Raw genomic sequence first — 144,179 nt, 5'->3', positions numbered from 1 at the left:
AGTTGCTACCAAAACTCTTATCCATTCTCTCATTATTTCCCACCTTGACTACTGCCACCTCCTCCTATCTGGCATTCCCCTCACCCATCTATCCCCACTACAATCCATTTCAAATGTTGTAGCAAGACTGGTCTTCTTCTCTTATCTTTCTGCCACACCAATTTGCAAATCCCTACAGTGGCTTCCCTTGTCCTCCAGAATCTATTTAAATCTCTCACCCTTACCTACAAACTACTCAACAGCAGTATCCCGTCACATATCTCAATTCTCATCTGCAAAAACTCTTGCTCTAACCATCTTAGATATACTTATGACCTGCGGCTCACTTCTAGTAACCACCTCTCACTCCCGCCTACAAGACCTGTGTTGCTACCCACTTATAGAATTGCCTAACGCGCCCAATCAGGCTCTCCCACAGCCTTCAAATCTTTAAAAGTTCTCTGGAACCCCATCTCTTTTTATGAGCTTACCCTTCTCCCACATATACTACCCACATTAAGACCCTCGCAACTGTCTCAAACTCTACTCTAAGCCATACTTCATCCTCTTATTTCAGCTGTGCCATCTTTCAATTAGAATGTAAGCTCACTCATGAGCAGGGCCCTCCCTATCATTTGCTTTCATGGCTATATTTATTTGTCTACCTTGTATGTCCCTGTTTTATGTATGTTCTACTTTCCCCACTGTCCAGTGCTGCACTATCGGGAAATGGCTGAAAGACTGTTGGCAAATGTAGAGGGTGTAAGTTCAGGAATGAATAGCTAAGCTGTCATCTACATACAACACTAAATTCTGTTGTTTGGGCAGGTACCATTAAATTAAGCCAGAAGTCATTTATCCACCAATTGTGCAGATAAATTTTATGTGGGTCGACAAGGCTAGTGTAAGGATACCGGGTTTATGTTTTGGTCTTTTGCCACTCAGACCAGCTGGTTTGCCCATAGGCATCCTTATGTGCTAGCTGAAGATAATCGGTACCCCTCTGGGTTCACACTTAGTTAGGCAGACAACTGTAAAATTGCAAGTGTTCCTTATTTTATATGAATAATAGATATATTTACAGATCAAACAAAAGTAGATGAAATTAACAAACAGTCAGCCATGGCACAAGAAAGCTTTTAGCCAACCCTAATCTAAACGGGGTTACAGCCAACAGGTCTCTTGAGTGATGTTCCAAATCCTATGTAGCTCCTTCTCAGCCACCGAGCCACACATTTAATTCCTCTGAGAGTTGGGCAGGGACCAAGTCTGCTGTCTTCCTGCTTTTTGCGGGTACATAAGGTAATGAGGTTCCTAAAGTCATAAAGATCCACACATCAACACAATCCTGGACCAGTTTACAGAACCATAGCTCCTAGGCAGCCTGTCTTGAAATAGAACACAAACAATGACCGGCTGGGTTTGCCTTTTTAAACCCAAACTGATTACCATGGTGATGTGGCCTCCAATGGGCTGATTCCAGATATGACTTACGCCATATTGGGTAAAGTAGAGATTAGCACCTGAGCCTTCCCTCAAGTCCCCCAAGAGCCTTTAGAGAGTGGATAAGGGAAGTCAAGTTGAGCTTGGTGTATAACAAAGGGCATCCATTTGTCAGGTAAAAAGTTAACTCTTGGTTAACCCATGAGTATCTTTTTTAGTGAAAGAGGTCCTACACCTTACCCGGACTACTGGCACAACATGTCCAAGGCCATGGCTAGTGGAGGTAGTCCCACAAAGTCTTTAGTCTGCAAAAATTCTCAGAGTGCCTCCAGGTAACTAGGTGCCTTGATAACCCCAGGTGACAATAGCTCTTTTAGGGAATATATTGGGAAATCACAGAGAATTTAAGGGCCCCCACCTTGCAACATTTAAGTGAAGAACAACATACAATTACACCATCACCATACAGAAATGTACAATCACAGTTACATGGCCAGTTAAGCATAACCTTTATTTGTGATGCTAAGCTATCATCAAAGCTGGTATCTGTCAGTAAACAAATGCTATGTTGGCTCAAACTGAGAAGCATAGTGTTGTGAACATAGAGAACTTACAGTTATTTATAAGGGATAAATCATAACGCAGTGTAAATATGTTATATCAAATGAATCCATTGATACGTTTAGTTACAGTGTAAAATGTGAAGACAGAGAGTCATAGGGGATTTATTAATGATAGAATTAGATCGATGTGACGCTCTACAGAAAAGTTAGATCACGTAGTAGTATTGATTAGTAAATCAGGCAACATGCAAATGGTGATTGAAAAAAGTGTCACAGGCCACAACCCCATGGGGGTAGGGACAGGTCCTTAAAATGCTGAGATGAGACACAGAAAATTGTCAGACTTTTTTGGGGAAATCAGTGGACATTGATAAGCTGTCGATCTTCCTAGCCAATTCCCCATGGCACAGATTATGCACCTCAAGTAAGTGCTATTCTGAATGTAACCCCTTTTATTTTAAACTGTTTTGCTTGTTATGTCAATCTATTAATTGTTATTCATTATTTTTTTTATATCTGTATGCCCTGTACTTTTGTATATTAAATCTATAATTTAATATGTTGCGTCCTTGATACGAATCCATTAGCCTGTTAAGAAGAAATAGCTCGACCAAGTTAACCCTTGGAATGCCAGTGTGTGATTTGTTGATACATTTGATTAACAAGCTGTGTGTGCTTGCATTTACATTTGTGTAACAGTCTGGAGGTGTGAAGAGGCAACCCTTTGCTTGCTGGTGTGGGTCTTGCTAGTCTGTGGATAGCTAGAAGCCTTGTGTGCCAGTGTGGGACAGTATATTGGGGTGATATTGCCCGTATTCAATAGGTGGTGGCAAACCTGAAGTGTGTGGAGGTGTGAGAGCACTGTGTTTGGGGGCGATTCAGTAGGTCTATATCCTGTGTGATAGGTAGAGAGAGACTGTGAGCTGGAATCGTGTGACTTCATACAGCAAACACCCCCAAAGTCATGGCAGCTGGGAGTGTATTCATGACACATAGCATAAATCAGAAGCAACTATGCATACCTCCCACCATTTCGGTTTCCCATAAACTTTGACCCCATTGTATTGAACAATTAGAGGATATTTTATTTAGTGGCATTCCTTCTACCCATTTCAATTTTGCATAGAATATAAACAGATAAGCAAACCATTTATATATATATAAGTATGATAAATGTCTAAATATGGGCAGACAACTCAACTGAGAATCCACAGCCACAGGAGCTCCCAGAGATTGTTGAAGCAGTGGATCACAGAAGTTCAGGTTAAAGTGATAGCGTGAAAACCCTCCACCTAGGTTCAGCATAAATATTTCAGCAATGATGAGGCACATCATCTGGGGATGGAGGTTATGGACAAAATGTTGCAAGTCATGTACAGTATTTTATTCCTTAATTTATTGCCACCATTTGCCTCAGTTTTTACTTGGTATGCATAGCTTTATTTTCTGGTTGATTTGCTATTTGACACCAATAATTGTATAAAGTATAGTTACATGTTTGTAATTCCCTTTTAACAATCATGGTATTTTGCAAATTATGAATTTCAAAATTGATTTATTTGATCTTAAGTAATTTCCTGCTTTTGTGTGCCAAGTAATCTCATATTCTAGATAAGGTCAGATGTGGAAATTACAAGCAGATACTATCATCTACCCACACTCACCTTAACAACTGTCATTTCTAGTGTTATTTGACAGATATTATTTAAAATACTTGACATGTGAAAGCTATGATGTTCAAGATGAGAAAACTGTAACTGAATCAGAAAGAGATAAAGGCTACTATGTACAGTATATGGATTAACGCACATTGAAAATTCATATACAGCACAGTAAGATCATCATCATCAGCTATTTATATAGCGCCACTAATTCCGCAACGCTATACGTCTCTGTACAGCTGTACTTACTCACATCAGTCCCTGCCCCATTGGAGCTTACAGTCTAAATTTCCTAACACGCACACACACACACACACACAGACAGACTAAGGTAAATTTTTAATAGCAGCCAATTAACCTACTACTATGTTTTTGGAGTGTGGGAGGAAACTGGAGCACTAGACAGATACAGCCATGGTCAGAATTCGAACTCATGACTGCAGTGCTGTGAGGCAGAAGTGCTACCCACTAAGCCTCTGTGCTGCCCCCATGAACAATTTAATGAAATGCACCCAAGAAGAAAGGAACAGTGCATCATCATCATCATCATCATCATCACCATTTATTTATATAGCGCCACTGATTCCGCAGCGCTGTACAGAGAACTCATTCACATCAGTCCCTGCCCCATTGGAGCTTACAGTCTAAATTCCCTAACATACACACACACAGACAGAGACAGACACAGAGAGAAAAGAGAGAGAGAGAGAGAGAGAGAGAGACTAGGGTCAATTTTGATAGCAGCCAATTAATCTACTAGTATGTTTTTGGAGTGTGGGAGGAAACCGGAGCACCCGGAGGAAACCCACACAAACACGATGAGATCATACAAACTCCACACAGATAAGGCCATGGTTGGGAATTAAACTCATGACCCCAGCGCTGTGAGGCAGACGTGCTAGCCACTTAGCCACCGTGGTTCTTGCACTCCTCAAATTATCACAAATTGTTTTCTAAAGAACTTTCCAAATGCATTTTTATACTGTTTTGCAACTTGGCTGTCTCAGATCTTCTAGTGAGCATATCTGGCTTTTGTTTTCTTCTGCAGTTTATAATAGTTGTTTCTTGAAAGATCCTCATTGCTTTTGTCGATTACACTATATCCATATTATCTACAGTAGACATTTTAGTAAGCATTGGCATAGAGCACTACTTGACGCTATCTGGAGGCTCCTGGGTTAAATGTAGCGTTTCCAAGAATAAGATCCTGTCAGCAGTGTTCCTTGTTTGGACAGTAGCTATTATTCTCTCTGGCCGTTAATAAGATGGGATTGTTTAAGTACGGGTAAAAACGTAACTACACTTTATGGACCTTCCTTTATTGACAATTTGGTTTTCTTCTTCATTCCTAAATGCATTGTTACCTTTGTCTTTACTCTGATAACCTACATCATTTTAATATTAAGGATGCAGAAGCTATGCATGCTGGCACATGGGCAGCACAATGGTATCTATAAGCTGGCTGAAATACAGGTAGCCAAGACTTGCATTGTTATCTGGAACCTTGCCATGGCCTCTCATGCTCTCCTCTTTGCTGGGGTTCTGTGGAATGTAATCAATACAGTTTGCCCAGAAGAGTTAACGGCAAGTGTGTTTGTGTTAATTAGGAACCCTATTATTTAAACTCTTAAATTTTAAAGTCTGAGCAATAGTTTTGTGTTCTGCAGATGCCAGCCAAGCAGATTTCAGCTCAGACTCTTGGAAATGCCTGAATTTAATACCTTCTACTGTAGTCGCAGATTGAAACTACTATAGCCCCCTGACTCAGGACCACTTTGGCAATATTATTAGGAAAAACACAAGACTATGAAATAAACATAAAAGAACATATTACTGAGTTCATTGGAATAAACTGATCAACTCTCCCCTAGTTCATTTTACTTATATTTTCCCCTTTCAAGATTGAAATAAGTCTGAGCCCCTTAAAGCTCTGGGCCCTGTGTGACTGCCCCAAATGCACTTACTGCAATCTTCTACCTAGTTACAGGATAAATAATCATGTTTGATTTATTATATTATTTTTATTATATATTGGTATACTCTCATAATTAATAAGTGTAGTATTATAAAGTTCAGTCTTGAGTGGTGCATACCTAGGTACAATATAGAACTACAATGAAAGAAGCATAACTTTCACTAATTATACACAAACACAGAACATAGTTAAACAGGTAATGAATTACATATTCAGTTTGGAAGTCAACAACTATTAGAGCCAGTTAAGGTGTGTATCTGTAAAATAAAATCAGTATGAACATTGACAATAGGGCAAGATAGTGGCTAGGAGATGTTGCGGTCATGGGAATCATATCTATATTTTTAATCAAATTGCTGTTGGAGAGCCCACTCCCGTTGATTGAGGACCCCATCAATAATGCTCCAATAGAGTTCTATGTAAGCTCATGCACAGAGGTCTATTGAAGCATAATGGATAGCTTACAATGTGCTTGTTTTCTCGGTATACTAGTGATACAGCTCTCTGATTGGTTGGTATGGTTTTGGGGCCGGATTGATTAGGAAGAGATTGTTCAAAAGTGGACAACCCTTTTAAACAATAATACTGACGATTACCCAGCATTCCTCACAATCCAATGGGTCCCCCAATATCTTTAATGGTTAAGCAATTCTCTTCTGCTGCTTGTCTTTTCAAATAGGCAGTAACATTATTAAAATCCTTCCTCTGTGATCTTCTCATTGCTAAAATGGAAAGTTAACGGAGGAGGGGCATTTACCACGTGCTGTCTGTTTGAAGAAAACTCTACAAGGAGAGAGTCAGTGGACTCTTACAGACTATGGGAAGGAATGCCCAATCCAAGGTTATATATAAATAAAAAATATATAATTGTAAAAGCTTTTCATAGCTCTGAATGAGCTTCCATAGAGTTCTACTCTGACCGCAAAGACTCTGATTCACGTAACAGGTGTCTACCATATTTGCTATACATATGCAGCATGATTGACTAAGAAGGGGTTATCCAAGCAGGACAACCTATTTTATTTATTGAATTCCACAGAAAACTCATTTTGTGCCTATTAAAGTTATTCTTTAACATGTAAGGATAATTTTTTTTCTATCACTAATTATGCCATATTGACATAAAGTAACCTTTTTTTGCAGTTGGATTACATTACTAGTTACTCTATACAGACATAAGTAAGCAAATCATTGGAGCTTACGTAATTGAACTGAACTATTATTTTAAAAATACAAAACTAAAATTGGCATTATGTGTACAATAAGACATCTGCCAGCTAATAGCAAGAGAATACAATGCAGGTTAATAGGCAAAGTTTACAATGTTGCTATTTAAAACAATTCTGTATGCAGGTTGCTAATTAGTGTAATTAAAGAGCTGCGTTGGAAGATTAACACGCATATGACTGCCTTTTACTAAATATGCAAACAGCTAGAATAAAACACGACAGCCCATGTCAAACACACTTCACCTTTTTAGTAAGTCACATAGTGAGATTACAACGCTATTTCATGCAAGTATAAGTTTATTTAAAAAGTTTTACAAATATGGAATTTTAATATGTTATTATTATTACTGTTTATTATTATTAGTATAACTGATTATTATTATTATTATTATTATTATTAGTAGTAGTAGTAGTAGCATTACTGTTTATTATTATTAGTAGTAGTACTGTTTATTATTGATATTAGTAGTAGTATTACTGTTTATTATTATTATTATTAGTAGTAGTATTACTGTTTATAATTATTATTATTATTATTATTATTATTATTAGTAGTAGTAGTAGTAGTAGTTTTACTGTTTATTATTATTATTATTATTAGCAGTAGTAGTAGTAGTAGTATTACTGTTTATAATTATTATTATTATTATTGTTATTATTATTATTATTAGTAGTAGTATTACTGTTTATTATTATTATTATTATTATTATTATTAATAGTAGTAGTAGTAGTAGTATTACGGTTTATAATTCTTCTTCTTCTTATTATTATTATTATTATTAGTAGTATTACTGTTTATTATTATTGTTAGTAGTAGTATTACTGTTTATTATTATTATTATTATTATTATTATTATTAATAGTAGTAGTAGTAGTATTACTGTTTATTATTATTATTAATAGTAGTAGTAGTAGTAGTATTACTGTTTATTATTATTATTAATAGTAGTAGTATTACTGTTTATTATTATTATTATTATTAGTAGTAGTATAACTGTTTATTATTATTATTATTATTATTAGTAATAGTAGTAGTAGTAGTAGTAGTATTACTGTTTCTAATTATTATTATTATTAGCAGTAGTAGTAGTATTACTGTTTCTAATTATTATTATTATTATTATTATTATTAGTATTACTGTTTATTATTAATATTATTATTATTATTAGCAGTAGTAGTAGTAGTATTACTGTTTATAATTCTTCTTCTTCTTATTATTATTATTAGTAGTAGTAGTATTACTGTTTATTTTTATCATTAGTAGTAGTAGTAGTATTACTGTTGTTTATTATTATTATTATTAGTATTACTGTTTATAATTATATTATTATTATTATTAGCAGTAGTAGTATTACTGTTTATAATTATTATTATTAGTAGTAGTAGTATTACTGTTTATTATTATTATTATTATTAGTAGTAGTATTACTGTTTATAATTCTTTTTCTTCTTCTTCTTATTATTATTAGTAGTAGTAGTAGTATTACTGTTTATTATTATTAATAGTAGTATTACTGTTTATTATTATTAGTAGTATTACTGTTTATAATTATTATTATTATTATTATCAGTAGTAGTAGTATTACTGTTTATAATTATTATTATTATTATTATTAGTAGTAGTAGTTGTAGTAGTAGTAGTAGTAGTAGTAGTAGTAGTATTACTGTTTATTATTATTATTAGTAATAGTAGTAGTAGTAGTAGTATTACTGTTTATAATTCTTTTTCTTCTTCTTCTTATTACTAGTAGTAGTAGTAGTAGTAGTAGTAGTAGTAGTAGTAGTAGTATTACTGTTTATTATTATTATTAGTAGTATTACTGTTTATTATTATTATTAGTAGTATTACTGTTTATTATTATTATTAGTAATAGTATTACTGTTTATTATTATTATTATTATTATTATTATTATTAATAGTAGTAGTAGTAGTATAACTGTTTATATTTATTATTATTATTATTATTATTATTATTATTATTATTATTAGTAGTAGTAGTAATAGTAGTATAACTGTTTATAATTATTATTATTATTATTAGTAGTATTACTGTTTATAATTATTATAATAATTATTATTATTAACAGTAGTAGTAGTATTACTGTTTATAATTATTATTATTATTATTAGTAGTATTACTGTTTATTATTATTAGTAGTAGTATTACTGTTTATTATTCTTCTTATTATTATTATTATCAGTAGTAGTATTATTGTTTATTATTATTAGTAGTATTACTGTTTATTTTTTATTATTATTAGTAGTATTACTATTTATTATTATTATTAGTATTAATAATAGTAGTAGTATTACTGTTTTTAATTATTATTTTTATTAGTAGTAGTATTACTGTTTATAATTATTATTATTAGCAATAGTAGTAGTATTACTGTTTATAATTCTTATTTTTCTTATTATTAGTAGTAGTATTACTGTTTATTATTATTATTAATAATAGTAGTTGTAGTATTACTATTTATTATTATTAGTAGTATTACTGTTTATTATTATTATTATTATTATTATTATTATTAGTAGTAGTAGTAGTAGTAGTGGTAATATTACTGTTTATTATTATTAGTAGTAGTATTACTGTTTATTATTATTATTATTATTATTATTAGTAGTAGTAGTAGTATAACTATTTATAATTATTATTATTATTATTATTAGTAGTAGTAGTATTACTGTTTATAATTATTATTAGCAGTAATAGTAGTATTACTGTTTATAATTATTATTATTATTAATAGTAGTAGTAGTAATAGTAGTAGTATTACTGTTTATTATTATTATTATTAGTAGTAGTAGTAGTAGTATTACTGATTATTATTATTATTATTAGTAGTAGTAGTATTACTATTTATTATTATTATTATTATTAGTAGTAGTAGTAGTAGTAGTAGTATTATTACTATTTATTATTATTAGTAGTATTACAGTTTATTGTTATTATTATTATTATTATTATTATTATTATTATTAGTAGTAGTAGTAGTAGTAGTAGTAGTAGTATTACTGTTTATTATTATTATTATTATTATTAGTAGTAGTAGTAGTAGTAGTATTACTGTTTATAATTCTTATTATTCTTATTATTATTAGTAGTAGTATTACTGTTTATTATTATTATTATTAGTAGTAGTAGTATTACTATTTATTATTATTAGTAGTAGTAGTAGTATTACTGTTTATTATTTTTATTATTATTATTATTATTAGTAGTAGTAGTAGTAGTAGTAATATTACTGTTTATTATTAGTAGTAGTATTACTGTTTATTTTTATTATTATTAATATTATTATTATTATTATTATTAATAGTAGTAGTAGTAGTAGTAGTAGTAGTAGTATTACTGTTTATAATTATAATTATTATTATTATTATTATTATTACTATTGTTTCCACTATAAACTTCACTTGAAATTTTGCACATATCAAATTTCCACATTAATATTTGTAGAACTTATTTACCACTTTTGAAAAGATAAATGTATGTCTCTTTCTTGGAATTGTAGCAAATGTAATGACATTTACATTTGTTTCTATTTAATCCCATTGTCACTGTACAAAATTATCTTTGTTTCGCAAACAGTAAAAATGTAGTGTGAATGCTTGAATAAAGTGACACAATGATCTCCCCTCAATAACATTTGGAGTGTCACTCACCATACCGTGAGTGCCTCTTCCCGGACATTTAGGAACCGTGGCCGTCCTCCATCCTGAGGGTCTGCGCATGCGCAGCCCTTTCCTATACTTCTGTGTATGTCCCTTTAACTCAATTGGCAGATCAGGCAACACTCCCTATATTAAGCACCTGTGGTCAACACCACGTTGCCTGATCTTGGAGTCTCATTCCCTATGAGTCTCTGAAGGTGTTCCTGTATTCCTCGTGTTTTCAGCGCTGCTGATTCCTGTGGTTTCCAAACCACTTCTACCTCTGTGGTTTCCAAACCACTTCTACTACTGTGGTTCCCATACCACTTCTACCATCAACTATATCATCGTGACTGTTAGCTGATTCCTATCCGCTGCCTCCGTGCACTACAGTCTTCCAAACCACTTCAACGCTATTACTTATTATTGTGACTGTTTGCTGATTCCTATCCGCTGCCTCCGTGCACTTCAGTCCTCTGTTTCACATCATCGCTATTATATTTCTCTGTGACTGTTTGCTGGTTCCTACCCGCTGCCTCTGTGCACTCCAACCGTTACTTCACATCCACTCACCTGTTCCTCATCAAGTCAGTGAGCTGATTCCTATCCGCTGCCTCCGTGCACTACAAGCCTTCAGCCTGCAACTCGCCTGTGTTCATTATCGTGACTGTTAGCTGAGGTCTACCCGCTGCTTCCGTGCACTACAGCCTCCAGCCTACAACTCGCCTGTGTTCATCATCGTGACAAGTTAGCTGATTCCTATCCGCTGCTCCTGTGCACTGCAGTCTCTTCTCAGCTCTTCTGTGTTTCCTCGAGACTGCTGCTCTCATTGCCATTTGCTACTCTCCGTGATCAACAGCTCCTGGTCTGCTCTGCTATCCCGTGTGCCATCGCTATTGACAACTATTGGTTGCTACTGGTTACCTCCGTGTACCGCAGAGTACTGCTGCTGCTGACCGCGCTATCATCCATCTACTGCTGATCCGCTCTCCACGCCTTCACGTGTCCCGCAGGTCTACCCTCCTGTCTGCATTGGATTTCTATTTCATCTACTACTCCTCTGCTGGATCATCTCCACTCTCCTGGGTTCTGCGTGAGTCCAGTTCCACGTGTTATTGATTCCTGTGGATTCGTGTCCCTGTTGGTCTACTTATCTGTGCGCTGCACCTACTGACCGCTGCCTCAGGTATCCTGGGACTTCTCATCCAGCCGGCCTCCTGCCGCTCAGGTATCCCTGCACTCCTATTTGACTACCTGCTTCTGAACCACGGTATGCATACTTCTCATTGACTGTGCTGGTGTATTGCATATCTTGCTGGACTGTGTTGGTTCTCCTCTGGAGTCTGCTATACGCTGAGTCTATTGCCATCATTGACTGTGTTAACTTGTGCTGGACTGTTTCAAGAGACTTCCTATATTTGCAGACCTGTTCAGTCATTTATATATATATATTGTGCATGTTACTGTGGATCGTATATAAGGTGCCTGTGTATATCCTGTGTTGCAGTCTCTCCCCGTGCACCTCCTCACATATATATTCAGTGGTACAACTTGCTAGTAGCAGACCACTGATCCCTGTTTCCGGTATCACCTGTTCCAGTATCCTCTCACATAGCAGTGGTACAACTTGCTATCGCAGACCACTGACTCCCCGGATACCTCCACTTGGATTCCATTCCTTCACTCAGACAGCGGTACAACTTGCTATCCGCAGACCGCTGACTCTCATCACCTCCTCGTTTCTGTTGGACATTCCTCCTCACTATAGCAGTGGTACAACTTGCTATCGCAGACCACTGACTACCTACACGTGTCCTTGTCCTACAGTTCCTCGTGTACTATCACCTCCATATTACCAGTGCTGCTAGTCATAGACTTTCCTGAGCATCTCATCATCTGCTGTTTCCTGTTCCGTGATCACCCCGCTACCAGAGTACCCTGTTACCATCTACATTGCTCTGGTAAGCCTACCACCTGGTGATCCCTGGGTAAAGACTCCTAGTGCCCGTGACAGTAAGATCAGGCCATGACAGACCCAGATACGGAACCTACAGCCAAAGAGATGCTGCAGCATCTGGTCAGCCGTGTAGAGCAACAGGATGCCCGCCAACAGCTGTTACTTCAGTGTTATCAATCCTTAACCTCCCAAGGAACATCTGGACAGACAGTGACAGCTACTACTGAGGCTCCTGTGCTTTCCTCCGTTTCCCCAGTGCCATCCCAGGTGTCTACAGCTTCTACGCTTCACCTGCCTACTCCGTCAAAGTACGATGGGGACCCCAAAACTTGTAGGGGTTTCCTTAACCAATGTTCAGTCCATTTTGAGCTCCAACCTCAAAATTTTTCTACCCATCGTTCCAGAGTGGCCTATCTTATCTCTTTGTTTTCTGGACAGGCCCTGGCTTGGGCCTCCCCTCTGTGGGAAAGAAACGACCCAATATTGCAAGATAGTGCCAAATTCATTGCTACATTTCGAAGTGTGTTCGATGAACCAGGTCGTGTGACCTCCGCTGCTTCCAGCATCCTCCGTCTGCGACAAGGATCTCATACAGTAGGACAGTACGTCATTCAATTTAGGATCTTAGCCTCTGAACTTCAGTGGAACACTGAAGCTCTAGTTGCCGCCTTCTGGCAGGGGCTCTCCGATAAAATTAAAGATGCACTGACTACCCAGGAGCTTCCTTCGTCACTTGAAGATCTGATCTCTCTTTGCCATCGTGTTGATATGAGATTTCGTGAAAGAGAGGCTGAGAAAACAACTTCGGCTAAAACACCTCTTCGTTCTAACCCTCAATTTCGTCCAGTTTCACCCTCTGTGATTCCCATGGAGATAGGACGTTCCAAATTATCTTCAGAGGAGAGGAAACGAAGAGTAAAGAATAGACTCTGTATCTATTGTGCCGATTCCACTCATATGCTCAGCTCTTGCCCTAAGAGATCGGGAAATGCCAGGCCCTAACTAGTTCTGGAGAGGTGAAGTTAGGGTCCCTGGAGTCCTCTCCATCTTCCATGAAATCTAAAGTCTGTGCCTTTGACGTTACGATTTCCTGTGCTACCAAAACCTTTGAGTCACAGGCATTGATTGATTCCGGAGCAGCAGGAAATTTTATTTCCAAATCATTAGTAAATCAATGGTCTCTACCTGTGACTACCTTAAAAACACCCATTACTGTGACGGCTATAGATGGATCACGTCTCATCAACGGTCTCATCACTCAGACTACGTCTCCAGTAACCCTTCAGATTGGTGCCCTGCATCATGAAGAAATATCGTTTTTAATCCTTCCTGTTACGACAAGTCCAATTGTCTTAGGCCTTCCATGGCTTCAGTGTCACTCTCCCCAGATTGACTGGCGCACCCCTCAAGTCACGTCTTGGGGGTCTGAATGTCACCATCGTTGCCTTTCCCAAGTCATTCCTCTCAAAGTACAGCAATCTTCCATCTCATCTACCTCACCGGGACTCCCTCCTCAATATGCTTCATTTACCGATGTTTTTGATAAAGCTCAGTCTGAACGTCTTCCTCCTCATCGTTCTTGGGATTGTCCGATCGATCTTCTACCTGGCAAGACTCCACCCAGGGGCCGGGTCTATCCACTCTCGTTACCTGAAACTCAAGCTACATCTGAGTATATACAGGAGAACCTCCAGCGTGGGTTTATTCGACCTTCCACCTCTCCCGCTGGAGCTGGGTTCTTCTTCGTTAAAAAGAAGGATGGATCTTTACGCCCTTGCATAGATTTTCGTGGACTCAATGCCATTACTATCAAGAATCGGTACCCCATTCCGCTGATCACTGAGCTATTCGATCGCATCAAGGGAGCCCGTATCTTTACTAAGTTGGATCTTCGTGGTGCCTACAATTTAATCAGAATTCGTTCCGGTGACGAATGGAAGACAGCGTTTAACACCAGAGACGGGCATTACGAATATCTGGTAATGCCTTTCGGGCTGTGTAATGCCCCCGCTGTTTTTCAAGGGTTCATTAATGAGATCTTCCGGGACTTATTATATGTATGTGTCGTCGTCTACCTGGACGACATATTGATCTTTTCACAGGACCTGCCTTCTCACCACCAACATGTGGCAGAAGTCCTTTCCAGGCTACGGAAAAATTCATTGTTCTGTAAATTAGAAAAATGTTCATTCGAATTACCCCAGATTCCATTCTTGGGGTATATAGTTTCCGGAGTTGGCCTGAAAATGGATCCCGACAAGGTGAATGCTGTACTACATTGGCCCCAGCCAACTACTCTTCGTGCCATCCAGCGTTTTTTAGGTTTTGCCAATTACTATAGACGCTTCATTCAAGACTTTTCTTCCATTGCATCTCCTATTGTGGCCTTGACTAGGAAGGGGGCTAATCCTAAGCAATGGTCACCTGAGGCTCTTCAAGCCTTCCAAATACTAAAAGAGTCCTTCTCTTCGGCTCCAATCCTTCGACAGCCTGATGTGACACTCCCCTTCTTCCTGGAAGTAGATGCCTCTAATGTGGGCTTAGGAGCTATTCTCTCCCAACGCTCGGAACAGCAAAAATTTCATCCTTGTGCCTTTTATTCTCGGGGTCTCCTGCCCGCAGAGAAGAATTATACTATCGGAGACAAGGAGTTACTGGCTATCAAAGCTGCATTAGAGGAATGGAGATACTTACTGGAAGGAGCTCGCCATCCGGTGACGATCTTCACAGATCATAAGAACTTGTCATATCTCCAGTCTGCCCAGTGCTTGAACCCTCGTCAAGCAAGATGGTCTCTTTTCTTTTCCCGTTTTGAATTAATAATAACCTTCAAACCAGCTGCCAAGAACAAAAAAGCTGACGCTTTATCTAGAGCTTTTATGACGTCCTCTGATATAGAAGAGGTTTCCAACCATACCATTCTAGACCCCAAATGTATCTCACTGGCTGCTTCATCCACCAAAACGCTACCATTTGGGAAGACCCTCGTGCCTCCTACTCTAAGGAGGAAAATCCTTTTGTGGTTCCATGCCTCTCGTTTTTCTGGGCACGCCGGTGAACACAAGACCTTTGAGATTCTCTCTCGAAGTTACTGGTGGCCTTCAATGAGGAGAGACGTCAAAGAGTTCATTGCTTCCTGTGAGCTATGTTCCCAGTTTAAATCCTCCCGCAGAACTCCAGCAGGGTTGCTGCGACCACTACCCATTCCGTCCAAACCGTGGACCCATATTAGTATGGATTTCGTTACTGACTTACCACCTAGTAAGAATCATAACACTATTTGGGTGGTGGTGGACAGATTTTCGAAGATGGCTCATTTCATTCCTCTGGCTGGCTTGCCTTCCTCATCCATTCTGGCTGAACATTTCATTAAAGAGATCTTCCGTATTCATGGATGTCCGTCTGAGATTGTGTCGGATAGAGGAGTACAATTCGTTTCCAGATTCTGGCGAGCCCTTTGTAAAACCTTGGGCATACGATTAGCACTCTCATCTTCTTACCATCCGCAATCTAACGGACAAACTGAACGTGTCAATCAGGATCTTGAGACTTTTATAAGGATGTTCTCATCAGCCAATCAAGACAACTGGGTAGAGTTGCTCCCTTGGGCTGAATTCGCCCATAACAACATGTATCATGAGTCATCATCCAAAACTCCATTTTTTGTGGTCTACGGTCACCATCCGTCTTTTCCGGAATTTCCTGCCCTCCCGCCCACCCAAGTTCCTGCGGTGGAGATTGCTTGTCAGACCTTTAAAAATATCTGGTCTCAGGTCAAAACCTGTTTAAAGAAGACATCTATCAAATATAAATCTTTCGCAGATAAGAAGAGGCGGGCTATTCCACCACTAAAAATTGGAGATCGTGTCTGGTTATCTACTAAAAACATTCGTTTGAAGGTTCCATCTATGAAATTCGCCCCTCGTTTTATTGGTCCATATAGGATCATTCAAGTAATCAATCCAGTATGTGTGAAACTTCTTCTTCCTAAGAATCTTCGGATTTCCAATGCCTTCCATGTGTCTTTACTCAAACCTCTTATCATCAACCGTTTCTCAACTCCTCCCTCAGCTCCGCAGCCAGTTCAAGTTCATCAGGAGGAGGATTTCGAGATTACTGAGGTATTGGATGCAAAAATTGCGCGAGGAGTCCTCCGTTTCCTCGTTCATTGGAAGGGCTTTGGTCCTGAGGAGCGCTCTTGGATCAAAGCTGAAGATCTTAATGCTCCTGCCCTTTTGAAGAAGTTCTACTCCAAAAATCCGGACAAGCCCGGTTCCAGGCGTTCTGTGCCCACCTTTAAAAGGGGGGGTACTGTCACTCACCATACCGTGAGTGCCTCTTCCCGGACATTTAGGAACCGTGGCCGTCCTCCATCCTGAGGGTCTGCGCATGCGCAGCCCTTTCCTATACTTCTGTGTATGTCCCTTTAACTCAATTGGCAGATCAGGCAACACTCCCTATATTAAGCACCTGTGGTCAACACCACGTTGCCTGATCTTGGAGTCTCATTCCCTATGAGTCTCTGAAGGTGTTCCTGTATTCCTCGTGTTTTCAGCGCTGCTGATTCCTGTGGTTTCCAAACCACTTCTACCTCTGTGGTTTCCAAACCACTTCTACTACTGTGGTTCCCATACCACTTCTACCATCAACTATATCATCGTGACTGTTAGCTGATTCCTATCCGCTGCCTCCGTGCACTACAGTCTTCCAAACCACTTCAACGCTATTACTTATTATTGTGACTGTTTGCTGATTCCTATCCGCTGCCTCCGTGCACTTCAGTCCTCTGTTTCACATCATCGCTATTATATTTCTCTGTGACTGTTTGCTGGTTCCTACCCGCTGCCTCTGTGCACTCCAACCGTTACTTCACATCCACTCACCTGTTCCTCATCAAGTCAGTGAGCTGATTCCTATCCGCTGCCTCCGTGCACTACAAGCCTTCAGCCTGCAACTCGCCTGTGTTCATTATCGTGACTGTTAGCTGAGGTCTACCCGCTGCTTCCGTGCACTACAGCCTCCAGCCTACAACTCGCCTGTGTTCATCATCGTGACAAGTTAGCTGATTCCTATCCGCTGCTCCTGTGCACTGCAGTCTCTTCTCAGCTCTTCTGTGTTTCCTCGAGACTGCTGCTCTCATTGCCATTTGCTACTCTCCGTGATCAACAGCTCCTGGTCTGCTCTGCTATCCCGTGTGCCATCGCTATTGACAACTATTGGTTGCTACTGGTTACCTCCGTGTACCGCAGAGTACTGCTGCTGCTGACCGCGCTATCATCCATCTACTGCTGATCCGCTCTCCACGCCTTCACGTGTCCCGCAGGTCTACCCTCCTGTCTGCATTGGATTTCTATTTCATCTACTACTCCTCTGCTGGATCATCTCCACTCTCCTGGGTTCTGCGTGAGTCCAGTTCCACGTGTTATTGATTCCTGTGGATTCGTGTCCCTGTTGGTCTACTTATCTGTGCGCTGCACCTACTGACCGCTGCCTCAGGTATCCTGGGACTTCTCATCCAGCCGGCCTCCTGCCGCTCAGGTATCCCTGCACTCCTATTTGACTACCTGCTTCTGAACCACGGTATGCATACTTCTCATTGACTGTGCTGGTGTATTGCATATCTTGCTGGACTGTGTTGGTTCTCCTCTGGAGTCTGCTATACGCTGAGTCTATTGCCATCATTGACTGTGTTAACTTGTGCTGGACTGTTTCAAGAGACTTCCTATATTTGCAGACCTGTTCAGTCATTTATATATATATATTGTGCATGTTACTGTGGATCGTATATAAGGTGCCTGTGTATATCCTGTGTTGCAGTCTCTCCCCGTGCACCTCCTCACATATATATTCAGTGGTACAACTTGCTAGTAGCAGACCACTGATCCCTGTTTCCGGTATCACCTGTTCCAGTATCCTCTCACATAGCAGTGGTACAACTTGCTATCGCAGACCACTGACTCCCCGGATACCTCCACTTGGATTCCATTCCTTCACTCAGACAGCGGTACAACTTGCTATCCGCAGACCGCTGACTCTCATCACCTCCTCGTTTCTGTTGGACATTCCTCCTCACTATAGCAGTGGTACAACTTGCTATCGCAGACCACTGACTACCTACACGTGTCCTTGTCCTACAGTTCCTCGTGTACTATCACCTCCATATTACCAGTGCTGCTAGTCATATGCTTTCCTGAGCATCTCATCATCTGCTGTTTCCTGTTCCGTGATCACCCCGCTACCAGAGTACCCTGTTACCATCTACATTGCTCTGGTAAGCCTACCACCTGGTGATCCCTGGGTAAAGACTCCTAGTGCCCGTGACATGGAGGAGAAATGCCTCTGTGCTTAATGATGACAGTAGACACATAAGAACACAGATACAATATTTGAAACATACAATGGAAATGATTATTCTCTATCTGTATAAGCCAGATAAATGGTGCTGTCTGATAAGCAAAACAAGTAGATGATCACAAGAAAATTAGAAAAAAAGCATTCATTTCATAACAATTCTGAAGCTGAAGAAATACAAGCTGTGGGAGGATAAGCAAATATAATAAAACCAACGATACTATGAGTAAACAGTAATCTATTGATTGATGTGTATACATGCTGGCTTAGGATAATGTTGTAACATATGCAGCTCATTCACATAAACGTTCCATACTTTGGCGATGAAAGGAAGAGTTGTTTAGGCATCGTTTGATGCTCTGCACGCATTGCTTTGAAATATATTTATATTTAATGCAAACAAATGTTTTCATTGCACAAGACATGATAAAAGGAAGGAGAGTTTATTTTTTATGTTAGTCTGAATAGATCATGTAAGGCATGTTATAGTTTGTGTTTGTGTTATCATTTTGGACAAGCAAATGTTTTAGTTAATATATTGGAATTGGAAACAATCCTAAGTTGTTGCTGATATTATTGTTTTCTGCTGTGGGTACTAATATGAGGTTTGGTGCGCTGTATCCTGCCAGTTATTAGAAACGGAAATCTTCATTTCTCACTGCTTCTGTGGGAGCTTGATAGAACGCTGCATGTCAAAAAATAAGCATTATTGGAAGGTGTATCTCATAACAAGATGAGTTTAAAAGAAAGTCTTTCAAGTGGTTTCAAGTGGTTATTGTATATCTACATCAGGAGGTTTGAAATTGAAGCCCATGAGCTATCTGTATGAACACTTCAAGGCTACAATTGTGGCCCCAACATTAATAAAAATAAGTGGATCCCATTATGAGACTATTTTAGCTCAGGATCATGCACTATATTTATAACATAAACACGAATTTATAACATACTCAAGACCACACTAGGGGCCTGATTCATTAAGGATCTTAACTTGAGAAACTTCTTATTTCAGTCCCCTGGACAAAACCATGTTACAATGCAAGGGGTGCAAATTAGCACACAAATATCAACTTTAAATTTCAGATACCAATAAGCTATTAAGTATTTGTGTGTTACATGAAAAAACAGTCAGTATTTAACTTATGTGCAAAACAGAATACTAATTTGCACCCCTTGCATTGTAATATATGGGTTTGTCCAGGAGACTGAAATAAGAAGTTTCTCAAGTTAACTTAATGAATCATGCCCTAGATTAGAACTTCAATTCAGTAACTTCAATCCAGTGCGACATCTCTGTAAAACGGTCCATTACAATCACTGTTCTCAAACAGCGCTAAGCCCCACACAATATGATACAATAGACTTATTAGACATACTGCATCAACTACTTGTAATCTTACATGTGTGTCAAAATAAACACAAATTCAATTCTTTATTATGTTTTCTAATTACCAATTCATTCACTACAAGGCCACATGGTGGCACTGTGGTCTTTCATTTCATTTTGTGTGGAATACCTAAAATTTGGTGCTTCATGGTAAAAATATTACACACATATATTAATTTTGCCCTCCATGCTTTAGTTTACTAAACACATAATTCACAATGATCAAATATAATCTAGGTGTAGCTGGAAAATATGTACAAAATAAAGAAAAACATTTCATGTGGGCATGTGACATGTTTCAATTACTATAAATAAATATGCATAAATATTAATTTACTTCATAGCATACCACTGGCAGATCCCGGGGGAAAATCAGGGCAATCGTCCCCCCTAGCAGGGGCGAGCTGTCTGCGGCTGCACGCTATGTGCCAGTCCGTGACGGCAGAGACAGACAGACTGCTTGGCCACTCTGTTTTTATTTAAAACAGCATACAGTGTGCGGCCGCGGGCTGCCTTACCTGTCAAAAAGGGGTCGGAGACTGAATCGTCCCCCCAAACAAAATTCTAGATCCGTCCCGGTAGCATATCGCCATTTATTTCCAATCACAAATCCTTACTATATCCTTATAATTTACCCATTTTTAAAATAGAATCCTTGCAAAATATTCATTCATAAACAAAGACAAATCAACTGTCAATTTTCAGAATATAATTTTAGGATTTTTATTGTGTTAAATTTATTAACAATTTATTTTTGAAAATATAATTTTGACACAGCAGAAAATAAAGTATATAATCATATACTACTCATAATGAAGAGAGAATGAAATGGGTGAACAAAATTATAAGACTGGGAGATGTTTCTGCATTTTAAGTATTTTTTTTAACTCATAAATGTTAATTTTCATACAAGTGTATCCAGAAATAATTCTCAAATATAGAATTCCACAAAATTTTAAACACTCAAAGTATGAAGTCAGATACAAGTAAATATAACATCCCCAAATTAAAGAAACAATGGAATTAAAATCTAGCTCTAAACATTAATTATTAAGGTAATGTGTCCACAAAATAAATTTAAGTCTAAAATACTTAGTATAGCATTAGAAAATCTAACATTGCTGAAGGGATCAAGTCTTGCAGAATGGAAGATACCACATACCCAAAAATTAATCCATCCATCCCAGGGCCCTATATACCCATACCTCCACCCTAAAGATTTAGAGTGTAGATATGGCATACCACCAGAGGGGGGGAAGGGGGAGGGAGGAGATCAAACTAAAATGGGCTCTTTAGTTTTTGGACCCTGTAATTAGATCAGAATAAAGTGCACATATTTTGATATATCTGTACACGAGAAACCTATCTTACTAAATTGTCAGATAAATACCAAAGACTGAACTAATTACAATAGAATAAGTAGGGGTACAATCAAGGAAAACTTTTTTCTATTTGTACCTGATTTACACTAGGAAATGCTTAAAAAATTAAAATATATTTGGGCAAATTTCCAGGTGAAGTCCTACCTGTGCCAGAGAAAAACAGTGTAAAACTAGCTTGGGTAGGCAAACAAATGAAAAAAGCTACTTCCATTAAACTAACTCATTCCAAAAAGTGAAATTAAGTCTGGCAGGAAAAATGTGAACATTTTCCACTGATTAAATAGATAAAAATGTTTGTTTTTTATTTAAAAAATACTGAGCATATTCCTTATCTGTTATCTATGTGATTATGTGGGATAGGATTTGTGGGGAAACATAATGTGTGTATTATTTTGTGATATGTTGAGAATTGACACCGATCAGCCACAACATTAAAATCCCCTGCCTAACATTGTGTTGGTTCCCCTGATACTGCCAAATCTGCTCTGACTCGTTGAGGCATTGACTTCACAAGACCTCTGAAGGTGTCCTGTCCTGTAAGTTGTGAGGTGGGGCCTCCATGGCTTGGACTTGTTTTTACAGCACATCCCACAGATGCTCGATTGGATTGAGATCTCTGGAATTTGGAGGCCAAGTCAACACCTTGAACTCTTTTTTTGCATTGTGGCAGGTGGCATTATCCTGCTGAAAGAGGCCACTGCTATCAGGGAATACCACTGCCACGAAGGGGCGTACTTGGTCAGCACACAATGTTTAGGTAAGTGATACATGTCAAAGTCACATCCACATAAATGCCGGGACCTAAGGTTTACCAGCAGAACATTGGCCATTGTATTACACTGCCTCCGACTGCTTGCCTTCTTCCCATAGTGCATCCTGTTGCCATATCTTCCCAGGTAAACGACACCAATGCACCCAACCGTCAACATAATGTAAAGGAAAATGTGATTCATCAGACAAGGCCAGCCTCTTCCATTGCTCCAAGGTCCAGTTCTGGCACTCATATGCCCATTGTAAGTGCTTTTGGAGTTGGACAGGGTTCAACATGGGCACTATGACCAGTCTGCAGCTACACAGATCCATACGCACCATACCCCTACACTTTTGCTAGTTACTAGCCACTGCATACTGGCAACACCCCACAAGCCTTGGCATCAATGAGCCTTGGGCGCCCTTGACCCTGTCACTGGTTCACTGGTTGTCCTTCCATGTTCCATGGACCACTTTTGGTAAGTGCAGTATACCGGGAACACCCCGCAAGACATGCTGTTTTGGAGATGCTCTGACCCAGTCGTCAAGTCCTAACAATTTAGACTTTGTCAAAGTTGCTCAGATCTTTGCCCATTTTTCCTACTTCCAACATATCAACTTCAAGAAATGACTGTTCACTTGCTGCCTAATATATCCCACCCCACGACAGGTGCCATTGCAATGAGAAAATCAATGTTTTTCACTGCAATTGTCACTAGTTTTAATGTGGTGACTAATCATTGTATATATCTTGGTTAAACATACTGGGCTATTTTATTGAATTAAAAAATATTTTGCAATATTATCATTTTATTACTGCTATACGTCTCTGGAATATCTATACATACACTATATGGACAAAAAGTATTCGGCCACACCTGTTAATTAAGGAATTGAGGTGTTTCCATAAGACCCATTGCCAGAGGTGTATAAAATCAAGCATCTAGCCATGCAGTCTCCATTTTCAAACATTCGGGATACAAAATGGCTCAGCTCAGTGACTTCAAGCGTGGTCCTGTGTTAGGATGCCACCTTTGCAATAAGACGGTTCGTGAAATTTCATCCCTGCTGGATATTTCACAGTCATTTGTGATATTATTAGAAAGTGGAAGCGTTTAGGAACAACAGCAAATCAGCCACAAAGCGGAAGACCACATAAAATCAAATATAGAAACTATATGTACTAAATAATGAGATTTACTCTATGAAGAAATAGCAGTATAGTGGTTATTGCCTTTATTCCTCTTGGTTTGAATTATCCTAAGTGCCAATTGCAAGTATAAACATTCACAGATTATATGCACTTTTTTCAATTCATTTGAGCCCTGCACATTAAGGGATTAGTCTGTGTTCATAAAAGAAGTTACTGTGAGATGGGATTTTATTTGGAAAATAATAAAATTTAGTTTTCATTAGAGGTGGATGAACTAAAATAAGAAATCTAATATTTACTTACTTTGTAAGTAAAAATTGAAGACTGTTCCCCATTTAGGTAATTGTAAAGTGTATGGGGTGGGGTATCAACACTCACTGGGTTTATTTCAAACAGGCCAATCAGGAAGAAGATAATGTAGAGCAGTGTGGGACCACTAGAGTGTGTGGGGACCCTGGCCGATGCAGCGAACGGAGCTTTGAAGAAAAGCAAAAATTAGATTTTATTTTAGTTTATCTCATGAAGCTCTACTCCAAAGTATATTTTTTTTCCAGTTTTTTTATGTAGTTATATTTTAAGTATAAACACTACAGTTATTTCATGTACATTATTCTGTTCTATAATATGCAATTGGTTGCTTTACTAGCTCTAAAGCAGCCAGTACTATAAAGTAAAGGTTTAGTCTTATGCAATACTAGGTTAAAAAAACTTTGACTTTTAGGTTGTACTTCATGTTATTTAGGCTTATGTCCTATGTACAGATTATATTTAATATAAGGGCAGTTACTAGACAAACTGGCTTCCAGGATGAACTTGTAAATGCACTCTACCAGTCCATGTAGTTTTTTTTAAATGAGTGTGTTTATACAAAATAGTGGGTGTGACAATGTAAATAGTGGCAAGGTCAGTCAATGGTAGCAAACTGGTACCAGTGTGAACATTGTATGAAAGGAGGAGCAATGATATGTTCCCTTTGACCTGCACCAAATTTAAAATAATGAGCAACATCTATTATTACAACAATATAGCACCAACTGTCACCATATGTAAGAGCCAATTATCCCAGAATTTAATATAGTATATAATAAAACTCTTGTTTTGTATATACTATATATAATACAGCATTAAAGCAATAAAGCTCTTGGTTATTATATACCAAATATAATACAGCATTCTTCATCATAACAGACCTCAATTGTAAAGCATATTAGAAAGTTCCAGGAGGCAGGATTACTCACCACAGGGGGCTGCGTACAGAGTAGGAACAGATATTGAGAATTACATCTAGCATAGAAAGGAGGAGAGAAAAACAGTTTGCAGTTGTCCATATATTAAGAGTAAAAACACAGAGAACCAAACACAACAAGATATGTTGTACTAGACAGGTATAAACAAAATAAAAATACATTCAGAAAATAATATCCTGAAAACAGAAAAAAAGAAGTGGTATAACACCAGAGGATTACTAAAACAAACTGTGGATCCAGGGCCAGCAGTACTATTAGGCAAATTGAGTCCGTTGCTATAAGTCGTAATAAGTGATATCATGTCACTCATTTATTGTTTTTATTTTCCCTGTAGTGCCGTGGGGATTTAAATTAAATGCAACACTTCTTCATTGGCTGACAATGGGCATGAGGTGCTTCCTACCTTTAGTTTTGATCCTGACGGACACTACTCTTCCGTGTCATTGATTGGCTAGTAGAGTTGCATTGCACTGTGTTGTAACCAAACAGCGGCAAACTACCTACCTGTCATTAACACGAATAAGTAGTAGCACTGAGACTGACACCCCTCTCTTTTGCTAGCCACACCATTGGCATTTAAGTGGGCTGGTGCTCGATGTGGAAAGGTACCTAGGTGCCTAGTATCCTTCAACTGGCCCTCTTCCACTGGCATCACAGATCAGGATTACCCAAAAACATAGCCCCTCTATGACTAGTGTTATGTTATGTTAATATTAATATTAAACAACACAAAGTTGCTGTGAAACCCAAAATACACAAGATAAAGTTCCCCTACAAATCAATATAATATTCCCAAATTAAAGTAGGAATGTAATAGAATATATATCGCTAAATATTAATTGAAACCCCACATTAATTTAGTTGCCTGAAAATAATGTAAATCTAATTAAAAGAAATAAATAAATATTAAGCCCTATAACTAAATTTACACAATTAAAATGTGTCTAAAACCTTAGTGTAGCAACAGTGCTCAGGGGGAATGGTTTAATAGAACAGAATCACATTGCACTATATTACTGCAGGATCAAGATAGGCCATATTCAAACTTATTATCAAATTGTAATGTGCGTATTGTCGCTAACCAATAACGATTGTCGAACCTCGATTTGTGTTTCCAACGCACAAATATTTATTCGCAATAAGTTGAAAAAATATGCTCAAGCGATGTAATAGTAAATACAGCCGTTACTTAACGCAGGCGCTCTGGATCCAGTGCAGTCATTCAATCCTGAAGTCTGGGGACAAGAAGTCTGTACTCTGGATCACAAGCTGCTGCTTATATACACAATCAAGTACAGTAATACAATGAAGATGGTATGGCTTGCATCTATTGGTCCGGGTCTCAGGAATGTCCAAGGGGTCGTCGATCATTGGCTGGTTCATCCTAAGGAATCCAAAGGAGGGGGTCATCTCTGCAGGGGGTATGCTCTGCTCTTCCCGCCAGAATTCCTTACTCTTAAGTAGTTCATAATTCCCTATCATTCATAACTTGCGTATGCACTCTGCGATTCCCTCGCAGAGCGCACCAAACAGTAGGATATGTAACAAGGTTCATTATGATACCACTCATGATGTTATTCCTTTAACCCGTTCTGTGTATTTCACTAATATGCATGTAACTCTGATATAACATATAAATACTACTATATTTCGACATAACTGACTATGTGTTGCAACTACCAATAATGTGTACTATTTTATAAGTATGCGTGTTTGTGCAAATGTATGGTAAAAGACCAATTACTGTTGCTGCCACGTGTAGTGGATGCGTACGCCCTTTCACGCCGTAGCGTGCCCTTGTACGACATAGCGTACCGTACGCATCTTTTCAGACAAAGACAACCAAGTTTGCTAGACTTTAATTGAAATGACTTTATCCAATTTGCTGACTTCGACAGTTCCACCCTTTGATAGTGTCTTAAACTATCACCCAATCACCGTTTCAAGTTCAGGATTATACAATACTTCTTCACAGACCATGATCTCGGTATCTGGTACCACCCTTTCAGTCTCTTTCTCAGTGTTACTCTTATGAGACCGTTTTCCACACTTCAACACAGTAGGAACACATTTGACAACTAAACCAATTGCTAAGATGACACCCAGTATAAGGAGAAGGAGCTTACCTACACTCGCAATCATTTCCTGTACCCACTCCCCCAGACCAGAGAACCATTTTGCTGGGTTCAACCATGAGAACCAACCCGCCACCTTTTCCCCGACCTCATATAACGAAGAATTATGGCTCTTTCGAAATTCCCATTTCAGCTGCAAAATTTCATCCATCTTCCGGTCTATAACCTCTTTAGGGTCTTCCGTATTATTAGTAATGTACGTGCAACATTTGACACCGAACTGGGTGGCCAGTGTCACACAGTACCCACCAGTAATAGAGGTGAGATAATTTAGTACCAGTCTATGTTGCACCAACTCCTTCTTGTACGCTTGTAGCTCCCTTCCAGTATACCTGAAAGTGTCATCATACATCTCGGTGATATTATCTATTAATTTAGCTAGGTCTTGGATATACTTAAAGTTTAATGTTCCCCGAGCGGTCCTGGTGAGATCTAGAGCAACCATAACTTGGAAACCAGCAGTTTCACTAATCAATTTTGTAGCTATGGGTTCCTCACCAGGAATCATATTTCTCTTTCCACGGTGTTCATACTGTGTGTGTATGTATGGTGGTGATGTAGTCTTGTGAATATCTACCATTTCTTCATGAGTAATAGTCATGATTTCAGGAACCAGTTTAGCTAAGAAACACAAGCCCTTGGAACTCGGAGTCACCCAGGAATAAGCTTTCCTCCCACAAACAAAATACACATCATCAGGGAGAACATAAGGAACAGTATGCCCATGAATTATATCACACAGAGTTTTGATAAAACTACCCATGCCTAGTGTCTCCATCTGCTCTAGACACGTGTTGGCATTAATGATATTTTCACATTTATCTGTAGAGACTTTTCCAATAGATACCTTCTTATGTTTGGTTATACGCCCTAACTTGTGACTTCCATCAGCATTCCTGCCTAGTAGTGACCTTGTGGGTCTCTCTCTAAAATGAGTGTGGCAAGCCATTGTCTGATCTGATAGGTCAGCCTCCCAATTCTCCAGGCGCTTTGCATGAGATATGTTTAGGCACAGCAACGATCTGCCTATGGAGTATTGTCGAAGCGTCAGACTAGGGGACCTAGTGTTATTGTACCTCCCTTCTATGGGCCTCCCACCCCTTAATTCGAGTACTTCGGATATGTTTAGCGGGAATGGCACTAGTCCTATGTTATGCTGCCCTTGAGGCACGTGAGAGCACACCCAACACTCAGTTTGGTTTAGCACCTTACCCACCAGGGAGTGATAATCCTCCAATGGATGCCCGCCTATATTCAGAGTACTGGGGGACTGACATCGTTGGATGCATCTCTCGTCAACTAGGGAGTTGCAGAACTTGCAGATACAATACTCATCAGACAATAGCCCCTCACACTGCCTCCGAGTTCCTGAGCTAGCAGACCTTTTCATAACCCCTGGACCAAGTTTGATAATGGGCTGCTCAGGATATCCTATTAACTTTTCTTCGGCCTCCATTTCATCCGTATCACTCCCAGAACTCTCCTCCATCCTCCATTCTCCTTCACAAAAATAGAATGTCCTAGAAAAAGTAAAAACAAGGAAAATCCTGGAACAAAAGAAAAACAAAAACCGCCACTCCATCGCTGGAAAGATAGTTCTGAGGCAACGTCTCTGGTTCAGGTGTCTTAACTGCAGGCTTTAGGTCTCCCGGAACAGGCTCACAAGTGACAGCTCTATGTCATCGGTCTGAGTCTTGTCTTGCACTTTCTCCGGATTATGGACTCTCCTGCAGTGGGTGGAATGGACCCAAGTGTCTCTCTCTGCAACCTTCAGTGATGTAGTACTGGTCAGCAGCACTTGGTACGGGCCTTCCCAACGGTCTGTTAAACAACCTGAACGTAAGAAATTGCGGATCATAACATAGTCTCCAGGTTCAACATCATGACAGTTCGTTTCTGGCATACCAGGTGACAGCATTTTTAGTTTTTGTTGTTGTTGTTTCAGCTGTCTACTCATTCTTATAAGATATTGTACAGTCACTTCATTATTACACTTTAAGTCGTCTTGTGGACTCACGATCAAATGAGGTTGTCGTCCGAACAGTATCTCAAAGGGGGACAGATTAAGAGGAGGTCTAGGAGTGGTTCGAATGCTGTGGAGGACCAACGGCAAAGCCTCAGGCCATGCCAACCCAGTTTCAGCCATTATCTTACCTAGTTTGTTCTTGATAGTACCGTTTACTCTCTCCACCTTACCACTGGCTTGTGGTCGGTAAGGGGTGTGAAGTCTGCTACTGATTCCCATGAGTTTACACATATTTTGGAAGACATCACCAGTAAAATGGGTACCCCTATCACTTTCAATGATTCTAGGGATACCGAACCTACACACAAAGTCTTGTACAATTTTCTTTGCAGTGAACACAGCAGTATTAGTGGCTGCCGGATATGCTTCTACCCAACCGGAAAACACATCAATACACACTAACACATACTTCAGATTCCTGCACGGTGGTAGTTGGATATAGTCAATTTGTATTACCTGAAAAGGTCCGTCTGTAGGAGGGATGTGGGATGGCTCAGTTGGAATAGTTTTCCCAACATTTTTCCTCAAACAAGTAAGACATGACATTGCTTTCTTACCAGCTTGAGAGGAAAATCCGGGAGCACACCAGTATGCTCTCACCAGTTTGCACATACCTTCTTTACCCAGGTGAGTCAGGCCGTGTGCTGCTTCAGCCAGGCTTGGATAGTATGTTCGGGGAGCTACAGGCTTACCTTGTCCATCCCTCCAGAGTCCTGAGGACTCTTGACCACATCCCTTCGCCTTCCAGACCGCCTTCTCCTGCAGGGAACACAAATCTTGCATTTCAATTAATTTCTGCGTGTCTAATGTCTGAAAAACCATCATAGTCTCGGTCGATACAGTCATAGGTTGCCCTGCTGCCCATTTAGCAGCTTCGTCTGCCCTGTTGTTGCCCAATGACACTGGGTCTTCTTCAAAGGTATGGGCTTTGCACTTTATGACGGCTACTGTTCTGGGTAACTGTATCGCTGTCAGAAGTCCTTTTATGTGTTGTGAGTGTGCCACTGGTGTACCTGCTGCTGTCGTAAAGTTTCTAAGACGCCAAAGGGCCCCAAAATCATGCACTACCCCGAAGGCGTACCTAGAGTCAGTATATATGTTGGCTGATTTACCCTCTGCCAATTCACACGCTCTCCTTAGTGCTACTAGTTCCGCCACCTGGGCTGAGTGAGGTGGACCAAGGGGTTCAGCTTCTACCACATCCTGATCGTCTACAACAGCGTAACCAGTACATAGCTCTCCTGTCTCTGTCTGTCTATGGCAACTTCCGTCTGTATAAAACGTAAAATCTACATTTTCTAAGGGGGTGTCACATATGTCGGGCCTTGCAGTAAAGGTCTGATTCAGGTGTTCCATACAGTCATGCGTGTCAGTATTCTTGCCTAACTCATCATCAACCAGGGTCTCCTCACCTCCCACCCTTTGTGTCTCTTGAGACACATACGGAAGGTATGTAGCTGGATTTAGGGTGCTACATCGTTTGATGGTGATGTTTGAGGGTGCCATCAGGGCTAGTTCCCACTTTGTGAATCTAGCTGAAGAAACATGTCTGGTTTGGGCTGAATTTAACAGAGCTGATACAGCATGGGGTGTATAGATGGTTGAATTATGTCCTAATACTACATCCTCGCTCTTACTTACTAGAAGGGCCGTTGCTGCTACACTTCTGAGACATGTTGGGAGTGACCTTGCCACATTGTCTAATTGTGCACTGTAGTATGCTACCGGTCTGCTAGCGTCACCATGTTTCTGTGTGAGGACACCTGCTGCACAGCCATCAGCTTCTGTACAAAATAGCTCAAAAGGCTTTTCATAATCAGGTATTCCCAATGCAGGTGCTCTTGTCAGACTATCTTTAAGATTAAAGAACGCTTGCTCCGACTCTTCTGTGTGTATGACACGTTCTGGTTTTGAGGAAGAGACTAGCTCCTGCAATGGTAATGCCAGAATAGAAAAACCTGGGATCCAGGACCTACAGTATCCACACATCCCCAAGAAAGTACGAATCTGCTTCTGGCTCTGCGGCAGGGTCATGTGTTGTATGGCCTCAATTCTGTCGGTTGTCAGGTGTCTTAGCCCCTTAGTGAGGCAGTGTCCTAAGTATTTGACCTTAGTCTGACATGGCTGTAATTTATCCTTTGCCACCTTGTGCCCTGTTTGTGAAAGATGAAGCAACAACAATTTAGTATCATGTAAACATGACATAAAAGAATCAGAGCACAACAACAAATCGTCCACATATTGAATTAGAACAGACCCATTGTGGGGTTGAAAGGATTGCAAACAGTCATGTAAGGCTTGGGAGAAAATACTGGGGCTGTCAATGAACCCCTGGGGTAGTCTGGTCCATGTGTATTGCACTCCCCTGTAGGAGAATGCAAAAAGGTATTGGCAGTCAGGGTGAAGAGGGACTGAAAAGAAAGCAGAACATAGATCAATGACAGTAAAATGACTGGCAGACGGTGGAATCTGCATGAGGATGACAGCTGGATTCGGCACTACGGGGAATTGGCTCTCAACAACTTTGTTAATTCCCCTTAAGTCCTGGACTAATCTATAGCCCCTCCCCCCACTCTTCTTCACAGGGAAAATGGGACTATTTGCTGTACTGGCTGTACGAATTAAAATCCCTTGTTGTAACAGCCTCTCAATAACAGGATATACCCCTAGTTCCACCTCCGGTTTTAATGGATACTGTGGGATTTTTGGGGCTATCCTACCACTTTTTAGATTGACCATGACAGGGGCTACGTTTGCCATCAGTCCAGTGTCCTGTCCATCTCTGGTCCATAGGGAACCTGGTATTTCCAGCAACATCCCCTTTACTTGAGATGGACTTTGTTCTATAACAGGAGAGTGTAACATTAACCTTGGAGGGGTGTCCAATATGTCCTGTACCTCATGTGCAACCTTCTCGGGTATATCTAGGAACACACCATCTGAAGTACAGTATATGACACATCCCATTTTACATAACAAGTCTCTCCCTAGCAAGTTAGTAGGAGCCGCTGCAGCCAAGAGAAACGAATGCTTAGTATGCAGAGGCCCGATAGTAACTTCGGCGGGTTTAGTTAGAGGATAATGTAACACTTTTCCCGTCACCCCCATAGCTGGAATAGTTTTGCTGGTCACCTGTAGATTGAAAGGAGAGGTTATCACAGATCGGGCCGCCCCTGTATCTACAAGAAAAGTTTGTTTCCTGCCAGCTATGTCAACTATCATTGTTGGTTCTTCACTCTGACTCTCAGTTAACCTTACTGGCTGTAGACTACAGGTATGACCTGACCCCTAGCGCTGACTATTGATTTCCCGCGCAGCATTTGCTGCCGTAATATGCGCGGGTAGATGTGAGTCTTCTAGTCTATGTGAATCCTTTCTTGGAGGATATCTATGTGACCCACCCCTATGTGTATTGGGTCTTTCTTTATTACAATCTCTCTTGTAATGTCCTTCCTCGTTACAGTTGAAACACCTGATCACTTTAGGTTTCCTGTTATATGGGTTGTATGCTGGTGGTCGTGTATGCACCCCTTCTAGAGCCTGTATACTTACCGTCATTAACCTATCACTTTTCTCTTCCCTTTTTCTAAAAAGGTTCTTGTCATGCTCCACAGCAGACTCCCTAAGGAAGTCTACCGTGACGCCTCTCCAATTAGGTAATGTGGTTTGTACTCTCGTCTTTAAATTTTCCCTAAGGCCATCCATCAGTACCCCTACAGCTACCTCTCTGTGATGTGGGTCCTCACTTATGTTGGATATCCCAGTAAATCGTGCAATCGCTGTTATAGCTCTAGCAAAGTAATCTGAGGCAGTTTCACTATCCTTTTGTTTAATGGTGAAAATCTTACTCCAATTTACTACTACTGGAAAACAGATGGCTAAGTGTTTGACAATTTGTTCTATATTCCGTTGGTTAATCTCATCAGTCAGGGTGTCATCTTCCTCCAACAAACAATCTCCAATAAATTTTTGTATGTTAGTATTGGGAGGAAGACACGCCCTCAACACTACCCGCCAATCCTTACTGGTTGGTTCATGAGCATTCCCTAAGTCTTTAACAAATTTCTGACATTTAGCTAACTCTTTTCTAGGATCTGGGAATTCAGTCATAATGGAACGTAATTCTGATCTAGTCCAGGGACAATGCATTGTAACATTTCTTAAAGGAACTATACCATCCTTATCTGGTTTCCCATTGGGAACTGATATTGTGCGGACCGGGAACACACCCTCTGGTACACTAACTTCAGGGGACGCTACAGGATTTACAGGCCCTAGATTTAGAACACTTTCACTCCTAGTGATCACGCTACTCTCACCTATCTCAGCCATTTTCTCATACTTGCGCTGAGCCTCTAGTACATTAACAGCATGGGCAATGGCCGAAATCACAGTGGGTTCATCTTCGTTTTCAGATACACTTGATTGAAACTGATTTAAAACAGGGTACAACTTAGTAATTTTTCTATTTTCAGTTTTAACAACGGCTGTACTTACCCCTCCCGCCACATAAGGTGGCAGGGGCGCGCTTGCGCTGAGTTCGTCACGCTTCTCAATGGTTACATCCGCCTTGCGCGCGCTTTTCGCCACGCCTATTTCCGGTTTGCATTCGCTGCTCTGCCACGTGTTACCTTCCATTTGCCACAATTTTAAACAATCATTATGTCTATTTCTCTTTTTCGTTGACTTGATCAACCATATTCTATCTTTTACAGTATTCAGTACCTCTGCATTAAAACTCCCTATTGTTGGGAAAGGCCTATCACAAGCTTTGGTCATCCCGACCCACGTGTCACAATACACAGTTGCATATGCACCATACTTCTTACACATGAGAAACCTCGCTGAACCAATAGGGCCTTCCTTAGGCAGTACACTGACCATCTCTAGCGTATGCTTAGCACCCATGTTGAACAATATACCTTCTACCCGGAACACAGACACACCGCAATGCTCTGTTCCTTCCGGCCAAATGTGAAATACAGACACACCGCAATGCTCTGTTCTTTCCACCTAATAATTTCAACTCTGTTGCTATACTCACCGCTAGAGATCTATAATCCTCGGTGAACGTATTTCCTTTAGCCGCGCTCACTCGCTTTTCCCTAATACAGAAATATCACTGTGGGCCCCAAGGGCTATCAGCTCCTCGATACCCTGGCTAAACCACAAAATCTGCTGAGTTTATTATCGCTGGGAGCGCAAAGTCGATACAATCAACCTGCCTTTCCAGTATAATTCCTCCTAGCTGCTTCACCAATTCGCACTAACGGTGCGACCGGATCGCACTGCCTACCAATACTAATTATTAGCAAACCTTGCGATCTATTGGTAGCGCTTTGCGAAAACCCAGTTTTCGCATTCGGTATACCTGCCCTGTATACCGTCCTTCAGTTGGGCAATCCGCCTCGTCAGACAGCAACTGAGCACCTCAACAATAAAACAGTGTATCTACGTTACAACATCACACACTATACACCTTTTCTGCGCAGAAAATCAAAAGTTCCCAACAATAGTAATAATGTCTCAGAGGCTTTCACAAGTAATTATACTATGCATGTATAATAACTATCAACACGATTGTTTAACCACGTGGCAAGTTTACCGGAAGTTCGCGTACGCACAGCAGGAAGTACACATACGCTAAACAATGCAATACAGTTAAAACGCACAATGACAGAAAAAAGAAACAGTTTTCTCTTTTGTCCCTAGGTTCTAGTTAGCGTGCCCTAGATAATGCAAAACGGACATTCGGTTTCGCAACACAGAGTAAAATTCAGGTTTTGAACACCATGCGTTCTTACCCGTTTATGACGCGTCTCCACCCTTTGTTGAGGAACCGAAATCCGTTGGTCTTGCGTATCATCGGCAACGAAACCTCCAAAGCTCACGAGCCCCCAAATTGTAATGTGCGTATTGTCGCTAACCAATAACGATTGTCGAACCTCGATTTGTGTTTCCAACGCACAAATATTTATTCGCAATAAGTTGAAAAAATATGCTCAAGCGATGTAATAGTAAATACAGCCGTTACTTAACGCAGGCGCTCTGGATCCAGTGCAGTCATTCAATCCTGAAGTCTGGGGACAAGAAGTCTGTACTCTGGATCACAAGCTGCTGCTTATATACACAATCAAGTACAGTAATACAATGAAGATGGTATGGCTTGCATCTATTGGTCCGGGTCTCAGGAATGTCCAAGGGGTCGTCGATCATTGGCTGGTTCATCCTAAGGAATCCAAAGGAGGGGGTCATCTCTGCAGGGGGTATGCTCTGCTCTTCCCGCCAGAATTCCTTACTCTTAAGTAGTTCATAATTCCCTATCATTCATAACTTGCGTATGCACTCTGCGATTCCCTCGCAGAGCGCACCAAACAGTAGGATATGTAACAAGGTTCATTATGATACCACTCATGATGTTATTCCTTTAACCCGTTCTGTGTATTTCACTAATATGCATGTAACTCTGATATAACATATAAATACTACTATATTTCGACATAACTGACTATGTGTTGCAACTACCAATAATGTGTACTATTTTATAAGTATGCGTGTTTGTGCAAATGTATGGTAAAAGACCAATTACTGTTGCTGCCACGTGTAGTGGATGCGTACGCCCTTTCACGCCGTAGCGTGCCCTTGTACGACATAGCGTACCGTACGCATCTTTTCAGACAAAGACAACCAAGTTTGCTAGACTTTAATTGAAATGACTTTATCCAATTTGCTGACTTCGACAACTTTTATTGTTGCTTGATAAAACATCAACGTATTCCGCAGCACTCTATTGTTAATATTAACCCCAAATATATCTCCAGTGAAGGTACAAAAAGAAAAACACTTGCAGTTGGAAAACACAGTCACATTCACACTAGCAATAGAAAAACACAATACTTTACATGACTAAAGTGCTATGTAATAAATTAAACAATCTTTTATAACAGCTTTTGCTTCCCAGCCATTTATGATCCATCAATTCATGCATCAGCCATTTATGATTCCAGCCTTTCCCCCCTAGCTGCTTATATCTGATATTTATGTCTACAGCCATATTTAATACCAGCATTTGCCCCTGCATAACTTATGACACTATAAATTATGAAAAGTTTTACAGCAATATAAAAATATCAGACATAAATAACATGGAAATCTACTTTGCTTTTCAGCAGTACATATTTTATCTATACATTCAGCAGCTTTCATGTGAAAAAAATATTTCATGCAGAACCAAACGCTTACTGCTCAGTGGTTAGATTACAAGTTAACACCTATAATCTAATTTGCCAAGTTACAGAGCGAGAAGTGAGGGCTGGAGACCTCTAGTGCCCAGTGCAGGAGAAAGGTCTGCATGAGAGCGACAGAACTGCCAATCGCTTTGGGAATTTGGAAAGAGGTCTGCAAAAGAATTCACTTTTTCCTTTGTGCTGAACGAGATTTACCTGTTAAAAGTTTTTTGAACTAATGGATAATTGATGGGCAACGCGAGTATTTTTTCCTAGCTTCTGTAAATTTGCGAGACATTCAGACAGTGTCATTCAACGGAAGAGCCTCACAGAACTGTTATATAAGTGTGAACACTGCACTCATCGTTATGCTTCTTCCATCATACGATATAGTCACTATGTTTCACAGGTAATTTAAAACAGCTCTATCGCACCGATTGCAAGTTAAGCAGGAGTATAACCGAGTTCTGCTCTGCACAGCATGTTTGTAAACACCTGACGATTGTTTTATCGGAATAGGTATTGATTATTCATTTTAATCACATGCTTTATTCTTTATTTAATTTGCTAAACACTAACTCAAACTGAAATATATTTTTGAACTATCTCCCTTGTGTGGGAAAATGTCAAACTCTTCTCAAAGTATTTGGATCATGATTTGCATCGCTGGATGTTTGTGGCACTTGACTAATGGAAGCTTTGTGAAAAATCATCTACGATCAAGTTTTATCCAGAGGAAATTAAGTGGCAGAGAAAAACGTGAGATGCAGAGAGAGATATTGTCCATCCTGGGGTTGCCTGGGAGACCCAGACCTGCAAATGGAGGTCAGTTCCCATCCTCAGCACCGTTGTTCATGCTGGATCTTTATCATGCTATGTGCGGGGAGGAAGAAGAAGATGGGGCACAAGGGGTGTCACGGGCGATATTCACCACTTTAAGCACCCAAAGCCCTCCTCTGGGAGCAGTGATGAGTGAGGCTGACACGGTCATGAGTTTTGTCAACATGGGTAAGAACTCCCTTCACCATTACAATAATATAACTATGGAACTGCATACATTTTAGTGATCTGTGTTACACTAGTAACTGAGCCCCTGATCATGGTATATCAGAACTGAATAGAGGGGCAGTCCTATAGAAGTATATGGAGACACTGCAACAGAAAACTATTAGAACTAGAAATCACAGCATATGATATGGCAGAGCAGTACATAACTGTGTAAGACACCCCAGAGTAGCAAATTACAAGTATTTAATGTCACATCATAAAAACATATGATAGGGCAGCATATGGTATTTCAGATAAATGTGTAATGTATAGGACTTCACAGAGAAGCTTTGGTAATTAAGGGCACATCATGCTTATAGGTATCATAGGGCAAATATTTTCATACTGTATATGAAAACATTTCAGGCATAAACAATACTTAAACTACTCATTAGGCAAGAAAAATAAGTATGTTACAAGTTTTTGAACTCTCCTGTAGTTTGTTTGTTTGTCGTAACGTTAATCTGATTGAAGCAATTGTTAGAGTCACACCACAGGGACAATTGATCTCAATAGTGGCTCACTTTTTCTGTATCCTTAATTACTGTATTTCCAACAGTCAGCCTTACCAATAAATTCACTTCACAGCACCTCCATTTTTTTAATTTCATATAGTTTACATAACATGTCGCTCTATCATTGTAATTCTTGGGCAATTGCAAGTAAATTCAGATCACCTACCTATACCAGCATATTTGAAATTATAACTGTCCTTGTAGTTTGAACTGAAATAACCCAACTAATGCACTAACTAAACCAACCAACTAAATGCACTTTGGAATTTATTATACATAAAAAACCATCTTGCCTATTGGATTTTAAACTTTTTTTTTTTATTAAGACGGTCTATTATGGGCATTAAAAGTAAGATACAGACATACACAAGGTATGTTACAAAGTTACAAAGGTATGAAAAGAACCTTATTGCAGATATAGTGCAATAAATAAATTGATTTTAAGTGTATAACATGCTATATTTTTAACTGATGATGTATTACATGCACAATCAGCATAATGTTTAATTTTATGACAAGCAGTATCTAGGGCAAAATACAAATCAATATTAATTTACAATGCAGCTTTAAATGTAGTTCTTTCTAGAAGTTAAGGGCTGACCAACAGCTTGTCTCTTGTTAACTGTACAAAGCAAATACTTCTACAGGCAAAAGTAAAGGTGGACAGAAACCAACCCAGTTTAATGCTGGCAGCGGCTGTGAGTCTATCAATAGTAAATGGAAAATGTATTAGAGATACAATGCTGTATGTAAGGTACACACACACACACACACACACACACACACACACACACACACACACCATAATCAGTGAGTAGTAACCAATCAGATTCTAGCTGTCAATTTGTAGACTATACTAATTAAATGATAACTACATTATAGGCAACATCTCCACTTTTTAAACCTGCAGCTTGATAAATTTACCCCTAAGTGTCTATGTGTGTAATTTTTCTGAGATCCAAAAGTAATATTACCGATTAGAAAGCATTTTTTATGTGTCAATCTGGAGACCCCAAAATCATATTCTGAAATCCAAATCAGAGTCCCAATTGACAGGGTGTGCCCCTCTGAAAAATAATCCATTAATAAGGTTATTGTATAAACAGCATTTATTTAGAAGAGAACTCAAACATCCGTGCAAGGTGCTAACATTTCAGCGTATGTACCAGAGGTGGAACTAGAGAGCTGTGGGCCCCGGTCCAGAGAGGCGGGGATGAGGGAACTGGGGCCCCTGACTCTCTGCACCTGCCATGCAGCAGGACCCTTTATCTCCATGGGTCCCGGTGCACTGCACTTGCCGCACCAATTGTAGTTCTGCCACTGGCATGTACTACAGAGTATATCTAGCAACACCACATTCTTCTATTTCATCTTCAGTTGGCTGGGTGTGTGCAGTTCTTTCTCCCCATTGCCACATCTTTGGTCCAAAGGCAGGATTGAACTGACAATTAGGAAAAGTTGTTTGCGCTGGACAGTTCAAACCCAATGACATCAGATTTGTGAAACACTGGTAGCGGCACAGCACACTCACCAAAGGTAGAAACGTAGCAAAACAACTAAGGGCTATATACACACTGCTAAAGATTATATATAGTATATATAGCAAATGATTAGAAATAGGATAATAGTTACATTTGCAAAACAGAACCTTTGTGTTTATTTTGATCATCTAACGAAAGAGCGGACTTTTCTTTACTATTACAAACTAAGAAATATGAAATAAATACAATATATGCATAGCAAATAGGAGCAATATGGCAATTTGCTAATTATCCCTGCAGCATTGGTGAGCACTACAATGCATCCATAGGTCTTCAATATAGCTCTATATGACTCTCATGAAGAGCTGTATCAAAGGTCTAAGGTTGGATTGAGTCCCCCAATGCAGCTTTTCACTGTAGATAACAGGATTTCTAAAAAAGAAAAGTGCTTTCTATTTGCTCTATGGAGGGACATGTAATATTGAGAAGAGTGCAACCCATTAAATTACTAATGGGGCCATATGAGTGGTTAATTGGCAGAGATCTGAAGGGTTCTCTATGTGTGTAAAAAATATATTTGAATTCCTTGCAACCCACCCCATAACAGGTTAAATGTAAGTTGTCCTCCCATAAAAAATATATTTTAAAAATGTTGGAACCAACTGTATAGTTAATTATTCTATATATTTCCACATATGTATGAAGTCAATAATATTATAATAATAATATTTAGATAATGTAATACTGTTACTATAGTAACTTGGTATATTCAGCATCTTGCGAATGTTTTTTGCCATAAATAGCAGATTATCATGACCAAATGTGTTATATTTACCTGTGTTCATTGTGCATACAGAAACACAAGCAACATATTTTGGCATCTTTAGCCTATAATTTTCTTGTGGTGACTCTGGTTACTCTAAAGAACAGGTTACCACAATCTACCCACCCACATTCTTCCTGGGCTAGTGCATGTTGCAAAACTGGAAAGAAATGCTGAAAGTACGAGTCTATAATTGCTTATTCTCAATCACATGCATGAAGTTTATTAATGAAACAATGATGGTTAATCTAGTCACAGCCCACCAGAATAGGGGGTATTAGCAATAAGGGAAGATCTCAATAGATTTTAGCTATGTTTTATGAACATGTTCCAAACACAACGCTAGTACACAAATATGCAATCATGGTGACTGATAGCAACTTCTGGTGATTCTGGCAGTGCACAGCAATAGACTGTATAATATGCATTAGTAGCTTATTTCTTACTGTTTATGTAGCATTGCACAGACTTGTGCTATGTATAGGAGTGGTTTTGCATTTTATGTGGTCACATGTTGACTGCAGATGTGTGTAACAGAAAAGCAGTAAGTAATAATTAGTTCAGAGTTACATCCACACTTATTTAACACTGAATTTGCAGTTCATCAGATGGTTCTTATAAAATTCTGTATAGCCAAATTGAGATGTAAATACATAAAGTGAAAAGACGCTGCTTATCAAGTCTTTCAATTAGTTGCTGCCCTCTCAGGCACCTATCAAAATCATCAGCAGTTATTTATATAGCGCTAGCATAATCCGTAGCGCTTTACTATTTGGAACATACACAGTAATAAAACTATACTGGGTAATACAGACAGAGAGGTAAGGGCTCTGCTCGCAAGCTTACAATCTATAGGACAGTGGGAGTTTGATACATGAGGGTAAGTGCTACATATTACATATTGGTCCAGCCAGATTGCAAAGGTAAAAATTGTTTAGTGCGCTATATGATCCACTCACATAGCAGTGTCGGTCAAGAGGACAGAGAGTTGTTGTCTTTTGTGAACTGTGTAAAGGGTGGTAATAGGGTACCATAGGGAGGTTAAGAGGGTGGTTGTGGAATTATATAACCTTGTCTGAAGAGGTGGGTTTTCAGAGAACACTTGAAAGTTTGAAGACCTGCAGATCTTGTGCAGAACAGAAGTGTCAAGTTGAGAGATATTTTGAGACAAGTGGTGGTGCAGTTTTGTTGACAGCCTTATATGTTAGTAGAAGTATTTGATATTGAATTCGGTAATAGACAGACAGCCAATGTATAGACTGACAGAGCAGCTCAGTCATGAGAAACTGATTTGTAAGGAAAATCATTCTAGCTGCCACATACAAAATAGATTGTAGGGGTGCAGATACGGGCCAGTAAGGATTGTATTGCAATAGTCAATGCGGGAGATGATGAGTGCATGAATTAAGGTTTTTGCATTGTCTTGTGTGAGATATGTACGTATTCTGAAAATGTTTTTTAGATGTATGTAACAGGATGTATATATAGATTGTATGTGGCGAACAAAGGATAGTTATGAGCCAAGGATCACACCTAGGCAGCGAGCTTGTGGGTTTGGATGTCAACAGAAATAAAAATGTCAGGTAACTTTTCTTTTGATGGTGGGAAAATTATGAACTTTGTATTTGAAATATTAACTTTGAGTTGAAGAGGGGACATCCAAGATGAAATGGAAAAAAGACAGTAACGCTAGCTAACACAGATGGTGAGAGATCAGGAGAGGATAGATACATTTGTGTATCATCGGCATAGAGATGATACTGAAATCCACAGGAGTTTATTAGTTTTCCAAGAGTAGTGGTATAGATAAAGAAGAGCAGAGGACCAAGGATTGAACCTTGTGGTACTCCAACTGATAAAAGAAGCAGAGAGAGGTGGATCAAGGAAAACTAACACCAAAAGGACGATTAGATAGGTAGGATGAGAACCTGGATAGGATAGTGTCCTGAAGACCTAGGGATTGCAGAAGAGAGTGGTCAACAGTGTCGAATGCAGCAGAGAGATCTCGGAGAATTAGTGAGTAATGGTCTATAGATTTTGCAGATTCTGTGGAGTGTTGAGAACAAAAGCCTGACTAAAGAGGGTCCAATAGGTTGTGTGAGAAAAGAAAGCTTGTGAGACAAGCTTGGATTGGCATGGGAGCTAAGAGATGGGAACGTAATTTGAGAGAGAAAGTTTGGGTCAGCGTTTAGTTTTTTCAGAATAGGAGTGTCACGGGCACTAGGAGGCTTTACCCAGTATCACCCGCTGATGGTCTTATCAGAGCAGTAGAGTTGGTATATGATACTCTGATGGCAGGGTGATAATGAACTGGAAACAGCAGATGGTTAGAGAATGCTCAGAAAGTCTATGACTAGCAGCACTGGTAAACAATGGGTAACTGAACACGAGGATCTGGATGGACAAGGCACGTGAGGGTAGTCAGTGGTCTGCGCACGGCAAGTTGTACCACTGCTATAGTGAGAAGAATGTCCAGGAGTAATAAGGAGGTGGAAGTCAGCGGTCTGCGTATAGCAAGTTGTACCGCTGTCTGTAGTGAAGGAATGGAATCCAGGTGAAGGTCACGGGGAGGTCAGTGGTCTGCGAGTAGCAAGTTGTACCACTGCTTATGTGAGAGGATATATGCAACTGGTGACACAGGGAAACAGGAATCAGTGGTCTGCCTCTAGCAAGTTGTACCACTGAATATATATGTGAGGAAGGACACGAGGAGATAAATGCTATGCAGAGTCTACACGGGTACACTGAACTTGATCCCACGTTGAACTGCACACAATGATAATAATGAATGAACAGCACTGCACAGATAAACAAAGTCACTCAAATAGTCCAGCAAAAGGAAACACAGTCAATAATAGCAATAGTCTCAGAGGATGGAAACTCCGGAGGAGGACAACTCAGTCCAGATGGATATGCAATACACCAGCACAGTCAATGAGAAGTATGCATACCGTGGTTCAGATGAGCAGGCTGTTAGGGATAGCTGCAGGGATACCTGAGCGGCCGGAACCAGACGAGATGCGAAGTCCTTGCAGAATGGAAGCGGCAGGTAGGTGCAGTGCACTGTAGGTAGGACAGCAAAGATGACAAATACTCAGGAGGCAGTAGTATATTGAATAGAACAGCAGGAGACCACGGAAGAGTTGAAGCGATGTAGCAAAGCTGGAAGCCGAGGAGCGTAGACTCGAAGCAACAGGCGAGTTGACACAAATGGACACACTGTAGAAGCAGTAGGCAGCGGGTCAGCTGACGGCAGGTAGAATGTAGACTGGAGCGCTGAGACGAGCAGACTCTGTAGACACGCTGAAGTAGCGAACAGGAATCAGCTGGAACAGTAGCGATGTAACTCAGGAGAGTTTGCAGTAATCTGTAGCTGTAGATACACGGAGGCAGCGGATAGGAATCAGCTGCTGGAGTCACGAAGAAACACAGGAGAGTTTGCAGTAATCTGTAGCTGTAGATACACGGAGGCAGCGGATAGGAATCAGCTGCTGGAGTCACGAAGAAACACAGGAGAGTTTGCAGTAATCTGTAGCTGTAGATACACGGAGGCAGCGGATAGGAATCAGCTGCTGGAGTCACGATGAAACACAGGAGAGTTTGCAGTAATCTGTAGCTGTAGATACACGGAGGCAGCGGATAGGAATCAGCTGCTGGAGTCACGAAGAAACACAGGAGAGTTTGCAGTAATCTGTAGCTGTAGATACACGGAGGCAGCGGATAGGAATCAGCTGCCGAAGTCACTAGGAAACACAGGAATAGAAGTGGTCTGGAAACCACAAACGGCAAACAGGAATCAGCATTAGCTGAACACACGAGGAGGCACTGGAACACCTTCAGAGACTCATGAGGAATGAGACTCCATGAGACTCCAAGATCAGGCAATGTGGTATTGACCACAGGTGCTTAATATAGGGAGTGTTGCCTGATCAGTCAATTAAGTTAAAGGAACAGAACTGAAGGTTAAAAGGGACTGCACATGCGCAGTACCTCATAATAATGGACGGACACGGTTCCTAGCTACTTTAGAAGTGGCACTCACAGTCCGGTGAGTGACAGTACCCCCCCTTTTAAAGGTGGGCACAGAACACCTGGAACCGGGTTTGTCCGGGAATTTGGTATAGAACTTCTTCAAGAGCGCTGGAGCGTTGAGATCTTCAGCTTTGATCCATGAACGCTCCTCAGGACCAAAGCCTTTCCAATGCACGAGGAAACGAAGAACTCCTCGCGAAATTTTAGCATCCAAAACCTGAGTAATCTCAAAGTCTTCCTCCTGATGAACTTGAAGTGGCTGTGGTGCTGAAGGAGGGATCGAAAAACGGTTGATGATGAGAGGTTTGAGCAAGGAAACATGGAAGGCATTGGAAATACGAAGACTCTTGGGAAGTAAAAGTTTGAAGCAAACTGGATTAATAACTTGAATGATCCTATATGGACCAATAAAACGGGGAGCAAATTTCATGGATGGAACCTTCAAACGAATATTCTTAGTAGATAGCCACACCCGGTCTCCGACTTTCAATGGTGGAATAGCCCGTCTCTTTTTGTCCGCAAAAGACTTATATCTGGCAGATGTCTTCTTTAAACAGGTTTTTACCTGAGCCCAAATATTTTTGAAGGTTTGACACAAAGTCTCAACAGCAGGAACTTGGGTGGGCGGGAGGGCAGGAAATTCCGGGAAAGACGGATGGTGACTGTAAACCACAAAGAATGGAGTTTTAGATGATGACTCATGGTACATGTTGTTATGAGCAAATTCAGCCCAAGGAAGTAATTCTACCCAGTTGTCTTGATTGGCTGATGAGAACATCCTTAAGAAAGTCTCAAGATCTTGGTTGACTCTTTCAGTTTGTCTGTTCGATTGGGGATGGTAGGAAGATGAGCGTGGCAATCGTATGCCCAAGGTCTTGCAAAGGGCCCGCCAGAATCTGGACACGAATTGTACTCCTCTATCTGACACGATTTCGGACGGACATCCATGGATACGGAAAATTTCTCTAATGAAATGTTCAGCCAGGGTAGAAGAAGAAGGTAAACCAGACAAGGGAACGAAATGCGCCATCTTAGAAAATCTATCCACCACTACCCAAATGGTGTTGCAATTCTTACTAGGAGGAAGCTCAGTGACAAAGTCCATACTAATATGGGTCCAAGGCTTAGATGGAATGGGTAGTGGCTGAAGCAACCCCGCTGGAGTTCTGCGGGGGGTCTTGAACTGGGAGCATAAATCGCATGCTGCGATAAACTCTTTGACATCTCTCCTCATAGAAGGCCACCAATAACTTCGAGAGAGGATTTCAAAGGTCTTGCGTTCACCAGCGTGTCCAGAGAAACGAGAAGAGTGAAACCATAAAAGGATTTTTTTCCTAAGAGCAGGAGGCACGAGGGTCTTCCCAAATGGTAGCACTTTCGTGGAAGAAGCAGCCAGAGAAACACATTTGGGGTCTAATATAAAGTGGTTGGGATTCTCTTCAACGTCTGAGGACGCCACGAAGGCTCGAGATAAAGCATCTGCTTTTTTATTCTTTGCAGCTGGTTTGAAGGTTATGATAAGATCAAAACGGGAAAAGAAAAGAGACCATCTTGCCTGACGAGGATTTAAACATTGAGCAGACTGTAGGTATGACAAATTTTTATGATCTGTAAAAATTGTCACTGGATGACGAGCTCCCTCTAACAAATATCTCCACTCCTCCAATGCTACTTTAATAGCCAGCAACTCCTTGTCCCCGATGGTGTAATTCTTCTCCGCAGGCAGAAGACCCCGAGAGTAAAAGGCACAAGGATGGAACTTTTGTTGCTCCGATTTCTGGGAGAGAATGGCTCCTAAACCAACATTAGAGGCATCTACTTCTAGGAAGAAGGGAAGCATCACATCAGGCTGTCGAAGGATGGGAGCAGAGGAGAAGGACTCTTTAAGAAATTGAAAGGCTTGGAGATCCTCAGATGACCATTGCTTAGTATTGGCCCCTTTGCGAGTAAGAGCCACAATGGGAGATGCAATTGAAGAGAAGTCTTGAATAAAGCGTCTATAGTAGTTGGCGAAACCTAAAAAACGCTGAATGGCCCGAAGAGTGGTTGGCTGAGGCCAAAGTAACACAGCATTCACCTTTTCTGGATCCATTTGTAGACCAACTCCGGAAACAATATAACCCAAAAATGGAATCTGGGGCAACTCAAATGAACATTTTTCTAGTTTACAGAATAATGAATTTTTCCGGAGTCTGGAAAGAACTTCGGCCACGTGTTGGTGATGTGAAGGCAGGTCTTGGGAAAAGATGAGTATGTCGTCCAGATATACTACGACACATACATATAACAAGTCCCGAAAGATCTCATTAATGAAGCCCTGGAAAACAGCAGGGGCATTACATAACCCGAAGGGCATTACTAAGTATTCATAATGCCCATCTCTGGTGTTAAAAGCTGTTTTCCATTCATCACCGGACCTGATTCTAATCAAATTGTAGGCACCACGAAGATCCAACTTAGTAAAAATCCGGGCTCCCTTGATCCGATCGAACAACTCAGTAATCAGAGGAATGGGGTACCAATTTTTGATAGTGATAGCATTAAGTCCACGAAAATCTATGCAGGGGCGTAATGATCCATCTTTCTTCTTCACGAAAAAGAACCCAGCTCCAGCGGGAGAAGTAGAAGGTTGAATAAATCCTCGCTGGAGATTCTCTTGGATGTATTCAGCAGTAGCCTGAGTCTCAGGTAATGAAAGTGGATAAACACAACCCCTAGGTGGAATCTTGCCAGGTAACAGGTCAATCGGACAATCCCATGAACGATGAGGGGGAAGACGTTCAGACTGAGCTTTATCAAAGACATCGGCAAATGAAGCATACTGAGGAGGAAGTCCCGGTGAGGAAGGTGAAATGGAGGTTTGCTGTATTCTACGAGGAACAACACGAGAAAGACAATGTTGGTGACATTCAGGTCCCCAAGACGTAACTTGAGGAGTGCGCCAGTCAATGTGGGGAGAATGACATTGAAGCCATGGAAGGCCTAAAACAATCGGACTTGTAGTAACAGGAAGGATTAAAAACGAAATTTCTTCTCGGTGTAGAACACCAATCTGAAGGGTCACTGAAGACGTACTTTGGGTGATGAGACCGTTGATAATACGTGATCCATCGATAGCAGTCATCGTAACAGGAGTCTTCAGGGTAATCACTGGTAGGGACCATTGATTTACAAGGGATTCAGAAATGAAATTTCCCGCAGCTCCTGAATCAATTAGAGCTTGGGACTCAAAAGACTTAGTAGCAAATGAAATGGTAACGTCAAATGCACAGATTTTTGATTTCGTAGAAGATGGAGAGGACTCCAGGGACCCTAACTTCACCTCTCCAGAACTAGTTAGGGCCTGGCATTTCCCGATTTTTTGGGGCATGCCTGGAGCATATGTGTGGCATCAGCACAATAGATACAAAGTCTATTCTTAATTCTTCGATTCCTCTCTGCAGAGGTTAGTTTGGAACGTCCAATCTCCATCGGTATTACCGGGGTTGAAGCAGGACGAATGTCACGGGCACTAGGAGTCTTTACCCAGGGATCACCAGGTGATAGGCTTACCAGAGCAGTATAGGTGGTAATATGGTACTCTGGTAGCAGGGTGATCACGGAACAGGAAATAGCAGATGATGAGATGCTCAGGAAAGTCTATGACTAGCAGCACTGGCAATATGGAAGAAGTAATACACGAGGAACTGTATGGACAAAGGACACGTGAAGGTAGTCAGTGGTCTGCGGTAGCAAGTTGTACCACTGCTATAGTGAGGAGGAATGTCCAACAGAAACGAGGAGGTGATGAGAGTCAGCGGTCTGCGGATAGCAAGTTGTACCGCTGTCTGAGTGAAGGAATGGAATCCAAGTGGAGGTATCCGGGGAGTCAGTGGTCTGCGTTAGCAAGTTGTACCACTGCTATGTGAGAGGATACTGGAACGGGTGAAACTGTAAACAGGAGTCAGTGGTCTGCCACTAGCAAGTTGTACCACTGAATATATATGTGAGGAGGTGCACGGGGAGAGACTGCAACACAATATATACACGGGCACCTTGACTTTGATCCACAGTAATATGCACAATATATACACAGACACCTTGACTTTGATCCACAGTAATATGCACAATATAAATGTATGAATGACTGAACAACACTGCCAATATAGGAAGTCTCTTGAAGTAATCCAGCATGAGATAACACAGTCAATGATGGCAATAGAGTCAGCAGATAGTACACTCCAGAGGAGAACCAACACAGTCAATGATGGCAATAGACTCAGCGGATAGTACACTCCAGAGGAGAACCAACACAGTCCAGCAAGGTATGCAATACACAGCACAGTCAATGGGAAGTATGCATACCGTGGTTCAGGAGAAGGCAGTCAGACAGGAGTGCAGAGATACCTGAAGGGCAGGAGCCCAGCAGGATCCAAAGTCCCTGGATGGGTGAAGCGGTGGTCTAGCAGGTGCAGCGCACAGGTAGGTAGACCAGCAGGGAACACAGGAAGGCGTGGACAGCGGATCAGCAGTAGATGGATGAGTAGCGCTGAGAAGTAACAGCAGCGGGTCTCTGCGGGAACACGGAGGTAGCCAATAGCAACCAGCAGGTGCAGTAACGATGGGACACCGGAGCAGAGTTGAACTGGAACAGTTGGTCACGGAGAGTAGCGGGTAGCAATAGTGGCAGCAGACTCAAGGAAACACGGGAGAGTTGACAAGGGCTGAAGACTGAAGCGCACAGAGGCAGCGGATAGGAATCAGCTAAACAGTCACGATGAAACACAGACGGGTTGCAGGTTGAAGACTGTAGTGCACGGAGGCAGCGGATAGGAATCAGCTAGCAGTCACGATGATGAAACACAGACAAGTTGCAGGTTGAAGCCTGTAGTGCACGGAGGCAGCGGATAGGAATAAGCCAACCAGTCACGATGATGAAACACAGACGAGTTGCAGGTTGAAGCCTGTAGTGCACGGAGGCAGCGGATAGGAATCAGCTGGCAGTCACAATCATGAACAGGTGAGTGGATGTGAATGAAAGACTGTAGTGCACGGAGGCAGCGGATAGGCATCAGCTAACAGTCCCAATGATACATGGTAGAGTTGAAGTGATTAGAAGACTGTAGTGCACGGAGGCAGCGGATAGGAATCAGCTCACAGTCACAATGATACAGTAGATGGTAGAAGTGGTATGGGAACCACAGTAGTAGAAGTGGTTTGGAAACCACAGAGGTAGAAGTGGTTTGGAAACCACAGGAATCAGCTGGGCTGAATAAACGAGGAAACACAGGAACACCTTCAGAGACTCATGGGGAATGAGACTCCAAGATCAGGCAACGTGGTGTTGACCACAGGTGCTTAATATAGGGAGGTTGCCTGATCTGCCAATTTAGTTAAAGGAACATACACTGGAGGTATGGAAAGGGCTGCGCATGCGCAGTCCCTCAGGATGGAGGACGACCACGGTTCCTAAATGTCCGGGAAGAAGCACTCACAGTCCGGTGAGTGACAGTACCCCCCCTTTTAAAGGTGGGCACAGAACGCCTGGAACCGGGCTTGTCCGGATTTTTGGAATAAAACTTCTTCAGAAGGGCAGGAGCATTAAGATCTTCAGCTTTGATCCATGAACGCTCTTCAGGACCAAAGCCCTTCCAATGAACGAGGAAACGGAGGACTCCTAGCGAAATTTTTGCATCCAATAGCTCAGTAATCTCGAAATCCTCCTCCTGATGAACTTGAACTGGCTGCGGTGCTGAGGAAGGAGTCGAGAAACGGTTGATGATGAGAGGTTTGAGCAAGGACACATGGAAGGCATTGGAGATCCGAAGATTCTTAGGAAGAAGAAGTTTAACACATACTGGATTGATAACTTGAATGATCCTATATGGACCAATAAAACGAGGGGCGAATTTCATAGATGGAACCTTCAAACGAATATTTTTGGTAGATAACCAGACACGATCTCCAATTTTTAGTGGTGGAATAGCCCGCCTCTTCTTATCTGCGAAAGACTTATATTTATTAGATGTCTTCTTTAAACAGGTTTTGACCTGAGACCAGATATTTTTGAAGGTCTGACAAGCAGTCTCCACAGCAGGAACTTGGGTGGGCGGGAGGGCAGGAAATTCCGGAAAAGACGGATGGTGACCGTAGACCACAAAGAATGGAGTTTTGGATAATGACTCATGGTACATGTTGTTATGGGCGAATTCAGCCCAAGGGAGCAATTCTACCCAGTTGTCTTGGTTGGCTGAAGAGAACATCCTAATAAAGGTCTCAAGATCTTGATTGACTCGTTCCGTTTGTCCGTTAGATTGCGGATGGTAAGAAGATGAGAGTGCTAATCGTATGCCCAAGGTTTTACAAAGGGCCCGCCAGAATCTGGAAACGAATTGTACTCCTCTATCCGACACAATCTCAGACGGACATCCATGGATGCGGAAGATTTCTTTAATGAAATGTTCAGCCAGAGTAGACGAGGAAGGTAAACCGGACAGAGGGACGAAATGGGCCATCTTCGAAAATCTGTCTACCACTACCCAAATAGTATTGTCATTCTTACTTGGTGGCAAATCAGTAACGAAATCCATACTAATATGGGTCCAAGGCTTGGACGGAATGGGTAGTGGTCGCAGCAACCCTGCTGGAGTTCTGCGGGAGGATTTGAACTGAGAACATAAATCACAGGAAGCAACAAACTCTTTGACGTCTCTCCTCATTGAAGGCCACCAGTAACTACGAGAGAGAATCTCAAAGGTCTTGTGTTCACCGGCGTGTCCAGAAAAACGAGAGGCATGGAACCACGAAAGGATTTTCCTCCTCAGAGTAGGAGGCACAAGGGTCTTCCCAAATGGTAGCATTTTGGTGGATGAAGCAGCCAGAGAAATACATTTGGGGTCTAGAATAGCATGGTTGGGAACCTCTTCTACATCAGAGGACGTCACAAAAGCTCGAGATAGAGCGTCAGCTTTCTTGTTCTTAGCGGCTGGTTTGAAGGTTATAATTAATTCAAAACGGGAAAAGAAAAGAGACCATCTTGCTTGACGAGGGTTCAAGCATTGAGCAGATTGCAAATATGACAAGTTCTTATGATCCGTGAAGATCGTCACCGGATGGCGAGCTCCTTCCAACAAGTATCTCCATTCCTCTAATGCAGCTTTGATGGCCAGCAACTCCTTGTCCCCGATAGTATAATTTTTCTCTGCGGGCAGAAGACCCCGAGAGTAGAAGGCACAAGGATGTAATTTTTGTTGCTCCGAGCGTTGGGAGAGAATAGCTCCTAAGCCCACATTAGAGGCATCTACTTCTAGGAAGAAGGGGAGTGTCACATCAGGCTGTCGCAGAATGGGAGCAGACGAGAAGGACTCTTTGAGGATTTGAAAGGCTTGGAGAGCCTCAGATGACCATTGCTTAGTATTAGCCCCTTTCCGAGTTAGGGCCACAATGGGAGATGCAATGGATGAAAAGTCTTGAATGAAGCGTCTATAGTAATTGGCAAAACCTAAAAAACGCTGGATGGCACGAAGAGTAGTTGGCTGAGGCCAATGTAGTACAGCATTTACTTTGTCTGGATCCATCTTCAGGCCAACTCCGGAAACTATATACCCCAAGAATGGAATCTGGGGTAACTCGAATGAACATTTCTCCAATTTACAGAACAACGAGTTTTTCCGTAGTCTGGAGAGGACCTCTGCCACATGTTGGTGATGAGAAGGCAGGTCCTGTGAGAAGATCAATATGTCGTCCAGGTAGACAACGACACATACATATAATAAGTCCCGAAAGATCTCATTGATGAAACCCTGGAAAACCGCGGGGGCATTACACAGCCCGAAGGGCATTACTAAATATTCGTAATGCCCATCTCTGGTGTTAAACGCGGTCTTCCATTCGTCACCGGAACGGATTCTAATTAAATTGTAGGCACCACGAAGATCCAACTTAGTAAATATCCGAGCTCCCTTGATGCGATCAAATAGCTCAGTGATCAGCGGAATGGGATACCGATTCTTGATAGTAATGGCGTTGAGTCCACGAAAATCTATACAAGGGCGTAATGATCCATCCTTCTTTTTGACGAAGAAGAACCCAGCTCCAGCGGGAGAGGTGGAAGGTCGAATGAACCCACGCTGGAGATTCTCCTGTATGTACTCAGATGTGGCTTGAGTTTCGGGTAACGAGAGAGGATAGACCCGACCCCTGGGAGGAGTCTTGCCAGGTAGAAGGTCGATCGGACAATCCCAAGAACGATGAGGAGGAAGACGTTCAGACTGAGCTTTATCAAACACATCGGCATATGAAGCATACTGAGGAGGGAGTCCCGGGGAGGAAGATGAGACGGAAGATTGCTGTACTTTAAGAGGAATAACTTGAGAGAGGCAACGATGGTGACATTCAGACCCCCAAGACGTAACTTGAGGGGTGCGCCAGTCAATCTGGGGAGAGTGACACTGAAGCCATGGAAGGCCTAAGACAATCGGACTTGTCGTAACTGGAAGAATTAAAAACGAAATTTCTTCATGGTGTAATACACCAATCTGAAGGGTTACTGGAGACGTACTCTGGGTGATGAGACCATTGATGAGGCGTGATCCATCGATAGCCGTCACAGTAATGGGTGTTTTTAAAGTGATCACTGGTAGGGACCATTGATTCACTAGTGATTTAGAAATGAAATTTCCTGCTGCTCCGGAATCAATCAATGCCTGTGACTCAAAGGATTTGGTAGCAAAGGAAATCGTAACATCGAAAGCGCAGACTTTAGATTTCATAGACAATGGAGATGACTCCAGGGACCCTAACTTCACCTCTCCAGAACTAGTTAGGGCCTGGCATTTCCCGATCTCTTAGGGCAAGAGCTGAGCATATGCGTGGAATCAGCACAATAGATACAGAGTCTATTCTTTACTCTTCGTTTCCTCTCCTCTGAAGATAATTTGGAACGTCCTATCTCCATGGGAATCGCAGAGGATGGAGCTGGACGAAATTGAGGGTTAGAACGAAGAGGTGCTTTGACAGCCGTTGTTTTCTCAGACTCTCTTTCACGAAATCTCATATCTACACGATGGCAAAGAGAGATCAAATCTTCTAGTGACGAAGGAAGTTCTTGGGTAGTCAGTGCGTCCTTAATTTTATCGGAGAGCCCCTGCCAGAAGGCGGCAACTAATGCTTCAGAGTTCCACTGAAGTTCAGAGGCTAAGATCCTAAATTGAATGACATACTGTCCTACTGTATGGGAGCCTTGTCGCAAACGAAGAATGCTGGAAGCAGCGGAGGTCACACGACCTGGTTCATCGAACACACTTCGGAACGTGGAAATGAATTTGGCGCTATCTTGTAGAATTGGATCGTTTCTCTCCCACAGAGGGGAGGCCCAAGCCAGGGCTTGTCCAGAAAACAATGAGATAAGATAGGCCACTCTGGAACGATGGGTAGAAAAATTTTGAGGTTGAAGTTCAAAATGGACTGAACATTGGTTAAGGAAACCTCTACAAGTTTTGGGGTCCCCGTCATATTTTGACGGAGTAGGCAGGTGTAGCGTAGGAACTGTAGACACCTGGGATGGCACTGGGGAAACGGAGGAAAGCACAGGAGCTTCAACATTAGCTGTAACAGTCTGTCCAGATGTTCCTTGGGAGGTTAAAGATTGGTAACATTGAAGTAACAGCTGTTGGCGAGCATCCTGTTGCTCCACACGGCTGACCAGATGCTGCAGCATCTCTTTAGCGGTAGGTTCCGTATCTGGGTCTGTCATGGCCTGATCTTACTGTCACGGGCACTAGGAGTCTTTACCCAGGGATCACCAGGTGATAGGCTTACCAGAGCAGTATAGGTGGTAATATGGTACTCTGGTAGCAGGGTGATCACGGAACAGGAAATAGCAGATGATGAGATGCTCAGGAAAGTCTATGACTAGCAGCACTGGCAATATGGAAGAAGTAATACACGAGGAACTGTATGGACAAAGGACACGTGAAGGTAGTCAGTGGTCTGCGGTAGCAAGTTGTACCACTGCTATAGTGAGGAGGAATGTCCAACAGAAACGAGGAGGTGATGAGAGTCAGCGGTCTGCGGATAGCAAGTTGTACCGCTGTCTGAGTGAAGGAATGGAATCCAAGTGGAGGTATCCGGGGAGTCAGTGGTCTGCGTTAGCAAGTTGTACCACTGCTATGTGAGAGGATACTGGAACGGGTGAAACTGTAAACAGGAGTCAGTGGTCTGCCACTAGCAAGTTGTACCACTGAATATATATGTGAGGAGGTGCACGGGGAGAGACTGCAACACAATATATACACGGGCACCTTGACTTTGATCCACAGTAATATGCACAATATATACACAGACACCTTGACTTTGATCCACAGTAATATGCACAATATAAATGTATGAATGACTGAACAACACTGCCAATATAGGAAGTCTCTTGAAGTAATCCAGCATGAGATAACACAGTCAATGATGGCAATAGAGTCAGCAGATAGTACACTCCAGAGGAGAACCAACACAGTCAATGATGGCAATAGACTCAGCGGATAGTACACTCCAGAGGAGAACCAACACAGTCCAGCAAGGTATGCAATACACAGCACAGTCAATGGGAAGTATGCATACCGTGGTTCAGGAGAAGGCAGTCAGACAGGAGTGCAGAGATACCTGAAGGGCAGGAGCCCGGCAGGATCCAAAGTCCCTGGATGGGTGAAGCGGTGGTCTAGCAGGTGCAGCGCACAGGTAGGTAGACCAGCAGGGAACGCAGGAAGGCGTGGACAGCGGATCAGCAGTAGATGGATGAGTAGCGCTGAGAAGTAACAGCAGCGGGTCTCTGCGGGAACACGGAGGTAGCCAATAGCAACCAGCAGGTGCAGTAACGATGGGACACCGGAGCAGAGTTGAACTGGAACAGTTGGTCACGGAGAGTAGCGGGTAGCAATAGTGGCAGCAGACTCAAGGAAACACGGGAGAGTTGACAAGGGCTGAAGACTGAAGCGCACAGAGGCAGCGGATAGGAATCAGCTAAACAGTCACGATGAAACACAGACGGGTTGCAGGTTGAAGACTGTAGTGCACGGAGGCAGCGGATAGGAATCAGCTAGCAGTCACGATGATGAAACACAGACGAGTTGCAGGTTGAAGCCTGTAGTGCACGGAGGCAGCGGATAGGAATCAGCCAACCAGTCACGATGATGAAACACAGACGAGTTGCAGGTTGAAGCCTGTAGTGCACGGAGGCAGCGGATAGGAATCAGCTGGCAGTCACAATCATGAACAGGTGAGTGGATGTGAATGAAAGACTGTAGTGCACGGAGGCAGCGGATAGGCATCAGCTAACAGTCCCAATGATACATGGTAGAGTTGAAGTGATTAGAAGACTGTAGTGCACGGAGGCAGCGGATAGGAATCAGCTCACAGTCACGATGATACAGTAGATGGTAGAAGTGGTATGGGAACCACAGTAGTAGAAGTGGTTTGGAAACCACAGAGGTAGAAGTGGTTTGGAAACCACAGGAATCAGCTGGGCTGAATAAACGAGGAAACACAGGAACACCTTCAGAGACTCATGGGGAATGAGACTCCAAGATCAGGCAACGTGGTGTTGACCACAGGTGCTTAATATAGGGAGGTTGCCTGATCTGCCAATTTAGTTAAAGGAACATACACTGGAGGTATGGAAAGGGCTGCGCATGCGCAGTCCCTCAGGATGGAGGACGACCACGGTTCCTAAATGTCCGGGAAGAAGCACTCACAGTCCGGTGAGTGACAACGAATTTGAGAAGTGGGACGAAGAGATGTTTTAGCTGAAGTAGTTCTCTCAGAGTCCCTCTCACGAAATCTGAGATCCACACGATGACAAAGAGAAATCAAATCTTCTAAAGACGTAGGGAGTTCTTGAGTAGTCAGTGCGTCTTTAATTTTGTCCGAGAGCCCCTGCCAGAAGGCGGCAATTAACGCTTCAGTGTTCCACTGAAGCTCAGAGGCTAAGATCCTAAATTGAATGACGTACTGTCCTACTGTACGTGAACCTTGTCGTAAACGTAGAATGCTGGAGGCAGCGGAAATAACACGACCTGGTTCATCAAATACATTACGAAACATGGAAATAAATTTGGCACTATCCTGTAACAACGGATCATTTCTCTCCCACAGAGGGGAAGCCCATGCGAGAGCTTGTCCGGAGAATAATGAGATGAGATAGGCCACTCTGGAACGATGAGTCGAAAAGTTTTGAGGTTGGAGCTCAAAATGTACTGAGCATTGGTTGAGGAAACCTCTACATGTTTTGGGATCTCCATCATACTTTGACAGAGTTGGCAGGTGAAGCGTGGAAGCCGTAGACACCTGGGATGGCACTGGGGAAACGGAGGAAAGCACAGGAGCATCAACAGAAGCTGTAATATTCTGCCCAGACGTTCTTTGGGAGACTAACGTCTGGTAACATTTTAGTAATAGTTGTTGACGAACATCCTGTTGTTCCACACGGGTGACCAGATGCTGCAGCATCTCTTTAGCTGTGGGTTCCGAATCTGGGTCTGTCATGGCCTGTTCTTACTGTCACGGGCACTAGGAGGCTTTACCCAGTATCACCCGCTGATGGTCTTATCAGAGCAGTAGAGTTGGTATATGATACTCTGATGGCAGGGTGATAATGGAACTGGAAACAGCAGATGGTTAGAGAATGCTCAGAAAGTCTATAACTAGCAGCACTGGTAAACAATGGGTAACTGAACACGAGGATCTGGATGGACAAGGCACGTGAGGGTAGTCAGTGGTCTGCGCACGGCAAGTTGTACCACTGCTATAGTGAGAAGAATGTCCAGGAGTAATAAGGAGGTGGAAGTCAGCGGTCTGCGTATAGCAAGTTGTACCGCTGTCTGTAGTGAAGGAATGGAATCCAGGTGAAGGTCACGGGGAGGTCAGTGGTCTGCGAGTAGCAAGTTGTACCACTGCTTATGTGAGAGGATATATGCAACTGGTGACACAGGGAAACAGGAATCAGTGGTCTGCCTCTAGCAAGTTGTACCACTGAATATATATGTGAGGAAGGACACGAGGAGATAAATGCTATGCAGAGTCTACATGGGTACACTGAACTTGATCCCACGTTGAACTGCACACAATGATAATAATGAATGAACAGCACTGCACAGATAAACAAAGTCACTCAAATAGTCCAGCAAAAGGAAACACAGTCAATAATAGCAATAGTCTCAGAGGATGGAAACTCCGGAGGAGGACAACTCAGTCCAGATGGATATGCACTACACCAGCACAGTCAATGAGAAGTATGCATACCGTGGTTCAGATGAGCAGGCTGTTAGGGATAGCTGCAGGGATACCTGAGCGGCCGGGAACAGACGAGATGCGAAGTCCTTGCAGAATGGAAGCGGCAGGTAGGTGCAGCGCACTGTAGGTAGGACAGCAAAGATGACAAATACTCAGGAGGCAGTAGTATATTGAATAGAACAGCAGGAGACCACGGAAGAGTTGAAGCGATGTAGCAAAGCTGGAAGCCGAGGAGCGTAGACTCGAAGCAACAGGCGAGTTGACACAAATGGACACACTGTAGAAGCAGTAGGCAGCGGGTCAGCTGACGGCAGGTAGAATGCAGACTGGAGCGCTGAGACGAGCAGACTCTGTAGACACGCTGAAGTAGCGAACAGGAATCAGCTGGAACAGTAGCGATGTAACTCAGGAGAGTTTGCAGTAATCTGTAGCTGTAGATACACGGAGGCAGCGGATAGGAATCAGCTGCTGGAGTCACGAAGAAACACAGGAGAGTTTGCAGTAATCTGTAGCTGTAGATACACGGAGGCAGCGGATAGGAATCAGCTGCTGGAGTCACGAAGAAACACAGGAGAGTTTGCAGTAATCTGTAGCTGTAGATACACGGAGGCAGCGGATAGGAATCAGCTGCTGAAGTCACTAGGAAACACAGGAATAGAAGTGGTCTGGAAACCACAAACGGCAAACAGGAATCAGCATTAGCTGAACACACGAGGAGGCACTGGAACACCTTCAGAGACTCATGAGGAATGAGACTCCATGAGACTCCAAGATCAGGCAATGTGGTATTGACCACAGGTGCTTAATATAGGGAGTGTTGCCTGATCAGTCAATTAAGTTAAAGGAACAGAACTGAAGGTTAAAAGGGACTGCACATGCGCAGTACCTCATAATAATGGATGGACACGGTTCCTAGCTACTTTAGAAGTGGCACTCACAGTTCGGTGAGTGACAAGGAGTAATGCATGTTTGCATAATGATGAAAGACACCAGTAAAGAGAGAAACATTACAGATTTTAGTTAAGTTTGGGATAAGCACAGGAGACAAGGATATACTGATTTATATAGGACCAATAGGACAGGAGGTAGAGTAGAAAGATAAGAATAGAATAAATACTTCATCTTCATTTGTGGGATTAAATGAAGAGGGGGAGCCACAGGGTCTCGGGAAGTGATTGAGCTGGTTGTCTTTTGAGGAAGAAGAATCAATTTCAAGTTGATCAGTCTTGTCCTTGAAATAGGAAGTAAGATCATGGGCACTGATAGTAGTCTACGAGTTTGTGGTGGGAGGGCTGAGAAGAGATTTAAATGTATTAAAAGGTGATTGGGATTAGAAGACTGAGCAGAGATTAAGGATTGGAAGTAAGTTTGTGTCCAGAGCCTATCACTTGGTTGTCTAAAGGAATGTTTACTTGATCACATATAGCATCATGTTAGGCTCATCATGCCACTATAAAAGATCAGACATGACAGTGTCTCATTGTCCTCTGTTTTCGGGGGATTTCACCTTTGCTATTGCTAACTTCAATCATTCATGAATCTTTTCTACTCCTTATACTGTCTGTCTGGTTCTATGGGGAACATACAGCTTTCTTTCATGAGGTCTGAGGGCATCTGAGTACCAGTGAGCATATCAAGTTGATGTAAAATGGAAGAAGTGCGCTAGGTTAGGCCCCTGATGATCCTTAAATAATTTCTGGCTAGATATAAAAAAAATACGAATGTCCTCTAATTCAGAGTTCATAAGTTTCATATACAGTCATAGTAAAGCAAGTTTTAGAATTCTTTTAGTATAGATCCACCCAGGAGCAGACCTATTGCTTCTGAAGCATTAGGTCACCCCAACCTTTCTCCCCTTCCATTATAACTCCTGTGAATTGTCACTCTCTCTCTCACACACACAGTAAGGTTAGAAGATGCTCAAGTTTGCTTGGGCACGACATTGGCTGTGGGAATGGTATAGATTGTATAGGAGGTGGTGTTCCTCAAGGTAGGGGATTGATGTGCAATTTGTGACTGGCAATATGGACAGAGGGCTTACGTCGCTGTGCTATATAGCTGGCAATGCGGTTATCTTTGTGTAATGTGGAACTATCAATAGTGGTAGTACTGTACAGTATAAGTCTGGCAATAGGATTTATCTTTCTACATGATATGACTGGCAATGGGGTATTGTGCAATGTACGTCTGGCAAAAAGGGTTTATCTCAGCAATACATAACTACCAATGGGGTTTATCTTCGAGTAGTATATAGTTGTCAATTGGGGAATTTCTGCACAATATATAACTGCTAATAGGTGTTACCTCTGTATATCACTGGTAATGGAAGTAGAACTATGCAATGTACTGTATGGTTAGCAAAAGAAGGGCTAAACCTATGCAATATATAACTGGTATTGTGGGTTACCATTGTGCAATACAAGACTGGCAAAGGGGGTATGTGTGTACAACATATGACTAACAATAGGGGTATCGTTGTGCAATATATGAATGGCAATGAGGTATCCATGTTCAATGTGTGGCTGCATTGGGAGTGTACATCTGTGAAATATATGGCTAGCAATTCTCTTACTTACATATATGCTGACATTCAGTGATTTATATATTGTTTGTTTTAGAGCGTTGGACTATCTTTTGTTTTCACATACACAGTGGTCTTAATTGTACTGGCAGGATTTTCTGAAATGATTTTATTCACTTGCACACATTTCAGTAATTTAAAGAAGTGCACATCAGTTCCACTAATATGTATCCATCCATCTATATATATTGTAACAAAGTGAGGCATTTTTCTGACAAGAGGTGGAGAAAGTATACAAACAGAATAAAACATTGGCACAGTTATGCACCTAGGTTGAGATTAAACCAGGTAAAGACGTATGTGTAGTTTAAAGTTTGTTAACTTACATGATTTCCTCTCAGCAAACAGACAGGGTGTGTCTGGGCAAACAGAGCCACTGATGGGTCTTTTCTTTTAAAGAGAAGGTGAGTGTGTCACCTGTCCATCAAGCTAAGGCTGGGGGAGGAGTAACATGTATAAAAGCTTGTTTGTGCCATTTGTTCAGAGAGATCAACGCTGGGTAAGCTGGCTGGTCTTGAGAGAGCTGAGCTATGTCTAGCTAGCGTTTAGGGTCTCCAAGTATTGCTGTGAAATCTGTACGTTGTCAAAACATTTACCATCCTGACAAAAAAACTACATAAAAAGGAAGAAGTTGTTCGCGTTTGCTTCAGCAGTAGCAGGCTCTTGCCACAATATATATATATATATATATATATATATATATATATATATATATACTGTATATCTCTCTCTCTCTCTACATATATATATATATTTAATATATTTATAATCTGATACATTTTTAACCACCAATCCTTTGGCAGCTATTTATGTATTCATAAATTAATTTAAAGTCAAAATCGCTAGCAAAGAAGTAGAAAGAAAACCATGAATACGATTAAAAATGTATATGCAGCTTATCTCCGGAATGGCACAAACACTACTTGTTAATCTATATAAATCAGTGATATTTATGGCCTGCGTTTCCTGGCACAATGCTCAATCCATTTCTTCCACTTATTTTTGGATTCCTCACATGTGATGTGGTTCATCACTCTAGAGTTCCTTTTAATTTAGTGTCTGAAAAAAAAGAAAGCTAGGACCAGTAATTACAGATGATGTGTCATTTTTAGTAGGGAAAAGCCTACAAAGTTAGCTAACAATAAAAACTGGACAACATTTCAGTGGAAATACATTTTGCTGACATTGTGTGGGAGGGGAAATTCAGTACAGTATATTCATTAAATAACGAACATTAAAGTAGGAAGAAAGTGTGACAATGAGAAGCTTTGTTATTTTTTATTCCCCAAAGTCCTTTAATATTCATGTTTGGCACAGTGTTTTAGGACTCAAGCAGGATTTAAGACAAACATGAGTCAAATGTAACATTCAGGCCTATGAATTCACCTCTGATGTTTTACATGCTTTACTAACATATATGTAAGAAATGCTATCCTTGAATGAACTTCTAAATCCTACACGTGATTACCTTTTTCAAATCTAAATAACTCACATTACTTTAAATTCAGTAGAAGGTAAGCAAACTTACATAGCAATGTGTTTTACAGTGGGAACCAAACTAAATTACAATCCATTTTTCTGTTTAAAGAAAATATATAATAAAGGATAACTCCACACAAAAAGAAAAATAGTGTTTAGGATAGAGTTGGATAATATAAATAAAATAACAAAACTGTACTTACCTCATATGATGGGATTGGGTTACTATACCACTCTGCCTCATTACACATTGTGGGATTTAATTGGTTTTCAGCAATTAATCGTCACTGACTTCTCCTACTGACACAGCTTGGCCAAGCAAGCCACTAACTGACTGTAAATGATAACTGCACACCAATATAGTATGCACACTTGTAGGATGGTGACTGCTACCCTAACCAGGCACCTTTACCAGCACCTGGAACTTATCAAGCTTCTTAAGCAATATGTTGTAGTTCATACATCCTGGGGGAGAAGTCATATGACAGGGGGTAGGAGGGGGCATGGTGATGGCGTGACCATACCCACTGTAAACTGGCAAAATTCATGGCATTGAATAGCAGGGGCGGGGCTTAATGATGAGATTAAGCCCCACCTCCGCCATTCAATGCCATGAATTTCTGCGAATCCGGGAGGTTTGCCTACTCTTCCGGGAGTCCGGGAGAATTTCCAAAAATTCGGGAGTCTCTCGGGAGAGTAGGCAAGTATGATGTAGTTGCCGCTGCACCTCTTTTCTGGTTGCTCTAGCTGAATCCTTCCTGATCACTTACTGTGGATCAGGATTGCTGGGTAGCTAGAAGTATGCAGACTCAGGAGTGCTTGGCTCAATGCATGACAGCTAGGAAATGGATTGAAGTGTGAGCCTTAATCTGGAACACACAGCAGTGCAGAGACTGGTGTCAACACAGGAACAAGTAGAATCTAATTGTAATTGTATTTATTGGTTCAGTTAGCTATTGTAAGAGTCGTTCCAAGAGCATTTCATATATAACAAACATATTACTGTGTATAATTTTCCTTTATACTGCTTTACACACACTAATGGCTAAGAGGGTCTACAGTGTTGCTACTTTCTGGTCCATGGACTTACGCACCCTAAATGCAGAACCCTACTGGGTCTGCCCTCCCTCCATATGCTTATTTGCCTTATTTTACTAATAATTATTATTGCTATGAGTATTTCTAAGCATATTCTGTAGATATTCACCATTCAATGTGTCATAGTTAACTGTGTCTTAGTTTAATTTCAATGAAACCATTATTCTATATTCCTTTCCCTTTTAATTTATACACTCATACTTTGTGTATACCTCTCAGAGCACCCTCTTTCCTATTACCTGTCCTCCACTGATCCCATCTATTTGTTTGTAGTCTTCTGTCTCTCCTCCTGCGCCATTATTCTCCCACTTCCTTTTCTCTATAGTCCATTTAATGATTTTTTATGTATTATTTTTCTATCATTTCACTCCAATACACCTACCCAAAACACACCAATCTACTTACCCATTTTTACATCTTAGCTACCATATCACATAAAAATTATCCTAGCTCACCCACTTACCTCTCATAGCACATGGTGACACGTTCTTCTATCCCACTATATACTACTGGTATCCTATTCACTCAACATCTAATCATATTTAACCACCATCCAGTTTTATATAATTTTCTATAATTGATTGTATTGTATTATCTCCCTTATTGATATTCTATTGTTATTTTATTACTAGAATACTAAATGTTACCCCCTTGTTTCTACATTCATCATAATCATAACCGCCAAGGTCATGAACCACAACACTCTTGATCAGAGCCTGATTAAAACCCCATGGAGCCCTAGGCAATTGGTTGGTTTGGGCACCATTTTACCCACACCATGTGTCAATAGATTCCACATAAAACAGGAAGGCAATCAGGGCCACTTAGTGTCCACTTAGCTTTCCATGGTGATGAAAGGTTAAGTATTTCCTTATTTCTAGTACTACTAGATGGAGGACACATGTTTGCAATGCCCATCAGGCACTCACACATGGGATGCCTTCAAGGCATGTGCTATAGCTCATTTGTCAACAGTAATTGGCACACCACCTGACATGAGCACCTTTCTGTGTGCAGGGAGGAAGAGAGAAGAGTCTGCCTCTGCAACATATGGAACAAGGGTAAAGTTAAGTCTCAATGTAATGTGGGTGGAGGCATGGGGTTATTAATTGAATGGTGGGGTGATGGTTGGGGTGGTGGGGGGGGGGTAACCATTTAATGGTCATGGGGGGCAATTATCTGATTCTAGGGGCTATTCAATTTAATACTGGTGTCATGGTGGGAGCTATTTACTTGAATAGTGGGGGCTTGTCACTTTTCTGTTCTAATGACTGGAATTTGTAATTACAGCTCTGGAGCCAGGAATAAGGTGAAAACAGTTTTATAGAAGAAACAACTCCATCCAGATAAGCAGTAAAGGCACAGGTCAGGCAAAGCTGAACATAAATAACAGATATCCATGTGTGGCTGGAAACAGGTAATAGCATAAAATACAGATAGCAGGTACAGGAGAACTTAACTATGCAAGGTGAATAGCCACGAGCTGGGACACGCAAAAACAGCTTGCAGCAAATCCAAGGGAGCAACAACAATGACCAGCAAGGTGCACTGTGTGAAGCAGGCACAGGTGCAGTAATTAACCAGGAAGGTTAGCTCCTGCTGATGAGAGGAAAATGACAATTGCAGCACAACTGGTGAAATAGAGGTGTAAAATAAAGACAAAGTCCAAAGATAGTCCAGCAGACACGAGCTACAGAGGCAGAACAGCATCCCCATGTTCCAGAGGCAGATCCTGACAGTACTCCCCCATTAAGGGAAGATTCCAGACACCCAAATCACCAGGAATGGTCAAAGAATTCTAAATCATAGTCCAGAATTAGAAAAGGTATGGAAGCTATACCAGTGGAAAGTTGAGAACCAGCAGACCCTCCTCTCCTATTTTTTTTTTACTTTCTTTTTAGGAGACTTTTGGGAAGTAGTAGACTGAACCTATTGGGTAGAACACAAAGATAATTCCTGGATCAGGGTAACTGGAGATGTAGCAGATTGTACCGATGAACCACAAGTTGCAACTGTGAGAGATGGGGCAAAATTGCTGATCACTGTTTCATTAAAAAGTTGTAGACTAGAAAGGGTGAGATGATTAGTTTCAATAAAGGGGTTTGCCTATTTCAAAGCTTCTCCTCTAAAGTTGGACAACAAGAAAAGTACTTGCCTAATTTGCTTGTTGACAAGGCCAGATACAGTGGGAAAATAGGATGCACAAAACCTCAGAAGGGCACTTAATTGAGAGAGGTTCCCATTAAAGATAGGTGATCGGAATTCTGAACACTCTGGCTGTGAAACGGACCCTGGGGAGTCCCCGACTGGGATGGCAGAGCAGGAGTCCCTAAATTGTCCTTACATGGAGTGGGAAAGTCAGGTTCAGACTGAGCGCAAGTCGCTGAGGGCTCTGACTGGACATCCTTGGCAGGAGATGGCCCGGAGTTGGCACTCGACTTGGGTGAAGGCCCGGGTTGGGCACACCACTTGGAGGAAGGCCCGGGTTGGCCACACGACTTGAAGGAAGGCCCAGGTTGGGCACATGACTTGGAGCAAGGCCTGGTAAACATGACTTGGACTGAACAGCACTGTGCGAAGCTCTCGGACTGGACAGCCCTGGGAGAAGCCTCGGACCGGACAGCACTATGTGGCAACTCCGGCTGAACTGTACTAAGTGGCAACTCAGGCTGAACCATCAGCAATGTCTTTGGAGCAGACTGGAGGGATGGGGCCCTCTCTGAAGTGGATTGGAGGGGCTGTTTCCTCTCTGGAGTGGACTGAAGAGGCAACCCCCTCTCTGGAGTGTAGTGGAGAGACAGCCCCCTCTCTGGAGTGGCCTGGAGGGGCACCCTCTCTTTGGAGTGGACTGGAGGGGCACCGCCTCTCTGGAGCGGACTGGAGGGGCACCGCCTCTCTGGAGCGGACTGGAGGGGCAGCCCCCTCTCTGGAGCTGGCTGTAAGGACAGCCCCTTCTCTGAGGGGACTGGCAGATTTGCGCTGGAGGCAGAGGCTGTCAGCTTGGAGCTGACAGCAAGGTGAATAGCCAGGACCTGGGATACACAAATACATCTTGCAGCTTGCAGGAAGTCCAAGGGAGCGACAACAATGACCAGCAAGGTTGACTTCTGCTGTTGAGGGAAATAACAATAGCAGCACCACTGGTGAGATAGAGGTACTGCAGGGCTGGTGTAAAATAAAGAATATCCAAAGATAGTCCAGCAGATAAGAGCAGTAGAGGCAGAACAGAATCCCCATGAGCTATGCTGCGGTGCAGTCGGAGGCAGATCCTGACAGACCTATTATCTTGACTTTGGGGTTGATAGGACTATTAATTTAATACGGCTGTGTATTGTGTGCTATTAATTGAATATGCAACTGAATTTTAGGGAGAGAGGGGCTGTTTATTAAATGTGAATATTAATGTAACATGTATGTGGGAAATGGAACCAATTATTTAATGTGAATGCTATTAATTTGATACCGAGGCTTCTTGGGGAGGAAATTGATTTATTTGTGCATTATATTCATTTAATTTTGGGGATAGTTGCAAGGAGGGAGGCTGAATTGTTAAACGTGGGAGCTATTGATTGAATGTAAGGTCTGGATAGGGAGACGGTGGCCTAGATTTTTCACTGATTGCAAGGGTTTCCATAAGTCATGTTCTGTTAGTTCATGTCACCTATCCTTTATCCAAACAGGACCCAACATACCAGGATCTAGACAAGAAGCAACATGTAGAGAAAGCTGCAAAAACAGGTAGGAGAAAGCAGGAGAGTCTACCAACTGTCCTGATCCTGGTGGGGCAGTGCAGAATTTTGGTGACTGTGTTTGCCCCTGCACATCACTAATTAAATCAGCTAGGCAAATAGGTGAACCTGTCTACTGTAGTCATACAAATATGGCTGAAGTTTCTTCACAGCCCACACAATGGCCAAGCACTCCTTTTCAATAGCAGTGTATGCCAGTTAGCCTTGCCTCCAGGATCTTCCCTAACACCTGGTCTACTTATTATACATAGGCAATCTTGGTCTTACTAAAGATGGCTGTGTCATCCAAAAAAGGCCTGGGCAAAGTTTTTGAACCCCTGAAGTATGGGGTTTACTAGACAATGGATAAAGGCCAGTTCATTCTTCATCTGAAACGGCATGACCCTAAATTCGTAGAAGCCTAATGGTGTGATGAGTGCTAATATGTCTAGGGGCTGCAGCATCAGTGGAATTTGCCACTACTCTTTTCTTAAGGAAAAGGTGGAAATGTACTGGGCATGTTCTAACTATGCAAACAGAGCATCAGTAGGGGGTAGAGGATACATGTCGTGTATACTGCTGCCTACCATCTCTATCAAATGTCACTACATAGTTGAATGCGTGAAGTGTCCCAGTGATAGCATATGAGAGATATTACATATAAGTAAAATAGTCCTCCTGGCACCTCTTGTATGCACTTCTCAGGCAGTCTGCTTAATTCCTGATGAATGATGAGTGTATTCTTCTCCTGGCATTGTTGAGCATTATGTGCTCCAGTTACTTTTCTCCTGAGTAACTCAGCTCTCTTGAAGCTGTAGTATTCAGACTGCTGCCTGGGTTTATTCCACTGCTGCCACCAGATAAAGTTGTGATGGGATGCACCTTTTTGCTGGTTACTATGGCTGAATCCTTCCTGACACATACTATGGAACTGGATTTCTGAGTAGATGGCAGAGCGCTGACTTGGCTCAACACAAGATAACTGGGAGATGGATTAAAGTGTGAGCTTTATTCTGTTGGTCATAGGAACACAGCAGTATAGGGACAGGTGTTGTGACAGGATGAAGCAAGATCTAATTGTAATTTAATTTTTGGGCCAATTAGCACTTATAAGCTTCTAGCCCTCGTTTTAAACAGTTTTATGCACAGGTCTGTGGTTCGTTAGACCACCCACCTGCTCTTTAAACAATTTAGAGTAACCCCCTTACCTATCCAGGAGGGTCAGTCAAGATCTAAATGTTATAATGTCATTTAACATGTAAAAATTGTTCACTTTTCATACTTTATACAATGACCAAATTGTCAATACACTACACAATTATTTTAACTTACGTTTGGACATTTTCAATTCAATCAATTAATTTCTTTGTAGATATTTTTCTTTTTTTTGATATATTAATGAAAAATGTGTAGTCATACCCACTTTCCCTAAAATTTACAGAATCTAACAAAATGACTTTCATGGTGCATTTAAAATTGACTACTGATATAATATGTATTTATAACAGGACTATTTTGTTGTATTTTATGCTTTTCACATCACTCTTTTCTTCTACCACCTTGGAGGATAAATGGTTGCACACTAAATCCTACATTCCTCCCCTTCCAAGCCATCCCATTGGAGCCTGATCACTTGTGTCAGTCTTTCTCCTTACAGTATGTTAATGTTGTTAGATATTCCTTTGGTATTGGTGTCTTTTTACTGATTTATATTATATTAAACTCATAAGCCAAAAATCCCTTTAAAATAGCACTGGTCATTGCTTGTGCTTGTCCCCAATATTGCAAGTTGCCAGTAAGCCCCTCTAGAAAAGACATATAATTTAAAACACTGACTTATATTTAATATTTGGTTAGGTTCACAGTACTTTTGTCTGTATTGAAGCTGACCATAATGCATTACAAATACAAGATGTTCTGTATTCTTAGCCTCTCTGCAAAGAACAGATGTTTTCCCTAAAGTGACATTGTTACAAGTGGTTGAAACTCATGAATCATTTCCCTTCTAGCACTTGATGCCTGGTCACTGTGTACTCACTTATGTGTAATGTTTTCATCAATTTATATAAAGAAAGGTGGTTTGGCACAGCAATTTGTATCGTGGCATCACAAATGTCCCAATGTCTTTGAATAATCATTCCTAATTATGGATTTTTGTTTTTACTAAGTATTTTCATGAGCTGGACAACTGTCTCTATTTTACTTGGAAATATTTGTGGGGTGGAAGGATTATAATCAAAACATCAAGTTTTGCTTTTTTATATCTTCAATAATTGTTTTTCTTTTTTAAATTCAACAAAACAAAATAAATAAATAAAAGTAAATATAATAATATATAAGATGTATTGAGAAGCTTTATATCTTTCTTCATTCCAACTATTTTAGACTCCAAACCCACTGCATTTTCTATAGGTCAACAATACATTTACCCAGTGCTGCATCCCGCCACATGCTGAACACTGCATATGTATCATGTAGAATAGAAACCCTTGATCCCTGTGGAGAAATACATATGACATATTAAACTGACCATGGCTACTATTTGTTATATTTGCTTGTTATATTTGTGGTCAATATCCAACCAACATTGAATGTAAATGCCTTGTGTACTTCTCCACAGAGATCAGCTGCGTATTAAACTCTGTGGGTACACAGGCCTACACTCCAAAAATGTCCCCTGATGTACACTTAATTATGGCTAATGAATATATGACACCTATAGGAAAAATGTCTCAGCATGATTATACCTAAACTTTTCCTGTAGTTCTGATACACTCTGTCACGGCAATAGGGTTTCTGGGATCCGTCTCGGGACGCCAGGGACTAGCTGTGGCAGGAGTTTAGTGGAAACTGGGGGGCTGGATAAATGTCTTGCTCATAGAGCTTACTTGCAGGTGCAAAGAAGGTGAATCCACATGAGGAATAACTACCAAGGTATTTATTTCAGCAGTAGAATTAAGCTGAATTCACACAAATGGTTAATGGTTGTAATTCAAATAACAACAACAGATTAAGTTGAATTCACATGAATGGTTAATGTTTGCAGTTCATATAGCAGCAGCAGATGAAGTTGAATTCACACAAATGGTTAAAGGTTTGCAGTTCATGTAATAGCAATAGATAAAGATGAATTCACACGAATGGTTATTGGTTTGCAATTCAGAAAACAACAACAGATGAGGTTGAATTCACACGAATGGTTAAAGGTTTGCAGTTCATGTAATAGCTACAGAAGAAGTTGAACTCACTGAGAGAAGTCCATAACACAGCAGCAGGTTGAGGTTGAATTCACTCAGAGGTAATGGTGGAGATCTGTACAAAACAGTGCAAAGGAGTGCTGGTATGACATACCACCAGCCCGCTACAACCACTTTGTCTGCAGAGGCGTGGATAAATCTGAAGTACCACCCCTTTCATGGAATGGTTGGTTTATGGCCTAAATTAATCATGAGGGGACATTGGCACAGTTTTTCTCTTTTAAGCTTTGTTTTGCCTTTAGCATAGTGCTTCTATAAATGTGCTTGTCCATCAAAGTGTAACTGGAAGGCATCAAAAGTAACAACTTATCTGCTTTTTCCTCCCCTATTATTCCCCATTGGGGCAACCCAGCTTTTCCACCAGGCCTATTGTGACACATGTCCTTTGCTTGCTCTGGGACACAGGTGCTACTTCTAAACAGCTTTTCTAGGACAGGCCTTTTTCCTTAATTCTCTGATCTGTGCAACAAAAGGGCAGTTCCACCAGTACCTGCAGACTAGACACTTCTTACACTCTCTCAAGACCCACCTACTGGGCAGACCGGCCTCTGCAGTTGAAAACCTCTGCCTTTCAGGCCACTCCTCCAAAGGCCTCATCTCCAAATGGTGAAAAGGACCTTTGCCAATTGAAGTGGGAGGTTGACTTCAATGAATCCTTGGATCAGGAGGAGTGGACTGACATATAACATCAACATCTGCATCAAAGAGCCTACACGTTGCTCTATAGGTGGTATTACGTTCCAACTAGGCTTTATGGCATTTTCCTGAGTGTCTCAAATTCCTGCTGGAGAAATTGTGGGTGCCATCAGAGTCTTTCCTGCACATCTGGAGGAGCTGTCCAAAACTTCAACCATTCTGAAAGGAGGTCATTTCCTTAGCCACCCCTATTTTACGTTTGCCGATAGTGCTTGACCTTAAACATATTTTGCTTCCCTTACCTATCTTGATTTCCCTAAGCACGCCTATAGGTTGTTTAGTGCGAAGCGAGATGCCAGAAGCAGTTTCGTAGAAGACTCCTGTTCCTCCTACTGTTGTCTCGCTCTGCAGCAGTGTGTGTACATATATGAAATGGAGCATATAACAAGTATCCTGAGACTCTCTTCTGCATCGTTCCACAAACTATGGGCCTCCATTCATAACCAACCTCTTCTTAATCTCTAAGTAAAAGTTTGGTCCCTTTCTTACTGCAGCACTAATCAACTCCCCTTTATTCCAATGCCCTATATCTAGAACCTCTTCCGCATTTTCTATTCCCCCTCCTTCCCTCCTTGTCCTCAACCCCGTTCCCAAGTCCACTTGACTCTCATCTTGTCCCATCTCCCCATATCATTAGCGAAATCTGTTTCACCAGCTTTTGTTTGTATTCATGTTTTGTATTTTAGTTACAGACTGATCTCTTTTTCTGGTTGCAAATTTACTTGATTTTCTGCCGTATTTCTTGCTCCAGGTAGAGGGCTAGTCTAAGTCCTGAGTACTAGTGATGACATTCTTGTATGCGTGCTATAACATGTGTTTGCAATCAGGAGCAACTGTTAAAATGTTATGTTCAGTAGACATTAAGATCATATATTTAACTGTTTTGTCATTAAAGCTTATATTATTAACAGATGACATTAATTCAATAGTTTTTTGTTTTTATTCTGTTTGTTCTTCTGCGAATGTATATTCCACATAGGTATTGTACGTATCCTTCAATGTCTTAGGGCTAGATTTACTAAGCTGCAGGTTTGGAAAAGTGGGGATGTTGCCTATAGCAACCAATCAGATTCTAGCTGTCATTTTGTAGAATGTACTAAATAAATGAAAGCTAGAATCTGATAGGTTGCTATAGGCAACATCCCCACTTTTTCAAACCCGCAGCTTAGTAAATCTAGCCCTTAGTGTACTAGAGCAGAGCTAGTCTTATAGACCTACAACCGAATTCATCAGCACACGTGTCTTCAGAACTGATCCTTTCTAAATTCGGGAGTACAGAGAGACGATTTACATGCATTTTAAAACAAACGCACGTTGCGCTAAGTAAGCGCGTCTTGATGAATCAGGCCCTAGTATATTCAGTACTTTGTTTTCTTAATTTTTACTTTCCTGTCAAAGTTATTTTCAGTTGTATGTCTAATTTAATTTCTGATCAGATGGGACCAAATACATAGCCGGGGATATGATTTTGAGCAACGTGAATGTATTTTTATAGTTTGTATTATTTTGTTTTGTATACAAACATATTATAATGCTGTCAAAATCACTATCAATTGCTGGGAAAAGCATATATCAATGTTTCAATAGGCCGTTCTATCTCTTGCACTGTGACAATTTAATTGTGTAATGTCATGTAATCAAACAGGAGCCCATAACAGAACAGATCACTAAGCAGAAAATTCATAAAACTCCAAGTTTTGTTCCACTTTTGTGAAAGGAGGAATAGGGTGAATACTATTGTTTGTTTTGGTAACATTTGTAGAAGTTATTTTTACCATCAGTAAGGCTTGTTTTTTAACTGCAATAGTTCAAAGCTGCATAGCAAATGCTCTTTTGTGTATAGCTACATTTGACAAGAGAGTCCCTGAAGACGAAAGCACTTAAGCAGCAGGCCTGTGTGCTTATCATAAACTTTACACTTACCTGAATGGGTTAATATACCTCAGGGCCAGACCAACCAATAAGAAGGGTTGTGGGAGGGCTGGGGCACCTTATATATATCACCAGGAAAGTGGGAGTGTACAGTCATCGACACGAGATCCAACCCACCCGCCTTAAAATTAAGGTTTGGTAGGTTGTATATGTGTTTTAACCATGCTCTTTTTTTCTGCGTCACAGAGGAGGAAGGGCACTGCGGACAGCGGCTGATGAATACGGCGCTATCGCTGATTGGCCTCAGGCACTGCCCCTTGCAATGTAAAGTAACTCTGGATCCTTTTGTGGGAGGGATCCTTGACGGTTGATAAGCAAGAAGGGGGTGGTCACATGCCGCCAGATTTAGCGCCGGCCAAGCAGTTAGGGTTTAGACCCGGTTTGTTAAGTGTATGTTACGGCCCAGTTGGCCGGTACCACACTTGGTTCTTAGTATCCGTCGTTTGCTGTCCCTCAGTGCACTTTCTCCGCCACCAATTTACAGAGTATTAATAAACCAACCTAATTTTTGCTAACTTACTTAAGTCTCTGTGTCGTTATTTTAGTTGTTAAGTTATGTACAGTAATGTAAGGTTTAAGAAAGGTATAATTATATGCATCCAGGTTGGGCTGCTTATATGTATTAGCACCCAGTTTTACAGGGATGTGCATGGATTTCATGGCATGATGGCAGTATCTGTGGGGATTAGTTGAGCAGACTGACAGTTGATGACAATGATAAAGTAGTGGAGCGAACACAATTGCAGGAGCATTCCCTGTGTTGCAGAAGAGTTTCTCTCCCAGCAAAAGGACTGTACTTTTTTATTCTCCTCATATTGAGTCTTGTCCAATACTTACAATAGGTTGCATTTCGCACTTACCAATTGTACTTTTACGATATATTAGGTATTTTAGGTAGATTAGATTCATTTTACCTTTTCCAGCATGCACATTTTCAGGTGTATCCGCAAATCTCCTAAATTATTGCAGATTTATTTTCCAGTGGCAGCTTCTTGAACCAAGATGCGGCCGTGCATCTTGAACTGTACATATGTCATTTTAAATAACTAGGGGCCTGATTCATTAAGGAACTTAAATTGAGAAGTTTCTTATTTAAGTCTCCTGGACAAAACCATGTTCCAATGCAAGGGGTGAAAATTAGTTTTCTGTTTTGTACATAAGTTAAATACTGACTGTTTTTTCATGTAGCACACAACTATCAACTTTAAATTTCAGTGTACAAATAAGCTATCAAGTATTTGTATGCTACATAGAAAAACAGTCAGTATTTAACTTATGTGCAAAACAGGAACTAATTTTCACCCCTTGCATTGTAACATGGTTTTGTCCAGGAGACTTAAATAAGAAACTTCTTAATTTAAGAAACTTAATGAATCAGGCCCTAGGTGTATGTGCCATGATAGTGATACACAATAGTGGACAAAACCTTTAAGCAAATAAAATAATGGTGAACTATATACATTTTTAGTGTAGAAGAGAAAGAAATCTTATGCCAAATTATGCAATATAAACAGTATTTTCTTTTCAGCTTAAAAATATTAGTAAAATAAAATCAATTGGTACCAAATAGAGGGTGAAAGGTGAGGTTTTGCTTTTCCAGTGAACAGTACGCATGTGGTACTGAACATTTACTCAGGCTTTAGTAAAAAGCTAATTCTGTTCTGCAATGCTCAGATCCAGTTAATTCATTCAATGTTACTAACACCTTGTCTGCAATGTGCTTTCTTATATTGTTTTAATTGTTTCACTTTGCAATTTTCCCCCTTTTCGTATATATGTGCAAAAGATGAGTAAATAGCCAAGATATTCAGTCTTGAGCAGATCAATTTGCTTTCACACCAGTGAAAACCTCCAAACTTTTAGTAGGAAGAAAAACATATGTGTCTAGCAGATTCATAGGGGTATATTTAGTAAACTGCGGGTTTGAAAAAGTGGAGATGTTGTCTATAGCAACCAATCAGATTCTAGCTTTCATTTATTTAGTGCATTCTACAAAATGACAGCTAGAATCTGATTGGTTGCTATAGGCAACATCTCCATTTTTTTCAAACCTGCAGTTTACTAAATATACCCCATAGAGTTTCATTTGAACAGATTATTAAAGGTTTATATTGTTATTTTGCATATGTTATTTTCGTCTTCCTCCTATTTACAGTTAGCCCCTCCATATGTCAACATTTTTCAAAAATGTATATACTATAAACCACATTAAGAGCTTGTGAAAAGTAAACTCATTACTTTATCCACGTGGGTGGAAATATCTTCAGGGCTTTTGAACATTGGGTACTTCTGTTTATGTTCAACAAATTAACATGTTTTGCCCTGGATTAGTTCTATTCACTTTTCATAGCATAACATCACAGAACCACAGCCACTGTTATGGGTTGCCATAAAAGTAAATATTTATACATTTGGGTACACAGCAGTAGAAAAGAAAATTACGTATGTTACATCTTGCAAATTCACAACTACTATTTATACACTGGTAAATTTTGAAATGTAATGGTTTGTCACACAAGATTAAAAAGCATGAGGGTAAGACATAATCATTTCCATCCTGTCACTGTACATCTGTCCCCTTCATAGTGCCAGCACAGATGTTCTCCACATCCGCAGTAGGTTCTGTTGTGGGGGAATTATTTTAAGGTGCACAATGCAAAGACCATTTAGTCACACTTATTTCAGCATAGTGTGTAAAAATTATTGCGTTGCACTTTAATTGAAAGGAAAACATACATTTGATTGTACAGTATCTATATTGTTTAGATTTGTTGTGTGTACATTTACAAGCACAACTGATTTGGTCCCAGAGTGAAACTAAATGAGGCCCATAATACGAAACACATACTTGCATACAGAACAGGAATAGGCCCATTTCACATTTAAGAGGAAATCCAGCTTTAGCAGTGATGGGCAACAGGTGGTCCTAGGGCCATATGGGACCCTCCGAGCCTCCACGTGCGGTTATATTTGCCAACTCTCCCGGAATGCCCGGGAGACTCCCGAATTCCAGGTAGGTCTCCCTGGAGAGCTGACAATTCTCCCGCATCTTCCCACTTCCTAGTGAAGTGGGCAGATTTGAAGCCTCCATGATGCGATTCTCCGGGAATCATTTTGGCTCAGCCCTCGTGCTAAAATGACTCTTTTGCGTCATTATGTCACAGGGGGCCGGGCCAAAATGACACGATTCCTGGAGCCCCGCCCCCTCATGCCCACCTCTACACTGAGACTCCCGGAGGCTGATGATTAAAGGTTGCAACTATGCGTGCGGTCCACAGCTCCTTCCTTTATTGTCAGATTTGTTTGGTGTAGCTTGTAACACTTGTTTAAAATGCTGCTGATATGTTATTACAGATAGGTTTCTTTCTTTGATTAAATGTATTGTTTTAACTTATTTCTGAGATTAAGGGTAATGTGTGTCCCTTTTGAACGTTAGAGGCCTACACCATGAAGCCTACAACATTAATCAGGCTGACCATCATTGAGTTAGAGGGTGCAAACGTGCACCTGGACAAACCATGTTACTAAGCAAGGGGTGCATAAGTAATATTTTGTGGCATGCAGGGAAAATACTGCCACTTTTGCATGTAGCACACAAAGGGGGGTCAGCATTTTTTTCACAATTATTTTTATTTTACCCTTAAATAATATTAAAAGATAAATCCCTGTATTCAGTATACTTTCAATATTTTGTTGTCATGAAGACACAGTTCTGAAGGTTTAGAGAACAACTAAGCATACCTCCCAACACGTCTGTCCCCGGCAGGAGGACATGGGGACGTGGCCATGTCACATTGCTGTAAAGCACTAGATACCTCCCTTCTCCCAACATTCCCACCCGCCGGACAAACATGTCTCGCCTCATGCACAACAGACCACTGATATCAGGACAGTCACGCTGAAATCGGGACAGTCACACTGAAATTGGAACATTTGGGAGGTATGATTAAGTATAGAAAGAACTCAAAAAGATAGTTCATCTAGAGCTTGTTATAGAGATAAAGCTGATTTTCAAGAGATATAGAGTTTAGCTAAGATGCTCACAATTCTCAGCTCTAAATCTCCCAGGGCACTTTAAATTTGCTACCTGAACCCCACCTCCAGCACAGCATAGTTTTGCCAAGTTGCAAAAGTGCACGTTCTAGCTGGAAATATTCCCAACTCTACATGAGGCCCAGTGTTTATGAATGAGTGACATTTTTTTAACATATTTGTATGTGTTTCTTTGCATCTGTATAGTAGACTAGTGTGTGCATGGCCGGATTAAGAGGGGGGGGGGCACAGGGGGCACGTGCCCCGGGCCCCCTCTCTCTGAGGGAGAAGCTACAAGCCGGCGATCTAAAATGTACAGCAGCCGCGGTGCTGCTGTACATCTGGACTCCTGCCAATGACTTGGTCGGTCCGAAGGGGGGAGGGTTTGTATTAATGAGAGGTGCGCGGCTGCGTCAGGGGGGGGGGATGCGGAGAGAGGGAGAGAGACTCACAGTCGGACAAACAGAACTTAAATGTGATCTTAGGTGAGTAAAAAATAAGTGATAACAGCTTTTGTCTTGGACCTCTTCTGCTTGAATAGCAATCATAACTGTTCTGTGTATGACTTGGAAGAAAGCTAAGTGTACAAAATGTCAATATAATGTTCTTGAAATATAACTGAATAATAAATTAACTGAGTGTGAGAGGAAGAGAAGACAGGGGGGAAGAGAGTATGAGGCTGAGACAGTGTGGCAGAGAAAGGAACAGTGAGAGAGAAAGGACAATGGGAGAAAGAGAGAGAACTAGAGAGAGAGAGAGAGAGGTGGAAAGGGCGAGAGGTGAGAGATTGAGAGAGAGAAAAAATAATAATAATAATAATAATAATAATAATAATAATATGTGGGCTATTAATTTAATGGTGCAGTTTCCATGAGGACTAATTATTTAATGATAGGTGCTATCATATATATTTTTTTTACTGGTGTTGGTGGAATATTTAATTAAATGCTGTGCTGGTTTCGGGTTTTATTTATTATTCAATTCGGATCTAAGTTTGGGGAGAAGGAGGGCTAATTTATTAAACGTGAATATGAAATATTAATTGTCACCAATGGTTGTGTGAAATGGGTTTATTTGGGGAGGGAAATAGTTTTTATTAAATGTGTATGCTATTAATGTCAGGGCTAGTTGGGAGAAACAGTTCTATTATTAAATTTGTATACTATTAATTTTATTTCATTTTATATTCAGGCCTATTTGGAGAGAGGGAGGCCTACTTATTAAATGTGGGTGCTATTGATTTAATGCCAGGGCTGTTTTAGATTTTCACGAACGTTCCAGGATCTACACAAGCAACAACTGAGTTTAAGACACCAGTAGCCACAGGTGATGAAAGTGACAAGAACAGGTAGGAGAGAGCAAGACAGTCTGCCAACTGTCCTGAATCTGGTGGGGCAGTCCCGAATTTGGGTGACTGTCTTGCTTAGTAAGGATTTGGTCCAACTACAAGGACAGTTGGGAGGTATGTCCCACTTCACACTGTACTACTGGTGAAGGCAGAGCTGCCTGCACCTAACAATAGTGCACACAGTATTGTCTGAGTATATGTCTAAATTTATAGCCATAGTACACCATAGGGCCCCCCCTGTCTATAGTGCCCCAGGCCCCCCAGAGCCTTAATCCAGCTCTGAGTGTGTGTATGAATGTTAGAATTTTTGAACCCAGTGCACATGACCTGTCATTTTGAGTACCAAATTTAAACTTGCTCAGAAGGAAACTTATCTGTTCTTCTCTGATCAAGCAGGCACTGGGCATAGCATGGAAGTACTCAGAAGGGGTCTGATGTGTGATTAATTTCCATCTGAAGCAGTGTGGCGTCAGTGAGCGGGAGGTTGGTTGAGTTAATGAAAAATTATGATAATGATTAAAGGGGATTAATGGAGAATAATAATGATAGAGGGTGGTTAATGATGTAGGATGAGAGATTAATGACTAGTGGAAAATAAGGTGTTAGTGAAGAATGATGATGTAAGGGGGTTTATGATAGGGTATCAGATGTTAATAATTGATGGAGGATGAGGGGGGTTAAGAAGGAATGATAGAGGATTAATGATGGAGGGTAGGGGGTTAATAATTGAAGGAGGAATATTCACCATTAAAAAAATAAATAAATTGGTGCACAACCTAATGAAATTCGCTATGCACACCTATGTCTAGTAAACATGGTTTCATGAAAGAGCGGTTTCACAAGTGGTGCCCCAGTAATGGGTGGTTGACAGAGCTGACTTCTACATTTGTGCATGCCAAGTCTCAGTTACACTACCTCACTTACCAACCTACTCCAGGGGACAGGAGAGCATCCCTCCCAATCAATAACCCAGTGAACTATGGCTCCCAGTGGGTTCAAAACTAGAGGCAAATCACCCAACAGGGGTCAGGAGTTGTTTGAGATGTGAATGAACTAACCATTTAGTTTGTATTTCTCCTTTCATAATACTCCATTCTCCATTCCCATAAATAGGAAAGTTGGTTCCTTAACTATTTGCAGCACCAGAACCTCTGATGCAAACCCTAGAACATTAGGTGCTATGATAATACTGAAAAGTGAGAAATAGATTAAATACCAGTGTGGAATGCAAGTCCCAGAAAGCCCTGGTTCTCATTGACTACTTGGGCATGCTGGTGCTTGGAGCACTTGTAGAGTTGCCATGGCAACACTGGAACCTGTAGTTCCAAAATAGTCTCTAATATAAAAAAACACACAAATGTTATAATAAAAACCAGTATGATTAATATCAAAAACCCAAAACCTCTTGGTTACCTTTTTACTTTTTACCTTTGTAACTGATTTACCCTACACACCGACAGTTATAACTTACCTACCACTAAAGGTTAATTCCACCTTTTAGCAATTTTTGTAAAAGTAACAACCAATTCACTTTGTGCTTTTGGTGTCTCTGAATAAAGGGGTGTAAGATTCTGTCTGTGATTGTTGTTATTGATCTGTGCTTGCTGAGTTCCTTTCTTAGTCCTAGCTTATGTATTAGTCCTAGCATAAGGCCTTGTGCCTCAGTTCTTGTCTTAGTCTGCGGCTTTGTTTATCCAGTTTCTGCCTCCCTCTCTTTGACTGTTGCTAACTTTCTCTTGTCTTTATGTCCTGCTCCTGTCACCTGCTGTAGTTCTGAAGTGTCTCTTGCTATTTAAGTTCTGAGGGTATCTGAGCAGCTTTCCATAAGCACAAAAGCATGCTGTGACCGGGAACTTAATTCTCCAATAGTGGTTTGGGTGCAGGTTGTTTTCCTCCACCATCCTTGAGTTATCACTACCGCAGTCTTGTCTGATATCTTTTGTTGTGTTTGTGTCCTGTTTATGTTTGCATTTGCCACTATGGCTGACTGTTCATTTTGGTTTGACTTTATGATGTATGACTACCCGCTCCTGACTCCAAACCCTCGCCTGTCTCATTAGTTCCTTGTAGTAACTCTAGGCATTAGTTGCTAGATTTCTCTTTGCTTTGTATAATCTCTCAAATTTCCCATCCTGTCCATTTATGTTAGTTCCTTCCCTGGGATCTCCTTCACCCTCATTTAATGTTCAGTTATCCCTGCTGACCGTTATGAAGGGGCATCCCTAAAAATGTCCCGATTTGCGAGTAGACCTCAGAAGAGTGTCATGTCATCATGCTGCTCTAGGCAGCCTGATGCAGTTACATTTGAAATTTCCACTGTGATAACTATTGTCCCTAGGACATTGAATATTGACAGCCTAAAGCAGGATGGTGATGCATCAGGAGGAACCCCCCCCCCCCCTTATGGAGGTCTGATTTTATCAGTGACACCAACAGACAGAGGAAGAGCAGCAGTGGATTATAATTGGATCTAATACCTTTATATGGTCATGGTGCTCTTATATGACTTATAATATCTGTAATAATTTACAGTACGGGGCATGGTATTTGTTATAATGCATTTTTTATTTTTTGATGAACACTGAAGACATCAGAACTTACAATTTATACATATATTATTTACTGGTGTCAATTTATATATTAGCATCACTTGTGCATTATTAATACAGTATGTATAAATTCCTGTACATTATACCTGAATAAATGGTGAGTTCTGCTGCAATCATTTCAGTGTTTATTAGGAAAATGTGTGCATTAAATTGAATAGTACAACTCCTACTTAAAGTATTACAGATATTAGAGGTCACCATGGACTTTCGCGAACTGTGGTCTCATTATCTCTTATGGTCACTAAACTTCTTTCAAACTGTCTCTATTTTTGAGTTTGAACACTATATAAATTTTGGAGAAATTCTTAAATTACCTCTCAAAGTCTGATACACATGAAAGCTCTTTATGGATTCTGTGAATGCAGTGCGCACTTTTTCCCTGAATTGATGCTGGACAGTAGGAATGCATTTGCACATGTATTTAAGAATGATTACGGTACAGTCAAACTAAATCCTGCATTTGTACCTTTCCACAAACAACATGTGGCTCCAAAAATGTGCATTCTGAGAGATTTTAAAGGTAAGGGCACTGGTTAATTGAGTGCCCATGTCTTGATAATGGCTTCTTACTGTACTCTTATCCTGCCACTGAGGAACAGGGTTCCAGACTCCAGTTAAAGGAAATGGAAAATTAATTTGTACAAATATTGCATGTTGCCTACTCTCATGGAATGGCCGGCAGACTCCAGAATTTTTGGGAGTTCTCCCGGATTCCCGTGAGTGCAGGGCAACCTCCCGGATACTGCCCTCTTCAATGTTGAGGTGGGTGGGGGAAGATTTAAATGTGTCATCCTGACTCCGTCCCCTGTTGTGATAGGCCCATATTGGTAAAGTTTAGCAGGGGGCTGGTCCTAATGACATGATTAATGACACCCCCATCATGGAGCCCCCTTCCAGAGATCTTGTTGTCAAAGTTGGCAAGTATGAAATATTGTTGAAAGAGTGAAATTAGCTTTTAGATTTCAGGCTCTCATGTAAAGAATACAACAGTAGAGTGCATCCGGAAAAAAGACCTATTCTACATATTACTGCGTCATCATTATCTGTCTGTAACTTACACAAGAGGTAAAGCATCCGCAACAGATACGTTTCCTGACAGGAGTATCTGCATCAGTCGCATTTACTTGAAAATTTACTTGAACATGCCTTTATTGTACTTTTACTGCCCACTGCTTTCTCTGATCCGCCTCTATAAGCGCAAGGAGCCATGTACCAAGATGCAGTGCCGTAACTAGACATTTTAGTGCCCTGGGCGAGACAGGGCACCGGCGCCCCCCATCTAAGTGGGAGTGACATTTGTCAAGTGGGTGTGGCCAACCTAATGTGGGGGTGTGGCTAGCGTTCCACTGCGGAAGTTAAAGCCTGTACATACAGAGCCAGGCAGCGGGCGGCTGCTGCGCCCTGGGCGACGGCACCGCCCTAGTTACGGCTCTGAACATGGTATACAAGGATAACAGCAGTGTCTAACTATTGCCCCTGATGAAAGTAAAGGGAACTGAAATGATCGTTGGCCAGGAAATGTTTTGTAATGTATGTCTTTCACCCACTATCTGCCTAGGTGATTTATTTAACCCACATTGATGACCCCCAGTGTCCTCACAATTCGCAGTTCTGCACCAGCAACATACACACCCAATTTACTTGAGGCACACATCACAGACACTTATGTCTACTACCTTGGAAAGAAACATGGTCCCAAGGAAATGAATAATATGAAATTACAAAAGTTATTTCTAGTTTTTAGCATAAACAAAAAGTAATTGTCTGTTAACTTAAAGACACAATTGGGACAATTTACATCAAGCTGGTACACAGTGTCTCCTTTTGTGCTAAGCGCGCCTTTTTATTTTTTACGTGCACTTCTACAATGAGCTCAGACTTGCCTGAAGCTTAGTTGGGCTGAAGGTGTTTCAGACTCTTTACAAGTTTTAGTAATATGTGTTCCAAGCTGTCTAGGTGGTATATGGAAAGTTCAGCTTAAGACAACCTCAGGACCAACCAACACGCTCATAAGATTGAACAGTCAGTTCCCCTGTCTTCTCATTTTTTAAATATACCCATGCTCGTTTAGTGTTGTGCATTGTGTATTTGTGTTTTGCACTACACCAGGAACAAAAAACATGTGGAATGGTACTTATGCCTATAGACTGTACCTGCTCATTGTCCAGACAATTTCTTTGTAACCCTCAAAGCCAACATCTTGGGGAATAAAACCTGTCACACAGCAATGATATCCTGGCTCTGCTGAACTGCCACTGCTTATTGTAAATGACACTCGTTATTCGGCATTTCACATATAGCTGGCGATATAGCCAGCTATATCGCCAGCTTCACATAAACAAAAAACTCATTACCGACATTAGAAGCAGTCGTTCCACCCAAAACAGGAAATTCGGCATTTGGAACGCAAACTTGCGTTCCAAATGCAGAACTTCCTGTTTTGGTGGAACGACTGCTTCTAATGCCTGTAATGAGTTTTTTGTGTGTGTGAAGCTGGCGATATAGCTGGCTATATCGCCAGCTATATGTGGTTGTCATTGAGCCAGGGAGCATTGGCAGTTAGCGGGCGGCTGCTGCGCCCCCTTTGGGCTTGCGCCCTGGGCGACGGCACCGCCCGCACCGGCCTAGTTATGGCTCTGCCAAGATGCCACTGACTCTGTATACAGACTGAAGTCTAAGGCTTTAATTTATTAAGGTTATCGGGTTTTCAAAATCGCTGATTTTTGGTTGATTTTTTCTCCATGATTTAAAACAGCGAGTTTATTAAATGCAAACCCCTGAGTTTTCCAGCCTCAGCGATTTTGAAAAAATTATCCTGGATAAATAAACCCCTAAGTCTTTTTTGTGAGCATGCGCAGTGTTGAAATTCTCATTTTATACTACACAGACTGGTGCCCCAATGTACATGAGGTCCTTATTCTTCAAATTATTGGATAACCTACAAAAATACAGAACAGATGTATATTTAACACTTCTCGGAGCCGTCAAAAGATTCATTGACAAATCTTTTTTATTTGTATTTATATACTTGTCATCTAGCATTCCCTTTTTCCTTTAAACATAGGAAGTATCACTGTTTAATAAACACCATATGTGTACCACACATTCCCGACCATGTCTTATGAACCCTGTGTGATTTCCTAGAAGTATTTACTTACAGAGATGTTACGCCAAATATTATGAACCACTACTCCATCTACTTCCTGGGCTTCCTGTTTGATTTTTTTTTAATAAAACAGTCAGATTGATTATAGATAAAAAGTAACACATTATATCCTATGCTTTAGAGAGATCAAAACACAGTGAAGATGACAAACCAGTAATCTCAATCCACACATCCACAATTGATCTATTTTTTTTTTACAAATGAATTAGTGAATTAATGACAGCATACATAGGTGTTCAATAAATATTAACATATTTAGAATTATAATTAAATCTGAAATATCATTGCAGCATACAGAACAGGAAAAGTGATACCGTATTGCTGATCAAGGGTAAAAAAATTGGGAAATTGTCAGAAAGAAAAGCTTTGATTTTCATATTCATTCACCCATTTGTTTGAAGGGTCCTAAACATTATACATTATAAGGGGCTGAGTTTGTTGCATGTTTGGCTCAATATGCTCAAAAAAAAAGCTGCCTGTAAAAATATCATAGTTACACCCTCATGCCGTAGGCATCTCAAAATGTGTCCAGCCCTGCACCTATAGACTTTTTAAAAAATTAAAATACATTTTTATTAATGATTTTAGAATTAAGAGTTGTTAATTTGTTTTATAAAATATTTTATTTGCATGCGTTCTGATAGGACTTTATATTGCACATAGGCATGTGCGTATCCTGCAGTCTGTTATGTCTGTCTACATATGGCAAGTATTCAGATTGAAATGGAAACATACAGTATCTTGAGATCTGTTTGTATTTGGATACAGGAGAATGTGCACACAAGTTACTTGCATGTTTTTTAAAGGCAAGTTGCCTTCGAAGATGCATCAGGCCCTTCATCACTATTTTTTCTCCTTGGAATTGCAAAAATTAAGGTTAGAGTGGATGCTGTATGGATATTAAATAGAGGCTGAAGTGCTGGATTGTAGTTATTACAATTCCCAGAATTAGTCCAAAAACAACATTTTATTGTTCATGGTCCAACATTTTTGAATATGATATCAAAACTATCTTCCAAGTATGTCATCAACAGTCACATTCACTGATAACCATCTATCCCAATATTTGAAAGATTTGTGAAGAAATATCAGTTGAGCTGACTAGTATTCTAAATCAATGCAGCTTGGAAATTGTTGTCCTTTAATTAGTTTTTGTTACTTCCTACAGCACTGTTTCTTTTGATTTCCTTGAGTTTCTCTGAAACTTGATTTCTTTACCTGGGCTGTTGGAACCACGGGAGCAGAACCAGTGTCCTACGCAACACAATGGCTGTTCTCCTGTTGGTCAATGAAGCCAGGTAATAGACCAGGAACTCCTGGACACATGGAGGGAGTTAGACATATGTCAAGGGTTTACAGACTTTGGGACAATGGCATCCAAGCTGGTACAGGCTTTGGGTTGGTGTATAGTGGTGGCTAGCACTTCTGCCTTACAGCACTGGGGTCATGAGTTCAATTTCAAACCATGGCCTTGTCTGTGAGGAGTTTGTATGTTCTCCCCACGTTTGCGTGGGTTTCCCCCGGGTGCTCCGGTTTCCTCCCACACTCCGAAAACATACTAGTAGGTTAATTGGCTACTAACAAAATTGATCTGTGTCTGTGTGTCTGTGTGTGTGTGTGTTAAGGAATTTAGACTGTAAGCCCCAATGGGGCAGGGACTGATGTGAATGAGTTCTCTGTACAGCGCTGCGGAATTAGTGGCGCTATATAAATAAATGGTGATGATGATGGTATAATGTGATGGGCACAGTCTGGTGTATTATCTGATAGCAGAAACTGACATAATGATGGCACATTTTGATATAACATAATGAGGCACATGCTGGTATATTATAATAATAATAATAATAATAATAATAATAATAATAATAATAATAATAATGTAATAATAATGCAATAGTAATATAGTAATGGGGACGTGGACTGTTATGATGTGATGGAACATTGACTTGTGTATTGTCTTGGAGCTTAGGCTGGTTTAATTCAGTGAGGCACAGGCTGCAACAATGTATGCTAGTATGATTTAATGGGCATAAGCTGGTATACAATGATGGAAAAAGGCTGTTGTAATATGTTGGGCACAACCTAGTTTAATGTAGTGGTAGACACAGGCTAATGTAATATTGTCACTGAATATCGACGTCAGTAACAAGCTGCGGGATAGATGAGGCTGTTGGGTCCTGGCGCCCGACGGATTGGTAAGTTTCTGTGTTCTTTTTTTTTTATGGCTGGCGTCTGGCGCGGGGCAGAGGAGGGGGACAGAGCAGAGGATGGGGGCAGATGGCAGAGGATGGGGACAGTGAGCAGAGGATGGGGACAGCGAGCAGAGGAGGGGGACAGAGCAGAGGATGGGGACAGAACAGAGGATGGGGACAGTGAGCAGAGGATGGGGACAGCGAGCAGAGGAAGGGGACAGCAAGCAGAGGATGGGGACAGAACAGAGGAGGATGGGGACAGAACAGAGGAGGGGGACAGCGAGCAGAGGATGATGACAGCAGGGCAAAGGATGCGGACAGAGAGCAGAGAATGGGGACAGAGAGCAGAGGAGGGGGACAGAGAGCAGAGCATGGGGACAGAGAGCAGAACATGGGGGCAGAGAGCAGAGCATGGGGGCAGAGAGCAGAGCATGGGGCAGAGAGCAGAGGATGGTGACAGCGGGGCAAAGGATGGGGACAGAGAGCAGAGGATGGGGACAGCGAGCAGAGGAGGGGGACAGCGAGCAGAGGAGGGGGACAGCGAGCAGAGGGGGGGGGACAGAGAGCAGAGGAGGGGGACAGAGAGCAGAGGATGGGGACAGAGAGCAGAGGATGGTGACAGCGGGGCAAAGGATGGGGACAGAGAGCAGAGAAGGGGGACAGAGAGCAGAGCATGGGGGCAGAGAGCAGAGGATGGTGACAGCGGGGCAAAGGATGGGGACAGAGAGCAGAGGATGGTGACAGCAGGGCAGTGGAGGGGGACACAGCGTGAGAGGGGCAGTGGAAGGGGACACAGCGTGAGAGGGGCAGTGGAGTGGGACACAGCGTGAGAGGGCAGAGGAGGAGGACACAGTGTGAGAGGGCAGAGAAGGGGACAGCGTGTGAGAGGGCAGAGGAGGGGGACAGCATGTGAGAGGGCAGAGGAGGGGGACATTGTGTGAGAGGGCAGAGGAGGGGGACATTGTGAGAGTGGGCAGAGGAGAGGGACATTGTGAGAGAGGGCAGAGGAGGGGGGACAGCGTGACAGAGGGCAGAGGGGGCAGTGTGAGAGAGGGCAGTGTGTCTGGATGCAGAGGGGCAGAGTGCCTGAGGGCAGAGTGTCTGGATGCAGAGGGGGCATTTTTACATACAACTAAATAAGTATTTATGTCCTGACCTAAATACTTATTACAATTTTTTGACCCAACTACTTCTAAAACAGGACTGCTCAATAATTATTTTGGAGGGGTGCCTTGAAAAAATTTGGAGACTCTAAGGGTGCCGCGAACTGCAAAAGTTTGGGAACCACTGGTGTAGGGGATAGGTTGGTAAAATATAATGGACAAAGTCTGGTATAATGTGATAAACATAGGTTGGTATAAGGTGATGACTTTAGGCTGTTATACATAGGCTTTTATAATGTGATGGATATCATCATCATCTATTTATTTATATAGCACCACTAATTCCACAGCACTGTACAGAGAACTCACTCACATCAGTCCCTGCCCCATTGGAGATTACAATCCAAATTCCCTAACATACACACACAGACAGACAGACCGGGAGAGACTAAGGTCAATTTAATAGCAGCCAATTAACCTACTAGTATGTTTTTGGTGTGTGGGAGGAAACCAGTGCACCCGGAGGAAACTTACGCAAACACAGGGAGAACATACAAACTCCACACAGATAAGGCCATGGTCGGGGATCAAACTCCAGTGCTGTGAGGCAGAAGTGCTAACCACTAAGCCACAGTGCTACCCATAATATATAGGCTATAGGCTGGCATAATATGAAGGACACAGGATCATATAGTGTCGACTGGAATACATCAGGAAAAAGGTTGGGGAGACATAGGAGGGAGGAGGAGCAATGTTGTAAGTAGCAGTGAGCAGAAAAGACAGTGGAAACAAAGGGTCAGGCACAAGACAAAGGAACTTGATAGTTTTGGCTACTATAGTGCACCAAATAAAAGAGGCATCTGTTGGGAGATGGAGCTGCTATCAGCCAGCAATATTATTGTTTAATAGCTTGAATTAATGCAGGATAGTAAATGTAACTCTTTCAGTCAATAAATCTGATGGCAGAGAGAAGCTCCGAATTGGAGCTATTATTTGCAATTAGGTTTAATGAGACTCGACCCAACTTGTTCCACTAGTCCACAGATTGCACCCAGATTGTCTCACTTGTTCAGACCTGATTGTGCACTGTAAATTAGTCATCAGAATGACAAAAAATATGAATTTATCCAAAGATAAACATACATGGCAGAAATGTATTACAACAAACCTTAAAGCAAATCTTGCTCGGTTACCAGTACTTCAAGGAAATCGTTATGATTGGTTAACCTGGACTGAGTTTAGAATGGAATGTCAAACTGCTGCATAGTCCACTACTACTATGTAGATGAACAATTGTTTTGCATTAATGAAAATGTAGCAAGGCACAGTGACACAGTAAATGGTGTTATGCCAAACATAAGACATGCCCAAATATTAACACTTTCTATTTTTACAGTTGAAAATGACAGAGATATCTTCCATCAGAAGCCATATTGGAAAGAGTTTAAGTTTGACATGACCCAGATTCCAACTGGTGAATCTGTGACAGCAGCTGAGTTTCGACTTTTCAAGACCCGCAGTTTTTCACGGCATTTCAACAGGACACTTCACATCAGCGTCTATGAGATCCACAAAGAACATGCAAATCGGTATGTGCTTTAACCTTAATTAGGAATGTTCACTGACCTCCATGTTTTGGTTTTGAATCTGTATTAACGTCGTGTTTTGGTATTGGTTTTGGTTTTGGATCTGTAGTTTTTTGAAAAATTGTTAAAATATGCTAAAATAACATAATGTGGCTCTTTTTTTGGTTCCTACATTATTATTATTATTATTAACCTCAATAACAGTCATTTCCTGTCAATTTTGACAACCTCACAGGTCACAGTATTATTTTCATACACTTTCGGCCAAAGACTGCAGCAAGCTGGCTGGATACTAGCGACAGAGCAATGGCACACACACACGGCAGTTTATATCACATCTAGGAAACATTGCCACACAGTAGTGCAGAAAAGAAAAGTGGTGCAAGATGGAATTGTCCTTCGGCCCTCCAATCCACCCTTATGTTGGATTGCCATAATATGATTGATGGGTAGCAGACTAAGCAAGGTTATAAAGTCCCTAACTCTAACTTTGTCCCTATCTCTAGACCTGCCCCTAACCATGTCCCTATCCCTGTCCCTAACCCTTGCCCTATCCCTGTCCATATCCATATCCCTAGACCTGTCCCTCCTCCTGGCCTTAACCATATCCCTACCCCTATAATAATACTTTCCACATTTGAATAGTCAACCTAATCATACTGTCCACCATGTGAATTGGCAACCTAATAATACTGTTGACACCTGAATTGACTGTTACACAAGCTGATAGACCAAGACCTAAATGTTAAACAGTGCAAGATGGAATTGTCCTTGGAAATATGTTAAAAAAGACATGTACAGTTTAACAAACCAAGCACTTCAGCGACAAAGACTGACACTTTTGTGGCTGAAGTGCTTGGTTTGTTTGAGCCCCCACTAATAATGCTATCCCTCTTGTTTCTGTGTGAGCAATGGCACTGGAGAGTGGAGAGTGACAAGAACACTGCTACCCCTTCTGTTTCTGTGTGATCAATGGCACTGGAGACTGTAGAGTGGAGAGTGACAAGAACAGTGCTACCCCTTCTGTTTCTGTGTGAGCAATGGCACATAGCAATGTCACTGGAGAGTGAAAAGAATACTGCTACCCCTTCTGTTTCTGTGTGAGTATTGGCCCTGGAGACTGGAGAGTGACAAGAACACTGGTATCCCTGTATCTGTGTGAGCAATGGTACAGAGCAATGTCACTGGAGAGTAACAATAACACTGCAACCACCTCTTTCTGTGTGAACAATGCCTCTGAGCATTGTCAGTGGAGACTGGAGAGGGACAAGAACACTGCTACCCCGTCTATTTCTGTGTGAGCATTGGCAGTGGAGACTGGAAAGTGACAAGAACACTGCTACCCCTGTATCTGTGTGAACAATGGCACTGAGCAATGGTACTAGAGACTGGAGAGTGACAGGAAAACTGCTACCCCTTCTGTTTCTGTGTGATCAATGGCACTGGAGACTGTAGAGTGGAGAGTGACAAGAACAGTGCTATCCCTTCTGTTTCTGTGTGAGCAATGGCACCATACATTGGCCCTGGAGACTGGAGAGTGACAAGAACACTGCTATCCCTGTATCTGTGTGAGCAATGGCACTGGAGACTGGAGAGTAACAACAACACTGTAACCACCTCTTTCTGTGTGAACAATGGCTCTGAGCATTGTCAGTGGAGACTGGAGAGTGATACGAACACTGCTACCCCTCCTGTTTCTGTGTGAGTTTAACTGGTTTTTGTTCCCCTGTGCTTATGAGATCCAATTAAGAAATTCTGCTTGAGCCTCCAGCACAAAGATACACAGGTATAGTCTTCCTAATAGGGTACAGTGGGTTGTGGAGTCCATCCTTTGTGTCATATATGTAAGGTCCTAAGTGTAATTATTGATATTAATGTCACATTATCAACAATAGCTGGTACCTGAAATACTTCTTAAAACACCTATGAAGTACGAACATTGCTGTACACATGTAATTTCTATTATAAGAAGCATTTCAGCCATGTCATGTGGAAACATTTTTCTTTTTTTAAATAAATGTATTTTTAAAATGTTATTCTCTCTTCTACAGACAGTCTGAGTTAACTCTCCTGGACCATGAAAGCATACAAGCGGGGGATGAAGGATGGCTGGTCTTTGATGTGACAGCTGCCAGTAACCACTGGTTGCTTAACTCAAAATTTAACTCAGGGCTGCGTCTCTATGTGGAGCACAATGATGGTGAGGTTAAAACACATTAAATAATGGCTATTTTGTGTGGAATCTGTTGGCTGTATTTCATTACACATGCACAGATGTATAGGTGTTATCTGGCATCCAACATATGGCACTGGTTGGTTGGGAACCATTGATATAGTCCCTTAATCACAATTCAAAATCTATACTGAGGGAAGCTGGATTTCAGCATGTGGCCCACCAACTCTGCTTGGAATGTTTAATTAGAGGGGTGCCTGCTGATTGGACAGTCCTAAGGTAAACAGTTGGCCAATCAAAGGCTGTGATAGTGAAGTGAGGTAAGTATATAGAGAGCAAAGCAAGCAGATTTAGCAAGAGGGCCTTAGCAAGCAGACTGATTTTACTCTTGATGGAACCGAGCTTTTGGTGCAATAGGTGGGTCAATTGTAACAGATGCTGTTAGGTTTGAGGTGTACCTGCATATGTGATAAGTACAGTTTTAACATGAATGCTATGTTTGTTTATTGTAAAACCCATATACATCAAGCAACATAAAAGTATCAAGATCAAAATAGGTAAAAACTTTATTTATAATAAATTCCCAAGCGTTAAAAAAAAATAACGCTTGGGAATTACAGTTTAATCTAGAGTAACTGATTAAACTGTCTTTGTCTTGCACAGCAAGGTGTAACTCAAGATTATTCAATATAGATAAAAATAAAATATTTTCTAGAGTTCTCCGATACAACCACTGCAGCCTGATCACACCATTAGGAAAATCACTAATCCACAAATACAAATATAAAAATAAACAGGTGGACATATAGGCGCCTTGCCATATAAAGTCAATCAACATATAGTCAATATATATCCTTTATAAACAGTCCAAAACAACAAGATGTTTTCTTCTTTGAGTCTCTTTCTTTCCTTTTCTGTGTCCTTCTTTATTTTCACCATGCCACATTCGTGATAATAGACAATATATGTCCACCTATTCTTTTTAACCCAGGTTTAAGGTGATGACGTCTTGTACTGCAGTTAAAGTTTTGTATATGCACATGCTTTCCATACATCAATCAGTCTAGATCCACAAATTGGGAGATTATAAAAGCTAGGTCATCTGGAAAGGTCTTAGCACAATGTTTCTGAGGAGCTACACATATTACAAAATAAGGAAAATACAATGCATTAATAAATATTAATAAAATATAGAAAATACAATGCATTAGTAAATATTAATAAAATATAGAAAATACAATGCATTAGTAAACATTAATAAAATATCGAAAATGCAATGTATTTAAAATACATGCATTAATAACTATTATTATAAATAAGATGTAAGTTATTTCCACCCTCCTGGCATAAGCCCCAATTTCTGTATTTGATAGAATTGGGAACATAAAAGATGTGAAAGTGCATGTGTCTTCTCTTGGACAAAATGGAAAGTGATTGGCTATTGTAGTGTCCACTAATGACACCAGTATGCCAATAGGCAACACAAGGGCAAGAGTAATCAAGGAAGCCAAGCCAAGTCCTCTCATTCATAGCACTACCAAATCAACTGGCAGAGTTTTTAGCCAATAAACAGGCAAAAGATCAAGGCAGGCAGAAAGACTCAATGGTCAGGAGACTAAGCAAATGTCCGCATAAAATGCATCTACACAGCAAAAACAAAGGTTAATAATACCGGACCTTTAATGGGTGTCAACAAATGTACGGGCTGGATTTCTATAGATGGTGGGCGCCATCATGTGATGTGTGGTCTAGCAACATGGTTGGTGAATGCACAGGTATAAGGCATGGCAAATAAATGTCAACCAGGAAGAGGCATTACAGCTATACATTAGATATCACCTCTTCACTTCCTGACTTACCACACACTTCCTTCCAAATCTTTTATGGCCCGATCACATTGGCAGAATGAAAAGCCGTTTAACTTAATTAGAGATGATAAATATTGAATATTGGAATTTATTCAGCACCAAATCTTAATGTCATAAATGTAGCCACAAAGTATTGAAGACTCCACTTATTTATAGCAGTTGTTATGCTATTCCCTGTAACTTAGTAATTCTTCTAATGGAACTTACCAACCTATCATCATCAATTATTTATATAGCACCACTGATTCTACAGCACTGTACAGAGAACTCATTCACATCAATCCCTCCCATACACACACACAGATGACAGAGAGAGAGGTCAATTTTGATAGCAGCCAATTAACCTACTAATATGTTTTTGGAGTGTGGGAGGAAACTGGAGCCCCCGGAGAAAACCCACGAAAACATGGGAAGAACATAGAAACTCCACACAGATAAGACCATGGTTGGGAATTGAACTCATGACCCCAGCACTGTGAGGCAGAAGAGCTCACCACTTAGCCACCGTGCTGCCCACACCTTTATGTCTCAAGTTACAGGTACCAGTAAGAACTTCCTCTCTACCAAAGCTATACATAAGCTTCTTGCTGGTTGTCATGAACAAAGAGTTACTGGTTGTTATGTATCTTGCACAGAAAGAAACAAAAGATGATTTTTTAAATATTTAATGAAGTGGTAAGTTAGTTTTTAGGAAGTCTTTTTTTCAATTAAAGTGTATTTGTTAAATAAAATTGTGTGTGCATGTTTATTTTTTCACTCTTTTGGTATAATGGGCAGTCATCTTAATCCATTATACTGGGACCACTGGGTTGGTAAAGTTATCACTCCAGGGGCCCCAGTCTTGTTAATTATTGCAGTCCCAACAGCACACAGGGATCTGGAAGAGGCCTCATGCTTTTTAACTGGTTTTTGTTCCCCTGTGCTGAGCAGCCTTGTGCTGGTTATCACTATGCAAGAGGAGCCCCCTGATCATAGTCTCCTTTCCATAGTAGAAACTAGCCCAAGAGGTCGGAGTTTGGTCTTTGTCTTTCAATTCTCAGCACATTGAGGTGGACTTTCAGTTTGCAGAGGCTGCTCTAAATAGAGAATGCATTGACTTTCGTATGGGAATTCCATCGTGTGGCACTAGTGCAAAATCAAAATGTGTTGCTGTGCACATTGGGTGAAGTCCAGGCTGGTTTGTCCGTGCCCCATGCACAGTGTATTGTGTGTTCAAAGTTACTCTATATTTTCACATTGGTATTATTTTTTTTTAATCTTCTTTTATTTTATACACAAGTAAAGAAGGGAAATAAAAAAAAGATGAGTGTTTATATGCTAAGTAATGTAACATTCTTAAACTGGTCCTATGTAGAATAATGTTCACAGACCATGATACCAATGCCATTTCTAACAAATATGCATGTATTATGCACCATTGTATTCCAATTTTGATTATAGTTGTTGATCCTAAACTGGCTGGCAATCTTGTGTCATTGTCGGACATGGGTCTTTGTTTCACACAGAATGTTGTTTGTTTTTGTGTCAGAAGATTTGCATTTACCTTTCTGTGTTGTTCCATGCATTTCAATTTGATTTTATGTCATGCTAATATATACTTGGAGTGCCTCTTCCATCTCTATTAACACATACCTTGGAAAAGGGTTATTCAGCTCTATAAATTGCTAAATACACAGACATCTCATACAACACACTACATTGAATGAGTGAATATGGGAAACCACAAAATTGTATATATATGCAAAAAAATCACCATATGGCATTTTTATAATGATGTGTTTTAATGTAACAGGGCAGAGCATTGATCCAAGCTTGGCAGGCATCTTAGGACGACGTGCACCACGTTCCAAACAACCATTTATGGTCACTTTTTTCCGGGCAAGCAAAAATCAGATCAGATCGACAAGGGCAATTAAACAGCTCAAAAAAAGGCAACAGAAGAAACATAATGATTTACCACATCCAAACAAACTTCCTGGTGTATTTGGTAAGACACGTGCGGAAGACAATAACTGTTTTTAGTGTTACAGTGCTTAACAACAAGCTTTTCAAAATTGTGCATAACCACTTAGCCACCGTGCTGAGTGGTTATATTCCAAGGACACCATCAGAATGCTTTTATGCTCAATTTATTTACATTTTCCTTGTTTTCATTCATAATTGACCTCTATAAACTCATTTTCCCAGTAAAAAATGAAAGAGGAGGAGCGGAGTTGTGTATACCCAGTTATTAATATAGGGCATATTTACTCACTGAGCTTCTGTTCCTTTTACTTTGAGAGCCACATGTAGTAAACCACTCCTACTAAATATGTTACCCAAAATGTATGAAGGTCTGAATTTTAGGAAAGCAAACAATTGTACCTGATGATTTTCAGTGAGAACATTTTTAGCATTCTTGTGAAAAGTGGGATGCATTCAAACCATACACAAATGATGCACAGATACGTATTTGTTTCCTAGCGTGTGCTAACAATGGCCGAGAGTGGAGGAGGTGGCCTATGTACAAGGTTGGATTGGCCTTTATTTAACAAATATTGTAGCTTTGCCCAAAGCCTATATGTGACTCTGTAGTCAGTGACCTTATTGACCTCTATTATAACAAAATCATTAAAGCAATATGCTCAAAGATTTTTGTGTAATGATTGTATAATCATCATCATCATCATTTATTTATTTATTTATATAGCACCACTAATTCCGCAGTGCTGTACAGAAAACACACTCACATCAGTCCCTGCCCCAATAGAGCTTACAGTCTAAATTCCCTAACACACAGGCAGACTGTTTTGATAGCAGCTATACATCTAAATCAACCCAACTAGTATGCCATTCACAGCTACTGCCATCTTCTTGTGCCACATCAATGCTCTACACTAGTGATCAGTGGGTGCGTGAAGCAAGGAGCTGTTATGGGAGAGATAGAGAATTACTCTCTTACTTTTAGCATACTATTGGATCCTTATATCCTTTAAATTGGAGGGAGGGGGCATTCGCTTTCTCCTACAGTCTTAACAAAAGAGAACTTATCAAAGAGTTCAGAGGTCCTCTTTAACTGATGTGTCTTACATAATCCAATCCAAAACTAACTATGTATCATGAGCATGTGCAGTTATTAATATCAGACGCATTCCCCACACTGGTCTATGACAGCACAAGTATAGTCCATCAATGGAGCACGAACATCCTAAATACGGAGTTAGAGTAGCAAATATTTTTTCATTCTCCCAATTCTCTCTTCCCCTGATACTTCCCCTTTAAGTACAGCAGTTGTTGTATGTGACATAGGAGACATAAAATCTATTATGACAAGAAATGAAGGATTATACTGCTATTTTCTATAAGCATGATGTTTAGTGTTCAAAGAGACTTGATAAATTCTGGCCTTGAATTGATTTGAGAAACAGTTTTGTTTGTTTTGATAACTTAAAGCAGCACAAATAATTGTGCGTTCAAAATCTGAGCAAAGGCAACAGAAATATACAAAAATACTTCGAGCATAAACAGAATTACAGAAATATTTATGTTTTCTTCTGGATGTCTGTGGGCTTGTAAATGTTTCTGTGTATTATTCTACAGTTTTCGTTTTATTTTATTATGTTTATTTTAATGATGTGTCTGTTTAGTATTTATTTACTGTATATTTGTATTTTTATGCTACTTTTGCTGGAGTGTCTTTGATATTCACACCCAGCACTTTTGAGCATAAAATTGATTTTTACTAAGTGTGCCCTCTCAAATGCATTTAACATAAAATACATTATAATTGAACATATGCAATGTCATTTCAGATCACGTACATGTTCCAGATGGCAGACAAGTGTGCAAAAGACATGAGTTATATGTCAGCTTTCGGGATTTAGGTTGGCTGGTAAACATCTTTCATGAATTTAACTGATTCTCTGAGCTTCAACTGCTGTCTTCTCTCTTCATGTCCGTTCTTTTACTTTCGTCAAATCCCAATTGTGCCTTTATTTCAGATATCTTTTTTATTGTCTTTTGGCTTATTGACAAACCTAGACTAGAAACTATTTTTCTGCAAGTGTCCTATAATGACAAGAACATTTCTTACCTGGAAGTAATTCAAACATTTTTTTTGATTGGCTAATGAAAGGAAAGCAGAAAGGGTTTTTTTTCTCAAAGGTTGCTGTCGTCAGGGACCTCTGGTTCCTGTATCCTGCATTAATGGTTTATACCACAGTAGCATAATTTAATGAATAAACCAGGGAAATGGAAATGTATCATTATTGCTTACAACATTATAAGATGTGGAATTACAAACATATGTACAATTTGTAATAGAATTGATTATATCAGGGTTCAAACTGACCATTAACCATTAACTTCCAATATAGAATGGATGAGCCTGTAGTATAAAGTAGAACACTTCCCAAAATCCTTTTTACCTATTTTAAATTATGCATGTTTTTAAGTGTGTAGTAATACAACTGAGATATTCACCTTAACACACTCAATAATCACAGGTTTTTTAAACAAGGTTCTTCTTTGGGCCACAACAATTCCGGGAGTTATTTAAGAGACAGAAAAAATGGGCAGCCGCAACACATCTCATTTTATGCAGATTTGCCTATTTGTCTGTCTAGCACATGCATAGCTCATGTCCATGTCCAGTATTGTGGACTGCCACATAATATCCAGCTGGAAGTGCACATTGCAAATAAGTCCAGCCTGCTACCACTTTAGAGAAACCTCTTTCTTCCATTTCACATTTTCCTTATGTCTATATACTACTTAAGTCTCATTTATGTCTTCAATTACTCATGAATCTGAGGGGACAATGGTAGTGTCTCTTACAAGTTTTACTATTGTACATTAATTATCTTTTATTAAAAACACACATCCCCTTATAAATATGCACCCTGACAAATCCCTTTGTGAAGATAAAAAGGTTCTGACAACCCCAGCTAACTAGAGAATACCACTGTAAACATATTTTCCTCTGCACCCCTTGTTTCCCATTTAGATGTCTCATGACACAAAACAAAATCTTGCTTAAACATGGGCGCAAATAGAAAAGCACAGGTGTCCTTTGACTGCATTAAGCAAGCACGGGGCCAATTTGCCCACTTCCTCAAATCAGAAAATGATCAATTTTGCATCCATATAAATGAGTAAATTAGCCTTAAAATATGGTGTCAAAAAACAATTTTTTTTTCTGCTCTTCTGCATCTTTCAGGGAACAGAAACAAAAGGAATACATGTTTTTAATGGCCTTTCCTGTCTGGGTTAATGCTTATATATGTAGGTAGCAATAAGCCGCAACATCTGCTGAAGATAGAAGGGATGTGTTATTATATATGATTCATACACTTGTCTCAGATTAGTAAATATGTCCCATAATTATGAACTTGAGAATGTGATATATGAGATTTAGTGAAGTCAGGAAGTGGTTTGTAGGAGGGGGACAAACCAAAGGTTCCTACTGTGTCCAATATGTCTTTGTTATTTCCATAGTTCTGTCTTCCCTTTGTGCTTATCCCTTCTTCTATTCCCTTATAGTTAAAGTCATAAATATGTTTAGTTAACAGATTGTGGTTATACCTTATAAAGAGCTTTGGAATATTTTTACTTTTATAGGACTGGGTTATTGCTCCACAGGGATACTCAGCATTTTACTGTGAGGGAGAATGCTCATTTCCACTTGACTCCTGTATGAACGCCACCAATCATGCCATCCTGCAGTCACTGGTAAGGAATGGTACTCAATACTTTCAAATGTCTTCTTTTATTATCTATTAGATATTTAGAATTTTTAATTATACAGCATATGACAAGGACAGAGCAATGACATCTGATCCTCGGCTCTCTACATGTAATCGTGATTAAGGGAAATAAACTGTAGGTCATCAAAGACTTATCTGTTTAATATTTTATTAAATGGGGCCAGTATTCATCTTCCGAGGTATCCTCTAGTTATTATGAAGCAGTCTTTTAATTTACTTTGCTCTTGATGAATAAAGAAATATAAAATTAAGGGAGAACTTTTGTCACTTTTGCCATTTTTCAACAACACCATTATAAAATTTTGGGCTCAATTGCCACCAGTGTCCAGGTCATTTGTTGTAGCCCTCTTTACCTTAAACTCAGTTGTCCCTGGGACCTATGCACAAATCAGTCACAGCAAGGCATGCGTAGTACAAAACTTAAGAAACTACAGGAATAAAACACTGAGATAAAACAGGATCCAAATTCAGAGACACAGAAGGCAAGATCAGTGTCTGTCCAGGTATGACAACCAGGGCCGGATCTACCGCTAGGCAACCTAGGCACCTGCCTAGGGCCTAGCGGCTCTCGGGGGGCACAGCTGGGGGGGACAGGAGCAATTTAAAAAAAATAAATAAATAAATTTCGGCCCCTCCCCCGACTCGCGGCACATGCAGCACGGTGGCCTTGCTCTTTTCACATGTTAGGTACGCCCCCAAAGATGCAAGCCACGCCCTCACCTACTTTGGCGGCGTGGTTTCATATCTACTTAACTATAGGGGTATATGGTAGGCATGCGGCAGCACATGCTTTCACTTCTACGTAACTATAGGGGTATATGGTAGGCTGCAAAAATATAGTGCTATGGATTGTTTCAGGGAGGGGGCCCAAAAACAGTATCCTGCCTAGGGCCCTATGAGGTCTAAATCCGGCTCTGATGACAACAGTCAGGCAGATGCAGCACCAAATCAGTATTCAGGAGAATTGTCTAGACCAGAAGCCAAGATCAGGGCAGGCAGATGTCAGGCAGGATCAGGAGTAAGGTATGCTCAATACACCTGAGAGCCACAAGCAACAGTGCACCCAGGAACCTAACAGAACCTCTTACAGGTACCATATAGTATGTGTCTTGGACTTATATAGACACATAACACCTATCCATTATTCATGAATGTGCCCACATCTGCACTTCAAAGTTCTAAAGGAATTGCCACTGTGAGTGCACTTGTTAACCCTCAGTGATGTGGCCTGACACCCATCCCCAAACTAATAAAACCACAGGGGTCTCTATTCCCTGAAACACTGCAATTAGCAAATTACTTAACCCTGTGCTTCCTTAATCTACTCTCCAATATGCCTTTAGAATTTTAAAATACACAAGTTTTGCCCATTCTATGGCTTGTCCAAAAGGCAGCATACCACCATTGATAAGCCCGCTCAGTTTGAAAATTCTGCAGCCACGACAACCTGGAGAATATATTAAGCATGGGCATGAAAGGTTTGAGTAACTCTCTAGTACAGTGATGGCTAACCTTTTCAGCTTGGTGTGTCGAAAATCGGAAAAAAGTGTAGCCTTCCTCGGGTCACGTGTCATTTCAAGAAAAAAAAATAAAAAAAAAATATATATAATCCTCTACTTTTTTAATCCTATAATACAATATTTATATATAATCACACAGCTCTGCATACCCTGCAGGCTCACCAGAAATGGAGTCTTTGGTCTATTAATAAAAACACTACAAAAGATTGCTTGTTGCCAGTATCTGAGGCTATTTTACGATTAAATATTACAAATATCCATTAAAAGCCCTACAGTGCCCCAGGGAAGCCAACCAGTGAAGTCATGCCGGGAGGAGCTGTTGTGACCGTGTATGCGCAGCAGCTCCATTTCGCCGATGGGGAGTTGTACAGCAGCCGAGGCGCTGTCAAAGAAGCGTCTGCGGCAGTGCTGTATAGAGAAAATGTTTCGCATGTTTAAAACAAGCAGTTTGACTGACTCGCCTGATGTGTCAGTCAAACTGCCTCGGCGTGTCACGAGTGACACGCGTGTCATAGGTTAGCCATCACGGCTCTAGTACAACTTGTATGGGTCCAGCGCAACCCTGGAAAATAGAAATAATGCATTATAGTTATAGTTAATTCCTTTTCCTGGAGATACTTCATAGTAGCTATAACAATGGGTAAGTTCCCTTCTAGTTTAGATGGAGAAAGGTTAAGTAAAAATGGCAACTGACAGTATATAATGCTGTTCCCCTCTTCCTTTATATCTTTGAGTAACTTCTCAAGCTGTCTTTGAATAAAATATAAAAATATCAAACCTGGGTAGAAAACTGGGCTGCCATAGAATATTTCCAAGAAAATGAATTAACGATATTAATTACAATGGGATGTACCCAAGCAATATAGTAGGGAGGGCTTCAAAAGAACAGACCAATCACTTATGCTGCAACACCAAGAATTTCTTCAGCACTGTGTGAAGAACACGTCTCCAAAACTGAAAGTCAATAGAAGATAAGACATCCAGATGTCTAGCAAAGGTATGAATAGTTGTCCACCCAGTTGCTTTGTGTTAGGGTTCCCAGTAACAGAACCATTGAGAGTTGTGTTAGTGAAACAAAATGTCTTTAGTATAGCAGAGATATACAGGAAATGTATAGGTGCAGTCAATTTGTAAACCACAACTCATAGAAGGTTCCAACAGCAAAATACAGGTATACACGGATGACACAGAAAGCAATAGATGCAGTGAAAGGTTATTGGCAAACTTAGTTCATAAAGGCAGCAGGTTCAGTGTCAGACAAGCCAGGAGTGAGAAGCCAGAGAACCTACAAATGTACCAGGGAAAGGCAGGAGCTAAGTCAAAACAAAGCTGGGATCTGGATCACAAGAGGAGGTGCAGAACATAGAACAAGCAGGAGTCAATTACCAGGGCGTAAGGCTCAGAACACAACAGTACACGGAGGAACCACCAGCAACAAAGTCAAATGAATTGACCCACATTGCTGGGAAAGGCAGTCTCTTAAAGGCCAGACACAGGTGAGCATGATGAGAGCTTAACCCCTAACAGCCAAAGAGAACTGTCCAGGTACAACAGCAGCACCTCTGGTATCACAGAGTCCTAACACTTTGCAAGGCACTAGTTCTTCAAGATATTGCTACCGCTCGTGTTGAGTGGGCCCTCAGAATCTTTGGCACCTTGCGCCCATTCTTCTTGTATGCCCATTGTATTACTTCTATATTCCACTTTGAAATGGCTAGTTTACAAAGGGCATACCACTTCCAAGGTCCTGCATTAATTATGAAAAGTTGTTTTTTTACTTCCAAATCTTTCTGTGCTGGATAAATATATGGAGATATAAACTACAGTTTTCTCACCTTTTCATCACTAGGTTGTCGACAAAAGGATGGCAGCTCAACTTTATATATGTTTGATTTATGCGGAATGTCAATACTATTTTTAGCTGAAACTCTTGATTGGCCCTAAGTTCCAGTATCTGCATAGATATTTAGAAAGGGTTCCTTACACCACAATGTTTGTAAGTATCTAAACCTGTGAGCATAAGTAATAACCACAAGTAACTCCACAATTAGTGTCATCCATTGCTGAGAAATATCTGTAGTATCTTGTAGTCATTTAAAAGGTTTATGCAAGTGTTGAGCACTAAATTAAGGTCCTACAGAGCCACAAAAGACCTAATAGAGGGACGGATCCACTTCACTGCTTGGAAGAAACAAATAATGAATTTTCCTGATTCTAATTTGATATCTAAGAAGACACTCAGTTCCTATTCATGTACCTTGACGGTACATACTAGATAAGACAAGATCCTTGCTGAATCATTCCTGAAGGAAGTCAAGAATATGTGGAATATTTGCTGTAGTCGGATTGAATTTAGACTCTGACCATTTGATTAACTTCTTCCAAATTCTATAATAGTTTGTTGAAGAGTTCTTTTTTCTCATTTGTAAAAGTATGTTGATCACTGACTTCGAGGCTCCCTTCTCTCTTAGCAGTTCCTGCTAAATCCCCATGCCATTAAAGTTAGTCACTACAGATTTAAATAAAGAACTGGGCCTTGGTGAAGGAGATCTTGCTGAAGAGGTGGAGGCCATAGTTATTAATGGAGCATCTCACAGGCTACCAGAAACCATGGAAAATGTGGCCAAAACAGAAGTATTGCTATATCTTCTGCTTCCTTTTTTTTTAAAAATAATCTTTTTTAGAATGCAAGAAATGAGTGGAAATGGGGGGGAAGACATATCCCAGGTGAAATATCCTTGGAACTGTCAAAGTGTCTATTGCAACTCACCCTGGAGCTTTATATTGAGAGAAGAACCTGGCTACCTTGGTATTCTTGTTTGTTGCCATAATGTCCACTTGAGGAAGCATTCATTTTTCTATTATTAGCTGGAACACTTTTTGATGCAGAGCCCACTGCCCTGGATGAACTTGTCTTCGACTGAGGTAATTGACTATTATGTTCTCTTTTTTTGCTACATACAATGCTAATATGACTTTATATATTTTTCTGCCAAAGACACAATTCTTGCTACTTCCCACATCATAGTTCTGCTTCTGGTACATTCTTGAAGATTTGTGGGGGCCCAATCGCCGTGTTGTCTGACAATATTCTGAGATGCTTCCATTTAATTGAGGATGAAAGTGTTGAAATGACTTCCATAATGCTTTCATTTCTAAGACATTTTCATGCAGTTATTTCTCGTTTAGTGTACCCTTCTTGTGCCAAAAGGTGGGCTCACCAGCCTGCAATACTGGAGTCCGTAGTAAATATTATCCACTCTGGCTTCTTGCCGTTAATTTTAATCTTGATGCACCCTTCTTCTGATAGAGATACAGATTCAGACCTTGTTGTTTATCTGGATGCCTAGAAACTTTATTTTTTGGGATGGAATGAGATGTTTTGTCCTATTAACAATCCAGCCATGTTCTTGCAAAATGGCTATGGCTTGAACTGTCCTACAGTTGACAATGTGCTCTGAACTCCATACCACAAGGATGTCATCCAAATAGGGGCATATCATGACACCTCACTTTATTAATTACCAGAGTAATTAGCACTTTGGTAAAAGTTCTCAGAAATATTGCCAGGCCAAAGGGCAGGCAAGTGAACTGAAAGTGCTGACCCAGAACCTGACGAATTTTCTGTGATGAACTGCAACAGTGATACAGGCATATGAAAATAGGCATCTTTAAGATCTATGGTCGTGAGAAAATAAGCTTTGCTGATGGCCATCAGGATAGAATTCACAGTTTCCGTTTGAAATTTTCTGGCACAGACAAATCTACACAAAAATGATATGCCTTTCTGCATAACCTCAATACTTTTCAACATGTATTGTCTGCTCACTTTGTTTTGGACATGTGTATAAAGTGTCTCTTCTCGCTGTCTGACTGCTGTGGCCACTGAGGCCATGGCCATTCCTGACTTCAATGTGGTTCCAGATGAAGCTTTTAAAAAAAGCTCTCCACCTTTCTATCAAGAGGTTCCCTTAGAGGACCACCATCTTCAAGAGGCATAGTATTTCTGCTGATATATTGGATATAGGGGCATCTCCTTTTGGTAGAAAGCTTCACCTCTGTGGCACTTCATGACTGATTGGACACATATGTTCTAATCTCTTTGAGTTCGACTCCTGTTTTTCCACCTGTGACCATTCCTTATGAGCAAGTTCTTCTACAACTTGATTAACCAGTAACCTCTAACCTTTTTACTGCGCTCTTCTTTTTTTGTTTCTGATCTGCCCTGGACGTTGCTTCCTCATTCATACCCATAGACTTGTACATGTGATTAAACAAAATGTGAACATTATCCAGGTTAAACATTCTTGGTGTTTTTTAATCATTACTAGTGGTGCTCTCTAAATTCCCTGAAGAATACCAATCTGACTGAGAGTATCTTCAAAACCCATACTTGTTTTAGGCCTTACATAGCTCACAGATCCTCCTTGGTCACAAAAGACTCATCCAGGCTATAAGTTCCTTAAACTGCTTAAGGTACTGATTTTCCCCATTAGTTTGAGAATTACAATTGTGCAAAAGACTCCTTGAAGTTTGGTTGTTAAAGGTTTAACACTTGCTCCACATACTCTATGTTGATAAACTTTGCTCTACATCTTCCCTTCCACAGGCTCTACCAGAGTACTGCAAGGACAGGATATTACTATTGGCTAACTAACTACAACAATAATGCAGAAAACAATAAAGCACCCCTAAGTTGGGAGCTTACTTAGAGCTACTGGTCTTCAGCTGTTTGGGTTGAATTTAGGCTTCATCCTGCTCAAGATATCCAGCTGCTGTAAAGTCACAGTGAAGGTAGCAGTACCCGTTTCTCCAGGAGCAGGGAATGATAAAAGCAGTTCTGAGTGCTTTCCATGCCTGGTCCTCATTTTAGTGCCCTGTGACCTTTTGACACAGTGCACACAAGCGCAGACCACAGGCTTCAGCAAACTGATGTGCAGTTTGAATTACACACCAAGGGGTAAATGTATCAAGCTGAGAGTTTTCCGGTGGTCTTGAAAAGTGGAGATGTTGCATATAGCAACCAATCAGATTCTACGTATCTTTTTTTTAGTACTATATTAATGATAGATAGAATCTGATTGGATTTTCAAACCCGCCGGAAAACTCTTGGCTTGATACATTTACCCCCTGATCTGCTCCCTGTTGCTTAGGTAACCCAGTCCTCGGCTTACACCCCAAATGGTGCATCTCTGGGTCCATGAAGTAGGTAAGCCCCTGCACTACAGAAAATGGCAAAATACCTGACATACCTAACTAGTGGAAGGAAAAGACACAGGAGGAGTTGCATTATATACTGTCTGGGGCATTTTTATTTAACCTGTCAGGACCTAATCTAGAATTAATATTACCCATTGTAATGGTTGCCATGGAGGATTGAAGAGGAAATCTATATATTGTAAAGCAGCCAATTGGGATTTGTGAATGATGTGATTTATATAAAATCAATCACAAATCGCTAAGAATTTTAACACCAGTATAATTCATAAAGAAATTTATGGTCCAACATTTGCTTAATCCTCTCACCAAACAGGTGAGCAGCTGTGCACGAATCAGATAATTCACAAATCACAAGTGACAGTTTTACACCGTATTTCTTTTTCCTAAATTGCGCTGGATCCACACCACTTGTTCTAGTTCGCATTGGGAAGTCGTTTTTGGGAGCTTCCACTAGATCCACACAAGCACTTTGGAATCTACATCTTTAGAGTAAAGGTAGAAAGGTCATACAACCCTCTGGCGCAGGTTATGCCATATTTTGAGTAACTATCTAACAGCAATAATACTGAGGATGGACTCCTACAGTTTTAGGAGTTGGGAGGGTTTCTGTGAAAGCCAATATTGTATTTGTCATGCTGTTCTATCTGCTTATGCTTCCCCTTGCTACTATGTTACCTTGCAAAACATATTCTTTATTTTTCTCCAGACCTGCCAATTGCTGCATCCAAATCCTGTATATGAGATCCAATCTAATCTGATAATCCATCATACACACAAACATGCAAATGTTTGGAATCACCAAGAAATTTCTGGGTTTATGAAATAATTGATACGTTTTTTTTAATCAAAGTGTTGAGAGCCTAAGCAATTTGGCTATACCCTCATAGGCAGTGGAACTATTATCCAGCCTCCAGGCTAAAGTAACCTATTTACCTAATGTAGACATTTGCCTTTGGCTTTTATTCATACAGACGTACATTCCATTCAGCATTTTTCAACATGTGCAACCAACAGTTTTTTTTAAGTGGGAGATCAGAAAAGGGTGTTTCCCATTTAGTGTAGCAAAAAGTAAACTGCAGTTACAAGCACTTAGCACTTGAAGGAGAAACATGATCAAATAGTACTAATAGTATGCAACTATATGTCACGAACACGCTCCCATCTGCCGTGACTTTGGGGTGTTTGCTGTATGAGGTCACACACGATTTCAGCCCGCAGTCTCTCTCACCTATCACACAGGTTCTAGACCTACGGAATCGCCCCCAAACACAGCGCTCTCACACCCCCAAACACTTCAAGGTTCAGCCACCACCTATTAGGTATGGGCAATAGGACCCCAATATACTGTCCCACACTGGCACACAGGCTTCTAGTTATCCACAAACTAACAAGACCCACACCAGCACACACAGGGTAGACTCTTCACCCCTCCAGACTGTTACACAAATGTAAATACAAGCACACACAGCTTGTTAATCAAATGTATCAACAAATCACACACTGGCATTCCAAGGGTTACCCTGGTCGAGCAATCTCTCTTCTAACAAGGCTAATGGATTCTTTAGAGTATCAAGGACGCAACTTATTAAATTATAGATTTAATATACAAAAAGTACAGGGCATACAGATAACAAAAATAATGAATAACAATTAATAAATTTGACACAACAAGCAAAAACAGTTTAAAATAAAAAGGATTACATTCAGAATTGCACTTACATGAATTGCATTCTGGCCAAGGGGATTTGGCTAAGAAGATGGACAGCTTATCAATGTAACTTGATTTCCCCAAAAGTCTGACACTTTGTCCCTCCAGACACAGGTTTTTAAGCAAACTCAAATGGGACGGCATTCCCAAGGGCAGTGTGAATGCTAACGTGGGGGGCGAAAATGTCCCCTGGGCATAGCCGGATTAAGGGGGGGGGCACAGGGGGCACGTGCCCCGGGACCCCTCTCTCTGAGGGCCCCCCGCCGCCCGTATGACTTCATCTGCTGTCAGTAATATACTGACAGCAATCGCACCAGGCCCCCCTCTCTCCGCGGCTGGCGGCCCCCCCCTCGCCACCCACATTACCTCTCCTGTTGATAATTAGCTGTCAGTTGCTGTCTGACAGCAACTGACAGCAACTGCGGCCATCTGACAGCTGACAATTGCGCAATGTGCGCCCACTCTATCTTAGCAGCACCGCGGCTGCTGTAATACCTAACATGGCCGAAATGGAGCTGCTGCGCATGTGCAGATGCAGCAGCTCCTCCTCGGCATGAAGACTCCAGAGACAGTAGGTGAGTGAAAAAAAATTATACTAGTCTAAAACTAAATATATATACAAAACCCTTAATAACATGGGTATTTCTTGATTAAATATGTAAAATGTTGCCACCTATAATAGTATGAGTACATTATATATATATATATATATATATATATATACATACATATATATATATATATATATATATATATATATATATATATATATATATAAAATCTATCTTCTGGCTACATTTTACATATTTAATCAAGCAAAAATCATGCTATGAGGGGTCTTCTTAAATATGATTATTTATTTTATCAGTAGTGTTTTAATAAAAATACATTAAACATTAATATTAGGCTGGTAGAGCAAATTGAGTTGCAGATTATATTTTATTAATCATTAGTAGAGTAATTACTGAAGCCGTCCAGTTATATTAAAGTTCGAATACAATTGTAATACATTATGTATAATTTATATTTATATTTATGTATATACACATTTATGAAGTCTAATTAAAGCTTTAATATAAGTGGCAGGCTTCGATAATAGCTTTAATAATGATTAATAAAATAGAGGGTCCTGCATGATTATTACAATATATATATATATATATATATATATATATATATATATGACACATGAATATGCACATAGCTACACACACACATATATAGTCAAAATTGGTGTTACGTTATCAATGTTTATTTTTTATGTTTAAATGTGCGGTATCATTGCTAGTTTTAATGTGCATTGTCAATGGTATTTTTAATTTGCGGTATCATTGCTATTTTTAATGTGCATTATAAATTGTATTTTTAGCGTGTGGTATCAGTGCTAGTTTTAGCGTGCGGTATCAGTGCTAGTTTTAGTGTGCGGTATCAGTGCTAGTTTTAGCGTGCGGTATAATTGTTAGTTTTAGTGTACGTTATCAATGGTATTTTTAATGTGGGCTTTTGATGATTGCTTTAATGTACAGTATTTTAGTTTGTGTAAGTAAAGATTTGTCTTATGCAGACAACTTAGGCGAGCCCCTCTGGGAGAGCTGTAAGTGTCATACTGTGGGCTGTAGATGATGTGTCAATGCTTATAGCAGTGATTCCCAAACTTTTGCAGTTCGCGGCACCCTTAGAGTCTCCATAATTTTTTTTAAGGCACCCCTCCAAAACTAATTACCGAGCAGTCCTGTTTTAGAAGTAGTTGGGTCAAAAAATTGTAATAAGTATTTAGGTCAGGACAGAAATGCTTATTTAGTTGTATGCAAAAATGCCCCCTCTGCATCCAGACACTCTGCCCCCACTGCATCCAGACACTCTGCCCTCTCTCATGCTGCCCCCTCTGTCAAGCTGTCCCCCTCCTCTGCCCTCTGTCACGCTGTCCCAGCTCATCTGCCACGCTGTCCCCCTCCTCTGCCCTCTGTCACGCTGTCCCAGCTCCTCTGCCCCTCTCCTCTGCCCTCTCACGCTGTCGCCCTCCTCTGCCCTCTCACGCTTTCCCCCTCCTCTGCCCTCTCTCACGCTGTCCCCCTCCTCTGCCCTCTCTCATGCTGTCATAGCTCCTCTGCCACTCTGTCCCCCTCCTGTCACGCTGTCCCTCTCCTCTGTCCCCCTCCTGTCACGCTGTCCCTCACCTCTGTCCAGGGCCGGTGCTAGGGTCCTTGGTGCCCTAGGCACACATTCACATCCGCGCCCCCCCAGGCACACTTTCACATCCATGCCCCCCCCCCAGGCACACTTTCACAATCCGCGCCCCCCCCTCCACACGTCTTTACTTGCCGCCATAAAGCTGCTCCTCTCTGCTCCGTCTCCTCCCCTCCACTCACTGACACTGTCAGGCCATGATCATGATGTGTGAGTGGAGAGGAGGAGACGGAGCAGAGAAGCGTCGGTGGTGATCCATAGCCCCTTCCCCCCTCCCTGTGGATTTATCGGAAGCTGTGCGGCGGCCCTGGAAGGTATGGCCAGCGGTCGCCGGACAGTTTTAAAGTAATTTTAATTCTGTAGCGCCCTCCAGAGCCCGGCGCCCTAGGCAACTGCCTAACCTTGCCTAATGGGAGCACCGGGCCTGCCTCTGTCCCCCTCCTTTCACGCTGTCCCTCTTCTCTGTCCCCCTCCTGTCACGCTGTCACTCTCCTCTGTCCCCCTCCTGTCATGCTGTCACTCTCCTCTGTCCCTCTCCTGTCACGCTGTCCCTCTCCTCTGTCCCCCTCCTGTCACGCTGTCACTTTGCCTCCTCTGTCCCTCTCCTGTCACGCTGTCACTTTGCCTCCTCTGTCCCTCTCCTCTGCCCTCTCTCACTTTGCCCCCTCTGCCGCGCGAGCCAGCCATAAAAAACCCAACAGAAACACTTACCAATCAACGCGGCGCCGGGACCCAGCATCCTCCTCTCTCACGCAGCGGCTTTCACTGATATGACAGCTGCGTGAGAGAGGAGGATGCTGGGTCCCGGCGCCGCGGCACCCCTGGGAGCCACGGCGCACAGTTTGGGAACCGCCGGCTTATAGCCTTATACACAATGTCGTTATTTTACATGCGTTTTATACAGAGGGGCACAGAGTGTGTGGATGCAGAGGGGCACAGAGTGTGTGGAGATGATGCACGGGCACAGAGTGTGTGGAGATGATGCAGAGGGGCACAGAGTGTGTGGAGATGACGCAGAGGGGCACAGAGTGTGTGGAGATGACGCAGAGGGGCACAGAGTGTGTGGAGATGACGCAGAGGGGCACAGAGTGTGTGGAGATGATGCAGGGGCACAGTGTGTGTGGAGATGAAGGAGGGCACAGAGTGAGTTAGCTGTAAATTATTCTTTGACAGAAATATAATAGAAAAAAATATATAAAAATATTATTTTCCCTTGGATTTATGTATATTATTTTTGCCAACAACTTACTAAGTATGTCCGTCCTGACCTAAATACTTATTACGTTATTTTGACCCAACTAACTTGTCATGTCTTGTCATGCGGGCGGCAGTTGGAGAAGGCTGCACGTTAGATCAGCTAGATCAGCTCTGTGTCTTTCCTCCCACAGAATTATCTGTCCACAATTATAAAACATCTAAAAACTTGTGAAGACAGTGGGAAATTATTGTGGGGGTACAAAGGAGTGTCATCATCACTCCAAAGACAAGGCCATACCATCTATCCCTGGCTTATCTGCATGAACTGACCTACTGTGTACCGACCCGGCTTGTCAGTTGGCCCTTCTCCTGCTGAATCCCTGGTTTATCTGCATCAACTGATCTACTGTGTACCGACCCGGCTTGTCAATTAACCCTTCTCCTGCCGAATACCTGGCTTATCTGCATCAACTGATCTACTGTGTACCGACCCGGCTTGTCAGTTAACCCTTCTCCTGCTGAATCCCTGGCTTATCTGCATCAACTGATCTACTGTGTACCGACCCGGCTTTTCAGTTAACCCTTCTCCTGCTGAATCCCTGGCTTATCTACATCAACTGATCTACTGTGTACCGACCCGGCTTGTCAGTTAACCCTTCTCCTGCTGAGTCCCTGGCTTATCTGTATCAACTGATCTACTGTGTACCGACCCGGCTTGTCAATTAACCCTTCTCCTGCTGAATCCTTGGCTTATCTGCACCAACTGATCTATTGTGTACCGACCCGGCTTGTCAGTTAACCCTTCTCCTGCTGAATCCCTGGCTTATCTACATCAACTGATCTACTGTGTACCGACCCGGCTTATCAATTAACCCTTCTCCTGCTGAGTCCCTGGCTTATCTGTATCAACTGATCTACTGTGTACCGACCTGGCTTGTCAATTAACCCTTCTCCTGCTGAATCCCTGGCTTATCTGCACCAACTGATCTACTGTATACCGACCCGGCTTGTCAGTTAACCCTTCTCCTGCTGAATCCCTGGTTTATCTGCACCAACTGATCTACTGTGTACCGACCCGGCTTGTCAGTTAACCCTTCTCCTGCTGAATCCCTGGTTTATCTGCATCAACTGACCTACTGTGTACCGACTCGGCTTGTCAGTTAACCCTTCTCCTGCTGAATCCCTGGTTTATCTGCATCAACTGATCTACTGTGTACCGACCCGGCTTTTCAGTTAACCCTTCTCCTGCTGAATCCCTGGCTTATCTACATCAACTGACCTACTGTGTACCTACCCGGCTTGTCAATTAACCCTTCTCCTGCTGAGTCCCTGGCTTACCTGTATCAACTGATCTACTGTGTACCGACCCGGCTTGTCAATTAACCCTTCTCCTGCTGAATCCCTGGCTTATCTGCACCAACTGATCTATTGTGTACCGACCCGGCTTGTCAGTTAACCCTTCTCCTGCTGAATCCCTGGCTTATCTACATCAACTGATCTACTGTGTACCGACCCGGCTTGTCAATTAACCCTTCTCCTGCTGAGTCCCTGGCTTATCTGTATCAACTGATCTACTGTGTACCGACCCGGCTTGTCAATTAACCCTTCTCCTGCTGAATCCCTGGCTTATCTGCACCAACTGATCTACTGTGTACCGACCCGGCTTCTCAATTAACCCTTCTCCTGGTGAATCCCTGGCTTATCTGCATCAACTGATCTACTGTGTACCGACCCGGCTTGTCAGTTAACCCTTCTTCTGCTGAATCCCTGGCTTATCTGCACCAACTGATCTACTGTGTACCGACCCGGCTTGTCAATTAACCCTTCTCCTGCTGAATCCCTGGCTTATCTGCATCAACTGATCTACTGTGTACCGACCCGGCTTGTCAATTAACCCTTCTCCTGCTGAATCCCTGGCTTATCTGCACCAACTGATCTACTGTGTACCGACCCGGCTTGTCAATTAACCCTTCTCCTGCTGAATCCCTGGCTTATCTGCAGCAACTGATCAACTGTGTACCGACCCGGCTTGTCAGTTAACCCTTCTCCTGCTGAATCCCTGGCTTAACTGCATCAACTGCATATAAAACATTATTTTATATGCCATTATTTTGTTTTTCCTGATTGTACATTTACAAGTTTCTACTTTTTACCTGTTATTATTCTACTATTTATATGCCTTTATCTTGTTTTTCCTGATTTTATATTTACCAGCAACTAGTTTTACCTGTTATTATTCTTGCCTATTTCCATTGTCCTTATTACCTCTCCTTCTATTATTCTTTGCCTTCCATGCCCTAATTGGTTATTGTCCTCCATCTTGCTATTGTCTCCCTGCTTATTCTTACCTGTTATCCGCTGTCCTTATTATCTTACTGTTCTGCTATCATTCTTACCTGTCTTCATTGTCCTTATTATCTCACTGTACTGTTGTTCCATGCCCTCCACGCCCTAATTCGTTATTATCTTCCACCTTTTCATTGTCTTCCTGCCTTTGTTCTTACCTGTTTTTCACTGTCCCCACTATCTCACTGTTCTGTTACTCTCTCTCCCTACTATGCCTCCCCGCTCTTACTCCATACCCATACTCTCCCCCCGCCCTACCTCTCCCGTTCCTCCCCGCCATCCCCCGCGCGCTGCTCATCTTGCTAACCTCATCCCCATTTCCCCCCTCTCCTCTCCCCCTTTCTTCTGTGCCCTCTGGAATGCCAGATCCGTCCGCAACAAGCTGACTGCTATCCACGACCTCTTTCTATCCAACTCCTTTAACCTTCTTGCCGTTACTGAAACCTGGCTCTCCGATTCTGATACTACTTCCCCCGCTGCCCTCTCCTATGGTGGCCTCTCCTTCACCCACTCCGCCAGGCCTGGTGCCCGCCCTGGCGGTGGAGTTGGCCTCCTCCTCTCCTCCACCTGTACTTTTCGTGTCATTCCCCCTGAACCCTCCCTCTCCTTCTCCTCTTTTGAAGCTCACTCCATCCGCCTCTTCTACCCCATCCATCTCCGCGTCACTGTCATCTACCGCCCCCCTGGCCCCACCTCCCTCTTCCTTGACAACTTTGCTAGCTGGCTTCCTCACTACCTCTCCTCCGATCTCCCCTCGATCATTCTCGGTGACTTTAATATCCCCATCGACAACCCCACCTACCCTGCTTCCAGCAAACTGCTCACCCTCTCTTCCTCCCTTGGTCTCACCCAATGGACCTCCTCCTCTACCCACTGCCTTGGTCACTCCCTTGATCTTGTCTTCTCCTACCTATGTAATCTCTCCGACTTCTCCATCTCTCCCTTTCCTCTATCCGACCACCATCTCCTCTCCTTCTCTCTCTCCTCTTCTCCTGCTCCCCTCCCCCTGCCCAAATCTACTCTGTCCATACGCAACCTCGATGCTCTTGACCCTGCCTCTCTGTCCTCCTCTCTCGATACCCTCCTTTCTCCCCTTTCCTCCCAGGCCTGCCCCAACCAGGCGGTCTCCCTCTACAATCACACCCTCACCTCCGCTCTGGACGCGGTTGCCCCTGCCCACTCCGTCCACCCCCGCTGCTCCAAACCCCAACCCTGGCACTCCAAATTTACCCGCTTCCTCCAAAAATGCTCCCGTTCTGCCGAACGTCACTGGAGAAAATCCCGCTCCCTGGCTGACTTCCTCCACTTTAAATTCATCCTTTCATCCTACAGCTCTGCCCTCTCACTCGCTAAACAATCTTTCTTTAAATCCCTCATCTCTTCCCAGTCCTCTAACCCCCGCCGCCTCTTTGCCACCTTTAGCACTCTCCTGGCCCCCTCCCCTCCCCCCCACCCCCTCCTCCCTGACTGCCTCTGATTTCGCCTCCTTCTTCTCCTCTAAAATCGAGGCCATCCGACTTGAAATCTCCTCCTCCACTCTCTCTTCCACCCCTCCCACTCTTCTGTCCTCCCCCCCCAACCACCTTCCCCTCCACTCCTTCCGTCCCACCACCGGCGAGGAAGTCCACTCTCTCATTTTATCATCCCCCCCCACTACCTGCCCCCTGGATCCCATCCCCTCCCACCTTCTTCGCTCCCTTTCCCCCACCACCTGCTCCCACCTCGCTCACCTCTTTAATCTCTCCCTCTCCACTGGCATCTTCCCCTCCTCCTTCAAACATGCTCTCGTATCCCCCATTCTTAAGAAACCTAATCTCGACTCCACTTCTCTCTCGAACTATCGCCCCATATCTCTTCTCCCATTTGCCTCCAAAATTCTTGAGAGGCTCGTCTGCAGCCGTCTCACCTCCTACCTTTCTGAATACTCCCTCCTTGATCCTCTCCAGTCTGGTTTCCGCCCCCTCCACTCCACTGAAACTGCCCTGGCTAAAGTCACCAATGACCTCCTCTCTGCAAAAGCCAGGGGCCACTTCTCCCTTCTCATCCTCCTTGACCTCTCTGCAGCCTTTGACACCGTTGACCACCCCCTCCTCCTTCACACCCTCCAGTCTTTCGGCCTCTCCGGCCCAGTCCTGTCCTGGTTCACCTCTTACCTTACTCACCGTTCCTTCTCTGTCACCACCTCTGGGTCTCTCTCCCCCCCATCCACCCTTCCAGTCGGGGTCCCTCAGGGCTCTGTTCTGGGACCCTTACTCTTCTCTCTATACACCTCCTCCCTGGGTGAACTCATCAGCTCCTTCGGCTTCAGCTACCACCTTTACGCTGACGACACTCAACTATACCTCTCCTCTCCTGATCTCTCTCCCTCCCTCCTCTCTAGGGTGTCCGCCTGCCTCTCTGCCATCTCCTCCTGGATGTCCTCTCGATTCCTCAAACTTAACCTTGCCAAAACTGAGCTCATAGTTTTTCCTCCCTCTCATACCCCATCCCCTTCTGACCTCTCCATCACTGTCGACAACACCTCTATCTCCCCTGTCCCCCAACTTCGCTGCCTTGGTGTCATCCTCGACTCCTCTCTCTCCTTTGGCCCCCACATCCTCTCTCTTGCTAAATCCTGCCGCTTCCAGCTGCGCAACATCGCTCGCATCCGGCCCTTCCTCTCCCAAGATGCCACCAAATGCCTTATCCACTCTCTGATCATCTCCCGCCTGGACTACTGCAACCTCCTCCTCACTGGCCTCCCCCACTCTCATCTCGATCCCCTTTGATCCGTCCTTAACGCTGCAGCTAGGCTTATTTTCCTCTCTCGCCGCTCCTCTTTTGTCTCCCCCCTCTACCTAGCCCTTCACTGGCTCCCATTCCCCTTCAGAATCCTCTTTAAGCTCCTCACACTCACCTACAAGGCCCTCGCCAACTCCACTGCACCCTACATCTCCACCCTCCTCTCTATTCATGCTCCATCCCGCCCTCTCCGTTCTGCCTCTGACCGTCGCCTCTCTTCCCCCCTTATAACCTCCTCCCACGCGCGTATCCAAGACTTCGCCCGCGCTGCCCCCCTCCACTGGAACAAGCTCCCTCCCTCCATCAGAACTTCCCCTAATCTATCCAGCTTCAAACGGGCCCTAAAAACCCACCTTTTTCTTAAAGCCTTTCTGTCTCCCACTTAACTTCCTACCTTATCTTCTGCCTCTGTCCCCCTACTCTCCCTCTCTCCCCTGCGTCTCTCTGTCTGTCCACCCCTCCCCTTAGATTGTACGCTCCTCTGAGCAGGGCCATCTCTCCTCCTGTTTCCACCACTTCTAACTCTGCTCTCCAGCTACTTAGCCCTCCTCCTCAAAGGTCCTCCACCCCACATCCACTTTCGCTCCCTCCTCCCCCCTGGGGGTCTCCCTGTCTTCCACGCCCCCCTTCTTGGGCCCCGTCATTTTCGGATCCTCCGTCCCCCTTCCCCGCCCTCTCTAGCTGTGCATTGAGCGTACTGAGTTGCTGTGTTTACTGTACTGTGCTGTCTCCCATTGTATTGTGATTTTGTTTGTCTCTGTACGGCGCTGCGGATGCCTTGTAGCGCCTTATAAATAAATATTAATAATAATAATAACTAATTATAAAAAACGGGACTGCTCGGTAATTATTTTAGAGGGGTGCTGTCACTCACCGGACCGTGAGTGCCTCTTCCCGGACATTTAGGAACCGTGGTCGTCCACCATCCTGAGGGTCTGCGCATGCGCAGCCCTTTTCTATACTTCAGTGTATACCCCTTTAACTCAATTGGCAGATCAGGCAACCTCCCTATATTAAGCACCTGTGGTCAACACCACGTTGCCTGATCTTGGAGTCTCATTCCTCATGAGTCTCTGAAGGTGTTCCTGTATTACTCGTGTATTCAGCGCTGCTGATTCCTGTGGTTTCCAAACCACTTCTACTACTGTGGTTCCATACCACTTCTACCATCAACTGTATCATCATGACTGTTTGCTGATTCCTATCCGCTGCCTCCGTGCACTACAGTCTTCTAAATCACTTCTACGTTATTTTACATCTATGTGACTGTTTGCTCATTGCTATCCGCTGCCTCCGTGCACTCCAGCTTTTACTTCACTCACCTGCTTCTCATCAAGTCTGTTTGCTGATTCCTGTCCGCTGCCTCCGTGCACTACAGTCTCCTGCTGGCAACTCGCCTGTGTTCAACATCGTGACTGCCAGCTGATTACTATCCGCTGCCTCCGTGCACTACAGTCTCCTGCTTGCAACTCGCTTGTGTTCATCATCGTGACTGCCAGCTGAATACTATCCGCTGCCTCCGTGCACTACAGTCTCCTGCTTTCAACTCGCCTGTGTTCAACATCGTGACTGCCAGCTGATTACTATCCGCTGCCTCCGTGCACTACCGTCTCATCTCATCTTTGCTGTGACTTCCTCGAGCCTGCCGCTTTCATTACCATCTGCTACACTTCGTGATCAACAGCTCCTGCCCGGCGCTGCACTCCTGTTTCCCATCGCTGTTGGTTCCTGTGGTTGCTACTGGTTACCTCCGTGTGCCGCTGAGTCCTGCTGCTGTGGTCAGCGCTATCCTCCATCTCCTGCTGATCCACTCTCCACGCCTTCACGTGTTCCACTGGTCTCTACCCTCCTGTCAGCATTTGATTTGTATCTCATCTACTACCCTCTGCTGGATCATCTCCATTCTCCTGGGTCTCCTATGAGTCCAGTTCCACGTGTTGCTGACTCCTGTCAATTCGTGTCCCTGTTGGTCTACTCACCTGTGCGCTGCACCTGCTAGACCGCTGCCTCACCTATCCAGGGACTTCCTATCCAGGCGGCCTCCCGCCGCTCAGGTACCGCTGCTATCCCATCTGACTGCTACTGCTGAACCACGGTATGCATACTTCTCATTGACTGTGCTGTGTATTGCATATCTTGCTGGACTGTGTTTGGTTCTCTCTGGAGTCTGCTATCCGCTGAGTCTATTGCCATCATTGACTGTGTTATAATTGTGCTGGACTACTTCAAGAGACTTTCTAGATTGCAGACCTGCTCAGTCATTTATATCTATATGTATATCTATATTGTGCATATTACTGTGGATCGTGTATAAGGTGCCTGTGTATATCCTGTGTTGCAGTCTTCCCCTGTGCACCTCCTCACATATATATTCAGTGGTACAACTTGCTGATGTCAGACCACTGATCCCTGTTTCCGGTATCACCTGTTCCATCATCCTCTCACATAGCAGTGGTACAACTTGCTGCCGCAGACCACTGACTACCCGGATACCTCCACTTGGATTCCATTCCTTCACTCAGACAGCGGTACAACTTGCTACCCGCAGACCGCTGACTCTCATCACCTCCTTGTTTCTGTTGGACATTCCTCCTCTCTATAGCAGTGGTACAACTTGCTATCGCAGACCACTGACTATCTTCACGTGTCCTTGTCCATACAGTTCCTTGTGTATTATTACCTCATTATTACCAGTGTTGCTAGTCATAGACTTTCCTGAGCATCTCATCGGCCATCATTTCATGTTCCGTGATCACCTAGCTACCAGAGTACTCGATTACCATCTACATTGCTCTGGTAAGCCTACCATCTGGTGATTCCTGGGTAAAGACTCCTAGTGCCCGTGACAGTAAGATCAGGCCATGACAGACCCAGATGTGGAACCTACCGCCAAAGAGATGCTGCAACATCTGGTTAGCCGTGTGGAGCAACAGGATGCCCGCCAACAGCTGTTACTTCAGTGTTATCAGTCATTAACCTCCCAAGGAACATCTGGACAGACTGTGACAGCTACTACTGAAGCTCCTGTGCTTTCCTCCGTTTCCCCATTGCCATCCCAGGTGTCTACAGCTTCCACACTTCACCTGCCTACTCCGTCAAAGTACGATGGAGACCCCAAAACTTGTAGGGGTTTCCTTAACCAATGTTCAGTCCATTTTGAGCTCCAACCTCAAAATTTTTCTACCCATCGTTCCAGAGTGGCCTATCTTATCTCTTTGTTTTCAGGACAAGCCCTGGCTTGGGCCTCCCCTCTGTGGGAGAGGAACGATCCAATATTACAAGATAGTGCCAAATTCATTTCTACATTCCGAAGTGTGTTCGATGAACCAGGTCGTGTGACCTCCGCTGCTTCCAGCATCCTCCGTCTGCGACAAGGATCTCATACTGTAGGCCAGTACGTCATTCAATTTAGGATCTTAGCCTCTGAACTTCAGTGGAACACTGAAGCCCTAGTTGCCGCCTTCTGGCAGGGGCTTTCCGATAAAATTAAAGATGCACTGACTACCCAAGAGCTTCCTTCGTCACTTGAAGATTTGATCTCTCTATGCCATCGTGTTGATATGAGATTTCGTGAAAGAGAGGCTGAGAAAACGACTTCTGCTAAAGCACCTCTTCGCTCTAACCCTCAATTTCGTCCAGTGTCACCCGCTGTGATTCCCATGGAGATAGGACGTTCCAAGTTATCTTCTGAGGAGAGGAAACGAAGAGTCAAGAATAGACTCTGTATCTATTGTGCTGATTCCACTCATGTACTCAGCTCCTGCCCTAAGAGATCGGGAAATGCCAGGCCCTAACTAGTTCTGGAGAGGTGAAGTTAGGGTCCCTGGAGTCCTCTCCATCGTCTATGAAATCTAAAGTCTGCGCTTTTGATGTGACTATTTCCTTTGCTACCAAAACCTTTGAGTCACAGGCATTGATTGATTCCGGAGCAGCAGGAAATTTTATTTCCAAATCGTTAGTAAATCAATGGTCTCTACCAGTGATTACCTTAAAAACTCCCATTACTGTGACGGCTATCGATGGATCACGTCTCATCAACGGTCTCATCACCCAGAGTACGTCTCCAGTAACACTTCAGATTGGTGCTCTGCATCATGAAGAGATATCGTTTTTAATTCTTCCTGTTACGACAAGTCCGATTGTCCTAGGCCTTCCATGGCTTCAGTGTCACTCTCCCCAGATTGACTGGCGCACCCCTCAAGTCACGTCTTGGGGGTCTGAATGTCACCATCATTGCCTTTCCCAAGTCATTCCTCTCAAGGTACAGCAAGCTTCCATCTCAGCTATTTCACCAGGACTCCCTCCTCAATATGCTTCATTTACCGATGTTTTTGATAAAGCTCAGTCTGAACGTCTTCCTCCTCATCGTTCTTGGGATTGTCCGATTGACCTTCTTCCTGGCAAGACTCCTCCCAGGGGCCGGGTCTATCCACTCTCGTTACCTGAAACTCAAGCTACATCTGAATATATACGGGAGAACCTCCAGCGTGGGTTCATTCGACCTTCCACCTCGCCCGCTGGAGCTGGGTTCTTCTTTGTCAAAAAGAAGGATGGATCATTACGCCCTTGTATAGATTTTCGTGGACTCAATGCCATTACTATCAAGAATCGGTATCCCATTCCGTTGATCACTGAGCTATTTGACCGCATCAAGGGAGCCCGTATTTTTACTAAGTTGGATCTTCGTGGTGCCTACAATTTAATCAGAATTCGTTCCGGTGACGAATGGAAGACAGCGTTTAACACCAGAGACGGGCATTACGAATATCTGGTAATGCCTTTCGGGCTATGTAATGCCCCCGCTGTTTTTCAGGGCTTCATCAATGAGATTTTTCGGGACTTATTATATGTATGTGTCGTCGTCTACCTGGACGACATATTGATTTTTTCACAGGACCTGCCCTCTCACCACCAACATGTGGCAGAAGTCCTCTCCAGGCTACGGAAAAATTCATTGTTCTGTAAATTAGAAAAATGTTCATTCGAATTACCCCAGATTCCATTCTTGGGGTATATAGTTTCCGGAGTTGGCCTGAAGATGGATCCTGACAAAGTAAATGCTGTACTACATTGGCCCCAGCCAACTACTCTTCGTGCGATCCAGCGTTTTTTAGGTTTTGCCAATTACTATAGACGCTTCATTCAAGACTTTTCTTCCATTGCATCTCCTATTGTGGCCCTGACTCGAAAAGGGGCTAATCCTAAGCAATGGTCAACTGAGGCTATTCAAGCCTTTCAAACATTAAAAGAGTCCTTCTCTTCGGCTCCAATCCTTCGACAGCCTGATGTGACACTCCCCTTCTTCCTAGAAGTAGATGCCTATAATGTGGGCTTAGGAGCTATTCTCTCCCAACGCTCGGAACAGCAAAAATTCCACCCTTGTGCCTTCTATTCTCGGGGTCTCCTACCCGCAGAGAAAAATTATACCATCGGGGACAAGGAATTACTGGCTATCAAAGTCGCACTAGAGGAATGGAGATACTTGTTGGAGGGAGCTCGCCATCCGGTGACGATCTTCACGGATCATAAGAACTTGTCATATCTCCAGTCTGCCCAATGCTTGAACCCTCGTCAAGCAAGATGGTCTCTTTTCTTTTCCCGTTTTGAATTAATAATTACCTTCAAACCAGCTGCCAAGAACAAAAAAGCTGATGCCTTATCTAGAGCCTTTGTTACGTCCTCTGATATAGAAGAGGTTTCCAACCATACCATTCTAGACCCCAAATGTATCTCACTGGCTGCTTCATCCACCAAAACGCTACCATTTGGGAAGACCCTCGTGCCTCCTACTCTAAGGAGGAAAATCCTTTCGTGGTTCCATGCCTCTCGTTTTTCTGGACACGCCGGTGAACACAAGACTTTTGAGATCCTCTCTCGAAGTTACTGGTGGCCTTCAATGAGGAGAGACGTCAAAGAGTTCATTGCTTCCTGTGAATTATGTTCGCAATTCAAATCCTCCCGCAGAACCCCAGCAGGGTTGCTGCGACCACTACCCATTCCGTCCAAACCATGGACCCATATTAGTATGGATTTCGTTACTGACTTACCACCTAGTAAGAACCATAACACTATTTGGGTGGTAGTGGACAGATTTTCGAAGATGGCTCATTTCATCCCTCTGTCTGGTTTGCCTTCCTCGTCTATCCTGGCTGAACATTTCATTAAAGAGATCTTCCGTATCCATGGATGTCCATCTGAGATTGTGTCTGATAGAGGAGTACAATTCGTGTCCAGATTCTGGCGAGCCCTTTGTAAAACCTTGGGCATACGATTAGCACTCTCATCTTCTTACCATCCGCAATCCAATGGACAAACCGAACGTGTCAATCAAGATCTTGAGACTTTTATAAGGATATTTTCATCAGCCAATCAAGACAACTGGGTAGAGTTACTCCCTTGGGCTGAGTTCGCCCATAACAACATGTACCATGAGTCATCATCCAAAACTCCATTTTTTGTGGTCTACGGTCACCATCCGTCTTTTCCGGAATTTCCTGCCCTCCCGCCCACCCAAGTTCCTGCGGTGGAAACTGTTTGTCAGACCTTTAAAAATATCTGGTCTCAGGTCAGAACCTGTTTAAAGAAGACATCTGTCAAATATAAATCTTTCGCTGATAAGAAGAGGCGGGCTATTCCACCACTAAAAATTGGAGATCGTGTCTGGTTATCCACAAAAAATATTCGTTTGAAGGTTCCATCCATGAAATTCGCCCCTCGTTTTATTGGTCCATATAGGATCATTCAAGTTATCAATCCAGTATGTGTGAAACTCCTTCTTCCTAAGAGTCTTCGGATTTCTAATGCCTTCCATGTATCTTTGCTCAAACCTCTTATTATCAACCGTTTTTCAACTCCTCCCTCAGCTCCGCAGCCAGTTCAAGTTCATCAGGAGGAGGATTTTGAGATTACCGAGGTACTAGATGCAAAAATTTCGCGAGGAGTCCTTCACTTCCTCGTTCATTGGAAGGGCTTTGGTCCTGAGGAGCGCTCTTGGATCAAAGCTGAAGATCTTAATGCTCCTGCCCTTTTGAAGAAGTTTTACTCCAAAAATCCGGACAAGCCCGGTTCCAGGCGTTCTGTGCCCACCTTTAAAAGGGGGGGTACTGTCACTCACCGGACCGTGAGTGCCTCTTCCCGGACATTTAGGAACCGTGGTCGTCCACCATCCTGAGGGTCTGCGCATGCGCAGCCCTTTTCTATACTTCAGTGTATACCCCTTTAACTCAATTGGCAGATCAGGCAACCTCCCTATATTAAGCACCTGTGGTCAACACCACGTTGCCTGATCTTGGAGTCTCATTCCTCATGAGTCTCTGAAGGTGTTCCTGTATTACTCGTGTATTCAGCGCTGCTGATTCCTGTGGTTTCCAAACCACTTCTACTACTGTGGTTCCATACCACTTCTACCATCAACTGTATCATCATGACTGTTTGCTGATTCCTATCCGCTGCCTCCGTGCACTACAGTCTTCTAAATCACTTCTACGTTATTTTACATCTATGTGACTGTTTGCTCATTGCTATCCGCTGCCTCCGTGCACTCCAGCTTTTACTTCACTCACCTGCTTCTCATCAAGTCTGTTTGCTGATTCCTGTCCGCTGCCTCCGTGCACTACAGTCTCCTGCTGGCAACTCGCCTGTGTTCAACATCGTGACTGCCAGCTGATTACTATCCGCTGCCTCCGTGCACTACAGTCTCCTGCTTGCAACTCGCTTGTGTTCATCATCGTGACTGCCAGCTGAATACTATCCGCTGCCTCCGTGCACTACAGTCTCCTGCTTTCAACTCGCCTGTGTTCAACATCGTGACTGCCAGCTGATTACTATCCGCTGCCTCCGTGCACTACCGTCTCATCTCATCTTTGCTGTGACTTCCTCGAGCCTGCCGCTTTCATTACCATCTGCTACACTTCGTGATCAACAGCTCCTGCCCGGCGCTGCACTCCTGTTTCCCATCGCTGTTGGTTCCTGTGGTTGCTACTGGTTACCTCCGTGTGCCGCTGAGTCCTGCTGCTGTGGTCAGCGCTATCCTCCATCTCCTGCTGATCCACTCTCCACGCCTTCACGTGTTCCACTGGTCTCTACCCTCCTGTCAGCATTTGATTTGTATCTCATCTACTACCCTCTGCTGGATCATCTCCATTCTCCTGGGTCTCCTATGAGTCCAGTTCCACGTGTTGCTGACTCCTGTCAATTCGTGTCCCTGTTGGTCTACTCACCTGTGCGCTGCACCTGCTAGACCGCTGCCTCACCTATCCAGGGACTTCCTATCCAGGCGGCCTCCCGCCGCTCAGGTACCGCTGCTAACCCATCTGACTGCTACTGCTGAACCACGGTATGCATACTTCTCATTGACTGTGCTGTGTATTGCATATCTTGCTGGACTGTGTTTGGTTCTCTCTGGAGTCTGCTATCCGCTGAGTCTATTGCCATCATTGACTGTGTTATAATTGTGCTGGACTACTTCAAGAGACTTTCTAGATTGCAGACCTGCTCAGTCATTTATATCTATATGTATATCTATATTGTGCATATTACTGTGGATCGTGTATAAGGTGCCTGTGTATATCCTGTGTTGCAGTCTTCCCCTGTGCACCTCCTCACATATATATTCAGTGGTACAACTTGCTGATGTCAGACCACTGATCCCTGTTTCCGGTATCACCTGTTCCATCATCCTCTCACATAGCAGTGGTACAACTTGCTGCCGCAGACCACTGACTACCCGGATACCTCCACTTGGATTCCATTCCTTCACTCAGACAGCGGTACAACTTGCTACCCGCAGACCGCTGACTCTCATCACCTCCTTGTTTCTGTTGGACATTCCTCCTCTCTATAGCAGTGGTACAACTTGCTATCGCAGACCACTGACTATCTTCACGTGTCCTTGTCCATACAGTTCCTTGTGTATTATTACCTCATTATTACCAGTGTTGCTAGTCATAGACTTTCCTGAGCATCTCATCGGCCATCATTTCATGTTCCGTGATCACCTAGCTACCAGAGTACTCGATTACCATCTACATTGCTCTGGTAAGCCTACCATCTGGTGATTCCTGGGTAAAGACTCCTAGTGCCCGTGACAGGTGCCTTGAAAAAATTATGGAGACTCTATAAGGGTGCCGCAAACTGCAAAAGTTTGGGAACCACTGCATTAATTTTAGATCTTAGGGGCCCCCCTGTCTTAAGTGCCCCGGGCCCCCCAAAGCCTTAATCCAGCTCTGCCCCTGGGTGTCACCTCAGGTTATTTCAAACTATTCCTAAGTTTTGACCTGTTGGTAATTCTTCACAGATATATCTCAGAGAAATAACACCCCCCTCAATAAACCGGTCATAATCTCCCGCACGTTTAAATACCAAATATGATGAGATTACAACAATATCCAATCTCATCCTGAAATACATGTGACTATGGTTGTTCCTTGTGTAGTTGGTATCTATGTTTTAAGACTCTTGTGTGGTTTTTGCCCCTCAGTACGGAGTAGCATTCAGATTTCCCAAAATATGAACAATGTAGACATTTTCCTTTGAAACCCATATTTCCATATATCTTTATAGGCAGTCTTCAAACGCTATCTTTGTCTACAAGGATCTCACCTAGGCATATGGTTCTCCAATTTACACCCAGGAGTTAGTTTGTGTTTACACTACCTATTGAAAGGAAGTCAATTAGCTAGGGAAATACATGATCAAATACAATGGATGTCTGTGATCTGCATATCTTAAGCTGGTCTCTGCACAAAGGGTTTACCTAACTCAATTACCTGCTCCTGGGCTCATTTGGTCACACATTTATCTGAGTTGACAGATCAGGGTAATTTAGGTATTCATGCAAAGATTTATTTGGGTCCTGACATTCAATATTCTATTTCAGCATATCAGATTTATGCTCTCATCCTGACACTATATATGAAGAATTATTTGTTTGTATAAATGACACAGTGTAGCCACACATGTGCAGAAGATGAGCACATTTATGCCATTCTAAACTTCAATGAAGGAAGTGCTTGAAGAACAGTGTTAGTGATGCACCTACACTTGCTGACATTTGTGATCTCCTCTTCAGGAGGGGAGATCTTGCTGCCGAGTCCTGAGGGCATGATCATAGGAACGGCGTCATTATGCCCCACCACCTCTGCTAAATTACACAATTTTCTGTCTATTGCAGCAGGGGATGGGGGCAGGATGACGCGATTTGCTATGCATTGTGTCACTAAACCACACCCACTTCACTAAGAAAGTAAGCAGGATGCGGGAGGTTGCACTGCTCTCTTGAGAGTCTGGGAGATTACCCAGAAATTTGGAAATCTCCCATACATTCCGGGAGAGAAGGCAACTATAGATGCGCCATGTAACAGGCACTTAATCATGATGGTTATCTAAAGCAGCAGAAGCCCAAATGGCAGCTTCTCACGATTTTATTATAACTTGAGCAGCCAACTTACCGCAGAGTGCAGGTAGGTCATGCGGCATACCCAGAGGAAGAGGGAGTGCACTGTGTGGCCCTGTTTGAAAGCGGGAGACCCGTTCTCTTTTTGGTTTTAATAACAATCACTTTCATTGCTGCTGGCAGGTGTATGCTAATAACCTCTGGACATGATTTTAAATGTGATTGGTTATCTTTGAACACAGTCCCATTATGTAAGAGTGTGCAAACGTATGCAACCAGTGCATTGTAGGTTTTTATTTTCACTTCTTTTTCAAAAAAAAAAATAATTTTTGTGTGCACTAGAATTTTGTTGGTTGAAAGGTCACATTAAAGGTGGAAAAACGTCTAACATGAATTTTCCTACATCACTAATTTTTATTTAGATTTTCAAAGGCATATGGGGGGGGGTGGATACAGAAAGTAAAAAGGAGGTAAAACATGGAGTATATGTGGAAATCCCTCTGCATGAGGGGGGAATAGTCACTCAGAGAAAACAACATAATCGCAATAAATGGGTGGAGAAAAAAATCTACAGCAAGGTTAACAAGTACATTAAGGGAACATACCAATGGGGAGTGGGGGTCTAGTATGTAACATGTCAGTCAGGTTGGGGTGATGCAGTTAAAGCTGCAAGTGATGGGCCCATGGGGGGGTGGAAACATACAGCACCATCGGCAGTATACTCATGCCACTTGAACCATTTCATAATAGGAACCGATGCAGATGTGGAATAGGGCATATCTATGGTCTCCATATCAAAGCTATACTGAAAATTTGCAATGATGCGAGATAAGATGGAGGGGGGGGGGGGGGATTCAACTTCCAAGACTGGGCTATCACGGCTCTAGCTGCTATCAAAATGGGGCCCAAGAGATATATGTTGTGCTTGGGGCCAGAGGATGGGTAGACATGTAGTAGAGCAAGAGCTGGTTCAGGATGAATGGTGACACCAAGCACGTCAGACACTAAGATAAAAACCTCTAGAGAGCGGTTGGATGGAGGGACACACCCAAAAGACGTGGAAGACGTTAGCCACCTGATTGCACTGGAGCCAGCAGTATTTGGATTGGGATGGCCAAATAGTATGTAGCTTATCAGGCGTGATGTACAACCGGTTTAGAAATTTGACCTGCATCTCTGTATGGATAATGTATGTGGACTACAGTGGGAGTTGGTATAGTTGGCTTCCCATTGTTTTGGGTAAAGTCAGATGGAGATCTGACTCCCAGCAGAGGTGAGCAGAAACTTTATGGGAGGGGACTAAGGAATGGAGGTATTGATACCAAAACGCTATCCCCCCAGTTGAAGCCCTTCGTCAACCTATCCACTAGCTGGGCCAGTGGGAGGGACAGGAAGTGGGGTGTCCTAGATGTCGTCTTAACCCAATGCTGGATTTGCAAATAATTATACCCTTCTGTGTGGGGAACATTATACCTGTCTTGGCGGAGGGGGAATGGAAGGAGAAAATCCTGGGTGAATAAGTCCTTAAGAGAAGTCAGCCCTCTATTGCGGGAAAAATACACAGAAGAACAGCGCTGTGGAGAGTAGGGATATGTGCATAAATTGTAATAATGACTCTACAAAATCATGTCATGAAGATTGTTTTAACCACTCCCCACTGCAGCTAGTTCAGGGCCTGTTGCAAACCCTACACCAAAATAGCAGGGAAAATACACAGAAGAATGGCGCTGTGGAGAACAGGGATATATGGATAAATTGTAATAATCACTCTACAAAATTAGCCCTCTATTGCGCCACATGGAAAGATTCAAGTCCAGTATGAGGCGGCTTAAAGCTTGAAGAGATAAGTTACGGGTCTGGAGCGATAAGTCAGTGTGTAACCATATCAACGCATCCCAGATCCCCAAGGCGTCTGAAATTGAGTGGAGTCTAAGGTTTGATGGGGGGCCGGGCAGTGTTGGTGGATAAAAGGAGGTCTAGCAGCGAGTAATTCAGGCATGAGGCATGCTCCAAATCCATCCAGGGTTTAGAGGTGGGAGAGAGTTCCCAGTCTCGTAGGTGGGTTAATATACAGGCATCCTGATACTGCAGCAAATTAGGAAGCATTAAGCTCCCTCTCGTTTTGGGAAGGGCCATGCGTTTGTGGGTGAGAAGAGTGCGCTATGGTTTCCAGACATAGGACATCATGAGTGAACTGGGCCATAAAGTTTTTGGGTAACATGAATTACCTTGATTTCAGGTTTTACATCACAAGCACAATTTCAGTAAGGGTGTGTAAACTTTTTATATCCACTGTAGCTATTTAGTGACAACCTCTTTTACAGCATAATGAAAAGTGAAAAAGCCATCTTAAAAATGAAGTTGCTCAGAAAATAGTTGCAGTTCAAGGATGCAGTGACATTTGTTTCCACAGTAACTTGTTTGATATGGATTTTACTAGCAGTAGATCATTTGCACTCCAAAAGCATTTTCATGCAGTAAACGCAAATAAGAGAACAAATACCATTCCTTTACCACATGTAAAACGCAAATGGGTATGGTAACAGTAAAAACAGTGGTTTCTAGTGTATTTCCTATGTACATGTGTTTTATAAACACATGTAAAACACATTTATTTTAAAAATGCCAGTGAGATTGAGCCCTAAAATAGTAAAAATATGTTATCTATAGAAATAAAAATAACTTTACCCTCCTTAAATCTATGTTTAAAAATAACTGTAAATTATATACAGTATATTTCATAAGCACTCTACTAGATACAATATGAAACAAATGGAGAATCAAAAGTGCTAGGGATCTACTCATCATCGGTTGTACAGAGAATATTTGTCATTCAAATCAGGTTAGAGGAAACTGATAGGTTTTGATAAGCCTGTTGGAAGCTTTGGAGGGAGGTAGAAAGCCAGGTTGGGAGAAGTAGTGAGATCCATCGGAGAAGAGCAGCACGGAAAAGTCTTGGAGACGAGAGTGTGAAGGAGGTAATGAGTGAGGAGGAGAGGTAAAGGTCATTGACAGAATAAAGAGGATGGGATGGAGTGTGGAGGGAGATGAGGTTATGAGGTTACAGACGTAGGGGGGGGGGGGGGGGTTGGGTTAGGCATCCGCCTGTGCCCCTGGAGGACGAGGAAAGGTAGTGGAAGTGGGGTGGAGATTGAGTCAGAGTAGAGATCAGAAAGGTATGAGGTCGGCCTAGAGAGAACAGTGTCATACAACCCAAAGGAGTGTAGGATTTGAAGTGATTCATGATTCACTGTGTCAAAAGCAGTGCATAAATCCAAGAGGAGGAGTAGGAAATATCGACCCTTGGATTTAGCAATGAGAATATCATTACTGACCTTAATGAGGGTGGCTGCAGTGAAGTGGAAGGGATGCATACCTGATGGAGAGGATCAAGGAGGGAGTGGAGAAAAAGAAAGATGGCAAGGCTGGTGTAGACAGTTAGTAGGAGGTTTGAGGCAAATGTGAGGAGAGAGATGCGGCGGTAGTTGGATAGAGATTCCAGGTCAAGGGATGGTTTCCAGAGGATGGGCATGCTTGAATAATGATGGGAAGGTGCCTGAGTTTTAAGAGACAGATTAAAGAGACGGGCAAGAAAATGGGAACAGGCATTAGGGGAGAGGGAGCGGAGAAGGCGGGAGGGGATAGGGTTCACATATGCTCTAGCTCAGAGAGTGTTTTCTGACTGGCTTTTGGCTTTATAAGGTAAATGGTAAAGAACTCATCAGACAAGGAGTTTGGAGAATTCTAACATTGTTTTTTTTTTCTATTAAATCCATCACATAGTTTCCATGAAAAATTAAAACGAGTGTAAAAATAAACAATACACTAAAAAAAGGAACCAGAAAGCATTCAAAGGACACAGAGAACTTTAAGTGATACTTAAATGTTACACAGTAACACAGTGATAAAAAAGAATGAGGTTAAATCAAAATTTCAACTCTGAAAAGAGACTCTAATTGTGGTGAATGGATCTTTTATATAAAAATCAAAGAGCTGTGATACAAATGTTACCGATACCCTAATGTGATGTCTAGACTAACAGGAAAAGTAACACTCAGATAGCCAGAAAAAGGTGACACATGGTATCAGCGATAAACAATTCAGTGTTCAGTGCAAACTGCAACCACCATCAATGCATGCATGACTGCTCTACTATAAAAGCCCCACACTAAAACAAATTTCAAATGTGTACTGTGTTATATAAAAGAGCTATTAAAAACGTTGATTGTTTAAGATACCTGTCATTGTTTCTTATTCACCCCAGACACACTGTCAGTAAAACAAAACAATTGCAATCAGCCCATTCGAGGTTAGGATGATAACATGCAGTAAGGTAATCTACAGGGTTATACATTTATTTAGTCTTCCATGTTATTTAAACATTTATTATATAGTGAGCTCAGTGCTGAAAGGTTATTTATTTTTGTATCTTTATTTAAGTATTAGCAGTGCTTTATTATTAATCAAGCTGTGACTCCAAAACCTAGGCTAACATTATTGTAAATATATTTAGGTGTTAATATCTTTATAAACGCTTTTAGCCCTGTGGTTTTTGTGTTGTAATACAATATGTACTAATATCACAAAATGCCTTGTAACATAGGCTCAGTTTGTATTTTGGTGACGATGCCTTTTTAAGAGATATTCAAGTTTTCTTATAAAGTGCCACCTGTTAGCACCGCTATATTAGTGCTCACATCACAAATACAGTATAAAATAGCAATTTAGTGTGTGCCAAACACATGCATTTTAAGTGAAACTAATTTGCCTTTTGTCACTGCAGCTCGAGGTGGCCATGTCTCACTGACATGGACTCCAGCTTATAAAGAACTATTCCTTTTTCCCTCAACTTCACACCAAAGGAGCAGGTGGCTGGTATAAGTATCCATCCTGCTGGCCCCACATCATATAAAGTTGTGTAGAAACTTGGGTCAATACATAGAACATTTTTTCCCCCAGCACACTGCTATAGCCAGCAACAGATCTGCCATTTCTACTGTAGATAAAAATGCAAAACTCTCAGTTGCACACATTTGCAAATGTATGTTGAAGCCACCCACCACGCCAAGGTGCTTTTGCTAATAGGGTGGTCCTACTCTAAACAATGAGAGTCCCATATATTTGGGCCATACATATGTGTTTTTAAATTGAGAGCCAACTTACCAAAGAGGTACCCCAGAAGCCTCCAAACAGCAATTCAGTGCCAGTACCCCCTCTCAGCTACTGACACCAACATGCCTCTCAGACAAATACAAAAGTGGAAGCTGCTCAAATCAATTTATAGGCCATAACAGGTGCTTGAAAGGGTGGGTTTATCCTGCAAGGAACATACACACAACATTTTTTTCCCCAGCACACTGCTATAGCCAGCAACAGATCTGCCATTTCTACTGTAGATAAAAATGCAAAAGTCTTTGTTGCACACATTTGCAAATGTATGTTTAAGCCACCCACCACTCCACGGTACTTTTGCTAATAGGGTGGTCCTACTCTAAACAATGAGAGTCCCATATATTTGGGCCATACATATGTGTTTTTAAATTGAGAGCCAACTTACCAAAGAGGTACCCCAGAAGCCTCCAAACAGCAATTCAGTGCCAGTACCCCCTCTCAGCTACTGACACCAACATGCCTCTCAGACAAATACAAAAGTGGAAGCTGCTCAAATCAATTTATAGGCCATAACAGTCAATACATAGGTTTAGTGGTTGCAGTACATTTATCGCCTTTCTTTCTTTTTTTTTAATTACATTTTTTTTTATTGAATCTTACAAGAGTAAATACAGCATAACTGGAAACAGAGTGGTTGGTTGAGCCAGACATACATGACAATAGAAAATTACACTTCAGGAAATATGAATTAGAAAATATACACATATGTAAGGCATTGAGAGGTGCAAACGTAGGTTTGCATAACTAATATTGTAAATGAAGATAGTGATAGAGGGAGGAAAGAAAGAATAGAGAGATAAAGGAAAGAAAAGGGAAAAGGGAGGGGAAGTCCCTGTTCACTGTGATGGATATAGGAGGGAGTGAGCGGTACAAACGTTGTACTGGCCATGTAGCGGGCTAAAGATCAGAACGCCAAGGGCAGAGGGGAACCGTGATGACTTTTTATATTCATTATTGACAATTATGATACTTCGTGTACATGAAAAAGTAACTGAAACCCATAGCAACCAATCATTCTGACACTCTACTAATGCACTTTAGAAAATAAAAGCCACCATCTCCTCCTATTTTTGTTCAATGTATTCGCAGGGTGATATTGCTTAGCCCTTGAGCCACCATTTCCTTCTCCACCCCCGTCACTCCCTGCAGTGGTGCCAGCCCTGATCCCACTCTCATTCCCAGGAGGCCAACACTTATTCCTCGATTGCCCTATGTGCATGGAACGTCAAATCCTGGAGGAACTATTGGACCTAATGCTGAGTTGGGCATACGCCTGTTCGCATAGTGTAAATTATACAAACTTGTACTGCACATGCTCACATAAAAAGCATACACCTACGACAATATGCATATCTGACACTTGCTGGCTGTGTTTTATAATTAATTTTGTGCTACTTTCATTCGTACATTTTCCCAGTGCAGGTGTGGGAATGAGTCCTAAAAGTTCAAATCTACCCAAAATGTAAATATCAGAACTTTCGTAGAAATATCACACAGTAGAAAATTTGGAATGTCAGTTAATCAGAATTTGCTTTAGTCTCTGGCCAACATTAATTTAGGAGAGTAATTTTCACATGTTGCAAACATGACAATGAGGAAGTGCTCTTAGCCCAGTCATTATAAATCTTTTTAACAATCATTTTTATGACAGAGACAAAGATACAAAAGGAGAAGAAATACATTTGTACATAGAGTATGTTAAGAAATGACAAGTTCTTTTCAGGTGAGCAGGCATTGTTATCTAGTTTTTTTTGTTATAGTTTAAGACGATTTGTTTAATCATCCTCATCCTCATAATTTATTTATATAGTGCCAGCAAATTCCATAGCGCTTTACAATTGGGAACAACCACATTAATAAAACAATACTTTGTAATACAGGCAGAGAGAGACATTAGAGGGCCCTGCTGACAAGCTTACAATCTATTTGACAATGAGAGATTGATGAATTAGGTTAGGGTTACATATTGAGTATTGGTCCAGCCAGATTGCAAATGCGAGAAGTGCTTATTGGGCTATATGATCCAGTCACACAGCAATGTTGATTAAATGAGTGTTGTGAATTCTGGATATCTTGCAAGTTATTTCAATTTACATATTATATATAGGAGAAAAGAAAATGGCTATTAATCAGATTTTCTGTCACATAGAGAAAATATTGCACCTATGTAAGAAAACCTACCAGTATGTGCCCTGAAACAATGTGACAAACTAGATTTGACTTCAAACCTCTTTTTTATTTAATTAAACGTGGTTGTATACTTTAGGACAAATATCCCTGGTATGCCAGAAATGGATAAATAAATGTATACTACAGGTCCCAGCGTGTCCTGGGTGCTAGGGCATGCAGGTACTTGTGGTTCATCAAGTTACAGCATGCCCTGACAACCATGGGTTTTCTGTTGCTTGCAGTATTATTATTATTATTATTATTATTATTATTATCCTTTATTTATAAGGCGATACAAGATTTCCACAGTACATACAGATTACAAACAGTAGACCATACAGGGTAGAAAATTACAGAACAAAGATCAGTTATACTAAGACTCCAATATCTCCAATCCTAGCTACTACAGTGAATTTGGAGGAGAAGAAATGGTAAAGAGACGGGAGGGAAGAGGGCTATGTTCATAAGAGCTTACATACTGAAGGTGCCCAGGGCCCTCTTAACACCATCTTGGGCCCCCGGGCACAGCAGTGCACCGGGGCCCCTATATATACAAAAAAAAATAAAAAAATTATTATATATATGGGCCCGTTGGAGTAACGCAATGGATGTCGGGTGGGCGTGATGACGTCACGCCCGACATGCACTGCGAGCGCCGCATGGAGGAGGAGACCAGGGAGGGAGCCGGATCGCCAGCTGACAGCACGTTAAGTATTTTCTTCTTTTCTTTTTCCAGGTTTTTTTTTTTGGCTTCCTCCGACGGGCCCCCCTGAGCTGCAGGGTCCCCGGGCTCCTGCCCATTGTGCCCTATGGGAAAGACGGCCCTGAAGGTGCCGTAATGTTCAATCACTTAATGGTGGGGAGGGCTGGCAAATTTTAGCCCAGGGGGCAACACTCAACTCAGCAGCCTATTAGGAACACTTTAAAGAAAAAAAATGCAGGTGGCCTAGTGACCCAGCCCAAGATAGCCACTATAGGACCAGCCCTGGGGGCAGAATCCGCCCTGCACCCCAGCCCAGCCTGCCCCTCTTTGGCACTGTGGCGGGGGGATGCTGCAGGTTTCCCTGATGAAGTGCCACTAGCCTTGGCTGGCTGTTCCCCAAATTTAGTCACTACCAGCTTAGGCTGGCAGCACTAGGGCTGGTTAGGCTTGTTTGGGATGGGTCGGTTCGGTTTTTTGTTTTTATTTTAAACATAATGTGAGATCCATGCTAATGGTCATTATCATCAGCACGGATCGTGGACCAGAGGAAAAGCAGCTGCATTAGATAGGCCTCCTATAGGCATATCTGTGTATTTTTCTCCCTCAGCATTGTTCGTAAGGAGCGTTAATACACGGATACCAGATACACCAGACACTATGGGCCTGATTCATTAAGGCATGTATTCTAAGCGCAACCAGTGTTCAGTATTTTTAGGCTTTGCATACTCCCGAATTCATCAAGGCACAGATCACTAGATACATGTCATTTTGATATTGGGGGCAGGTCTGCAGTGCTCTACTACTGTGGATTATAAATTCGTAAAAGAATGCGCAGGAAAATAAAAATTATTATATGGAATTAATGTCACTTGTTAGTAATAAAGGCATTCATGATCCAACAGTTAAAAAACTGAAATCCATGAAATCCATTTACTAGAACGTTGTTAATGTCTACTGAACATAAAATACATTTTTACAGTTGCTCGTGAATGCAAACACATGTTACAGCATGCATACAAGACTATCATCACTACTAATCAGAACTTAGACCAGCCCTAAAGCTGGAGCAAGAGATTCGGCAGAAAAATAAGTAACTTTAACATGGCCAGAGCTGGCTACCGACGTGGCTGCGTGTGCTTGAGTTTGGCAAGCTCCTACTGTATATCGGCTATGGCAAAACACCCTTTCTCACCCAGTTCACTTCCCAAAATCATAGAGACAATACGCTCAAAATCGGTAGAAACGTGCCTTGATGAATCAGGCACTAAATGCTCATTTCAGGGAATAAATTATATAATTTACAGAGTTGTTTGTTTAATTAACTGTATCACCACATTTTGACAGGTAATCAGACAGTACACTTATCTAATTAAATAAGCGGCTCTTCTGGAAAGTGACAGATCCCCCTGATTAGCATTCGAAGACCGCAGCTGACATGACCACTGTATGATAATTTATTGACAAATCCTTATGGTCAAAATTTCCTATTTAAATACAGATCTGAAAAATGTGCTGTTTTTCTCCTCACATTGATGTGCTTACAAATGCAGGGTTACATTCAGGATTTGCCTCATTTAGGGGTAGTGTTACCATTTATTCAGCTTCTAAGCAGACTGGGTAAAATGAAACGTGAAAGGAGCTGAGTAAAACAGTGACAGCAGTGTGCAAGGCTTTATTTTTGTTAGTTTTTATTTAGAACGGAAAGAGAGTATGAATTAGAGAAAACAGCCAAATGTATGAGTATTTCTCCCTGCATTAGAAGATCTGGTGATCTTATTTCTACACAACGACAAGTGAATAAGGTCTAAGCTTATTATAAGCTCAATATAAAATAACAACACGAGAGACAAACCAGCATGTATACCTGTCAAAGATCCAGCAACATGAGGCCATCTACAAGGCATAGTACTGAGTACAGCTCAAGGCAAGCTTTGAAATAAGCAGTAATAGAGAATCAAATGTAAACTACCAAACATTCTTCCAAAGAAAACATTCAAGAAAAAAAATCTGAAAATAATCTAACTACTGAATCATGCCCTTCTCGGTGGGAAGAATTGCTCTTTTATGAGTTGTTGGCTTTTATACTTTTTATATAATTTTGTTGCGCTTGTTTTAAAACAGTTCAGTAGTTCTTGTTGTTTGTGCTTTGTTTCACCTTAGATATAATAGTGATATACAGATGTGGCAGTAACTGCTATTTATCCCCCCCAGGTTCATCTCATGAAGCCAGAAAGTGTTCCCAAAGCTTGCTGTGCTCCCACAAAGCTCTCAGCCACGTCAGTTCTTTATTATGATAACAATAACAATGTAATACTAAAGAAGCATCGGAACATGGTAGTCAAGTCCTGTGGATGCCACTGAACAAGAAGAATTATCTTTATTTGCACTGAAATAACAGAATTCCCAAACATATTTATGTAACTTGTTGACATGAATTTTATTGTATAAATCAATAAACACTAATTTTTAAAAATGTTTGAGTAATGATGTAAAATAAGATGAACTAATAAAGATTGTAAATGTTAGAAAAATATAGAACTAAAAGTGGTCACCATCAACAAACTTTTTTGGTAGCTTAGCAAACTGACCACAAATCACTCTATGTAGGCAATCCAAATCTACATGTGACTGGGTTTTATCAGATGTTTACCAGATCTAATGGATAATTTGGTCAGATGACGACTGTGATCTGAAAGTGTATACTGCCATCAGCCAAATGCTGATATAAAAGGCTTTATTTATTTAGGGGTGTGCACCGGCCACTTTTGGTGTTTTGGGTTTTGGGTTTTGGGTTCTTCTGATTAGCTTGAGGTTTTGGGTTCTGATTTGTATTGGAAAAACACCCCACGAAAGGTTTTGGTTCTGATTTTGGGTTTTGGGTTCTGATTTTTTTTTAAAAAAAGCATAAAAAGTGCTAAAATCCATATTTTTTTTTTTTCACTCCTACACTATTATTAACCTCAATAACATTCATTTCCACTAATTTCCAGTCAATTCTGAACACCTCACACCTCACAATATTGTTTTTAGTCCAAAGGGTTGCACCGAGGTAGCTGGATGTCTAAGCTAAGCGACACAAGTGGCCGGCACAAACACGTGGCCCATCGTAGGTGGCTGTGTAGGCTTGAATGGCCTTTTGCTGCTTCTCCATCCTCTGCAGCATATAGAGGGTGGAGTTCAAGCGCGTCACTACCTCTTGTTTTAGTTGATGGCAGGGCAGGTTCATGCTTTTTTGATGTAGCAGGAACAGTGAACGTAGTTCAATATCTGATACTAATATTTCTGCACTGCAGGAACAGTGAACGTAGTTTAATATCTGATACTAATATTTCTGCACTGCAGGAACAGTGAACGTAGTTTAATATCTGTTACTAATATTTCTGGACTGCCTATTGAATTTGGTACCGGGGACACAATACCTCCATCAACCGTCTAAATCCCACTCCACTGATGGCGGACACCGGACACATGTCTAACACCAACATAGCTGTTACAGCCGCAGTTATCCGCTTTGCAATAGGGTGACTACTGTCGTACTTCATGCTCATGGCAAACGACTGTTGGACGGTCAACTGTTTTGTGAAAGACGTAGCATTCTTACGACTTCCCCTCTGGGAAGATGACCGACTACCAGCAGCAACAGCAGCAGCGGCAGTAGTAGGCGTACCGCTGCAGAATTCCCCGGAAGAATCATCCCGGATTGAAGAGGACTCAGTCATGCCGGTGACATGGCCTGCAGGACTATCAGTAATGGAGATCGTGGAGGAAGTTGACGAGGAGGGTGTTGGTGGTGTGTATACAACAGGACCAAGGGATTTAGGTGTCCCTGGACTGCTGACGGTCCTAGCCACAGGTCCTGAACTAAACACTGAATTATGAAGGTTCTTCAGGTGATGTATAAGAGAGGATGTTCCTAGGTGGCCAAGATCCTTACCCCTGCTTATTTGAGCTTTACATAAGGTACATATGGCCATATATTTGTTGTCCGGATTGGGATAAAAATAACTCCAGACCGAAGAGGTGGATTTTTTGGTCTTCTGACCAGGCATGACGATGGGCTTTTTCATCCCATGGATAACAACTGTTTCCCCCCCTGGTGCCTCATTTAAGATAACCACATCAGCATCCTCCTCGTCAAGTTCCTCCTCAGCGCCAGCTACATCAATATCCTCCTCCCGGTGTACAACATTCACACCTTCATTAGCCAAATCTGTAACTGGACTGTGGGTGATCCTTCCAGCATATGCAGAGGGCGTGCTGCAAATGGTGGAAGGAGCCACCTCTTCCCGTACAGTGATGGGAAGGTCAGGCTTCGCAACCACCAACACCCTTGGACTCGCCTTGGGGATTTGTGATGCCATCTCTTTAGAAGGCAGAGTTGTTTGCTGTGTTGTTGATGACAACTTAAGTCTCTTAAATTTTTTAGAGGGGGGGAGGAGGGCTTAGATCCTTGGGTGAAGCTGAACCACTAGTCATGAACACGGGCCAGGGCCTAAGCCGTTCCTTGCCACTCCGTGTCGTAAATGGCATATTGGCAAGTTTACGTTTCTCCTCAGATGATTTAAATTTACTTTTTTTGCTAATTTTAGTGAACTTTGGCTTTTTGGATTTTACATGCCCTCTACTAGGAGATTGGTCATCGCCCTTGGCAGACGATGTTGATGGCATTTCATCGTCTATGTCATGTCTAGTAGCAGCAGCTTCAGCATTAGGAGGAAGTGGTTCTTGATCTTTCTCTACTTTATCCTCCAAATTTTGGTACTCCATTATATGCAGCACAAGAGAGCATACCCCTAAACCACACACACTCGGCAAAGCCTTTACAAATTATCTGCGGCACAGGAGAGTACCACTGGACTGGAGTTATACAGCAGTGCCTATTTTTTGGTACAGCAGCAACAGTGAACGTAGTTTGACTTTGAAATAGCAGTACCTATTTTTTGGTACAGCAGCAACAATAAACGTAGTTTGACTTTGAAATAGCAGTACCTATTTTTTGGTACAGCAGCAACAGTGAACGTAGTTTGACTTTGAAATAGCAGTACCTATTTTTTGGTACAGCAGCAACAGTGAACGTAGTTTATATAAACTATATAACGTATTTTTATATATTGCAGTACTAATATTTCTAAATGCAGGAATAGTGAACCTATTCATATATTGCAGTAGAAATTTTTAGAGACTTTTTTTATAATTTTTTTATATTATTTTAATTATTTTTGTATAAGTTTTTTAACATTTTTTTAATTATTTTTGTATAAGTTTTTTATAATTTTTTTAAATTTTTTTTATAACTTTTTAATAATTTGGAAATAACTATGCACAGGACAGAGCACAGGACACAGGCAGCACCACTGGACTCACAAAGGAAAGAAACCACTGAAACCAAAAGCAGGACAGGAGCTCCCTAACTACAACCTCCCTCATGAGTTTTCGCTGCCAGAATGAAGATGGCGACCGCGAGCGGTGAATTTATGACATCCGAGTCTCGCGAGATCCGACGCGAGACTTGGATGTCATAGCCTCGTTTTTTCCCCGGGCGGAAGTACCCGAACAGTGCTCGGATCCCGTCGGATCCGCACTATTCGGGTGGGCTCGGATTAGCGAAATCCGAGCCCGCTCATCACTATATTTATTTAATGAGTCTTGGATTAGTTCCGATATGACTGAAATGAGACATAAATGTTGATAAAATAATATGTAGTATACAAAAGTGATCAGGACCAGCATGACCTGCAGTCTCCTCGGAGTTAAGTACCCAGATCTAAAAGCACTTAGTTTATTCACATGAGGCCTCATTAAAGTTGAACATAAAGATGTGCTTTTTGCCACACCTGGTTTATGTCTGTAAAATTGAGTGCACATTGCAGAAGGTGTTTGAATAGCCCAGGAAAGCATTCATAATGATGATCGTCATACATGTTATTGTTAAAAAAAAATGTGTTTTTTTAAATAAAGTGCATGCCCTCCTCCCCTTAAATCCAATACCCAGTAACCTGTACCAGCACAATATAACCATTGTGTCAGGATTCCCAATATGAAGACCACAGAGTAGTGTGAATGAAATGAAGTGGTTTTATTTTAAACACAGGCTACAGGTAAAAATGAGATGCAGTAAATGGTAAGGCAGCTAAGTCCATAGAAACAGTTGAAACAGTAGCTCAGGATTACCAGTGTCAATTGTCTGGTATCACAGATATATCACATATGGAATCCAATGGAATCCAATAGCCAGGTATAGTTCAAAAGTAAGCATGGTTTATTTATATATATATAAATCTAAAGTATCCAATAAATGAAGTCTCAAGGCAGATAAAGGTCTGGTACAAGTGTCTAACAATTGCAATCCAAATCACAAGAAGTAGCAAGGTTCTGTGTAAGCATCTTGTTCAGATTCAAACACAACACTCAAGCAAAGGCTTCAAAACAGGAAGTGTATATGCCCAAACAGGAAAAGAGATCCAAGATAGTATCTTCATGTGCTAATCTAAGGGGACGTTCATAACATGATGCCCCTTTTCGCAATGACGTCCTCCAGACGGCTTAGGACCAGGCTTACCAGGATACTGTCAATGAAAAGTTTTTAAAAAACATGGGTCATGAACATCCAAAACAGATTGCTAAGAGTCATCTTCTGAAACATTCCTCATGATCATCAACTTGAATTGGCTCAGGAGGAGGCAAAAAGTGACCAGGAAATGGACTATTAACTGAAGGTTTTAGTAATGACACATGAAACAGGATGTATATTTATGAAATCAGGAAAATCCAATCAAACAGCCACTGAACTGATCTGTGCAAGGATCTTATATGGACCAATAAACTTGCTACCCAACTTAGATGATGATACCATTATCCTTAAATGTTGAATTGACAACCATACTTCATCACCGATATTAAAAGTTGGAGCAGCTCTTCACGATCTGTCAGCATCATGCTTATATCTTTTGATCAGTTTTTAATGTCTCCTTTAATAATTCAAGATTACTTTGCATTAGAATCAATCTATCTTCCACAGCAGTATTCAGAGAGGCACATGGTAGATTGGGGCATATATTTGGATGAAATCCTATATTAGCATAGAAAGGGCAAAAAATAGTAGATGAATGTTGGAAATTGTTATATGCAATTACAGCCATGGGGAGGACATCAACCCAATCATCTTGTAGATGGCAAATATAACATCTAAGATATTGGTTGAGTGTTTGATTTGTTAGCTCCGTTTGTCAATTTCTCTGTGGATGAAACATGGTGGACAAGTTCACCAAAATTTCAAGAGATTTGCAAAACTGTTTCTAAATTCGTGATGTGCATTGAACCCCTCAGTCTAACACCACATTATTAGGAACTCCATGCAAAAGGTAAACTTCCTTTCTAAGTCAGTCAGCTGTTTCTTTTGCTGTAGGACTACCCTGACAGGGTGTAAAGTGAGATATCTTTGTCAGCCTGTTGATTACATCAAATATGGTAGTCATATTCTGAGATCTTTGAAGGGCTACTGTAAAATCTGGGAAATTGAATCCCATGGATGTGTAGGTATTGGCAATGGTTGTATGAGTCCAGAAGAAGAGGTACGAGGAGACTTAAATCTGGTACACGTTGTACAAGATGATACATATTTTGTTACATTCTCTTTATACTTGAACCATCAGAATGAAAGAATTAACAGTTCTTGAGTTTTCTGGAGTCCTTTATGGCCTGCTAATTTAGAGTCATGGAATAGTTGCATGGCCATTATGTACTAGATTCATAGGTTAATTTTAATTTTTTTGGAGGATTCATGAAGGTAGAACATGTATCATATCCATTCTTGATATATGTTAATAACTTATTTTACTACCCCCAAAAAATTTGAATCGGGAATTATTATTGGAACATGCTCTACCTGATGAGAATTCTCAACTTAGGCTCTTGAAAGAGTTGGCTTTGCCATTCTTCGATCCAGGTCTATAGGAAATTAGGAAATCAAAACGGCTTAGAAAGAAAGGCCATCAAGCTTGTCGGGGAGACAATTTTTTGGCTGATATAATGGCAAGAAGTTCCTTATTCTCCACATCATAATTTCTTTCAGGGGCAGCCATTTGCACAGGGGTGAAGTAACATATTGTCTTCTAATCTTTGTGATATTACTGTTTCTATAGCTGAATCTGATCCATTTCTAAAACAAATGGAAGTGTAGGCTCAGGATGAATAGTATAAGAGCCGCACTTCCATTACAGACACTGAAGAGACAAGTCGCAACAGAGTGAGCTGCGTGCCGCATATAATATAGAGCCCTCAAAGGCACCCAGTATATAACCAGAGGCTCCCTACTGTATCCCTACATATATATTAGGAGAGTCTGAGCCACAACTTAAACTGCACGGCTGTGAGGTATAGTAAAGTGCCTGCATCATATATACCAGCATATCTACAAGAGTGTATAAGCAAGACTGCATATAATTTGCATTGCCTGATTGCTGCAACTGTTGTTACTGCTGAATACTGCTGTACTACAATCAACTGTGAGTAACTGCATTCATCTGTTGTTATCATCTTTAAATAAACAGCAACCTGTTTAAGTTACAAACCCGTTGTGGCTTAACAACCACATTAACACCGCTGAACACTTTTAGTAACATCAGAAGGTATAGCCAACAGTCGTTGATTTCTTCTTTCAATAGAAATCTGTTTGAGAATGGTAGCTATTTGCATTGGTTTGGGCTCCTCAGTTTGTTGCGTTGAAGGAGTTCCAGAGTAATTCAATATTGCTGGTTCCGGATAATTAGGACGAGTCCACATGGAGGCCCATCTATCGTGTTTCCTCTCCATCTGACGAGCATTGGTAGGATTACAATGTTTAACAAAAGCTTCAAAATCAGTGGGTGCATCAGCTATAGCTAATTCATCTTTAATAAACCTAGATAATCCCTTTTCGATAAACAGACAGCTTAGCTGCAGAATTCCAATCTCTGTCCAAGATCCATCTTCAAAAATCAGAGGTGTGTCCGGCTACTGAATGTCTTCCCTGACGCATCTTTAATGGAGCCGGCTTTACAGTAGCGCTGTGATTTGGATCATAAAATATCTGATTCATTGCATTCATAAAATTAGAAAGATTTTGTAATATTGGACTTTTTGCTTCTTTGCTTCTATCAATGGAGGCATCATCTTTCAACAATAAAACAATATAATGTACTTTTTGTATATCTGACAGAAAATAAGTAGGATGTAAATCAAAGTGCATCTTGCATTGATTAATAAAAACTCTGGTTCTTTTACGATCACCTGAGAATCGAGCTGGTGGTAATGGGAGTGTGGGTTGATGTACTGTAGCTGAAGGTGCTATAGCAGGAACTTCTTGAAGCCAAGTCTGTAGTTCTGTAATAACTCCATTTAGTAGAGTCCTTGAACATTTATTTGCAACTCGGTTACCTGTTGGTTTTGTGGATGAAAATTATTTGTAAACTGGGTCTCAAGTCCTTGACATTTTGCATGAAATTTTTGTAGCTGTCTGGAGGCAGAAGGCAGAAACTCAGATCTGCAAGTCGCTGTAAAGCAGTTGGCACTATACGAGTGGACTCCATCATTTTGGGCGTGTATTTCCTGTCACACTACTGGTATCACAGATGGAATCCAACAGCCAGGCATAGTTCTAAAGTAAACAGGATTTATTTTGATATATAAATCTCAAGTATCCAACAAGTGAAGTCAATAGTCCAAGGAAGAAAACAGTCTCTAAATTACAAGAGATAGCAAGGTTCTGTGTATGCATCCAGTTCAGGTTCAAACAGTATACTCAAGCAACGGCTTCAAAACAGGAAGTGTCTTTTATAGGCCCAAACAGGAAATGAGATGGTATCTTCATGAGACAGTCTCAGGCCATCTTGGATAAAGGGCTCATCTAAGGGCAAGTTCATAACAGAGATTAAAGATGGAATCTTCATGAGACAATCTTGGCCATCTTAGATGAGGGCTATTCTAAGGGCAAGTTCATAACAACCGAATGGATGGTTGAGGAACAGGAGTACTGGATACATGGCACAACATGGTGACTTCAGGTAGAAGTTGTCAGGATAACCAGGTTTAGCTGAGGAGCTGGAAACCAGGCGTAACATGGTGACTGCAGATACAGGCTGTCAGGTTAACCAGGTTTAGCTGAGGAGCTAGAGACTGGGCATAGCAGGATGACTGCAGGTAAATATTGCCAGGATAACCAGGTTTAGCTGGGAAGCTAGAGACTGGGCACAACAGGGTGACTGCAGATACAGATTATTAGGATAGCCAGGTTTAGGTGGAAAGCTAGAGCAGGGAAGACTGGTGTCCAGGCATAACAGATGAAGTGCAAACACAAGGAGACTGGATTACTAGGTTTAACCAATGGAGCAGGAAATATTGGTGTTCAGGTATAACAGATGAAGTGCAGGCACAAGGAGGCTGGATTACCAGATTTAGCCACTGGAACAGAAAATACTGGTGTCCAGGTATAACAGATGAAGTGCAGGCACAAGGAGACTGGATTGCCAGGTTTAGCCACTGGAGCGGGAAATGCAGGGTACTTGCAGAGAGATAATCACTTGGTTATGCAGGGTAGTTGCAGAAAGATATGCACTTTGGATATGCAGGTTACTTGCAGAGAGATGAACACTTGGCAATTCAGGGCATTTGAACAAACATATGCACTTTGTAAATGAAGGATACTTGCAGAAGTCAAATACCAAGGAGAAAGCAGGAGCAAGGTCAAACGAAGCTGGGGTCTGAGTTACAAGAGGAGGTGCAAAATGTAGTAACAAGAAGGAGTCAAATACCAGGGAGCAAATCAGGATCAGATCACAGGAGTTTTCACAGAGAGACCAGCAGCAGTGGCAATTGATGAACTGACCTAGTTTGCAGGGAAAGGAACTCTTATAAAGGCCAGACACAGCTGACC

At 41.9% G+C, this 144,179-nt stretch overlaps 1 protein-coding gene across 1 annotated transcript; it reads left to right on the top strand.

Moving 5' to 3' along the window:
- Positions 1 to 36,243: 36,243 nt before the first annotated feature.
- Positions 36,244 to 135,743, top strand: LOC142140278 (bone morphogenetic protein 8B-like). Its single transcript, XM_075198093.1, has 7 exons — positions 36,244 to 37,132; positions 87,900 to 88,092; positions 90,141 to 90,289; positions 93,923 to 94,117; positions 95,922 to 96,001; positions 97,729 to 97,839; positions 135,482 to 135,743. Exons 1-7 carry the CDS (start codon positions 36,748 to 36,750, stop codon positions 135,629 to 135,631), a joined length of 1,263 nt encoding a protein of 420 aa, XP_075054194.1. The 5' UTR covers positions 36,244 to 36,747; the 3' UTR covers positions 135,632 to 135,743.
- Positions 135,744 to 144,179: the final 8,436 nt, after the last annotated feature.

The sequence above is a fragment of the Mixophyes fleayi genome, chromosome 2 (genome assembly GCF_038048845.1).
Source record: "Mixophyes fleayi isolate aMixFle1 chromosome 2, aMixFle1.hap1, whole genome shotgun sequence".
In the NCBI taxonomy this organism is placed as follows: domain Eukaryota; kingdom Metazoa; phylum Chordata; class Amphibia; order Anura; family Limnodynastidae; genus Mixophyes; species Mixophyes fleayi.
Note: the sequence above shows the minus strand (reverse complement) of the source record. Positions and strands in the feature narration are given on the sequence as shown.

What these genes read in the sequence shown, in the direction of transcription:
- LOC142140278 (XM_075198093.1), top strand. Translation starts at nt 36,748, where the DNA reads ATGTCAAACTCTTCTCAAAGTATTTGGATCATGATTTGCATCGCTGGA. An exon ending in TTCGGGATTTAGGTTGGCTG is followed by an intron (nt 96,002 to 97,728) that starts GTAAACATCTTT and finishes TTACTTTTATAG; the next exon opens with GACTGGGTTATTGCTCCACA. An exon ending in ATGCCATCCTGCAGTCACTG is followed by an intron (nt 97,840 to 135,481) that starts GTAAGGAATGGT and finishes TATCCCCCCCAG; the next exon opens with GTTCATCTCATGAAGCCAGA.